Below are 144,179 nucleotides of genomic sequence, written 5' to 3' on the forward strand. Positions count from 1 at the left end.
TTAGGTTTCCTCCTTCTGTAAGTGCAGAACTTCAGTTTGTGTTGGCTTTTCTAATATTAATTTAGGATAGAACATCTTCTTTCAAAATGTATTCTCCTCTTTCTTCTGAGCATTTTCTAAAACATAGCTATACTTATCACTGATCCGTGTTATGTTAGTGTATCATTCTACTAAATTCATTATATGTATCTTCTCCAGAGGCTACATTAAATAGGTTAAGTTATTCTGATAGGTTTGTACACTATCTATTGACCTCTATGGAAAGAAATAATATCATGCAGAATCCATTTATTTTGCTTGTAGGTGTAATTCATGCTTTTCATCAAAGGGACTTGGGAAAGTATCAAATCATAGTTAGAGTAAAATAATTCAAAATGTCCTCTTCTGTAAACTAAAGGCAACAGAATGCTACATGAAATTGCAGAAGACAAAGGCAAAGGTATGTAATATTATGTTTCTTCGTCTGAAAGTAAGTGTGGGCAGATATAGCAGATCTTAGCATCCATAGCATTAATGTAGTCTTAAACTAAGTATACATTTGTAGAGAAATCATCTTTCTAATAACTCACAAAGGTACTATTTATATTGATAAATATATAAATAGTGCTGTGGAGATTATAATTGCTGTTGTTACGAAAACTGAATATATAATATATTTACACATGTTTCTAATGCAACACATTTTCTCTGAGTCACTTTCATGCTTCTTGAGTTAAACAGTTTGTTGCTTTTCTTTCTTTTTCTTTTATTAGACTTTTAAGAGCTTGGTTACTAAGCAGAAAAACCTTAACTCTACTCTGTGTTCTTCTAAACTGTTATCCCTATTCTTTTATTTCTCACTAGGTCCTAGGTTGATGTTCTGTAAAATACTAGACTAAAATAGTAAAGGTCTAACAGCACAATTTGGTTTAGTTGATAATTTCTTTAAAGTCTCTTCTTTTTGCTTCTTTTAAAATGATTCTTCCCTTAACCAATAAGATTGGTCTCAAGTTCAGGATTCACTTTGCACAAATCTTTCAAATTGACATTCAATGCTGTATTCATGTAATATGGCCATTCAAGTGCTGAATACCTGCGACAAGCCACCTTTGCTCTTTTGGATCTTCTCAGAGATTTTTCCTTTTGTTCTATACCACTTTCGACACTGAATTTGGCTTCTTCAGGTATAGTTTTTAGTAATAATTTTACAAATAAGCTTCTTCTCTAGGCTTTATGACTTCATTTTGTGGCCACGTAGTTTGTCGATTCACTCTATTTGATCTGGGGCTCGTTCCTTCTTCTGGATCTTCTAGTTGTGCAGAAGTAGTTTCAGTCCACTTTCGTTCTGAGGAGTTCTCTCTGCATTATTTCAGATACCCATATTTCTCTTTCAATCTGCTGATTTTCACTCTTCTCTTCCTCCTGCTGTTGCTCAGGCAACGGTGCTGCTGGTCTGGGTGGTCTCTCAGGAATTGGTGCAGTTACCAAAGCTCTTCTTACAGGATCATAGACCGCTAATATTTCATCTGGGTATCTTACCTTCTTGGTGTGCGAAGCATGAATCCAGTTTGCAATCTGAGCACACTTAACAGCAGTATTTGGTTTCAGCATCCTCTGGAAGGGGCGTTTCCATCTGGCTTCTAGATATGACTCCAGAACTTGGTTCCTAACCACGACTCAGTCATCAGGGCTGAGGTCATGACTCTGCTCGTGATGTGGATCTTGAGTGGTCACTAAAACATGACAAGAAATAGAATAGACCACATCAACCAAACCTTTACAGTATTCCAAGAAAATGTCATCAGTGATATTCAAAAGAGAATTTGCAGGAGCAGCTGGCAATCACGTGACCCTTCCAGTCAGTATCTCATGTAAAGACAGACCCGTATTTCTGTCTAGAGTACTTTGAATGCCCATTAACACCAAAGGTAAAGCTTCTGGCTATTTCAAAGAAGATGAGGCAAAGACTTTTGCCAATCTGAATTTGATTGTTCCCTTCACCTATTCAACTATTCCTGAAGCTTGAGGTCGATAACAGAAGTGTAGTTATTGTTCAATTTTGTAATGCGGTTCAAATCATTTTCAGAACCTCATTATTGAAATGAGTTTTTCTATCTGACTCAAGATAAATCGGCATTCTATACATAGGGATCAGTTCAGGTTAAACTAGCATCACTGTGAGAACGTAGTTTCTCTGAGTTGGGTAGGCTCCCACCCACCTCGAGAAAATGCACACAGTGACCAGGACATCTCTCATCCCATTGTAACCTGCTATTTTGATAAAGTCAATCTGCACCCTGTAAAATGGTCCATCTCATATCAATATGTGTGTCAGTGTAGAATATGTCATCTTTCCTGCATTCATTTGTTGACATATGACACACCTATGACAGATTTCTTCAGCAAACATTCGAAATCTTGTAATAAACCAACTCTGCCTGCAAAGCTTCACCATGCAATCTCTTCCTAAATGTGTGCACCCATGGTATTACCGTGTCATTGGAAACAACAAGGTATCAGGCAAAACTCGTCTCTGATCAGCCAACATACAAATGCCGTTTGTGTTTTTCTCACAACCTGCTTTCATCCATTTATTTTGTTCTGCTTCTTAAACATTTTCCTGACTCGTTTTAACTTGTCCCAGGTGTCTGTGACTCTCATCAACATTGTAAATAAACTCTTTTCTTCAGCCTGACATGTGAAATTTCCATTAAATGTGTAAAGTAACAAAGTACATACATTACTACTGAATCAGCCTATCTATTGCCACTAGCAATATATCTATTCCCACTTTGGTGTGCTGCACACTTAACAACTGCTGTTTCACTGGGCAGTCGAAAAGCTTCCAACAGACTTTTAACATGATTTCCATTCCTGATCAGAGTGTTTGAAGATGTTAAAAAGCCTCTTTGCGACCATAACTGTCCAAAATCATAGACCACACCAAATCCATATTGGCTTCCTCTAAAAATTGTGACTCTCATCTGTGCAGTTAAACTGCAGACTCTGGTAAGAGCGATTAATTCAGCAACTTGAGCTTAGTTAACTTCTTGAAGCCAGGAAGCTTTAACAACATAATTTACGGTGCATATTGCATATGCTTCTCTCAGTGTAACACAGTTACCTCTTAAGCATGATTGTTCTACAAATAGTACATGGTCAGACTCAATTTGGGGTTAATCCTTAAAATCAGGTCTTGGTTGGTGCATGATCCATGACATTTAGACATTCATGCTCAACTTCATCACAATCAATATTATTTATAGGCAACAAAGTTGAAGGGCTCAGTACATTACATCTCTTTAGAACTACATTATTGCAAGACAAAATAGTTTGCATGTATTTTGTCAAGCGATTATGAGTTAGGTACTGGGTTTTGGTTCTCGTTAACAATAGCTCCACAGAGTTTGGGACCATAACAGTTAAAGGGAATCCCTTCAGTATGCTCTCACTCTACTCCAAACTAGTGCTCACAGCAGCTACTGCTTTTAGGCAACAAGGAAGACCTGCAACAATGGGATCGAGTGCTGTTAAAAAATATGCAATAGGTTATTGGGCATTAATATGAACCTGTATGAGTACTGAGAGAACACACCCATCTCTCTCACTGCAAAGGTATGTAAATTCTTTTGAAAAATCAGGCATTCCTAGAGCAGAGTCATGACACAATTTGTCTACTCCAGGGACATCTTTGAGCATTCGTTGTCCCATGGGATCAGATCTAACACATGTGTACATGTCAACCTCACTAAAGGCTTTGCCATGATAGAAAAGTTTGGTATCCACTGCCTGCAGTAGCCAAACATTTTCAAGGACATTGTGACTTTCTTTTGAAACCCTAATAGATTCATCAGCAAGATGGCTTCCACTCTCTCTGGTGACACCTTTCTAGCTCCTTTCAATATAATGTACCACTGACATTGAACTTCTTTTCAACAGTAGTGCAGATTTCCTGGAGATATTTTGTGTCAATTCTCAGCCAGATAGTTCAACAAAGCAATGGAGTCTTGTTACAAGCCTCTTGTGTTTCTGATGCCAAAATCAAATCATCAATGTATTGGACAAGAGTTGACTTGTTGGGCATGTGTAGGGCTCCAGACTTTTCTTCAGACTCTGGTTAAAGATAGATGGACTCTCTGTATACCCTTGTGGGGCACAACACCATGCTGGTACCTTCTGTTGGAACGTGACAGATAAAAGGTACTGACTTTCCTCATGCAATGGCACTGAGAAGAAAGCATGCCACAGGTCAATGACCGTAAATTATTGTGCAGTACACGGGATCTGAAAGAATATGGTTGCCGGATTCGGTACCATGGGACAACATGGAATGACTATTTTATTAAATCTTCACAAATCCTGCACTGTTCTATGTTTCCCATTAGGTTTCTGTAATCTCATGGTTGGAGAGTTACATGGACACCCAACCAATTCACTTAATATTCCTTTCTCCAGCATATCATCCATGACTGGCATTATTCCTGCAATGGCTTCTGATGCCAGATGGTAAGGAAGTGTTCTAGAACGCACTATGTTTGACTTTACAGCAACCCAGACTGGTTCCGCACCTTTTATTAGCCTAATATCTTTCCCTGTAAAATCCCAGACTTCAGGATTCACTGTCTCTTTCACATCATCAGGTAATTCTTCTAAAGGGGAACAAAGGAAACTCTCCAGATCAGTCTTTCTGTTTAATCAATTTGTAATCTACATCCTCATCATGAGTTTGGAAAGCAACAGCATCTGGCGTGCAGTAAAGGGTACCATTTATTGTGCACAGCAACTCTCTTCCTAATAGATTCACATTGCTAGTATCACCCAAAAAATCTCTTTCTTCAAATGAACCTTTTTTCACTAGTATCTTTCCCTGACATAGGATTTCTGAATTGTTTATTTGTAACTCCCACAACTTGGGTAATTTTCCTGGAAGGAGAGGTAGATCTGGAACTTCCAAAGTTCTCAGTGTGGACCTAGTAGCTCTGGTATCAATTAAAAATTATACTGGGTGGCCATATACTTAAGCATCCAGGTATGAAACACTCTGGTCTACCTCTAAGACTCCGCCAAGCATGCAATCTTTCTCCTCCCTCAAGCACTCACATTGGGAATTATCAGAACCTGAACCATCAATTTCAAAAAATGGATACTGCTGTAATGCATTTTGGTTTGAATTTTTAACTTATTGCATGGAATTTTGGAAAGGGTCTGTGTTCATTTTTGGTAGCTGATTTAAATCAAAACAGGGGTTTCCTACTTTTTGGGAATTCTTATGAAATGGTGGGGTGGGCATCATTGGAGTCTGACTCTGCATAGGCATTTGAGTTAGTGGTACGGGCATGTTTGACATCTCCATTCCTATTGAATCTGTACATTTACAACATTATTGTTAGGATTATACCTGCATTCTCTCTCCTAGTGTCCAATTTTATGACAGACGTGACATTGTTTTTCATTGCAGCAATGTCTGCTCCTGAACCTGAGCCCACCAGAACGCCTCTACCGCTTAAACCCTCCTGGATTTCCCTGAAAACCAACCTGTGGAACAGCAAATGCTTGCATATTCTTTTATTGTCCTGTAAATAAAGGATTCTGAAAAGTCTTCTGAGCCAAGTTTGTTTATGCCAACATAAACTTTTCTTTGATCTTTTATGATTCATGTCTAACTCATTGCTACAATATTTAGCATACCTCAAAATTTTGTCCAGCAACTTGTTCTGCCAATAGATCCCACTTTGAGTTATATGTGTGTAAAATGTCTAGTTTTTACCCCAAAACTTACTGTGACACAAAAATTCCCATATCTGCCCCCTCAGCATATTATCATCCACTGTGCTGCTGAAACACCTGCAACAACTGTATGTAGTATTCATGCACTGTCTCTTTTTGCTCTTGAGTGGTTCGGTTAATTTTGAGCAAATTCAATTTTCTTGGTGGCAGTCTACCCTTTAGGAAAGTAATCACTGCCTCATACTTCTCAATTACTGTTTCTTCTTTTGTCAATAGTCCTGCAATGTTAAATTCAACCCACAAGTCAGTATGTACTACTGTATCAAAAAACATATTCAAATATGTCCACAACACCATGAACATTTTAAAGAAACTCTCATCTTGCACATGCCATTGCCCTGGCTTGTCTCTCAATTTGAGAAAAATTGCTTGTAAATGCAGTCAAATCACCTCTATACCAAGAAACATGTACATATATTCCTCCTGCACTTTCTCTAAGTGGAAATACTGTCATCTCTCTTAGGCTTCCCTGATCTTCTTTCATTTCCATAGCTTCTTCTCTCATTTTCTTCTCATGTTTCTTGCCCATTTCATTTCCAGTTTCTCAGCTTCGCTCCAGTTTTTAAATGCATTTGACAAGTTCTGAAATGTGTAAACCCATTCCTGAAACTCTCACGTTTTCTTGGTCACTTAATTGAAGTCTGTTGCTTCTTCATAGGTGAAAGGTTGTCCAGAGATTGATCTCATATTTCTGAGCTACCTTTGCTAAACTATCGTACAACACTGCACCTCTTTGTGGGATTTCTTTAAACAGATAAATTAATTCCTTTCTTTGATATTGATCAATAGGATAAAATTCTAAGCATCCTTATACTATTTTTACAAATTCCATCTTCAATTGGGCCACAAGCAATGATTCCACCATTGCTTAACCATGTCTTTCTACTGCCTTGGTGCTTTCTATCTTCCGAATTTCCTGCTGCTGCTTCTTCTAGCCATATTGGTTCATTCCCTTCTGTCAAAGCAGTAATGTCACTAGGAGCAGTTTGAGTTGTGGAGACAAAGGTTCCTCCATCTACCAGCTCTTGTACGGTCTGTTGGGGTCTATACACAACAATCTGGGAATTTTGTGAAGTTTGGACAAATCCTGTGGTAGGCACACCTCCAACAATGTGAGAAATTTCTGACCTTAAATCAACATTTGGAGGTGCAATTGCAGTAAAGCTGGGTATTAACAGGGCATTTACGGGAGTTATCTGAGCTGTGGTATGTATTCCAGTTGTACTGGTAAGCATTGGAGTTGCAACCTGTGGTTGAGCCACCGCTGGTGGGACAATTTGGAGAATTTGTATAGGTCTTTCTATCTGGGCCAAACTTGGATCTGCAGGATCAGCTGCCATAGTGGCACTCACATCAGCACTACATCCTCTGTGAATCATAAGAGGTGGAGGTCTCAATGTTAAAATCTGTTCTAAAATCTCATCTCTAGAATCTATGTCTGAATCATCCCTATCTTTCTGTTGTTGATTTTTCTCTTTTTCCTCCTTTGCTATTCTGTAGTTAGAGCCTTGCTCAGTCAACGTTGTTTTACATCCGATCGAACTTCAGCATAGTTCAGCACTGCTTGTTTTGTCCTTCTCTCATATTTTTCTCTCTCCTTTTCCTTTGCACATTCCTCCCATGCACTATAAGCTTAATATTGAGTAGTCTAAGTGGTGGCTTCATCTCATGCAATTTTCCCTTCAAATTTTCAAGAATCCTTGGATTAAATGTCCCATACCTAGGAAAACTCAATGCACCCTCTTTCTCAGTGATTCTTCTCCACTGGCAAAGCCAAGAATAAGTGTGTAACCCATGCTCCATATTGTGAGCAGGAATACCCTCAGGAGGTGCCTCTTTGCCCTTTTGTGCCAGAATAGTAGCTTCCCTTCTGACTAAACTCTTACATTCTTTAAAACATTTCATTTTTTCAATACAGCAGGAAAAGAAATTCCAATCTCAATAATATTGTTTTTTTCCGTAAATGTATAAAGCAATCCAATTTAAGCTAATAGATTACCAAATTTCAACCACCAATCCAAATAAGTTATTCACTTTTAGCAATCGAATCCCAGTGCGACACTCTGACGTCGCCAACCAATGCCAGCATTAAAACACACCAACCAACCCATCTGAGCACAAAACAATATGAGCAACCAACTTACTCCACGCAGCAGTTCACCCTCATTTTCAATTTTCTTTGCATTCACACAAACTTAACAATAAGCTTCTAAAGCTTCTTCTTTTCATTTACATTTACTAAAGAAATAACAGAATCTCCATCACTTAAGAATATTTTCCAAAACCTCAAGTGAAATCTCCGACCAGCATGAAATCACTCAAATCAAAGCAGCTTTACCCTTTTGGGCAATTAGTTTCCAACAACATTGATTCATTTTGTTGATTAATCACAACAAATCTTACACTCACTATGTCAATGGTATGGGTGATGGTACCTCACACTCTACACCTTTCTGTAGACAAGTCTTATTATTCAATTTATGTGTGAATACCGGAGAGTCTTCCGACTACAATTGAGTCTGAATTTCTCAATCCTTATCTTCAATAACTTCTTAGTTCTTCTTTTTCCACTCAGGGAATTGCACTCACAGTGCCTCAATCTAACCCAACATAACTATGATGAACAACTCATCTCCCTAATAATACTCACACCTTCAAAACTGCTACCGCCTTGTAGTATCGCCTTGTCAGACCTTCAAGTTACTTGATTTGGGAATCAGTCATTTTTTGGGGGGGTGGGAAAAGACTAATTTTTTAGCTCCTTTCACGGTCCAAACCATGTCTCTGCTACCAGAAACTGCTGGCGCATGAGTATTTTTCTTTAAACCAGTTCAAACTTGGACTTACAAAAGTTGCCCTCATCTCCGCACCTTGATCTTCTTCAGATCGAGTGGATCTTTGCTACCTTTTTAGAATGGAGTATAAGTCAATATCAAATACTAAAACCACTTATTATGTTTAGTAAAAATGAGAGTTTAGATACATTTTAACATCTTTATTTATCATTTGAAGTGCAGCAATTTGGTGTGTAATCTCTTCATTTAAATTAAACATTCGACAAATAAGTGACAGATATGTCAAGAAAGGTAATGGTGATCAGCAAGCAGAAAATATTACAGCATGTTCCATAAAGGAAAATTACCTAAGTTCCAATTCTACTGTACCCCTCGTTTAACCTACCAGACCCCATAAAGAGTCCTTTTCGGAAAATACAAAGTATTTTAAGGAACATTTAGAAATAAAAATTTAGATTTAAATTAAACTCCACATAAAGATCAGTTCTGGAAGACTTGTCCAAGTCTTCTCTCAATTAGGAGTCAGTCAAACCTGTAGCTGTAAATTCTTAAAGGAATTTAGAAAAAAAAATCAGCCATAGCTCACAATGTAAATGACAAACGTCAGGAAAAAGAATAGTCACAGGCCAGTTGGCATGGACCAAAATGATCAGCACAAAGCTCTCAGAACGTGTTCCTGTCAGGAACCAGTCTTTATCTCCCAAACACTTACATTGAGTTACACCCACAGGCCATGTGGCCCACATTCACAGTACTTGGCTCATGTAAAGTACATTTGCCAACATTACTCACCAATTATATCCGTACTTATTCACCATCTAAATGTGTCCATACTTCTTTGTTTTGTTTATAGGCTTCACTGTTTCCTTTTGCCAAAGTTGGCCATGTTGCAAGAATTGAGCACTCTGACTCAGATGCATGCTGACTCAGATAGTGAAAGCCTTGTGCGAAAAGCACTTACAACTGTCCTGCTGTGAGCTGCATGAGTCATCACTCAAGCAAAGCACTTAGAACTCTCTTCCTGTGAGCTGCATGAGTCACCACCCAAGCATCCTGCTAAGTGCACAGGGAAGACCTCCTGCCAATGTGTGGATGTGGCAGCAGCTTGTCTATTTAAACTGCAATCAAGGCAAAAAAATTACTTTGCCTAAAGATGCGGCAGCCTGCCGCTTTCCAGCTATCGAGAAAGAAGTCAGTCCAGTGCTCCCCAGTCGTTAATTACAGCCTTCAAAAGAACAACTTTTTTTCAGAGCCTCCTCACACACAACGCTTATAAAACCCTTCAAGAGCAGAGACAACTTCAGGAATTAGACCTGAAAAGAAGTGAATCTCCAGGCAGGTACGTGAGGAGAGGGTACTTTATTGATCCAGCCACAGCGATTCCCCGGCAGCAACTGTCGATATAAGAATATTTCCCACAGTATGTTCCACGCAGGGAACACTCTAGCACCAACGTTCCCAGGTCTAAAGAACCAGATCCCAACACACCTCCCCTCCTTCAACAGAAACGATGACAGAACAAATAGAGGAAAAAATATAAGAGAACAGGGAAAAGGAAGAAGGAAGATGAAAACAAAGATGAAGCCAGAGAAGAAAAAACAAGTCTAGAAAGAACAAAATGAAAACAAAGATGAAGCCAGAAAAGAAAAAACAAGTTTAGAAAGAACAAAACCACCCACAATCTACCCCATATTATAATCATGAAACTTGACAGGTAAACGTTTTGTCCTGAATGACACTCTTTTAGGAGAAGCACGATTTGAAAGAATAACGTCATCCCTACCAAGAACATCGGAGGACACGACAGGGGAATGTGTGCCCATTCTCCTAGTGACCTCATGAATCATGGTTTCAGGAACAATGGAAATGAAAGATTTATTCCACACTCTACCATCCATCAACACCACGACCCGTTCTTTCTCTGCAGACACCCTTTTCGGAGATGAAAAACGAGACTCACCCTTCCGGAGAAAACCAGGTTTTTTGAATCTCACCCAATCACCCACCTTGACATCCAGAGAACAACGAGCACTCGGTCTAGTATCATATTTCAAGTATACAGTAGCTCTGACATCAGTCACACCCGACAATTTAGTAGAATCCATCACTCTCCTAGACATCCACTCTTCATTCAGTTTGGAACCAGCCACTCTGCCCCTAAGCAAAGTGAACGGGGCAACTCCAGTGCTGATATGAGGAATAGTTCTCACTGCCCACAACATATCACAAAGTGCTTTACGTCAATGCAACCCATTCACCAAAGGAAGTGGCACATGCTCCTTAACGACACGGTTAAACCATTCAACCAAACCGTTACTCCGCGGGTGATAAAGAGAAGTACGAACATGCTTAATCCCGCATCCTTGAAAAACCCCTGCATTTCGAATGAGGTTAATTGAGTGCCATTATCAGAGACCAGTTCTTCCGGGAAACTCTCCCTCAGAAAAACATCAAGAAAGAAACCAATGATGGATGACGAGTTGGCATTATCAACAAACCTCAGCTCGAGCCATTTGGACATGTAATCAATTAGAACAAGAGCATACTTGGGAGAACAACCAATGAGACCAAAAGGACCAGCAATATCAAAAGCCAGTTTAGACCAACGTACATTCTTTACAACAATGGGTTCCACAGGAGAAGGTCTTATCACTTGAGACTTGTCACTAGTAACACAAGTACAACAGTGACGTACAAAATGTTCTACTTCCTTATCAAGTGTAGGCCACCAAAAATCCTGTCTGACCCTACGCTTCACAGCACGAATCCCAGGATGGCCTTTGTGAGCCAAATTAAGAATTCTGTTTCGTAAAGAAAAAGGAACAACAAGTAAACCTCCCCTTCGCAACAAACCATCCACGACAGACAATTCATCTTTGACCCTTTTGAAAGGAACCAATTCAGAAGGACAATCTTTGTCACACGGCCACACACCAGATAGATAGTCAATGACCCGCACAACCACGTCATCCTCAGTTACACCATCCAAATACTCTCGCTCGGAAACAGCACATCCAACAGTGTCATTCAAAGAACACACCGCACACACCATCTCCAACTCTTCATGCGCAGGAACATCATTCTCAGAACAAAGGGGCAACCTAGACAAGCAATCGGCAACATGATTTTTAACACCAGGCACATACTCAAGGCGGTAGCGAAATTCTTGCAATCTAAACTGCCATCTGGCAACTCGTGGCGTGGCCCTACCACCACCCTTTGTTGTGAATAAGTCAACTAAAGGCTTGTGGTTGGTCCTCAAAACGAAGTCGTTACCCCACAAAAAGTTTTTGAAATGCTGCACACCCCACCACAAACCCAAAGCTTCCTTTTCGATAGTTGAATAAGTGCCTTCCGCAACCCTCAGAGTTCTAGAAGCGAAAGCAATTGCGCTGAAATGAAGGCTGTGCACATCAGCGAAGTGAAGGAAACTGTGTGCAAAAGCAAAATTGCCAATAAAACAGACTCGAAATGGCCGAAATCACGAAGATGCAAAATGCGCACACATAATCATGAAGTGCGCGTTTGCAGAGCGCTTTCAAAACCAAGCTGTGCGCATCAGCAAAGTTGCCATGGGAATGACTCAAAATGGCCGCACACAACGTTCAAATGCTGCGGTTATGTCCGAATTGAAAGTCAGGCAAGTCTCCAATGCGCAGGCGTGAAAATGCGAGAGCCAGCAATAGCTCAATCGCGCAAAAACACAGAGTACCTCGAAGTAACGACTTCACGGATGACGGGCATCAACAGCACAGGATGAACGAAGAGCGGGAGACACTGGAAACGTGGGCAACAACACCAACACTTGAAGCAGAAATGCGGGCATACGAGGCAGGATCAGGAAGTTTGAAACAGCACTTCGACATCCGGAATATCAAAGGGGATGCTGGAGGCTGGAGTATCGTCGCCAATGAAAAGAAGTGAATCTCCAGGCAGGTACGTGAGGAGAGGGTACTTTATTGATCCAGCCACAGCGATTCCCCAGCAGCAACTTCCGACATAAGAACATTCCCCACAGTATGTTCCACGCAGGGAACATCTAGCACCAAGGTTCCCTGGTCTAAAGAACCAGATCCCAACAAGACCCTTACCTGAAACCATCATCTGCTTCACTGATCTGAATCGTCTCGCCCATCACAGGCCTGTAAAAGAAAAGAAACATTAAAGACAAAGATAAAGAGTGGATAGGTACTTTCTATCCTTGCACATTTTTTGCTAGTTTGATGAATAGACATTGCCACTGCGATTGAGAGCACCTTTTTGACTGGTGGAAGAGAGAGAGCGCATTACTCCTGTGAAGCAACAGACATCGAGTTATTTCCTTCACAAGAGAACTAAACTACAAGTTAATAAATGGTATAGGATAAGTACAGTGCGTATAAGAAATGGTGTGCTGAAGAATGTTTTTCTGTATCTCATAGTGACTCTTGTTTCTTAAACCCCAGATGCAATAACTCTTGTGTTCTCTGAACAGTCGTCATCCGGAGCTTCCAATTTCCACTCATCCTCCAGGTGCCTAACTTGAGAACTTCATTACAACTCACCCAGGTCCAAGCGTACACCAGTTGCTTCGCAGGTACTTTTGTTAACTTCACTAATGGAAAGGATGGGGGTAGAATATACTATATTCTAAGGGCCAAACTATAAGGAAACAAAATTAGTTATATGCATTCCTTCTTGTGTTTCACGCAGTTTGACAACTTGGGAGAGAAACTACACACCTATCCAGTAACTAGACACAATACTGAATAAGAAATATAGAATGGACAGAATATCAAATTCAAATTATAGGATGGACAGAATATCGAATGGACATAATATAGTGGTTAATAATATCGAAATGCAAGTAAGTAATATCAACTGTCAAAATATCAAAGTACATAATATAGGCATTAAAATACATCGAATTTTTAATAATATAATTTTTTTTAGTGTTTTGTATGTTACTTTATGGGTTAAAAGTTTATATTAATTTTGTAATGTATGTTTATTTTTTTAAAGTAATTTATGTTATGTTATTTAATTTGTGCGTAAGTTAATTCCATAGCAGGTTGTGGGTTTATAGGGGAATAGGGTGGGTAGTAATTTAATTATAGTAAATTAAATATGAATATTTAGGAATGATTATTTTTAATTTAATTTTGTGTTTTAGTTCTGTAGTGGTTGTGGGTTTATAGGGGAATAGGGTGGGAAGTCATTTAATTTTAATTAAGCATATATTTATTTTTATTTATTGGTATTGATAATTAATGAATTGTTAATTAATTATTAATTGGCAATTATTTCTATTAATTGGTAATTAAATGTTATTATTTATAAATTGATAATTATTTTAATTTTAATTAATTTATTATTTGGATTGGGCTGTGGGTTTATAGGGGTATAGGGTGGGAAGTAATTTAATTTTTGTGTATTGATAATTAATGTATTGTTTATTAATTATTAATTGGTAATTTCTTTATTACTGATTACATTTTTGATATTGACAATTAATTGGTTGTTGATTAATTATTAGTAGGTAATTACCTTTTTAATAAATAATATTTATTGGTATTTATAATTAATTAATTATTGAATATTTTGTAATTGGTAATTAATTTTAATTAATTTTATTGGTATTGATAATTACTTTATTTTTATTTAAAAATGAAATCATTACTTTCCCTACTTTTTTATTTTAAGTAAGTAATCTTTATTTGGCATAGGTACTTAAAACCATTGCAATATAAAAATGGATTAATAACAGAGAAAATAAAACTGCAGTTTTAAAAGAATTAGAAATTAAAATGTTCACATTTCCTTATGACAAATGTGCATATATTTGGACTTCGTATTTGTAAAGTATTGCTCAATGTCCTCATGAACTCATGAAGTCGGTAAAACAGTCAGCAGAGTAATGTCAACTCAGTTGAACTGGGACAGTTGTGGGTTAGGTATTTTGGCATCTTCTTTTCAACTGCCTTCAGAAATTTTACAAAGCTGCAATTCAAGCCAGGGTCATTAGGATGAAAACAGGCAAGGACCGCCGTCCTTCTTGTACGCATCCCTTGCCGATTGAAGTGGTGTTTTAGCCAGCGTTTCCGTTCGTCCCGTAGTTTTTCACAAGAGCATATCAAGTGCAGCATGTCCTCTTGTGCCAAGCCGCATAGCCGACAAAGGGGGTCAGCTTTGATTTTGAGCCACCGTGGGAGATTTTGAGTACAAGGTAGCAGGCCCAACCTGTGCCTTGGAAAACACATCTTGACACTTTTGGAGTATCCCTCGGCCAGGTAGCGCTGTTGTGCTTTAGTTGTGTACGAATTCAGGGTCAGCCAGCCATGTGTTTTTTTCGAGAGGGCTTCCTTGTCTTGCAACCATGATTGTAATTTAATTGATTTTTTAACCAATTTTTTGAATATTGTATGATTTGTTGGAGTGTTCCAGAGCTGTTCTAGGCCTGTATTCGTCAGGCTGCCCGTGAGGTACTTAGCTGCTGCTGAGGAAGGATGCTGTTCTAACTCCTTCCGCAGGTGTTCATTCAGAGTTCCTTTTTTTGATTTCCTCACTTTATCCCAGGCTATCATATAGGCTCCCTGCTTTGCCAGGAACTGTTGGTCAATGCCGAATTCGAGCCTGGTTTGAGCGGGCGAGGTTTGCTTGGGTAGACTGAAAATAATTCTGTATGCAGCTGTTATAGTATTGTCAAGGGTCTTGGCATCCCTTCCTCTGAGTGCCTCACTCCCGTAGGTAATTGTCGGGAGAAGTTTAGCACGAATTACTTGCGTCAAGGGTAGGAGAGAGGGGCCGGAAAGTTTGTGATTTAGCGACTTCAACAAAATCGCTAGCGAAAGTCCTCTCCCTCGTATACTTGTTCTCTGGACCGAGAACTGCCCTCCGTTGTCGATCTTCGATTACTTTCCCTACTGTTGCAGTCACTGGAGTGGGAATAGTAATTTGTACCCTCCAGCTATCCAACGCTTTCCCTATTGTTGCACTCACTGGAGTGGGAATAGTAATTTTACCCTCCTGCTATCCAACGCTTGCCCTACTGTTGCACTCACTTGAGTGGGAATAGTAAATGTTACCCTCCCGCTATCCAACGCTGATGTAAATTTATTTTCAGAGTTTACATATATCATTTAATAATTTTAATATTTTTTAAATTATGTCTTATTTAATTATGTTGATTATTGAATTAAGTTAATATTACTTTTAACATTTAAAAAATTCAAAATTTTAAACAATGATATTTTGTCTTTGATATTTTTGTACTTACCTGTTTGTAGATAGGGAGTAGATATTCTGATCTTCGATATTTTGGTGTCGATATTCTGCCCATTCTATATTTTTGTTGTCAATATTTAGTCAGTGATCCCAACTATCCGCTAGGGCCCTCTCCCCTTTTGTGATCAAACCACTAGCTTACACAATTGAAACAAACCGGTAGGTAAGATCAGGAAGTGGGATTGTTTCCATATTGTTGCTGCAAGGTGTTGCATCTCTCCATGTAAAAGACAGTGATCAGTATTGACTGTTTTAAGGAAAGGGTGGTGGAAGAGCTCTAAAGTCTCCTAACGAGGAATACATATATTAAGCACAAAAACATATGTATGCCTCTTCTTTGTTGTTAGGTAATCTTTGTACAATGATGAGAGGATTGTTTGATGGTCTTCTATGCCCTCCTTCATTCCCACTGTAACATACAAAGATGGCAAACATTATCTACAAGCATTCTACTATGCTACAACTATTCATGTACGTTAGTCTCACATTGAGTTCCCACGAGAAGCCTGCAGCTTACTCTATTAGCTATTCAGAACTGTACTGTTTGACAATGAACTAGTTTAAAGCAGAAACATTCTCGTTGTAACTTCTACAGAATTATATTATGAGATCAACATTTTCAAAATTTCAAATTACTGTTAGTATTCATTATTGTGAATGAATGACAGCAACAACAAACCCAATGCAATGAGAACAGGTACTTTCAAAAGGAAGGAAAGCATTTTTTGAGCTCGGCACATTCTACAAAGATGATATGTCTAATGAAGTTAACGTGAATTATTTATTTGATACTGTACTGTGCACTATCTTACTAAAACATGTATTTCTTGGAGGAACGGAAAAATCAAAAGATAATTCGGAGAAATAGTAAATAAATAAGTCCTAGCCTAAACTGACAATGAAAATATGATAGAAATAGATGCTTACTACTAAAAAAAATCAGAGTAATCATGCTGTACGTTTAATTCTGCTTGTTTAAAGAAAAGGCACATTTTCCTGTTTCCTTAACCATTATTCGTGTTAATGTTTTATAAGCTAGCCACATTATTTTAAAGCTACATTTTATTGCTTTATAAGTGCTTAACTCTTTCATAGGAAAGCTCACTATGTTTGCAAATATAAAGAATAAAAATAAACCCCCTATTTCAAAATAAAACACATTAAACCCTGTTGGATATTTGTTGCAAACAGATATTAAAAACTGTTTTTTTTATTAAAAAGAAAAAGTTCCCCTAGGTCAAAATATGTAGAAATAATCAGAAAAAATCATATTTTCTCCAAGGGGTAGGAAAAATAAATATATTCTATCCGCTCATCATCGTAAACTACTAAAATAAAACTGGAGAAAGAAATTCCATGTTCAGCTTTTGTTTCTTTAAACTGCTCTTTCAATTATTCTTCGTGAAATAACCTGCCTTGGCGCATGTGTGTGAGAGAAGCTCCCTGCCTCTCTGTTTTTGTGGTTTTGTGAGAGAGGCGTTCGAGGCATTCGAGAGGAGAGCAGAGCAGCACGGTGGGTGTAACGGCCGCGGCAGCATTCCTCGGGAGTGTGAGAAGCTGCGGGAGGCCGTAGTAAGCTGCAGGGAAGCGTGAGCCAATATCTGAAAAACCGGGAATAAACCGGGAGTAAGCCGGGAACCCAGAGGAGGAGGAGCTACGTACCACAGCTGTGAGCAGTTGCTTGTTGCTGCAGGCTGTGTGATCCGGGTGCCGGTGCTGCGGATTGCCGTTCTCCCCTTGCCGCTGTTCTGCCGTTCTGCCGCCTGCCGGGGCGTCGGCGGCCTTTTCCCTGACGGCTGCTGCTCCAAACGCTGATAACCGCTGCATCTCTGCCCCAGTGTACCGCCTTGTTGGTTGCGGTTGCAGTCCGTGGAGGCTGGTGGGGACAGGCTGGGAGGTAAGCCGCAGCGCTCGGAGCGCTTTGACTGTCTGGTGCATTCTAAACGGCTTAAGTGGCCTGAGCGAAGGTGAGGCAGGGAGAGTGAGTTCCCTGTGAGGACAGGGAGAGGAGCAACATTCGGCCAGCAGCCGTGAGGTGAGGCGCTCTCAGTCCTCAGACTTAAAAACTCGCCAGAACTTGTTCCTCTTTCTTTCTTTCTTCTCTGTTGAGAAATACCCGGATTGCTTGGGGGTATTGAGTCGGGCATCAAACAGCCATGTTCTGTGTTTTGTGCTCTGTGCTCTGTGTACAGTGTGTGGTTACCAGGAGCTATTGAGCAACCAAGCTAACAAGCTACTAAACTATTAGGTTACTGCTGTGTTGGACGCTGGGACAAGTCCCCCCCCCCCCCCACTTGGTCCCTTTTGAGGCTGGTGGGGAAGGTGGAACATACAGCTGGAAAGGAGGGTGACAGAAGCAGATTGAAGGTCGTGAGGGCGGCACGATACCGGCGCACTTGAGTGGGGAGCGGATACCGTTCATGTCACAAAACTCTAAGCTGATATATATTGACTGCGTGGAACGTAAAGACAGGAAACAAGTCAGTCGAAACAAGCAGAAGGGTAGTATGAGGTCGGGTCGCGTCCGTGGCAATACAATAGTTAAAATAGAGACAAAAAGACGGAAGCGAAAAACCAATATGTTGGGGGAGGCAAGGAACGAAACATCACCAGAAACTGGTCTGGCAACCCAGAAAAATAGTACTCTCATAGAAATAGAAATACCAGCAGACAGAAACTCTTCTGGGTCCAAAATGAGTGGGCAAACACCAAAGTTGGAGACAAGCCATAAATCAATAAAAAGGCAGTTCTCTTATCAACCCACAATTTTTACAAAATTATGCTTTCTAAAAAATGTGGGGAACTGCCTACTTTTAAATACAAAAGATGTGCCAGGACTTCAATCACCTCTTCCACCTTTACAATCAAATCAATCATCACAAACTATAGAAGAGCGGATTTCAACTCACAAACGGGGAAGCCCGGACAAAAAAAGAAATACCAGTAGAGCAGTTACTAGTCCCCTACAGATAACTTCAACTCCGCAATCCAACAAAACACGGATGAGCTTTGAAAATACAGGCAATGCAGAGACCGGAGACGTCGAGGTAGTTCAAATTCATAGGCAATATGAAGCAAACAAGAGGTCTGACGACTCACAAAAAGGAAATCGGGACAATCACGAAACCAGCTTGGATTTGAATAACGCCAATGGACCGATAAAAAATAAAAACAGAATTGGTAACTGTGCAATAGTTATGACACCAAAGATTCATAGCTAAAAAAGCCAGCTGGAAAAACCCCTGCTCAGGTGCACTGACTCCAACCAAGAGAGGAAGGGGGAAGTGGAGGAAAAAACAGGCTTCAAACTGGCCCCAACTACCCCAATCCTAATTGATGCAACATCAAACCACCAGCTAGAGTCACACACCGGGGGGGAATAAAGAACTGACCTTGGCATTAAACTTAGTTCAAAACCCAGAAGAAATAGAAATCTCCTCATACCTTGGAACGGAGGAATGGGAAGGACTTATGGCCGCTTATACCCAAGACAAAAGCAGGAGCGGGCTTAACTCCAAAACGAATGACAACATAACTGAATATAATCAGGATTCACACGAGGGAGGAAAAATAAATGAAACTCGAGACGAGACAACAAATCCTGCTGATGAGGAGGAATCACAAAAAAACGCTACCCAGGATACGGCATGGCATAGCTTGCTAAAAACAGTTCGACTATTGGTAGAAGCACTTCACTACCAGTCAGATAAGATGGACACCCAACTGACTCTTTTAGATACGCTAGCTGTCTTTGTGGTTGCGATTGATGGGAAGCTGGGTACATTAAATACACTATTACAAATCAAGCAGGACCAGGCTCAAAATAAGTTCCTGGGTTGTGGATGTGGCCCAATAATTGACAAACTGGCCACATTACCATCAATGTTGAGCGATATATGCACACTAATAAAACAACCATCGCGATGAAAAGAGAGCCACTTGTGTGACAGACAAATAGATGCGGAAACAGATAAGCATCCCCTTGAAAGCTGCACCAGGAACAAAACAGATAAAATGAAAAACACAGCATTTCCCATAGTCACTGAAAATGTTCACACTGAGGCAAAGGAGATACAGATCTAAAAGAATCGGAAAGGAGGGGTTAAAGAGACCATAACAGCGGATGATTAACTGCCAGCAGATTTAATAAAAGAAAAGGCTGACAAACATTTAAATGCAAAACAAAGGCGGGCAAAAAAACGCAAAGGCCGAAATCAAAAAACCAAATTTAGATAGAGTTGGATTTAAGCGTCTCTTCGGGTCAATGCCACAGTTTGACCAAGGTGAATGTGAACCCTCAAATAACATCAGAACTGATAATGAAGAAGGAGAGTCCAAAAAGGACACCAATAAGACTGAAAAAGGAGAAGTTCCACATCAAGAAGAAACTAGCAGACCATCTCCACCATTATTGGAAAAAATAAATACCAAGATCCAGTTCAAAGCCAGCAAGAAAAACAGAACTTTACGAACTGCTCGATCATCAACTCTACAAGGAATCCTATTGAAACAAATGGAGTCATGCTCGGGAGTGAAAGCGCCCAGTATTCTCTAACCAAAATAACGAGGGGGGAAATGGAAGAGCCAGATGTGAACAAACTGGTATCTAATAGACAAACATCTATATCCTAACATACAAGGGCAAAATCCAGGAAAAGAAATCAAGGTACAAGTAAGGGGCGGGGGAACTGAACTAGTTGTCCTCAGGCAGGGGGGCGGGAACCAAAAAACAAACATAGGAGGACAACAGAAACTCCACCATGAAGGGAGCAATGAAGTAGAATCTTCTATATATCAAGCACTACCTAGAGAAGTGCAAGAACACAAATTAGGACAAGGAGGTAAAGTCGAAAACAAAAACAACAGGAGGTTGGAAGACATAAGAAATACAACAACAAATATTGTATGGTTAAGTCGAAAACAAAAACAACAGGAGGTTGGAAGACATAAGAAATACAACAATAAATATTGTATGGTTTAATCCGGAATACATCTCGAAAGGAAGGCATGACATACTGAATAGAGGGAACATTTTACGGCTGCTATCTCACATTCCATCTCTGGCTAGTGTGACTAGTCTGGACTTGGTCTCCATCGAATTCATAACAGAAGACGGATCAAAGGCGGAAACAACAAAGGCAACATGGATAACACCTTTAGTTGCACATAACTTACTGGCTGAGATTCAAACCTTCAAAAACTGGGGAATAACAATTGCCCCTTATGTAAAACCAAAATACCCCGACCTATTAATTCCGTCAGTAACAGAAGGAGTACAGAACCCCGGCAACAGTTCTGGAATACCAGTACTCCGAGGAGCAATAGGGAATACTGGAGCAAGAAGTACAGAAGATCTGAAAGCCAGGGGATATGCCCCAGATGGTGCATCAACAGGACCATTCGATCTGAGATGGATCGCTAGAACAATAAACAATCAAGTAAATTGACCAATAAAGAATCTTCCTATATCAAGCAGGCATAACAATTACAGAATATGCTCGTTGAATGTCAATGGTCTAGCCTCCAAAATGAACAATCCAGAATTTGTCAGTTACATAAGATCCTTTGATATTATGACCTTTCAAGAGACATGGCAAGAAGAACCCCCGCATCTGTATGGCTTTCTACGTTTTTTCACAAGTGCGGTGAGAATTGTAAAATATGGTCATCTTCAACAGGGATTAGCGACCTATGTTTTGGCGACAAGTGACTGTGAGATCAAGGAACTTGGACCAACCACTCCTAATCTGAAGATCTTAAATTAGCTTACTTTGGAACTAGGCAAGAAGGGCTCAAACTTAATCTTAATTGACGCCTATGTTCATCCAAAAAGGAAAGCAAAGGTAATAAAAGAACTATGTAACTACCTGGAGGAAATTATAAACGAAACACCGACAATGGATGTTATTCTCACCGGAGACTTCTATCTTAATTTGATGGGAACCTCAACAGATGATGAGAACCATTTTTAAAATATAGCCTGGAATATACCATATCAAGCAAATTCAGAAACATCCAAATACACTAAGTTAGATAAGCAGGCATTAGAGAATTTAGGGGCATATTATCAAGGGGGTTTATCTCCACTTTTTTGGCTTTAAAAGCCAAGAAAGCGGAGATAATTTTATCTCCCTATTACCTAGCTGTCGCCAACACCAGTTAGCGACAGCTAGTAGGAGATAGCGACCATCTTGGGCCCCACTTTGCATGTCAGTGGTATTTATCACTAATGACATGCAAAGTGGGCGTGCCAAGATGTTAGTGACTGAAAACAGTTGCTAACATCGCTATCTCCTATTACCAACTTTTGGAGATATTCGCGCTAAGTGCGAATATCTTCAAAAGCTAGCACCTGCCCTGAGCAGTTCTTAGCCATGTTATCCAATGGGAGGTGGATAACATGGCTAAGAGCATTAGCTCGGTAATGCATGAATATCGCGGACTTTTCAGCGATATTCCTGCATTGCGGCGATTTTTATCACATTTGCGATAAACCTTGGTAATACCAAGGTTTATTTGCGGTAAAAATCGCCGCAGCTCAGCGGTAAATTTTTGTCTCTAACCAAGCAATAGCGATAATTATCGCTATTGCTTGGTAATATGCCCCCTAGAGTCCTATAACATCAGAGTACTAAATGGGAGATTCATCGGAGATACTCCACCAGCTGCACGTTTCACTCAACAAGGTTTAGTAAAATCTTGGATTATACTTTTATGTCACTATCCGTCTTTCATCACGTCCCCTCTTTCCAAATAGGGGAAAAAACTGATAGTGACCACTGCCCCCAGGAAATTACATTGAACATCTGCAAGCCTAAATTTGAGCGGTCTCTGGTTCCCAATGACTCAATTTATACGGTCGACTACAAAAGGAATAAATATTCGGCAGCGAATGAGGGAAGCTTGCAAGATATGGCGAAACTGCACTTTGATGGAAGAATTGGAGTAAGCGAAGTTGAAAAATGGGAGAGCTTCACAACAACAATGGCAGGCTATTCCACAATTCCAAAACTCCAAACAGGATGTATTGAAAACAACATGACTTCCTTTTCAAAGGAAAATAAAGTGAAGATAAAACATATAAAAAAATGTATCTTCCAAATAATGCGCCAACTCGGGTACTCTCCAAGAGACACAGTAAAACATGACCGCCTACGAAAACTGAAGGCTTCTTTGAAAAAAACAAAATGGGAGGCAAATAGAGCAATGGAGGATAGCTTATGGGCAAATTTACATGCAAATATCAAACAGAACAACAGGGCAACATTCTGGAAATCAATCAATTCCTTTTTAAACCCTAGGCATGATGGAGTATCCTCTAATATCACTGAAGTAGCATGGGCAAAGTATCTTAAAGATAACTTCACACAACAAAGGGACTTCGATTTAGAGATAGAAAAATAGGACCACAAATCAAACCCACTGTGTGAAACTCTTTATAAACGAGAAGGTGGTATTACAATCATGAATATAGGAGAGATAAACCTACAAAAGATAATCACGTGCCAAATCAAAAAGGGAAGAAGAGAAGGGGCACCAGGCCCGAACGGTATCCCTCCCATTCTTTATAAACAGAGCGAAAGGGAATGGGCTGTAGCACTCGAGCTACTATTCACGGAAATAAAAAAGTTTAATATACTACCTGCTTCCTGGAAGGGCTCAATTATTTCTCCAATATTCAAATCCGGGGACAAATCTCTACCATGTAATTACAGATTGGTCACCCTTATGGATAATGAGGCAAAGTATTTTGGCAGAATACTCATGGAGGAATTGCAGGCCTGGGCTACAGAAAACTCCTTAATCCCTGCTAATCAGACGGGTTTTGCTAAATTTGTTGGGACAACAACGAATATTTTGACTATGGGTCTGTTAATTGATAAATCCAAAACTACCAAAATGCCAATCCACCTGTGCTTTATTGACTATAAGGCGGCTTTTGACCATATCAATCGGAATCTTCTGTGGTCCAAACTGAATAAGTGGGGGAAATCGAGGCCCTTGTTAGACCTACTGATTAACCTGAATAGTGATACATGGATTCAGGTGAAGTTGGGTGACGGTTGTCATCTGTCCAGACGCTTCCCAATCAATAAGGGTCTAAAACAGTGATGTGTTTTGGCCCCAACCCTTTTTTTATTTGTTCCTAGGAGATTTGATTCAGATTCTAAACAATTGCAATTCCCACGCACTAAAACTAGGAGGCCAAATACTACCATCGTTACTATATGCAGATTACATAGTTCTAATCAGTCAAACAAAAATAGGGCTGCAAAATCTTGTGGATGCCACACAGAGGTACTCGGATGGAAATCAACTGACGATAAATCTGCAGAAGACACAAAAAATGTCAATTAACAAAAAAGAGAAAACTCCATACGGCTGGTCTTGGAACAACATCCGCATAGAAGACACAACCGTGTACAAGTACCTGGGAGTTAAAATCGGAAAGCCAGCATCAGAGGAAAAGGCATTGCGATTTAAATTTCTCTAAAAAAATTAAATAGCAGATTTTCTAGTCCATCTCTTCTGCCCCTGGCACAAGTTATAAGAGCTAAACTGCTGCCCACAATTACTTATGGGAGCGAAGTACAGAGAGGAAGGGATGCAGCGATTCTGGATAGAACTGTGGCAGCTGCATATAGGACTATCTTCAGCCTGCCAATATATACTTCCCCGGCTCAACTCAGGCTGGAGTTTGGAGGCCGGAAGCAGTCTCTGGCAAGACAGGGTACCTACATAACTACTTGGGACAAAGTCCGGAAAGCAAAAAAAGGAACCCTAAACAGCTACTTATGGTCAGAATTAAAGCGGAATCCGGCCTCGCCATCCGCCAAGTATTTGAAAAACAGCCTGGTGAATCTAGGGTTAAAGAAGCTGTGGAATACCCCTACTAATCATACTATGATCAAAAGATTAGTAAAGAAAACAATAAAACACCTTTCATGGATTGAAGGTAAAGCGTGTGTTGCCAAGAGGTCACATGGGTGGATTATCCTAAACTCCTACTCTAAACAAGGTCAACAGAGCTACCTTGACCTCGGGTACTCAAGAACTATAAAAATGAAGTTCTTTAAGTATAGATTGGGCCTGTTACCTTGCGCATGCCATCTCCCACACTGTCTTAAGGATAATGGGGGTTCCCTCTGTCGTTTATACGGCATGGCGCCTGAAGACATGCCACATTTGCTGTGCTCCTGTGATAAGCTGTTGGTGGAACGGAAATGCTTGTTGAAATTCCAATTTAATCAGCGAGGAATACGCTCACGAAGACAGGCAGTTCTTGCCTGTTTTGCACCCATAGACCCGCAGTTGAACTGTAGCTTGGTGAAGTACATGAAGGAGGTAAAAAAAAAAATGCATAAATTCGACCCTTCGTTATGTTTTTAGAGGTTATTAAATCAAGCAGAATTATTTACCGGTTGTCTAAAAAGTATCAAATTTAGGAAGTTGGAGAAAAAAAGAATATTGGAACTTGTCCCTTTGCAAAACTTTTAGAGGACATTAAAAACAATCTGATTATTATTTTATTGTTCATTAAAATGTACTAAACCTCTTGATTTTTAATAGGAAACATGAAATGGAACACATATTTTATGTAGAGGTAATTTTATTCCAGTGGTGAAAAATGTATTGTGTGTATATTAGTGTTTTTATGGAGGAATTGCAATGGTTTTAATTAACTATGCTAATAAAAAACTACTAACCTGCCTTTCACCTTGGCTGCTTGCTCTGGCAGCAAACATAGTCATGTCAGACCTTTTTTTTATCATTATTTTTTATTTTATTTTTGAAACAATGCAGCAGGAACAAGTAATAGTACGGTATGGTATGTCTGAGATATTCATCCGCCAGTATAGATTCAGACATCGTAGTGAACACCAGTATATAAACTCCATCAGCAGAGTCTACATTGCCTCCGCCCCTATCAAGTTGTCACCTCGCTTTGTGTTCCCATGTTGTCCACAGTCTACAATGAATAATATTGGATCCATTTAGCCCACACCTTATGGAATTTCCGGGGGAAAATCTGGCCAACATAAGTTACTTTTTCAGCCTCCATATACATATCAATTCCCTGTTTCCATTCTTGTAACATTGGGCATTCCCCTACCCCCCACTCGGCCATATTAGCTACTAGTAGCCTGAAACCACAGAGCAGGAGCTGGGCCCATGGTAGGTCAGCATATTTGGGGAACACCAAAATTATCAGCTTAGGATCTAACAGGATCTGTGGTGAGCACACCCTATTAAGATTCATGTGTCTGCTACCCATTAGTATTGTATCGGGGGAAGCTCAGGGTTGTATGAAAGGAGCCATCTTCTCCCAGACATATCAAACAATGTGGGGTTTGCACTCTTCCCATAGCATGTAGTTGTCATCTATCAAAAAACACTTGATGTAAGATTTGAAATTGCACTAGTCGTAGACGTGATTTAATAGCCACTTCCCTCAAGTGCATTAGGGCCACATCCCAATCTATGCCCTCCAGTTTCCCCAAATCCTACACCCACTTTTGTCGCAGCTTATGTAGGATATCAGGCATGTTATAATTAAGGGTTTTTTATGTGAGGGAAATCACACCCCTACCTAATTGCTCCAGTACGAGCCAGCCCTCTAGAGGGTAACAATCAGGAATGCCGCCTCTAGGGACTCCTTCTGCTCTGCATACATTGTGTAACTAAGCATACTTTAAAAAATGATTTGCTTCTCTTTGAAGTGAAGTAAATTGCATAATATCTCCATCTTTAATTAAGTCTTCGAACCTGGATATCCCAATTAGCCCCAGGCCTGAAATCTCTTTAGAAATTGTATCTCGGGAAACCAATTCCCCTCCCAGAGGGATGTTTCCCTTGTAGGTCTACCATGCCACCCCATAGTTGTCATAGCCCTATCCTAGGCTACTATCATGACCTGAGTGGGAGGGATGAAACTCCGGGTCCCTCCTCCACTGTACAGCTAGTGTTAACAGGACCTCTTACCCTATTGTGCCCTCTCCCGTTTAAACGTCAAGTGGTCCAGAGGAGCAAATAACCAATCATTGACATTTATGAGGTGGGCCACCCAGTGATAGGTACGTATGTCAGGCAATGCCAGTCTGCCATTGTATTGATTTCACTTTAGGGTTTTAAGAATAATTCTGGGGTGTTTGACATATCATAGCAGAGTCTGCATGTCCCCCGCCATCTTCCAAAAGATCTAGGGAAGGATCTGGTAATATGTGTGATTCAATACAAAGATTATTGTAGGTAAATACATCATATTAAACATTGCTGCCCTCCCCATTAATGTAAGGGGTAGCCCACGACACCTGTCAATATCTTCTCGACAGGTTCACATCACCCTCCCAAGGTTGCAGTCCAAACAGGCCACACTCTACAATGTCAGATATATACCTAGATATTTGAATCTATTAGCATTATGTAATAGGTGGACTAGGACTGAAGGCACTAGTGTCCCATCAGCAGAAGATAAAGCCCTGAGTTGCCCCTGTAATTCTGTAGCTGGAGTGTTCCCCATATTCTTCAAATAGTTGGAAGGTCGAGGGAAGGAACAGAGCCAGTTCTATAAGGCAAAAAAGGAAGCAAAATGTTCTCTTCCCCCACAGGCTCACCCACAATCTGGAACCCACTGATATCTGGGTGGTCACAGAGTGCACAGGCTAGAGATTCTACAGTTAGGGCAAATAGAAGAGGAGATCGGGCAACCCTGTCTCATGCCTCTGCTAATGGGGAACTCCCTTGACAACACTCAATTCACCTGGACTGTCAGCCATGGGGACCTGGTAGAACAGTTCGATCCATTTCCTATACCAAGGCCCAAATCCAAACTTGACTATTGTATGCTCAAGAAAGAACCAATGCACTGCATCGTACGCCTTTTATGCGTGAGCGCTGGAAAGACATGTGGTTCTGAGTGATATCTAATTTAATTCAAACAATTATGTGTGTGAAGTAGATTATGTCTAGCAGATCTTCCAGGCATAAAGCTTGATTGGTCTCTATAGATTAGAGGTGTGATGACTGTAGGAAGTCTAGTGGCCAATATAGTAGCCAGGATTTCAACCTATGTGTTGAAAAATGATATCAGGAACAGCTTTGCCTCGGCTTGCCCTCTTTATGGATAACTATAGTGACCACTCATCAGAGGTCTCACAGGAGGGAGACCTTTCCATCAGCTTCTATAAACATATTTAAGAAGTGAGGTCCCAACAGCCCCATGTACCACTTATAGAGTTCCGTGGGAAATCCATTGGGTCCCGAGTCTTGTTGAAGTTCAGTTTTGCTATGGCTCCCATACTTCTGCCAACGTAAAATCGGCATCAAGTGCAGCTCGCTCCTCAGCTTCTATAGTTGAGTGTTCATGCTCCCCAGGTAGTGTTCAATTTGAGGTAGTGTCTTCAATGGTCTGGTCCTACAGAACTCCCCATAGTAGCAAGCATAGGCTTCTGCTATTGCTTCATCCATGTCTGCTCTATCGACCTGTGGATCATTTATTCGGTTTAACCACCTGGCCTCTGCCTCTCTTTTCCCAAGCCATGCCGGAAGCTTCCCAGCCTTATCACCAGCCTGATGCAATCGGTGTAGCGTGGCCAGCATTTGAGTTTTGACTCCTTCTTGTGCCACGGCTTGATATTCATCTTGAAGAGGGCTAGATTTCTATGGGGGAGGGGGACTGGTTCTGGACCCAGGGCTCCCTCAGTCTCTAGAAGCCAACCCTTAAGTCTCTCTAGAGTTTCCACTTCTTTCCCCCTCTTTCGGGCTATCAGGTTCTGGGCAATAACATTGAGGACGGTTTTTTAAGCCTCACAAAGCACTAGTTTAGAGATAACTGAACTTTCATTTTCTGAGACCCACTGCCACCTCCCAATCTCGCATGTCCCAGGAATAAAATGTTCCTCCCTCTCCTTACCACAACGCCTACCCACCTTCGCTAAAAGCGGGTAGTGATCTGAAAGCCTGTGGGGCAGATAGTCTGCCTGCAATATGGTGCCCACTTTCCCTGCTGGGAGAAAGATATAGTGTAGACTGTAGAATACCCTGTGAGCCCCAGAGAAATAAGAATATTTGTTGGCAAGTGAGTGAGCATGCCTCCGAAGATTTGAGAGACCCAGGCCAGCCGCAAAGGTAGCAAACAAGGTGGCTCCCGGTCAGTGGATTCCATTCTGTCCTGCTCCCTTATCATCACATCAATAAAATCTTATCCCGCAATATGGAGTGAAGAGTCTGCCTCCAGCACTACTGATCCAGCGGCGTACCAATAACAGATACTCCACTACCATATACTCACCTGGTCCCATAAACACACACTGTTAAGTAAACGGCTGGAGTCAAAGTTTATAATTTTCCCACAGTTTTCAAAATTAGTTATTTAATACTCCTAACTAACCTTCACTGATTAAACAGTTCTTTCCTCTGGTCGATGGACCATTAGTTGAACTAGTTAATGGTGAAAAATAACATAAACTAACTGTTCTTTATTCAATGGAAATAATCACAGACTCAGGAAGGTTTAAAATCTTTATCTAAATTTCAAGTGCATGTGAACCATCTCAAATACAGAGTGCAAGCGCCATCATTCTTCGGAGAGAAAATTCAATTAATTAATCTTCAAACACATACTTTGAACTTATGCAATGATCAATGCTCAGAAAGGGAGAGGACAGAGAGAAAAGAACATCTGCAAATAGCATGAAAATATAATTACCAAGAATGCTGAGAAAACCAACCCCCGTGGCCAAAGGGCTGGAAAGGGTCCCCCGGGGCAGATCAGGTGACAAGCAGGCACATGCATCAATATTGCTTTTTGGGATTCCTTATTTGCGAAAAAATAAGGAATCGCAATTAAGGAATTGCAAAATGCAATGCATGAAGAAATCGCTAAATAAATTGCGATTTCTTAATATTCCTTAATTGCGACTCGCAAATTGCGAATCGCAATTAAGGAATACCTCCCCTTTCATTTCTATGGGCCTAGAGGCCCATACGAATGAATGGGAAGACATTCTCAATTTGCGATTCGCAATTAGCAAATCGCAAATTGAGAATGCGATTTCAAGGGTGCAGGGGTGTCCAAAGCATACCCTGTTGCACCCCTGAAATCAATCTGTGCACATATGTTGTGCACACACATGCCCTTAGTGCATGTGTGTGCACAACATGAAACTTTGAAAAATGCTCAAAAGTGCATTTTTCAAAGTTTTCGCAAATTACCATGAGGTTCAACCTCATGGTAATTTGCTCCCCCTAATTCCGAAATCTCAATTTTTTAAAGTTTCATGCATTGCATTTATGGAATCGCAAAATGCGATTCCTTAAATGCAATCGCAATTTGAGAATTCGCAAATGTTTGTGAATTCTCAAATTGCGAGGACCTTCACCCTTCATGCATTCCAAAAGCAGATTTTGCGATCGCAAACGGCCGATATTTGCGATTCACTCCGTTTGCGATTGCAAAATCCTTTGCATGTGCCTGAAAGACTCCAGGACAGGAATCAGTCTAGGATAGATGGCGATTGCGTCGCACCACTCTCTGCACTCTCTTCCTCCTCGAGATTCTGCCACGATCTTCTTATCTAACCCAATTAAATTAGGATAGAAGGTTCTGCATTTGGCTCTTCATCAGCATCTCAAAGCATCTCCCCCAGCATCAGCATCTCCCGCTCTAAACTCTCAGCAGCCTCTGTTCTGACTAACTAACTAAAATCATCTCAATTATACGTTTCATTCTTCATTTTCCTCCCACTAAAGTTTCAATATTGTAAAAATACAAAATCTAATTGGTCAGGCAAGGAGGGAAGATCATCACACCATGCTTACATGAAATCTAAATCAGTTTGTCCATTGTCCACAAACCCATCCCCTTAATTTTTAATCATAATTTCATATCACACCCGCATTCACATTTTATTTACAACAATATTTTAACAGTCTGAATACAAGTTTACATCGTTGAACTTTTCACCATCAGTTCCCAGGGTATAACACTTTGCAACCTTGGCTCCCGTTCAACATATAAGTCATCATTCCGGTTTAACTTCCAGTGGACATGCGCATTCTCCCTTTTACTCAGCTTACTTCAGTTATACACGAGAGTCCCAAATATGCACTAGTTAGCTTTAGTAAAAACCACTCGATTTAGTTCAAACAAGCAGATGCCATGCACGTGGGTCTTCAAGAATCCATTTTAGTATCTTCTGCTCATGCGCAAGAATTTCCCTCCAAGTGATAGCTCGTCATACTGCGTAGATGCAGTTGACACATGCCCAGTAAAGATTTCCCCATTTAGAGCGCTATTAGTCCTTTGTTCATGTTATTCTTGTTAGTAAACACTTAAGCAAGCTTCACTAATCCACGTATTCATGTGGTGCACTTTAGTTTTACACAAAACAATTTTATTAACTTGTTGGTTAGTTAACCCCTTGGCTGCTGGGGTCATTTTCCTGCTGTGCTGGGGGGCGGGGGGCATGCACAGCGCCCCGGTGCTCATGGCGAGCTTATCTCGTCATGAGCTACAGTGCTCCTGTGCTCATGACGAGCTGAGCTCGTCACGACCACACCGTTTCCTTAGAATGCTCAGCACAGCAGGAGAATTATCCCAGCATGCGAGAGTTCTAATGGCCATGACGAGCTGAGCTCGTCATCAGCACACGAGCACTGTGGCTGAAGACGAGCTGAGCTCGTCATCAGCATGGGAGGGGTTAAAGGAGCGGATTTCTTCCGAGCAAGTTCTTTTCTACGAGTCCTTGCTCCATCACCAGCTCATTTCTCCATAGTAGGGGTCTGCAGCCTAGAGGGCGCGCATACACTAATCGGCGTAACATCTGTTTGTCCCTAATACCCCTTCACCCCCACATATCTCTCTAAGGAGCCCATCCATTTCATAAGAACTCTGAAAGGTTGTTCTTTACAGATCCCGATAGCCACGCCCCTGGATCCTGACATGTGCCCCACATGTGCCAGTGTGGGGTAGACTCCTCTCCCCAGGAATTTGCACTGTGTCCCCTTAAGATGTGTCTCCCATAACAGCACCAGATCTGGGTGCAGATACTTAATATATTGGGTCACCAGGCATCTCTTGACCCATTTACCCAGGCCCTTCATGTTCCAACACAAGAATGACAGAGTTATATCTGTCAATAGTGAACTACTCATCCTAGCTCCAATAGGGAATATAGGGCATGTAGAAGACCCCATGGGTATCTAAAGACTGACTGCCAAATGACATGGTACTTGTTATGATTATGAAAGCTGGGCAGCGGCTGACTTTACTGTGTCTTGCCTCCCTTGGGTATGCTATCCTTTCAAACTTGTCCACTACTTAACTGGCATCCTGACATTGGTCACCCCTCGCTAATGCCCACTCTACACCTCAAACAGAGAACCCCAACCCACCCCACCAACCTACATTGACCCCTGCGAGTAAATGATCTCATAGCTAATACATATATACTGTGCAGGGGAGATTGACAGAACTGTAGCCCACCACCTCCCCCTAACTCAACCCCAGCAAAACTACAACCACCCCTTGACTCAGGCCTTGCATCAGTAATTGTAAAAACAAGGAATGAAAAAACAACCACAACAAGCATTCCATCTCATCTAGCTATCCATTACAGGGCAAGAAGAATCATACTCCTAGGTCCTGGACAAAACCACCAGTCTATTGAGTATGTTGCCATCACCAGTTCGGATGTTGCAGCATCCGAGGGGGGAGCCACTGGTTCATGTTCTAGCTGTGCTACAGTGACAGCCGAGGGTGGAGGGGTTCCAATTCTGAACCCTGGTCATTACCTGTATACCCATGCATGAATCCCCCTCCTCGGCTGCAATCTTACTCCTCTCCCGCCTTGACGCCTAAAAGGGCGCTTCCAGAGGGTCGAAACGTCGACGTACAATATATTGGACCTATTACAGCAAAATCCTGTATTGAATACTGACAAAGGCAGTATACAGTTGAATATTGGAGAATATAGGCCAGGATAAATCATCTTTTTATGTCCCATTTGTAAATAATACCTGTATATTTTGTTGGTCACACTTGCGCCGTGAGCACAGAGCACTAAATGTCACGAATTGCACTTATTGTTCACCTTTCAGCCTTTTGTAAATGATGAATATTTGAAGCATACATGAATGAGTACAATTCATAAAACGTTATATGAAGATATAGATGGTTTGGATTCTGTTTTTTAGAAAGTGTCTTTTAGAAAGAATCTTTTGTTGATATACCTTTATTTAGTAAAGTGTCAATTGAATGTTACATATACATCTGAGATAGTGAAAGAAATACGTTGCACCTGTATGAACAAACTGTTGATAATATTGATTTGCTGCCCAGGTTCATAAGGGATACTGGGTTAACCCCATTGGTTACGGAAGAAGTGCCTCTCTTCTTAGAACCTGGAAGCAATTACGCTAGAAATGGGCTGATTGACACTTTTACTACCATCTTTACCACAGGCACGATGACAACAATCACCAGAAGCCTGAAATTGACATCAACTGATGACTATGCAATCTTTCTCCTCCGGCACCACCACAAACGCTCAGGTTTTGATAATTTTATAATTATGGATGCAGACGAAACAATAGAATAAACTATGCTTTAGGGAATCATGACCCTTGCTCAATAGGACAATGCCTGAGACTCTTTCACGTCTGGCATCACTCAAAATGAGTAAAGCAGCAATCACAAAATGAAAGAAAAGTACAATTTAGCACATATTACTTAGTCTTCCTATATTGCTAGGGAGCTCCACAATATTATTGCAGAAAGTCAAATGCCACCAACATGGACTTCACCCATTTGTAGCTTCTGTGTGACATTCTAGTAGCACGCTCTAGTGGCAAAGCAAAAGCTCTAACTTATTTCCAAAATATAAAAAAGTTGTTCAGAACATTCACCTGATAACGCCATACATGACTGGCATGCCCAACGTTGATAAATCCTCCTGCCCTTTTAGACCTATCAGCGACATTATTCATGAAAATCATAAAATCTGCAGCAAATTTTGCTCACCCGTTGGCTCCCTCGGCCCGCTCAATTTGAAATTCCTGATATTTTATGTTATGCTTGTTACGTTAAAATCCCCAAATTACTCCATTACGCCATGTCACATAGGGGCATGTTTACAATATAGTGGTGAAGCGTTTCGTTAAGGCAAGAAGGGTAACCACACGCTTCGTCACTTTAGAAAAGCAGGGCTGCACCATATTTACTAAAATATATTGCAGCCCTGAGTTTTCCCCTGCGCTGGAGCTAAATTAAGCAGCCTAGCGTCAACGCAGGCACATTTGCACCACAGTGGAAGGGTGTCTGTGTTGAGGGTAAGATTATTTATGTGCAGGAAGAGTCCCCTTTCTCAATATAAACAATCTTTAAATGCCATTTTGTAACTACTAGGTGTGCTGCATAATGCAGCACACATGAAGTTGCAAAACAGCATTTATTTTTAAATGACTGTTTATGCACAGGAAGGGGGACCTTTCTGTACATAAACAATCTCTGGGGTTTTTCTATTCCCATGTGTGCTGCACAACGCAGCCAGGGTAAGACCAGGTTTTCCCTGGTCTTCATTTTGGCGCTGCCCCATAATTACGCTGCCCTTGTAAATAGGAGGCAGTGTCAAAATCAGTGGGTGTTGCGGTGGAGACCCACAGTAACACCCATTGCCCTCCCATTTCACGCTAAGTATAGCGTTAAAGGGGGCCTTATTTACAAGGCAGTGTTTAGCTATGTTAAGTGGCTTAACCTCATGCGCGCTATTGTAATTATGGCCGTATGCTGAGATTTTAAAAAACCCATGTTACATGACGAGCTGGGCTCGTCATCAGCGTGCGAGGAGGCTACACCATGACAAGCCCAGCTCGTCATGAGCGTGGAAGGGGTTAACACTGTCTTGTAAATAAGGCAAAGCCCCTATCACCACCACAGCAACACTAAAAGTGACGTTGGGGTGGCGAGAGGGGCGAAGGCGATAGGGGCTTGTAAATATGCCCCATGATTTGAAATCCTTATGTGTAAAAATATTACAGCAGGAGCATGGGAACAGCGTGAACAAACAGAACTCCAGTGGCTGTTGTTCATGGAATTAGTGGTTTTTGCCAACTTTTGCTGTGTAAAGTGCCACACTGGCATTTTGTGTTATTTCTAATAATTTGGATTTTTTTTCTGAAATTCTGCATCATTATTCAAAAAGAAATCACATGAAGTTCACATAGCTTAGTTGTTAGTAGAGCTGTTCGCTGTCTGCCTCATAGTAAAGGTAATGGTTAAGAAACAGTGACAAGGTGATAATGTGCAAATCAAATATGTCCAATTTCTTAAATGCGATCTTCAGAAAGCCTAAAGAGAAATAATCATAGTATATTTCATCATTTTAGGCACACGCTAACTTTTTATTCGTGTTTCGCACATATGTTTTGCTCCACTGAAATTCATTCAGAAACTCGCCAGAAGCATCCTTTGTCATTAAGCTGCAAAGAACAAGGGGGCATATGAACAAGCTAAAGTATCGCCGCTTTCCCTGCAAAATTCGCCGAGAAAGCAGCGATACTTCCAGCGCCCTATTAACAAGGGCATTGCAACGCCTGCCTCAAGCCCACTTTGCATGCCAGCGAGAAACATCGCTAATGACAAGCAAAGTGGGCGTTCCCACGTCCAACCACATACAAAAAGTGGTTGGAGGTGGGAACACCCTGGGGCATATTAACAAGCTGAAGTATCGCCGCTTTCTCAGCACAATTCGCCGAGAAAGCGGCGATACTTCCAGCGCCCTATTAACAAGGCCATTGCAACGCCTGCCTCAAGCCCACTTTGCATGTCCGCGAGAAACATCGCTAATGACATGCAAAGTGGGCGTTTCCACGTCCAACCACATATAAAATGTGGTTTGAGGTGGGAACACCCTGGGGCATATTAACAAGCTGAAGTATCGCCGCTTTCTTGGCACAATTCGCCGAGAAAGCGGCGATACTTCCAGCGCCCTATTAACAAGGCCATTGCAACGCCTGCCTCAAGCCCACTTTGCATGTCCGCGAGAAACATCGCTAATGACATGCAAAGTGGGCATTCCCACGTCGAACCACATGTAAAATGTGATTGGAGGTGGAAACACCCTATCACCAAGGCAGGCGTTGGGAGGAAAAGACCTGCGATAAACTCGTTTATCGCAGGTCTCCCAACACCTGCTCTGACCAGGCGTTAGGCATTGATAACATGGGGGTGTGGATCATAAAGCTGAATCCACCCCCCCATATTATCAAGGCACACATTAGCGCGTGAAAACAACGCTTGTTTTCACGCGCTAATGTTCACTATCTCCGGCTATCGCAGGATTTACTATCGCCTACGTGTTGCGCGTTGATAATAATGCGCTAGCACGGCGAAAAAATCCGGCGATAATGAAATGTGCGATGTGCGTTTTTTAACACAAATCTTGTTAATATGCCCCCTATCACCAAGGCAGGCGTTGGGAGGAAAAGACCTGTGATAAACTCGTTTAACGCAGGTCTCACAACGCCTGCTCTGACCAGGCGTTAGGCATTGATAACATGGGGGTGTGGATCATAAAGCTGAATCCACCCCCCCATATTATCAAGGCACACATTAGCGCGTGAAAACAACGCTTGTTTCCACGCGCTAATGTTCACTATCGCAGGATTTACTATCGCCTACATGTTGCGCATTGATAATAACGCGCTAACACGGCGAAAAAATCCGGCGATAGTGAAATGTGCGATGTGCGATTTTTAACGCACATCTTGTTAATATGCTCCCCTATCACCAAGGCAGGCGTTGGGAGGAAAAGACCTGCGATAAACGAGTTTATCGCAGGTCTTACAACGCCTGCTCTGACCAGGCGTTAGGCATTGATAACATGGGGGTGTGGATCATAAAGCTGAATCCACCCCCCCATATTATCAAGGCACACATTAGCGCGTGAAAACAACGCTTGTTTTCACACGCTAATGTTCACTGTCGCCGGCTATCGCACGATTTACTATCGCCTATGTGTTGCGCGTTGATAATAACGCGCTAACACGGCGAAAAAATCCGGCCATAGTGAAATGTGCGATGTGCGTTTTTTAACGCACATCTTGTTAATATGCCCCCCTATCACCAAGGCAGGCGTTGGGAGGAAAACACCTGCGATAAACTCGTTTATCGCAGGTCTCACACTGCCTGCTCTGACCAGGAGTTAGGCATTGATAACATGGGGGTGTGGATCATAAAGCTGAATCCACCCCCCATATTATCAAGGCACACATTAGCGCGTGAAAACAACGCTTGTTTTCAAGCGCTAATGTTCACTATCGCCGGCTATCGCAGGATTTACTATTGCCTACGTGTTGCGCACTGATAATAACGCGCTAACACGGCGAAAAAATCCGGCGATAGCCGGCGATAGTGAAATGTGCGATGTGCGTTTTTTAATGCACATCTTCTTAATATGCCCCCAGGTTTGGAAAAGGATATAGGTAAAAAAAAGAATAATTCAGCGCTCATAATTGGAGTGGGAACATTTTGCTTGGCATATATAATGCATGTGTCGATTCCATAACTGTCCATTGTTTTAATTTTATAAACCAGAAAGTTGACTTCTAAAGGTTTTCTCGGAAATGTGAAAAGTTTACTACTTCTTTAATGATAATGTATGGAAAATAGGAATAACAACGAATATGTATAATGAGGAATGAGCCCCTTCGTGTTTAGAACGAAATGCATTCTATTATCGGCACTAATGTCACTGACTGAATGTGACAAGGAGGTGTTATGCATGAATAATTTGTCTCAAATAATCAGCGTCTTTTTAGATTGTGTCTGGTATTTTGCAATATAGTAGATATTTCTGCTGCATAGATTTGGCAACTAAGAACAAGAATTACAAAATATTTTAATGACGTGTTGTGCCCAATGGGGTAAATATTTTACAGCAGCTCTAATAAAAGGTAACACAACAAATAGAATGATAATGAACAGTGCCAGAGTGAGTTTAAAAGTAAACTTGCACAACAGAAATGTTGATGGCAGCATGAAGTAGGTCACATCATGCAATTTCAGGGTTTAGAACACCACCCAAAATTGTGTATCAGCACTTTGAGATGGAAATTTCTTGAGCAATAAATGAGAAGGAGATATATTTCCCTTAAAATAAAATTGATAATCTGCGTAGAATGATTTTAGAGAAGCCGACCCAGCAGTTTTTTAAATTGAAGTGGGCCGGTGCCTTCTGCGAACATTAATCATTATCTTGAGCGTGTCACCTGGTTAAAGGGCCATAAACGACTTCCGGACATTCACCACAGAGAAAAGTCAACTGCAGGCCGCATGACGCACTTAAAAAGGGGGTGAGTTAAGCAAATGAACAAAACCACTTTTGCCCCTAAGAAAGGTGGATAAATCATGTTAAAGAGACGGATTTTCATTAATGTTCTAATGTAACGTATTTTTTTAGCTAAACTGTTTGTGCCATACCTGAAATGCATAGAATATGAACTGTACAATCATTTCTGAAAACAATAACTTGCATGCTCGTTTATGAGTACGGGAAGTAGTGCTAAATGCCAAATGTTCAACTCCCGGCTATTAGCAATAGTGTAGCGAGCATCTTTTTCTTTATTAATTCTAAAAGTATATAAATATTCCATAAGTATTCCCATTTAACTATACTGGGGCTAATCCACAGAAAAGCATGTACGTGTACGTAAAAGATTACTAGAAGAGTGATGAAATGCGTTTGTGACTAGGAACCAATGTCTTGTTGCTAGACAGCAAATTTGGAAGCTGGAGTAAGTGGGATGGCATCAAAGAAATGTTTCACCTGCATTTCTACATAACTTAAAATGTCACTGTTGCAGTGACAATTATGAACAGAAAGTTGCATCAACCAGGCATGAGTCAGTTCAAATATTGTTTTTGTACTGACAACCCGTGCAAATGTTGGCACCTCTTCAAATCCATGTAATCTGCAAAAGTTAAGTCAAATTTGTACCAGCATTGCTCCAATCTCACTTAGGGGCCGATTAGGATTGCGGTGAATCTGCATCCTCCGAGCCGGCGGAAGCCACCGCCGGCCCGGAGGATGCGGATTCACCGCTGCGGTGATTCTAAAGACCCCCCGCCAGTTTAGGATGGCTGGGGGTCATCAGCGGACGGAAAGACCGTCCGCCACTTTTCCGCCGCAGTCGCCTTCCGACCGCGGCGGAAAAGCTCTAATATGGTGGCGGTGTCTTTCAGACACCGCCAGCCATATTAGGATTTGCATTGGGACATGCCTTTCTGTGGCGGCAATGCCACCACGAAAAGGCATACAGTCTTTTCCTTGGGGGCCCGTTGCGGGCCCCCAGGGTGAAGGGGGGTGGGTGGTGCACGTACCCCCCTGCATTTACATGCACAAAGCGGCAGGCACTGTGCGGTGCCTGCTGCTTTGTGCATGTAATTGTAAAACATGCTTTTTTAACCTTGCGGCGGGTGCTGCTTCAAGCAGCACTCGCCGCAAGGTTAAAGATCCAGAATGTGACCGCCAGGGGGGCGGTCACATCCTAATTGCACCAGAGGGACCGCCGCTGCCCCTACGGACGGTCCCTCCACCTCGGGGGTGGCGGACGGACGCAGGTCCGTCCGCCATCCTAATGAGGCCCTTAATACGGTCCACAGTGGGCTATTTAGGAACAAGATAGCCATCAGCCTGGAGGGACATTTCTTTCAGATTTTAACATCTACTCTTGAAACATCCAGACATCAATCTTCTTTCACTATATAATTGCACCCAAACAAAGTGTTAATCCCATTTCATGTCATAATGTGGGGATATAAAAAACGTTTGTTATTTGTTTTGGTTTTCTGGTTAGGTCTTTTCATAAAAATGCCAAAGAATCTTCAAAAATACCCTTTTCTAGGATGGAGCTTGACCATGGCAAGATGGTCACTCCCTAATTGAGCTCTAGGGGCAAATCATCAGACTAAGCGGTACCACCGTCCTTTCGAAGCTAACGGTATCCCTGCTGAGCGAGCTGCAAAGGTAGTCACTTCCACATCTAACATGGCGCTTATCAGGTGTTGTGACATCTGTTCTGATGTTGCCCGATTGTCACTGAACCCCCCCATCCAGTCTTGCTGCATGACTGCATTAGGATGCCAGTGGAGAGGTGCTGAAACCATACCGGCACTCTTGCACCTCTAACTAGCACTATACTGGAACCCATTGGGGAAAGACAGAGCTTCACAGAACTGAGCTGGCTGGGGTCTGGGCTCTGCCTGCGAGCTGCACTGTACTTCAAAAGGGCCACCACATTGCACCCTACTGCTACATGAGGCCAAGTCCCTCTCGTTTCTGGGCACCACACGCCTGCCATGGCGCGTAGACTCACTTTAAGGCCCACTACTAGGCCTGGAATCAGTGACACCTAGCAGGACTAACCTGAAATTCACCTGCAAGAATATGAGCCGTGGGGCAGGGTCACCACAGTTCACTGTGGCCCTCATTTTAGAGAACTGACGCATTGTGGCAACAATACATTGGATTAAGTTTTTCTAAATACCATGAATGTGCGGTATTTACGATATGATCCAGCATGTTGTAAGGTTCTATGGTGCGCCAAAAAAATGACGAATCTGTGGGGCAGCTACTACAGAGAAAAGTGATGCATGTGCACCCAAAATGGCACTAGGTCGGAAAGCAACACTCATGTGTCGCAAAGCAGCATTGCACCGCATTAAAGTGTGTTGTATCAAAAATACCTAAAAAAGTGATGTATTTGAAAAAAAACTGTTTCGCATATATCTCAAAAGGGAGAGATTGAGCAGGTAGCAGGCAGCAGCAGTCAGAGCAACAACCCGAAAACCAGAAAGGATGTCTTGATAGAACCCCAGAGAAAGTGGAAGAGTAGTTTCGGTGAGGAAGAGAATCAAATTCGAGTAACAGAGGTGACAAAGTATGTACAACACCTCGTTGTCACTTCAAAATTGACATTGGGGATGAAAGAGTCAATTTGGCAGTTCATAGAGGACCAGATAACACCATGTAGGGCAAACTAAAAGGTCAGTGTCAGAGTGCAAGAAGCACTTGCACGATTATAAGCATAGGACCAAGGAGAAACTGGCCAAGAACCTGAGGGAAGCCATGCGGACTGGAGGTGGAGGACCGGAGGACTAGGAGGAGCTGGGCGCCTTGGAGGAGCAGGTGGCTTCAGTCATCCCAGTAGAGTTTGTGGGAGGAGTGCCAGAACAGGACAGTGCTGTGTTAGATGACCAGGAAGATCTACAGGGTGAGTGGCAATAAGGGACAACAACATTAGAAAGGTCATACTGTGGAGTGCAACAACCTGTGCTCCTGCACTGCATTGTGCTGTGTGCAAGGGAAAGGGCAGGGATCACTCACTTGTTAATTTATACCTCACATAACTGTAGGTCATACTGCCTAGTTACATGTTGCACTGACCAGTCCAGCATTGTCAAGGTTGTCCAGTCTATGTGTGATGTGCAGCATCAGCCCAGGTTCACCTTTGTACACTGGGACTTGTAGTAGAATGTATAACATGAGTGACCAGGACTACAAGTCCCACAATACAAAGCAAAATCCTTGACTGGAACACCACATCATGCATGGACACTGGAACTCTGCCCACCCTGACTGTGACAATGCATGTCCCATTGCATCATGAGGCCAGTGTGCATGTCTTGGGGCATTGCAGACAGATCTGGACTGTAAAGCAATGGAATGGAACAGGGTTGCCAGAGGATTGACTCCTTACCTGAGAGGGATTTCAGGTGTGGTGTATGTGAAGTGTCACCACACAGGAAAATGCAAAGACCCATGCGTGCAATCACTAGGACAAAACTACATTGCAGGCAGCTGTCCCAATTTGCAAGGTAAGAGCACACAGGTGTAGGCTGCCATGGTAGAGAGGTGTGTAGCCCTATTTGTCCAGCCAACCTGGAAAGGTACATGTCACAGATTATCATTACTACTAGCTTTTGGGCCACAGCTTGAGCCATAGCCCTCAGATACAGGTAGCCATGTTGCTCAATTGCAAATGCTGATTCTCATTGGGGGTGTTGGTGTCACTTGAGAGTCAAAGTATGATCTGTGTGTCCACGTGAGACAGAAAGATGAGTCCCTTGGTCCACTAGAGTACTTGCAGAGGAGTCATGTAAGGTACAAGTGAGCGGGCGGAGTTGAACGATGTGTGATACTCTGCAGATAACCAAATCTGACAATGACAAAATAGAGTGAGCGTCAGTGGTAGCAACCTTTGAAGTTTGACTGAGCCAATCCCCTAAGAGTTGTCACACAGTGTCTATGATTCTGAACTATGGAGACAACTGTGTGTATGCTGAAATCACATGAGTGTACACAAATAGCGAAACCATGGTAAGTTCATGACCTTACACAGACATGCAAAGTAACAAGGTTGCTAGCTATGTAGAGTTGTGTAGATGCATGTCAAATATGAGCCCTTGGCCACATGAATACAGAATATGCATGCATGACAGCACAACAAGGCAGTCTGGAGTGGTGTGCTGTGTGAAAGGCAGACTGTAGAATCAAAATACTACATGACCAAAGACACATCACTTACCCAGAGTTGTGGGCTGAGTAGTAGCCAGAGGAAATGCATGGAACCCTGATGACTTGTGCAATGTACACAGTAGCAGAGTTCAAATGTGAAGTTCCATACAGCATAGCCAACATGAAGAAGAAAGGCAATCACCAAGGCATATTTAAATCTCCCTAACTTATGCTCCCCAGCAGGGAAATGCAGGCCAGAAAGCTGTGTATTTGTGTTTCAATGTGTGTTATGGCAAATGGTGTGATTTGTGAATCACTGCAGAAAGCGCGAATTCAACTTGAAACGAAAAGAGTTTCTTCTCAAAATTAAACTTTTTAAAACTTTTTTTGAAGAACAACACATAATCTGTTTGATGCTTTGACTGGCTTCTTTCATTTTCAAAAGGCCACCTTCATAGCAATTTAGTTACTTAATATAGGTTTACTTTCATTCAGTAACATTTTTCACCGTGCCCAATGCATTTCGGGTCTTGCAAAGCGACCCTTCATCAGGGGCCTGTGGAATAAGGATACATACAGGACCTTAGCATTCAAGTAAATAAACCAATGAATATACACAATTGCAAACGTATAGTGTGATAGTGAACATAACGACGTGAATAAAGAAACAAATATCTATTGCGGTTCTACGCTGTGTTCAGGAGGGGTACGAGCAAGTCTTAAAAATCTAAATGTTCAAAAACATGACATTGTACGAGTACGATATAACTGACATGCTCGCTGGCTATTCTAAATGCACAAAATAATCAAATTCAACGAGCATAGCTCCCGGGTAAGTTAAACACAGTGAACGCTAAAATACATGCTCAATAGTTACGGAGAGCGTGTTTCAAAGATAAATTAACTTACTTCTGGAGAACGCAATAGGAAGTGTATTCGATATGTTCATTTTCTGAATGAAGATGCAAAAGCTTGTCAGTGAGTAGAAGAGTTTACGTGTTAGCGGTCGGCACTCTCGTCATGTGATCAGAGTACGGTGACTTCATAATGGCGTTTGTAAGCGTAAACGTTAGTTTTGGTGTGAATAAAGTTAATACAAATGGAATGATGAAAAACAGTAGATCAAGGGTGGACATGGATAACTGAGTTAAACTACTGTACATATGACATGATGATGTGAACACATAACAGAAAAAAGGTTCATTAAATTACTAGTGACAGATAACATTAATGAACCTTTTTTCTGTTATGTGTTCACATCATCATGTCGTATGTACAGTAGTTTAACTCAGATAGTTATCCATATCCACCCTGCGACAAGAAAAGCCCCAAAGCGAAGTCCTCTAAGAAATTACGTGTGCACAGAGATATCAATCAATCAAAGCATTTGTATAGCGCACTACTCACCCGGGGGGTCTCAAGGCGCTAGGGGAGAGGGGGTCCGCTACTGCTCGACCAGCCAGGTCTTGAGCTGCTTCCTGAAGGCGAGGTGGTCCTGGGTCAGGCGGATGTGGGTCGGGAGGGAGTTCCAGGTCTTGGCGGCGAGGTAGGAGAAGGACCTTCCCCCTGTGGTGGCTCTTCGGATGCGGGGGACGGCGGCGAGGGCGTGGCTGGTCGATCGAAGCTGGCGTTTGGGAGCGTAGAAGTTGAGGTGGCTGTTGAGGAATCCTGGGCCTTGGTTGTGCAGGGCTTTGTGTGCGTGGGTGAGGAGACGGAAGGTGATTCGCTTGTTGACCGGGAGCCAGTGCAGGTCTCTCAGGTGTCCGGAGATGTGGCTGCGACGGGGGAAGTCCAGGATGAGTCGTGCTGAGATATCATATATTCTAGCAATGTGTGTTATAACACAAATGATCACCCTGGTCACAAAGGGGTGCTGTGAACAATGTAGAGATAATGCTACCCGAAAGGGAACTACAGTGACTCTTTGCCACAAATCCTGCAAGTTACATATGTCCTACACATCAATGATGAACTGAAAGAGAATGAGAACAACATCTGTATGTTTGCTAAAGTTACTCATTATTGTATTATTATATTCTTATATAGCGCCTGATTCGACCCCCGAAGGGGTATCTCTGCGCTTGCCTTGGGAACCCGTCCTGGCTTTTTCCCTGTGAGATAGCCCCTACAGGGCATCCCCAAGGTGAAAGCCAGGCATCCCGCCGCGGGGGCCGTTGTGGAGATTAAGCAAGCTTAATGCCCAGAGTTGCAGAGTGTGAACCCATGATTAGGTCAGGCACCGAAGCGAGAATTATCAAGTCCATGGACATTTGAGCTTTAGACCCTGCCGCGTCGGGAATTGAACCCTGGTCCCGGGTCTGACCTCTGCTTCAGGGTCTGCCTGCTCTAACCAGTGAGCCACACTTCTCCACAAGATGGTAACATCTAGCATAGATCACCAATAATATATACCAATTTCCCAGCAGATGGAGAAACAACTCCATCTGAGCACCAGCCTGTCTTGGATGATGTTAGACCTGTCAGCCCTAGAGTGGTCTTTCCCTACTTTTTATCGCCCTTGCCTTGTTTTCCCCACCTTCTTTTAGTTGGCCTTAGGTCTCCGGGCACCTTTCCATGGCAATCCATGCTAAGGTGCAGGTGCTCTCTACTTCAAACATGGCTGCCACTGGCCCCTGCTACTGCAGTGTGGTCTTTTTCTAGTAGCACCCTAGTTGCCAGGAGCTGTCTGGAACCCCAAACATTGTTGCAATGCCAGCCTTCCATCGCCTGCCATAGTTAGAGTGAGGAAGCTCCTGGAACCTTCCAGAATAGAGGCGGAGCCTATTTGTGCCGCCTTAGAGAGTGGTCACCTGACCTGGGCATATATAAAGAAAGGGAGGGAAACTTTCCAGTCAGTTGGGGCATCACTGACCTGGGAGACCCACGCAGGAGATTTAGGCGGTAGGGCTTAGTCAGGGACCTATGCCACTGGGAGTGACAGGGCTGAAGTGCTGCCTTCCGAATAGAGTGAGGAACCCAGAACTAGCCCACTGATCTGACCCAGCGGGAGGGGAACTCAGGGACCACCTGTAGTGACCTGCTGACAAGTCTTCAACTCAAACCCCCCCTCCTCAAGAAACCAAGAATCTACAACCAAAGGGTGCCAGAACCAACATGCGCAAAGAAGAAACCTCTCAGCCCACAGGACTACCTGGGATCATCCAGGTATCGGACTGTGCTGCACCTGCCCTGACCTGCCTAGCTCCCCCTGACTAGACTACCTATCCTGCTGGGACTGCTACCTTGCCCACCCTGCCTACTCAGCGCTCTCCTACGGTGCCCTGAGAAGCGCTGCAATCTGTGCCAGAACTGCTATCATTGTCTTCTTGATAAGAGCTGGGATGCGGGAGAGGATGGCTGCCCTGAAGCGCTGACTCTGCCAAGCCTACTGCGAGCCCCGAGCGCTATTCTCGTCAAGCGCCCTCCTGCCTGTCCCCGCTCCTAGCGCTGTGACTGTGCCCCACAGCGCGACCTCTCCTGAGGTGCTGTCTAGCCCCCACTCACCGATGCAGCTCAGAGACTCCCCGGTGCTGCCCTGAGGCACCGACACCACTATCGATAGCCCCAGCGTGTGGGTGTGGGCCGCGCCCGGCCCTGCGGTGGCCCCCGGAGCCTTGGAGAGGCCGCCGCGATCACCTACGAGGCTGTGCCCGGCCTGGAGGTCTTCTGTCCCCAACGCCGCCGCTGCAGTCTGCACTAGGCCCTACGAGGCCTTGAAGCCTGCTCCTTACCCACGTGACAGGGCGCCCGGCCGCGCCCCCGCATCTCCGCCATTGGCCGGCAAGACCGCAACCCCTCAGGCGAGGCCTGCGATTGGGCCCAACCCAACGGCAAGGGGTGACAGCATTGCTGGGTTCCCAGAGGAACTGCCTACCACAGAACATCCCCTGTTTGCCAGCCAAAGCCCAAGCCTGGACTCCAAAGACCCCTAAGTTATCTTCCATGGGTGAGTGGTAGGAGTCCTGCAACAGCTGCTAGATGAGGTTTGGGCAGAGATGGAGGCCATTGTGGACAGCCTAGAGGAAATCCATATGCAACTCAGTCCCCATAAGGACACCTCTGAGGCACTCAGAGGCACCTACACTTCACTCCATATAAGGGAACAGTACCTGCTGGTGTCATGAGGCAGAGGCACAACAACAGCCCTGCCAATGTGACTCCAGTGAGGTTGCCACCCAGCTGGGGACCATCTGCACCATCCTCCAATCTATGGAGCGAAAGCAGGGCCCTGCATTGCTACTATGGCTGCCTTCCACCACAGTGTTGTTGTCCTGCTGACAAGTCATCAGGCCCTTGTCGGTGCTGTGATGCCCACCTTGCTGGCACAGTCAAATGCTGTTAAGGTCAGGGGAGCCACATCTCCAACCCCTGATGTGTGTGTGCCTCAGATACCTCCTGCGCAAATACCTCCACGTCAGGAGAGGCACAACACACATCAAAGGAAGAAAATGTAGAGGTCGCCACTTTCCGGCTGCAATCTACCCAGTAACATTTGTCTGTGTCTCTTGGCGAGTTTCCCATTGGGCCTGTGTTAATTATCATGCCATCACCCTTGGTACCTGGTACTGTCTCCTTTTTGTATGCCCACCTGTTAATCGGATCAATTTGTGGACTTTTGTTGAGGTCTACCTTCTCTAATGGCTTTTGGACTTCCTCCTCACTGGAGTACTCCTCTCCTCAACATGCCCTCTGATGTGTTTTCCCCATGGACTCCGCCTGGACATCATTTTCACAAACAATGTTGGGATTGTTGCTCCAAGAACTGCTACTTTGAAATAGACTAAATAGCATGTACACAACTTTAAATAAATGTACTACCTTGAACCAGTGTGTTGTATGTCTGTTGCAGATAGAACTAACTAGACCCTGGTGGATGAGTATATCCAAAAGGTACTTCCTACCATCCCATGGAAATTGAGCTACAGCCCCTATCACATGCTCTTATTGGACATGGCCAAGCATCATGTACCTCCCCTGCCATTGTATAATTTTGAAAATCTAATTGATCTAATGAACATTGACAATAGCATCTGTAACTTGAGTGCCATACAGTGAAAAAGACCACCTAATCACACAACTGCTTAACTACACAAACTGGGTCTTTTGAGGCATGTGAGCCACAAACACATTTTCACACATACACAGAAATCTTGCTCAGTTAACATGACAAAGTCATCATGCAAGTATGTCAGCTTCAATGCTTACATTGAAAATATCCTATAAATACTATCAGAATTTATGCACTGACAATATGCATATACTAATGACCAGTAGGCCTGGGCGGCAAATTCAGTTCCACTCGTGGAATTTGCAGAATTTGAGTAATTTCGCGTTCCGTGGAGAACGCGAAATCGCCTAAAATCCTGCGTTTCGACACTTCGTGACATTTTTTGCTTGTTTGCGTTCTCAAATTCGTGTTCGCGAGATATTTCCCCCCGAGCATGCAAACAGTGATTGCGAACAGTAAAAAAGCATCGCGAGCAAGCAATTACACTTGTTCGTGGAATTTCTGCGTGTTCGCTGAGATTTTTTAACGTTTCGCAGAGATTTGCGTAAAGCGATTATGCGAATTCCACCCACCCCTAATGACCAGACTCCTTCTGTATAGCATCATACCTATGCCACTCCAGGATGTAGTGCTACAACTTGGATGCCATCAAGCACGAACTGCAACTACTAAGTATTTTGGGTTGTGTGTCAAATGATAAATGTTGTAGTAAGGCACACTGGTATATGTAGGGACAATGTCTCCCTTTGCCCCTGAAATCCTTCACACGCTCTCCAATGCCAGGTATACAAAAGCAGTGTAGAAGAGCTATGAGTAGCCTATAAGTTTACAGTCAAATGCTCAGGAACCCCAAACCTGCTAAGCCACTCAGCGCAACCTCCCTACCGTCAAGTGCAACTTCACTAAGGTGTGCACGGAAAGAGCTGGAAAAACGAACAGAGATGAAACCACAGGAAGAACTCACTTCTAGTAGCAGTACAACAACTTCAGGAGAGGAAACCAATTAGAATGTGTCCACTGGGGCACAATCAACACCACCTGAACCTGCACTCTCTGGACCTGAACCAGAAAATACCTGACCAGCTGGAACAGAGGAAAGGCATAGAGCAGGCTCCAAGGCCAATGACACAACAAATCGTCAGACCCTCAGGGCCGGGGACAATGACTCTGAGAACAAAATTGCTGCACCTTGACATTCCACAGACCCGCAAATAGATCCACCACTAGAAGGCCCCATCAAACAACCAACTGTCAGAACAAACTGGAAAGCAGGGAGACATCTTTGGAAGATGGAATGTCCTCGCTTAACAGGTCTACTTAGACATTCTCCACCCCATGAATTTAGAGAGCACTCAGACCCAGAACCCAGTCCTAAGCCCAAAGGAAAATGTCACAGGCCATCAAATACAGGCTTGTGTCCCTGCAGAACCACCAAGACCCTGTCGACCTGAGCGACATACAGTGAATCGCCTGCCACATGCATCAATAGATCGTCCAAATATGGAAGAATGAATACCCTCTCAGCATGAAGGAGTGCCATCAGTGGCGCTAGGATCTTTGTGAACACCCTGGGAGAGGACTTGAGGCAGAAGGGGAGAACACAGAACCAAAAATGTGCATTCCCCCACTGCGAACCTCAGGAATCACTGGGAAGAAACTACAACAGAGACGTGCAGAGAAGCATCCACAAGATCTAAGGATGTCAAGAAATCTCCTGGCCTCACTAGAGGAATAATTGCCTGTATAGTCAACATCCTTAAGTGAACAGCCCGGATCCACAAGCTGACCCATTTCAGATCGAGAATGGGCCAAAAACTCTGAGACCTTTAGAACCAGGAATAAAATGCAATAGGCCCCTGTGCCTACTTCAGACTCTGGCACCCTGCAAATGGCCCTTTATGCCAGCAACTCCTGGACCCCCTCCAACAGTGCCAACCTCACCTCCAAAGTGGAAGGCACAGGAGTCATTTGCACACCAGTATCAGGAGGAACCTGCCTAAAGTTGATCAAGTAATCATTCGCCACAGTGTCCAGGACCCAATGATTCAAGACATCCAGATGCCACACTGGAAGGAAATGCTCAATCCTGCCACCCACAGGCTCTGACCCCCAGACTGTGATGGTCATGAACCCTTTGTGTTAGCTTCCTTTGGAGGAGGAGCTTAACGCTCAAGGGAAAAATGTGGTTTGAAACTCCTCCTCCTGAAAGACAGATGGGACTCACATTTCGAGGAAGATCGTGAGGACCTACTCCAACACTTACTAGATGATGATGCCCCACCTTTAAATGGCTTCAATATCATGGCAAGCTATTGCATCCCAAAGAGAGCCTGGCGCTCAAAACTCAGATTCAGCAAGGCAATCTTCTCACCTGGATCCACCTTCCACCGTGACTCCTCCTGGCTGTCACCAATGTCCCAGTGGACATTGCCAAGTCCCGAATAATGTCAGTAGGTTAGCCTGTTGTTCCATGGTAGCCACCAGCCCTGAACTCTCAGAACCTTTCTGCACAGCCAGGGCCAATTTGTCAAAATCCTGCACCAGTGACTGTGCTGAATATACAGAAAAAGACTCATCCTCAAAGGTAAATTCTCAGCAGAAAAAGCCCTCTTAAGGCCAGATTCCACCTTCTTGTCTGTGTCATCAACCTGGGTATATTATTCTGGATTAAAGGCCGCCTACCTAATAAAAGTAGCCACAATGGAATCCAAATGCACAATGTATATGCTAAAGGGTCATCCCCCTCTGATATGCACAATATCTGCAGAAAGTGAGGTACATGGATCATGTCCACCTCCTTCAATTCCCTCATAACCATCTTCCATAATGGACCCTGAAAGGGCATGCAAATCCTAGAGTGCTTCATATATGAGGGGGAAAAGTGCATCTTCTTCTACAGGTTGGAAGGCAGGCAACACTAATTTCTCACGGACACTGGCCAACATCTCCCACATACCCTCCCTGGGCACATAATTCCCTCAGAGTAAGTGGATGTACTCACCACATCTGAAGTTGAGGACTCAGCACCAGGTTCCAAAGTCCCAATACGTGAAGGGCAACTTGGTTTCCCAGGATGTGCCGGCAGAGCCTCGGTCAATGCTGCCTCAATCATGCCCTGCACTTCATCCCTGGACATGAGAGGCCTCTTACCCGCAGCAGGACTCCATACGCAAAGCGTCTTATGGTGAACAGGAGTTTCTTCATCCGAGGAAGAGGTGGAGTACACCACATTATTCTTCATAAACAACTTTTCTGAGCCACATCCATATAGCCAATCAGAACAGATGAGCAAATTCATAAAACGAACACAAAAAAAATTCTTGTCGCCCATTGCATTCAATACGTCCTGCTGTAAGTATCCCCGCGGTTCACAGCCGGTCCAGATGCTCTGCAACCGTGACCCAAAAATGCAGCCCAGGCAACCAGAGGACCTCCGGACTCCGTCACAGCATCCACATGCCAGCACTCCACACCCTTCCACTGAAGAGCCAGAGGAGACAACCACGCTACCCGAAGACCTGTTCCCAATGCACCACAGAGTCCGAGATCAAGATCTGAAGGCACCCCGGCCCTGCCACTTAGGGGAAAACCAAAGGTAAGTCTCACTCTTGAGGGAAAAAAGAACAGGAGGTGGAGGGGGATGTTTTCATAGGTTAAGGGTGGGTCCATGGGAGGCAAGGGGCCTCATTGGTTAAGAAGGAAGGCGAGGGAGAAACTGGAGGTAATATTATTTACCTATAGGCTTCTTTTTGAAATCATCATGAACACGATGTAACAAAATGGACATTATCATTTTCAATAATTTTCTTTTGTGTCAATTCTATTCTTCTATATTGATGGTCACAAATATTTCCATATATGTTTCAGTCTGCTCTTAGGGCCAGATGTATGCTGTGATTTTGCATGCGGAAACGGGTTTGCGAACCCGTTTGCGCACGCAAAATAACTGTTGGCCATGTACAATTTCATTAATAGCGCTATTTAGGAATTGCGAGTCTCTATTAGGAAGGGGTGTTCCCTTCCTAATTGCCTCTACAATGCTATGTGCAAAACACAAGCAAATTACCACCTTCATCAAGAGGGTGGTAATGCAGTTGTAAATTGGAAGGAGTCCCCAGGGGACTTTGTGATGTCTCTAAAAATATTTTTTAAGGGCAGGCAGTGTCTCCCAGACCAAAGACCTTTATATCAAAGTGGCTAGCCTGTGTTATTGTGTTTTAACACAGTGCAGTGCAAACTTTTGTAACATCACTGCAGTAGATAGGTGTGAGAAGGGCAAAAAACAAAAATCCCATACCTCGTCAGTGTAACAACTTGGCAAAATGTAACATTGCCATATCTAGCGCTCTCGAATTTCCAGAGTTACAAAAATGCAACTTGTTTTCCTTTCAATGAAAACAGCTCTTCAACATTTAGGGCTAGATGTAGGTAAACGTGAAATACCGTTTCCTTAATACCGAATTTCACTGATTCGTTATTAAGGAATCGGTATCTCCGATGTACGTAAAGATTCATTAAAAATTACCGCATCGATATTAATCAGTAAAAAATAGCGATTCGGAAGGTTTTGGTAAAAAAAAAATCCAAAACCCCAATACCGATTCGTAAATACCGATTCCAATACCGAATCAGTAAATACCGATTCGGTAATTTAAAAATTCAGAATTTGTTGAATCAGCCAATCCTGTGCATCCCAATTATCTCCCAATCAGGAAGTGGCCACACCCAGGCAGCTGCATTGAACCCGGAGCTGATTGTGAGTCAGGTAGCTGAGCAGAGGAGCCAGGAGCAACACAGCCTCTCTTTGCAAAAAAAGAAAAACTAGCAAAATGGCAAACTAGGAGAGAGAGAAGGAGGGAGGTGAAAGAAAACGAACACAGAAGTTTAGCGAAAAGGAGCTGGAGGTCCTCATTGAAGAAGTCACCAAAGACCATGAGAAGCTGTTTGGCAAGCAGTCCCTCCATGTGCCAGAATCGCAGAAGAGACAGATCTGGCTTGCGATTCAGAGCAAGATTAATGCCATCAGAGTCACCCAGCGCTCCATTGAGGACATAAAGAAAAGGTGGTATGACCTGAGGAAGACTGGGAAGGCGAGGATGGCGGAGAGGCAGAGGCAGGCCAGCAAAACTTGTAGAGGGAGGAGCAGAGCACCTGCACCAACAGCCTTGGAGCTCCTGGTTGAGTCCACCCTCCAGCTGGAGAGTGTGAGTGGGATCGGTGACGCAGACAGCTCTGCCAAAGCTGCCAGCAAACAAGGTATGATGAATGCACAGCATGCTGTGTACCTCCTTCCCCAACCCCAATCCCCAGAGAGGCATAGGTACTTCCACTCCAGTCCATGTTTCACTCATAACCTGCAATGCATTATGGGAGATGAAGTCATAGGTACCACATGTTCAGAAAAGTCAGTCTAGCAAACCCAAAGGCATGTGACAGCAATTAGCAAGCAGAGGACAGTCAGTGTGATTGGCAGGCATAATGTTTAATGCAATGCAAATGCTGCCAGAGAAGTGAGTATATCTACTGTCTTTACAGGCAAGACATCTCGTAGTGCAGCAGAGGGGAGCAGAGGGAAGGCACCCAGGCCAGAGGGGAGACAACAGGAGGAGGAGCAGTCGCCTGCAGGGCACACAACCCCACCACCACCACCAACGGCTCCATCCCTACCATCACCACAGCGCCAGACAACGCCGCCATCGCCACCAACACCATCACTACTGCCACAATCAATACCACCACCACAGTCAGGCAGGAGACATGCCGTGACCACCCTCCAGCAGATGGAGGTGTCAGAGGAGGAGAGCAAAGGGGGCCAACAGTCAACAGTGGCTGAGGACGACAACAGGGAAAGAGTCCCCATCAGTGGGCCCCCACACATCCTCCATACGCTGCAGGGCAAGGGCAGCCAGTCCTCCAATCCCGGGCCAAGGTGACAGTGTGTTCGCTGGGCTAGAAGGCAACATGCTGAATGTCCAGTGCCTGCAATGGAGAGCGATGCGGTCAGTGCAGCGGGAGATGTCACACATGAATGCGCACATTCATCGCATCGAAAAAATGGCATCAGTGCAATTAACAACACCATGTCTGAGGGCATGAGTAACGTGGTGTAGGCTGTCAGGCAGCTCTGCAGCAAGTTTGAGGAGGACCGCCTGTCTAGGCACAGGAAGAGGCAGAGACTGGATGCATACACCGCCTGTCTACCGCTACATCCCTCATGTGCAGACGTTCAATTTCCATGCAGGAGGAGAAGGCAAACTATAATCGGGATTTGGCTAGGGAGATGGTCACAATGACCTCAGCACTTGAAATGCTGCAGAGAAGGTGGCCACTACAGCATAGGGAGGGGACAGTGAGGAGGCTACTAACCGGAGTAGCATTACGCCCTCTCCCACCGAGACCAGGAGGTGCAGCAAACACCACAGCGCTGCCCAGGAACATACTGGCAGTGCAGACAGTGGGGCCAAGGAACGTGGCAGTGCAGCACGTGGGCACAAGAAACAGAGCCAGCCATGGTTGTACATTAATGGATGATGTAACCCATTGGTGTATGGAGACTGTTTCAGATCTTGGTGGTGTGCACTGGTCATTAAACACCATCATTCAAATACAGTAACTGGCTATGTCTCCTTACTCACTCAGAAATAGTTGTGTGTTATCTCAGCCCGTCTGTGTCTCCCATACGGTGCTGCTACCACACCAGCTGTGCAAGGCTCTGGCAGTGGATTGTCCTCACCCTCGTCCTCAGAGTCAGTTAGTTCCACTGCTGTTCTTTTCTTTGTGGCAAGGTTATGCAGCATTGCACATGTTGCTATTATTTTTCAGCAGATGATCGGGCGGTACTGACGTGCACCTCCACCTTTGTGGAGGCAACAGAACCTGCTTTTTAGCAGTCCAAAGGTGCGCTCCACAACATTGCGCATGCTTTTATGTGCCACATTGTATCTCCTCTTCCTTGGGGTGGATGGGTTGAGGTATGGAGTTAGTATGAATGACCGGAGGGCATATGCGCTGTCACCTAAATGGGAAAGAAAGTGCCATTAATTTGGGTCACCAATAAGTTAATCCAAGGTATACATCAGGGTGTGTCACATTGATTTACCTAGTAGGTATCCTTCTCCGAATTCACCAGCAGCCAGACGTGTATAGATCCCACTGTTCCTGAATATGTAGGAGTCGTGGGTACTCCCTGGGAATTTGGCCACAATGTCAGTAATGATGAAGTTTGCATCACATATTACCTGCACGTTGATGGAGTGAGTGGATTTGCGGTTGCGGTATATGTATTCTGTAGCTGCAGGTGGGCAGATTGGTATGTGGGTCCCATCGATGCAGCCTATTACATGTGGGAACTGTGCCTTTTGGTAGAAATCCAGCTTGGTCTGCTGCAGCTCCGCCTGTGTGCTGGGGAAGCGTATGTAGTGATGCATTCTCTGCATCATGGCATCCAGAAAGGAGTTGAAGAAACGGGACAGGCAGCTCTGTGACACACCACCTGCTGCGGCTATCACACTCTGGTAACTTCCTGATTCCAGGAGGTGCATGCAACAGAGTACCTCAACATGGGTGGGTATGCATGCACCCTTGGTGTCTGATGCTCCAGGTATGGTTGCAGGTCCCGTATCAGGTCAAGGATGGTGTGTGGGTGTAGCCTGTACCTGTCATGCATTTCTGGCTCAGTCATTTGGAACAGTATGACACACAGTCTGTACACACGCTCTTCCCGTCTCCAAACCCTCTGTCCTGCTGTTCGCAAATGTAGCCGCCTTGCTATGATGTAGAGGGCCGCCATTGTGTTCACCCTGTTGCATTTTGGGGTTGTTTTTATGCACTGCACCTGATTACCACCTGCTCTGGGTCAGTGGTAATTACCGATTCTTTAATACCTAATTCGGACAAATCAGTGTTGCTGATTTTTGCTACATCACATTACCGAATTTTTGGCAATTCCTTATTTATCGATTCGGTATTTAGAGGTTCCGGTGTTGACCGATCGGTAAATAAGGAATCAGCAACTGTCTCCCTTTAATTTACCGATTTGTTATTACCGATGTCATTCGGTAATAACTACATCGCACAGGGCTAAATACCGGTCGGTAACGCAGAAATTTACTGAATTTCGGCTTTACCGACAAGTATTTAATCACCTACATCTAGCCCTTAGTGATTTGAACTGGTAAATAAAGCACACAATTTCAAATGTTTAAAAATCATTTTTGTACTTCTGCACAAAACTGAAATATTTGTGTCATGGAAGAGCAAGCAGGATTATGTAAGGCAGTCCTTATTTGAAGTGCAAAGTGCACAGTTGCGGCATCTGCCTGTCACCCACACTTCAACCTAATTAGCCAAGAATTAAAGACAAAGCATTAATCTTTGACATGAAATAGGAGAAATAAAGAAATGTCCATCTAATATCTGAAATTAACAATGTGAAAGCAGAAAACCTGTGATCAATCCTGGCTTCCCAGCCTGACCAAATTCTGTGATCCTAGGCAAATCTCTCTCTTGTATTTGATTTAATAGGATGAAATGTTGCTCTACGTGTAACAAGAGTATAGGATGTGGGGGAAAGAGGAACGAAATAGGTTCAAATCCGGGAGGAGATCTGTGATGAATGTTTGACTACAAGGTCTACCTGCCTCCTTACCCTCAGAGAATTCTAAATAGGATGATACTAATGGAATGCAAACATAATGACCAAATCGGTCAGTATATATGGCATGTATGAGTATGGTGAATGGCTGTTTCACAATTACATGCAAACAACATGATGTTATCAGGTCCTGATGAAAGCCAACTAGAACAGTGAGGTACTGGTGTGAAGGCAGAAGCATGTTGACCCATGGTGACAGAGTATACTAATTTCCTTACTGCATACCCACCAATTTTTAAGTCCATCAGGAAATGTCCATCTAATTTCTGAAATTAACAATGTGAAAGCAGAAAACCTGTGATCAATCCTGACTTCCCAGACTGACCAAATTCTGTGATCCTTGGCAAATCTCTCTCTTGTATTTGATTTAATAGGATGAAATGTTGTTCTATGTATAACAAGAGTCTAGGATGTGTGGGAAAGAGGAACCAAATAGGTTCACAGCCGGGAGGAGAACTGTGATGAATGTTTGACTACAAGGTCTACCTGCCTCCTTGCCCTCAGAGAATTCTAAATAGGATGATACTAATGGAATGCAAACATAATGACCAAATGGGTCAGTATATATGGCATGTATGAGTATGGTGAATGGAAGTTTCACAATTACATGCAAACAAAGTGATGTTATCAGGTCCTGATGAAATCCAACTAGACAAGTGAGGCACTGGTGTGAAGGCAGAAGCATGTTGACCCATGGTGACAAAGTATACTAATTTCCTTACTGCATAACCATCTATTTTAAAGTCCATCATGGTGCCCTTTGAAAATAAAACTGACCCTCAGGAAATCCTAGGCCAGGTGTCTCCAACCAGTTGATCGTGAGCTACCAGTAGCTTGCAGACACCATCAGAGTAGCTTCCAGCCTTGAGTTCATTTTTAAATAAGCCCAGGGTTACATTTTCTTTCTAAAGCTAACGGAAAGCTGCATTTATTTTACTTTATTTTAATGTTCTCCAATTTCAAAGTGCTGCATTTACAAGCAGCAGCAGACCTTTTGTACCCAGTGGCCAGTAGACACTGTGCCATATTTATAAAAAAAAAATAGTCATTTTTTTCAAATGGGAGGAATTTAGCATGAAGAAAACGTTTTCTACGAAAGATAAAGTATCCACTTTCAAGTTAAGCCAAATACATCTTAAATGTTTCTGAAACATGTTTATTGACTTGAAAATCCTCCCCTATAAGCACATGTAAATATGGCACCTGCTGGGAGCATGTTGCTTGGTGTTTATAAATGTCTCACATGGAAATGGAAGAAAATGTAAATGATAAGTTTTATTGAATACATATAAACAAAGTTAACTCTTCAGTTATATTTATAAGTTAAACATACAGACATTATTTTAATTTTGAGAAATTTGAATTGCAGAAAAACGTTCCATATACTGACCATTTCCACTGAACATTTTTCTGCACTTAAAATTTCTCCCTTTCGTGCTATACATGTAGTGGTGCTACATATGGCGAAAGGTATATTCAGTGCCATAGGTGCATACGACATCGTCTCTCAGTCACCTGTAAACGGATATACTATTCCCACGCACATATTATCATACATCCCCAAAGACCACACTCTCACTGACACACATGGCAGCAATGTAAAAGTGCCCCTAGTCAAAATATTTGGTTCAAACCATAGCAGCTGGCTCTATGGACATAAGCATTAAAGTAAAAGAAGCTGGGCATTGGGGTGTCTGGTAACAATGTACGAGTGGCTTAGCCTTCAGTAGCTCGTGATGATTTTCACTGATGAGAAGTGGCTCTCACTACGGAAAAAGTTGGAGACCCCTGCCCTAGACTATTTTAAATCTAGGATCTCACCCAATAACAAAAGAGCTTCCTTGTCAACCAAGTTTGAGCCCTCCTAGATACAATAGGTACCTTGGCTAGGACTCCATGATGAAGCATGCCGCTTGGAATTCCAGTGAGGGAGAGCCCTTTTAATACAATGGGGTAATCCCCCTGGGCTGGTATGGAGAGATCAGCTAAGCACGCTAGAGGTTTGCGCCTGTTGTTTTTCTACGGTGAGGTGTTTTGGAAGATGATCAAACCCTGTATCACTTCTAATTAATTCCTTCTTGGAAGCAAGCCACACTATAACCTCACGCACCAAGAATTAAACACAAAATATCGATCTTTAAAGTGAAATAGGAGAAATATATAAATGGCCATTTAGTGGCTGAATTGCATAAAGTGAATGCAGAAGACCTGTGTGCTGCCCATGACCTCTCTATGGTGGGGGTCGCAGTGACGATTGAGGGCTGTTGTCCTTGTGAATTGCTCTGTCAACAAGAGGGCAGTCACACTGTGCAATGCTGTGATCTGAAGGGACCGTTTTCCTACGTACGCTGTCACAAACCCTGTATACCAGGAGGGGGGCCATGGTAAAGTGAGAGGGCTGTCATCATGGAGCAGCATGTAGCTTTGAAGGAGAAGCAAGCCTTTGCTCATGAAGGAAGAGCACTGATTCAACTACCCAACAATCCAGGTGGACCTGAGACCTGCTGCCTGATTAAGGGAAGCGTACCACATAGGCAAAGGAGTGTGTAGCCTGCCGCCTCTAATGCAGCATCCAGTCTTCTGCTCACCACCGGACCACAGACACTTGACAGGGCATTCTACTTATCCACACCAGTGAGAGCAGGTAAGACTGAATACTGGGCCACCAATACTGGGCTTGCTCTGACTGACACGCTTCAGTGCAAAGGTACTTTGACTTTCTCAAAGCCATCATGGAACTTTTAAGACTGAACTCACTAGTGGGGCCTAGCTGGAATGCCACCAGACATAAATAGGGAATAACCCTGATCCTTTTCCAGGGAAGTGGAACTCGAGAGATGAGCCAAGTAAAGCTACTGGGCCTGCTTTTAGAAGACTGCATACATGATTTGCACACAAAATACATGGGTGAATGTAAGTGAACACCAATGTACCCACATGTGAAATCTACTTACCACATAGTAACGCAAGGCAGCCCATCGGCTACCTTGCGTATTTTTTTTTCTAAAGTCACACAAAAACTATCCTATGAGGCTATTTCCTCTTTGTATGTGTGCTGCAGAGTACAGCATATACCCTATCCCAAAACTGACGGTTTGGGTCTTATTTAGGATTCCATATGGACAACAAACTATCAATGCAAAGTCAGATTAACAATATAACTGTCTCCTGTTTTGGAGTGATGCATAGTTTACAAAAGGTTTTTAAATGGATTCCAATCGAGGCCATGAAACCATTAGTCCAGAGACTGATAATGAACCGCATGGACTACGGAAATGCCCTATTGTTCTCAATCAACGAAGGCCTTCTAACAAGGCTTCAGATTTTGCAGAACACCTCGGCTAGGCTGGTTCTCAACCTCCCGCCCAGATCCCCTTCGGCCCCGGTCTGAGATCTCTACACTGGTTTCCAGTCAGAAAGCAAATCCAATTCAAGATTATCTGTCTAATACACAAAATATGTATGGAATCTGCCCGGGATATTGGTCTAAAAAGCTAAGCTGGTACCAGCCATGGAGGACCCTGAAATCCAGCAAAGAATTATTACTCACACCTCTCAGAATCTGCACCGCTAGAAATGGAGGAAGGTCCTTTTCTTTTCTTGCACCGCGTCTTGAAACAAACTGCCCATAAATCTACGCACTATCACAGATCAGAATTGCTTTCTCAAGAAGTTAAAGTCATGGCTGTTTGACAACTAATCAAGCAATCTTTCAGAGCTGTCTGCAAGCGCCATGAGACCTCCTAGTGATATGCACGCTGAACAAATGTCCCTGATTTGATTTGATACACGCAAAGAGGAAATAACAAGGAGAATTTGATATATTTCTCCTTATTACGCCAGCCTCAGTAGACTCACCAGTTTTGTGCAAACCTATGTTAACAAGTCTCTGTAAATATGGGTTTGCATCAAAATACATTGATGGATGCACAGGAATGCCCTATCACCACCCATGTACTTCCTACCTGATGTAATGTAATGCAAAGCAAAGCAATGTGCTGCCTTGTGTTAGTTTTTTTTATTTTACAAAGCCACGCAAACTGGATTTAGGTCATCCGGTAATTCCCAAAATAAATTTTGTGTCAGTGCTGTGCCAGAAAATTGACTCAACCCTTAAGAAAAATCTGGGCCTCAACTTTTAAATTTAGTTTTTTCGAAACTCTGCCAGAAAGAAAGTGGCAAGAAGGAGAACACTCACAGTAAATCTGTTCTGCTTAGTTAGTTGCAAAGACTGTATTTTTAAATATCATATGGGGTTCAGGTGTCTGCTGCCGAGATCTGTGTGTAAATCTGAGTGAACACTAATGGTACAATAACTCTGAAGGTTAATGCACTTGCTGGAAAGATCTGTGCTTCCTCTAGCCTCAATTTTGACTCAAAGTAGAAAAGAGGGTTAATGTGTCTGCTGCAAAACACATTATGTAACATGCAAATGACACATTTTAGTTTATGTGTGTGGTTACAGCTTTGAAGACATAGATCTTTGTTACTTGCATTTGCTTGTAATCCTTTTAATAGAGCACAGTGAGCTATGAAAGATGTGTGACTTCTACCCCTTGCAATCCCCCACTATTTAATGTAACATATCCTGTCAATTGAATTAAAAACTTGTCATGGTGAGCCTCAGCCAGGCCTACCAGTGCTATGGGTTCGCCCTTCTCTGCACAAGTCCTCAGACCAATAGAATAGAAGTTGGCACAAAAACTGGAATATAAAACAAAGTGTTTATTAAACCTCATGAGGTGGAACTACATTCACACAACACCCTTCGGTAGTGTATGAAGTAGCACACTGAACAGAAGGAACATGCCCATACAGGGGCTCAGAAGAAGGCGGTACAAGTACAGAAGAGAAGGTTTACATACCTAAAAGGTCTTACAGAAATGCACAGTCAACAGTAGGGCGGAGATTAGCAGTTTGCTAATTGTGATAAAAATTCCCCGATAGTTACAGACTAAGACATGTGTGAAAAGTTGCAGTGTTTTCTGCATAAGTGCAGAGTAGCAGAACTTAAATATAGTCTGTCCATAAGCAGAATACAAGAGTAAACGACAGCAAGGAAGGGCAGAGCACATGGTGAGCACATGGCAGACAATATGACTGTCAAAAACAAGAGGGCTTCAGCTAAATGCTAACCCTGATCGCTGCCAAATTACAACAAACGTATATGATTTATTGTATATGTAATATGTACTTGTGATTAAAGCGCTCTTACACCCTGCATTGGGATGAGTAGAGATATACAAGAAAACACTGTGGTATTTAAATTATTTCAAAGCCTCTTCAGGGGGAGTAAGTGCTGATAAATGCTATTTATTTTGGGCAAATACTGGAAAAGACCAACATATCTGACATGCATGCACTGTAAGCATATCTTGTAAAGAGGGATGGAACAAAGTGAAAAGCTGCATCTCTTCAATGTGTGTGAAGTGCTAACAAGGTGTGAGGTTTTGTTTCCCCTCCACTGCATTTGCATGTAAGTGTGAGGCTCCTGACCACTCCCAGCCAGGAGACTTGGACAAAAGGAGGCCTGATGACCTCTCAAATTCAGCCTTTGTTATGGAACCAGTTGGAGTCTGAAACAAGAAAGACCCCTCCCTGCCTGCAGTTGCTGCGGTGTTTAAAAATTACACCGGGACGAGTTCAGCACATTTTTCAGTGGGGTGCAACTTCTTGCCTGAATGGACGGTGTCCACCCTGTGGAAATAGTGGATGGACGCTGTGTATCCATGTGTACCTCCAACTTGTGCCCTGGTGCTAGATAAACCTGTGCCATGATGTTGTAACACTGACAGTGCCCCTCATTATTGCCTTTAGTTTAGATTTTTTTTTCTCCATGTTTAAGGTGCTTGCATGCATAATTTTCCATTGTCGCCAGTGTAATGTTGATATTTTCAACATTACACCCCCCCACACACACACGCATCATAGCTTTCTGACACTGGGACACTATTATAGGACATGCATTATTACCGACAACAACACCTCACACACACCTCACGGAAATACTTCTGTGAATCAGCTCAACTTACCAGAAATGGGTGGATACAGTGATCAGCAGAAGCTGATCAGAGGGGGAATCCTAGCGAGCTGTTCCGACCCCGCTCCTGCTTCTAGGAGACATGGAGTCACAGTGATTTAAAAGTGAGAACTCCCACAAGGGGTACTCCATCAATGGACAGACACACAATGGACAGATGGTAGATTTGCCTATTTTTAAAATCACCTTGACTATAGGTTCTATATATGCTCCTATCACTTGCTTCTCCTGGTTATCAAGATTTTTAACTGAAATTAGCCCCGCACAAGTCACAGTGGGCAGGTACTAGACTATGGTGCCAAAATCACTGTTGGACAAGGTAGGGTCCGTGGGAGGGCTCAGTGACAATGACACAGATATTCTTAATGACCTATCTATTGACTTTTGATTAATAGATGTATGAAGGCTGCCCTATCTTACTGATTGCAACTATGACTTAATTTTGGGAACATAAAACACTTTTTGGCCGGCATGTGATAGTTTCTCATGTGTGTCCCACTTCTTTTGGAAGTATCCTCATGTGACATCCATAGCTAATCACTCTTTGTTACACCTTGAACTGGATTACCACCATGTCCTTCTTTCTGCCACTGAATGGCACAGAACCTAGACAATGAGGCCTTAGCTCCTTCTGCTCAGGTTATGTGAGTGGAAAATAAACGGGTAGGGCCAATTGATAGGAGGCTCAGATATAACCAAAAGAGTACTACACTTGAATACGTTATCCACACAGAATCATGCAGTCCAGTTTATCACTACCTGAAGAAAGAGAAACTCTTTTTGAGTTTTTTATTTCCTACACAGGCAGAAACATAAGTGGCATCACTAGGAAAATGAGGAGAAAGCTGGTAGGTTGCTACCTTGATAGTCATGCCAAAGGAAACGACAACAAGTATCTCCAGGAAGCAATCTGATATATTTATACTTCACGGTGCTGGTACTGGACGCAGACAAATTACACTTCACTCTTGCTGCTGATGCTGTAATACCCCAGGCGGCGACCTGCTTCACGTCCTCTGGCACTACTGTAGACTGACTTAGTTTTGGGCCAGGAAAAGGGGATAAATATGAGCTACACTGAAGTACTATGGATAGGCATCAGCACAACCAGACCTTCTCCATGTATGACTTGTTCACTTCACAATGATATGTACCTGGGCACAAACTCCAGGACCGACTAGATACATTTTTCAGTGCCTGGGGATGATTTTGTGGCTGATGCCACTATCTTAAAAACTCATAGGCTATCACTTCCCTTCACCCACTTGCTGTTTGCTTGTGACTAAATGGCAAGTGACACCTATGATATCGCCGAAGGCTTCCCCGAGCTACAACCTGAACATAGCCCCATTGTTGCTGTGTATTTCACTTTACTTCATTGCTCCCACACACTAATACCTTATGCAGAGGTGGCAACCATACTCCTACCCTCGTCTAAACGACTGGTACTCCTCCCTTCCTCATACCCCATCTCTTTTCCCCCACTTCACATTCCCTCGACTTGCAGGATTTTCTGGTACACAGTAACTCCTCTGGGAATGAGATTGATGATATTCATTCCCAGATGATAGGGCCAACTGATATCCCACAACCTTGCAACCCTTTACCTACTTCTAAGGATGAAGTACCCGATTATTCCCAGTTTCTGTTAACTGCCAGCAGGGTGATGAGGTTCTGCCATCCTGCTTCTATGCATGCATTATGTTTTGAACAACTGGCAAAAGCTTTGATATTAAGCCTGCATGTATTCATATTGTTTATTATGGAGGTGAAACTGTTGCTTGTGCTTTGAAAAAACCCCTAAAATAAACTAATATGCAAAAAACTTTTTGAAGTTTTTGGGCAATCAGGCATGTTTGACCTTTATAAATGTAATGAAATGTAACATCTGTTTAGATTCGTAATACAATGATACAACACAGTTTACCTTTTTGCAACAGAGTCAGCTTGAAATTTCTCCAATGCTTACTGCCATATTCACCTGAACGATATTTTCAGAAGTGTGTCGTTATATGAAAATAAACTGAAATTTGTTGTCAACAAGTGTTCTACGTTCCTACCTTGCTGTTCTCACAAACTCTCCTTTAGTGCCACAATCCAATCGATCCCTGTAGCAAGTGCCCCTAGAACTATCTGATTTTGCGGCTGCTGCTTTAAAACAAATAATTATAGATCAACTGTACTTGCCACATATTTCATCATCTTCTTCATAGATTGCAGTTTTGTAGCGAAAAAGTTTGTTTCTAGCTCAAACGTATCAAAGCTGCCAAAAATGACATGTGTGCTGCTGCGAGGTGACAGATCGCTCGAGTTGCTTATTGCTGTATTTGGGTTGAAACCTTTGCCTAGGCAGTGTTAACCTTGTAGGAATGACAACATAGTGAATTGCTTGTGCCACAAAATATGCTACTTGATGCAGCATAACTTGCTAGTTCTTATCCGGTTATTTAGTCAACCCTGCCACATAATGTCGTTCTCCCCTTCTGCATAGTTCCAGTTGCCCTGCTCATAGCTGAGTAACTGAGGTCAAGACAATGGAACAGCAAAGATGTAATTCAACCAGTGCACAACATAGTGGGGGCAAACCGATATAGTACTGCATTTAGGACTCTATTCATGCTGTTGGAAAGCCGCTGTCACATTACCTTCAGGACACAAGTGGACTTCATCCCCCAAGCAGCAGTGCACCAAGAGGCGTGTTTGCAGAGTGGTGTAAACAGGGGGCGTGGCCTCAGACCACCCCTCTGCAATCCAGCTGTTTGGCGCTTACTGGAGAACCCTGGTGGGCTAGTTGGCCCCCAGGGACCCTCAGTATTCAAGGGGACTTAATCCCCACCTTAGAACGTGCCAGGGGGCATGTTTGCAGAGTGGTGGAAAAAGGGGGCGTGGCCTGTGTCCACCTCTCAGCAATCCCACAGAGTGGGGCTTACTGGAGGTAAGAGGTGGGCTAGTTGGACCCTAAAGGACCCCCAGCAGCTAAGGGGACTTCAATCCCCATCCAAGTGCGCACGAGGGAGCACATTTGCAGAGCGGTGGGCAGAAGGGGCATGGTCTGTTATGAGTAATTCTGCTGTGTGGTACTTACTGGAGGTAATAAGAGGGGTAGTTGGCCCCCAGGGGTGTCCTTGGGGCCAACTACCCCTCTTGTTACCTCAAGCAAGTCCCACACAGTAGGATTGCTAAGAAGTCTTTGGAGGCGACCCCCCTTTCTCCACCACTCTACAAACGTGCCTCATGGCAGATTATGTGATGGGGGATGGAGTCCACTTTACTCCTGAGGGACTTTGGAGGCCAAGAAGCCCTCCTGGTGCCTCCTGTAAGTCCTATGCAGCGGAATTGCTGAGCGCTTGCCGGAGGCCCAGCACCCTTTCTCTACCATTAAGCAAAGTGACAACTACTTAAAGAAGCATCTTTCTGCACATCTGACTTAGAGGTAGTTTTAATCCCCCTGCCCTATTATGTACTAGGGCCTTACATAGGAGGTCATGCCAATCACAGGGGTACCCCAATGCATAGTGTTCCCCACTGTAATCTGAGTGCCTTTTAGCATAGCACTGGCTCTAGGCCTAGTTAGTCAGAGTCAGTTACCGCCAGAACCCGTCAGCAAAAAGTTGGGGGCAAGGGATGACTTGGCAACAAGGTCTCTTTCTGTACACCTGTTGGTTCTTTCTGCATATCTCTTGCTTCTTTCTGCACTTATCTTTGTCTTTCTGGACTTCTTTTGCCTCTTTCTGCATATCTCTTGCTTCTTTCTGCACCTTTCTTTATCTTTCTGCAGTTCTGTTGCCTCTTTCTGCATTTCTCTTGCTTCTGTCTGCGTCTTTCTTCCTCTTTCTGCACACGTCCTACCTCTGTAGGCATGGTTAGAAATGAGCATTTAAAAAACCTTCGAAATTCACTGAAAAAGCCTTAGGTTTCAGGGACGTTGTAGTAAGAAATTAGCATTCAAAAAACCTTTGAAATTCACTGAAAAAAACAGGTTTTAGGGATGTTATAGGTAGAAGGTAGCATTTAAAAAACCTTTGAAATTCACTGAAAAAACATTTCACTTGTACAAGTTAGTTAAGCTAACTATTACTCACTCCCCGGCAATGCACTGCTGATGACGTCACATATTACCTCATTCATGACATGGTCATTGACATCACTAATGACATCTCAAATGTGGCATTATTATTTTGCTATTTTGTCATTTTAACGCACATTAATGTTGTGTGAGCAAACATTTCACCAGGTGAAATCTGGTGAAAAGTGTGGGCGGAAAACAGCCAAAAAATGATTTGCCATCAGAATGAGTTGTAGAAACACTATTTATCATGTAATACCCTAAATCCTAAGGGCCATCTCAAAATGACACAGAATTCCTGCACCTCGGAATTTCTGATCCCCACAATATTGGTAATTCTGTGGGTAAGAATTCGAATAATGTATCACCAGAGAAAGGTGTTCCATCACTTGGATCAGGCCAAACCTCCAAGCAGCCTAAGGAACACCTCTTCACATTGCACAGGAGTGAAATTTGCACCTGCACAATGGGTATTAGACAAGTGCCTTTGATCCATTTTAGGATTCAGGTGTGCTCCTGGAATGTCAAAAGTGGGCACAAACGCCAGAAGTGCCCCATGGAGGCTTGCGCAAGCGGAACTCTGGTGAATCAGAGAGTAGAAATGGGTTTTATTTCATGTGGAATCCATCTTATCTTGTTCTCGTTTTGTGATATTCAATGATGACAAGGCCTGAGCAATATGTGCAAAAATAGAATGATCTTGCATAAACTACCCTGCTAAACTAGCCAGCTGAAATGCAAGGCTTGCTCCAGGACACTATTTCCAACATGTTTCAGCTCACTGGCCCAGCAACAGCCATCTTTAGCATACCATATATAGATAGGACTATGTGTCCGTCCCTGATTGGACTAAGTATTTGCTCAAACAATGTTGTTGTCAAGTATTGGATAATCCCGTACTTTCCCCATTACTGGGCATGTAGACATCACCCACTTCATCACGCCAGTGGTATAAACCATCTTCCTTCTCTAAAAAAATATTTTTTGTTACTGTATTCTGACTGGATGTGTGTTTAACTTGCCTTTTATGGTTTACTGCCATAAAAGACCCGGTAAAACTCTGTACTTTGGGCATGCTGTGATTTTTAAGCTTGCCCCCATGAATCATATATACCACTGCCTATAACATATGACAAATTGTCTCTGTTTCTTTTATTTAGTTTCTACAAGAGCACAGCTGCAGCTACTTTCTGGCACCAACTACCTTACAAAAGCAGAGAGAGGCAAAAAGAGGAGTCACCAGGTTAACGAGAAGGGCCTCTTGTGAGGACTCCTTTTGAAGTAATCATTAATTATTATACATTTATGCACATCCCATTGAAAAAATGAATTCGCAAAATTCATAAATAACCTGCATCGATGGCTGTGCTATCCTGGGAATGAAGCACCATCCCTACCTGTTAACAAGGCGTATCCCAGTTAGCACCATATGCAGATAACACTTGTGATCTGGAATAACTCAGCTCTGTGTATCTCTCAGGCTAGTATGCTTTTTGAGTTAGGGAGGGCCTTTCTTAAAGCCAGCAGACTGGTTGTCATCTTACTCCACTTTACCGAGAACTACTTTGAGTCAGGAAGGGTCAACAGAATGTACATCGGGTACCCTAAGAGGCTAGAGAATCCCTAGGACAAATGATTTACCCAAAGATCACTTATTCCATTAGATAATCTCTGCAACTGCTTGATGACTTTCCCACTGACATACAAAAAGGTTTCTGACCTGTTTGCATTATCCCATGTACATATAGGAACCCTACATTTCTTCAGTGATGATGAAGAATACATTGGTCCCCATTACAAGTGTCTTGAAGCAGACATAAATCATTATAATTCATTAACATATGGGCAGTAAATCACAGGTTTTTCTGTGTGCGGAAAAAGAACCAGAAAAAAGAACCACGCCTATTGAATATGATAATGCACATTGAATGTGATAATGCACATTGAATGTAATAATGCATATTGAGCGCTCTAGCCTAATGGCTAGGGCGCTCGACCTCGGACCTGAGGATCAGGGTTTGAGTCTCGGTAACAACTCTAAATATACTGTGATTCTGGGCAAATCACTTAATCTCCCCGTGCCTAACTAAAATGAATGTGTGTCCTCATGTAACGTAATTGGTGCTATGTAAAGTGCTCTGATGCCTGATTCGGTTCGGTTCAAGTTTGCGCTATATAAAACTCTGCAAAAAAAAAAAACTTGATAATTTCGAGTGCCAAGACTGTATGTAAATATTCCCCCAGTATTATCAGGTGCAGATGTGTCTCTCCCACTGGTTAATTTTTTATCCTGTTAGTCCTGGGTCAGTTTTTCTTTGTCCATAAACAGCACCCATCACAAGTTGTAGCAGTTAAAAACCACCAAATCCCTGCAGCCTGATGCTGGAATATGATGGTCAAATTCTATTAACTTTTTTGTTCCAAGATATTAGGGGACTCCTCCTATTCCAGTAGGACCCAGGGTGGTATGCTTTTAGTACTGAGGAACAGCAAAAGGCACAGTTGTCAAAGAAGTGTCAGGTGCTGCTGATGGCCATGCACAGCCAAGAGGTTTCAGTTGCCATTCATAGTCTATGGAGAAGACGGCTAGAGAGAGGATAAAAAATATTGAGAAGTATAAAGAAGATAGAAGAGGAGATAGAGACAATGGGTTCTAGAAAAGAAGAGAAGATTAAGAATGGAGCACCAGAAGAAGCAGGAGAGACCAGAATGGGAAGAAATATGAAGCAGCAAATGGAAAGGGGCAGTGGGGAAAAGATTGAGAGCGGTGATGGGGACATGGAATGAGAGCTAGACACTTGTGTAAAAAAGGTGACTGAAGATTTTAAGTGGAATTGATAGCTTATCATTTTTTGGCCAATACACCTGACCCAAAGTGATTTCAAAGCTCACTTTTGCACTTCATTTTCCGAAATTGAACTTTCATGCAAGATCCACAAATCACCTTACACAGTGGCCTTTAATGTCCTAATGAGGTCTAACCATTATAACTTGATCCACATTGCAGTTTGTGAATTGCTTAACAATGGCAAACGCTTGTTATTTGTTAATAAATGCTATATTGGTGAGAAGTGCTGAAACCTTCTTTTTAATGCACATCAGCCATGTCAATATTTGTTGGTATAGTTGTTGAAAAATATAACCTGTTTGCTTAGAAGGAGATTTGTCTTATTAGTGTACATGCAAACATGACAGTCTTTTACCTGTTTCATAACATGAAGCTTTACTTTATCTGCATCTGTAGTAAGGCTGAAAAATCCTTCTGCAAGTAAATATTTTGTATTTCTAGAACACGTGGTAGGCTTCCATGCTTTCTATATTTACCACTCTGAAAAGTGAATGCTTGCACAAGCAATGTTAGCCACATAGAGGGTGTGACATTGAGGATTCTATGCAAAGAGTCTACTGCATGTGAAAGAAGGGAGAATGTCCATTATGTTGGAAGTGGGTGCCTTTGTAGCATCCATATGGTAGGTATAATACAAACAGCATCGAAAAGAGGTCTTATCGCCAAGCAGGACCCTAAATGCAAACCATGAAACCACCTCTGAGTATTTTAGAGCCAGTGCTGCTACCTGCTCATCTAGGGCTTTTCTAACTTGGATTGGAAATAGTGTCCACAGCCAAGCCTCAGGATCCAAATGGAACCATACCAGGATAATTCAACCACCTATGCTTTGCCTTGCCTATCTGTCCTTGCTGGTGGATGCTTAACAAAGGTCTTGTTTGTACAACACCTTTCCCACAAAATGCCTGTAACCATGAGGTTGTATGCCAATGTGGGACCCTGTTTCAAGTCCATGAAGTTTTGACTGGTGCTTTTGATCATATTTAATTGAATGATCCATCTTTCTGTCATAACCTAACAGTGAAATGAATTATGGGACGTTCCCAACTTCCACAGTAAAATTTATTCTATGTAATTTTTACCATGTTGTAGCCCTAAAATATTTAGAATACCCTGTTCTCCACTAATTTTCCAAACTGTTCTTGGTGGGTATGCTTCAAGCTCAATGCAAAGCTATATAAAATTAGCCAAAATAAAACTTCACTTACGAAGTTGGGTGGAAATGGAAACCTCCATAGTTTACACAGTAGATGAAGTTTCCTAACTTTACATGAGACAAGGATTATCCTTTCGGGCTTTCCAGATGTGATGATTTCCTGATGCAGAATGTTCCAGGTAGGATTATCCCCCAGTAAAAAAAATGTGAACACATGATTTGATAAAACTGAGATACAATGATCTGCCAGTGACAGCTGATGACATTTGAAAGTGGTGGGGAGTAGAATTTGGGGATGAGTGGCCTGTGATGAGCGAACTTAGTGAGTGAGCTCTACTGGTTTTAGGGGGGTACTTTGAAGCAAATTTGAGAAAGCAAGAAGGATAATAAAGCACCTATGAGCTTCTGATTTTCCTCAACCTATCTCTCATCCATCTCAAAGCCTCTCTCTCCTCCACTTCCAAGCCTCTGCTCTCTCTCCTCCACCTCCAAGTTTCAGCTGTCCCTTGGCCTCTACCAGTCTCTCACTCCAACTTCAAGGCTCCTCTCTCTCTCAGTCTCTCCCTTCTCCACCTTCAAGATTCTGCTCTCCCTCATCCTCTCTCTCCTTCACCTCTGAGTTTCTGCTCTACCTCAGCCCCTCTCTTATGTACTTCCAACCCCGCTCTCCCTCAGTCTCTCGTTCTCTAAGCCCAGCTGTCCTACATACATGTGTACACATGCCCTTTACACATACAAACAAATTCCCTCCTATCACTTTAGGGCTGCATGCTCTCCTCTCTCTACAGGTAGAAAATATCAGGTAGATTCATCAATGTCCCGATTTGCGAGTCGTTAATAGCGCTATTAAGGACTTGCAAATCGGGATTCATGTAGAAATCGCTAAATAAATTGCGATTCCTACAGCCTCCTTATTTGCGATTAGCAAATTGCTAATTGCAAATAAGGAATAACTCCCCATTCATTCCTATGGGCCTAAAGGCCCGAAGGAATGAATGGGGAGTCATTCCTTATTTGCGATTAGCAATTTGCTAATCGCAAATAAGGATGCGATTTCAAGGGTGCCAGGGGTGTCCAAAGGACACCCTGTAGCATCCCTGAAATGTAATCTACATTGGTGTTGCGCACACACATGTCCAAAGGACATGTGTGTGTGTGTAACATGCAACTTAGAAAAATGCATTTAAAGTTTTCGCTATTTACCACAAGGTTTGACCTCGCAGTAAATAGCTGCCCAAAAATTGCGATTTCGCAATTTTTAAATGTTTCATGAATTGCATTTAAGGAATCTCAAATACAGATTCCTTAAATGCAATTCCTCGCAAATGTGCAAATTCTTTAATAGCGAATTTTGCATTTGGGATGATGAATCCCAAATGCAAAAATTGCACTCGCAAAGGGCCAGATTCTCAGAATCTGACCCTTTGCGGGTGCAATTACGCTTGATGAATCTGGCCGTATATCCCCAAGGCACCTATACTGACTGATCACTTCCTTGCTCATAGCCCTCCATAAGAGGCAACCTGGAAGGTACTCAAGGGCTCCGAGGCACTACACGTGGCAGAAACGATATATCTTTTTCACAATGGCCTTCCACTTAACTTGGATGAAGATTTATTTACAATTCACAATGTAGTGCATGAGGGCCAGAAACAGGTTGCAGCACACACCTCACATTGATGGCCTTTTTCAGAATTCAGAAATTGTGTTTTTTTGCAGAAAAGTAAACAATATACACATCCTTTACTATACACATCTATTGTATCTCTGGAGTGCTTGCATAATACCTGCACCAGTTACCTTCATAAAAGATGTGACTTTACATAGCACAAGTTAAGCGAAGGTAGCGAACTTCATACATATTAAACTAACTAGGTTGCCGGTTCCAAAGAGAAACAAAAAAAAACTTAACCTACCACCCCACCGATAGCGACTTGAGTTCCTAATTGCCTGCTGCCTTTGTCACCAATGACCACTGACTCCTGTCTACCGGACACTTGTTAGGACCCGGCTGGCAGAACAGGGTGACAGGGACCGTGTGAAAAACTGTAAACTGTCTTCTGTGCTGCACATGTGGTCTGTAACCTGAGCCCTGATATGGAAGATAAATACATTTTTTGTGTTCTCACTCTATCCACATTTCTCGTCCCCTTAATCTGTGCACCCTCTCTCTATCTCTTACCCCCTTTTTTCTGTGAATTATCTCTCTCTCCTTCATCTACCTCTCCGTGTATGTAAGTAGTCAACTAGCCACTAGGGTAAGTGAACCCTTAAGAGGGATACCCAGCAAGTAACACTCATTTATGATCTATCTCTGAACAGAGGAAGGGCAAGAGGTCAGCCTTTAGGACTCAGTGACACCTGCCTTTGGCTATTCAATCTATGCCAAGTCCAAACTGGACTTCAAACCAGCTGAAAATTCCCCTGCAAAAACATGTCCCTTCCAGTGCTAGGAGGTTATCTGAAAACTTTGCTGTGGCAGAGATAAGTATAACAAATCCTGACACAAGCCATACTGGTTTTTCTGGGCTCTGGCCTGTCAGGAATAAAATCTGTGATCTGGAGGCACCCATTAGATATTCACAGCATGCACTTTAACCATCCGAGCTATCAAATCAGCAGGATTGGAATTTACAAGACACCTAAGAAAAGTACCCAGTATAGAAGCTTCTGCAGGATGCAACCTGAAGCTAACTCTTATGGGCTATTCTTAACTTTTATATGGGATACAGTGAGAAAGAATATGCCATGATTGTGGTTTGGGAAGGGTCAGTGGGATGGCAAAGTAAACGAATGTGTTTAAAGATTGAGGAATGCTACATTGCAAAGAAAATTATACCTATGCACTTGGCAATTGAATAAGCTGGAAACAAGGAATGAAAAGCATGTAACAAAAGAAAGGCAGAAAAGAGAAAGGAACAAGGAATGAAAGGAACAAGGAATGATGGTAACTCTGTTTCAAGACACAATCCCCGGTACCTTTCTAGAAAGGCTCAGGATCACACGTGGACCGCACTAAGTGCAGTTTTAATTTAGACAGCCTGTGAAAAGTCCCTCAGTAATTTAGTACAGGAGTACCCAAGAATCAAAAACACTTGAGCATATACTAAATGCAGCACTACCTCAAAAAATAAAGAGGCTGGGTACCTTAGAACACAAACACATGGAGGGACTTCTGGGAAAGGAGAAAGCGTATAGAGGAAACGGCAGAGAGCTTGAATTAAATAGACAAGCACCAAGGCCAATTGGTGCTTCTCTGCAGCACTGCACCCCATTCTGCCAGGCCACATAAACACAGTTGTATTAACTTCTGGAGGACTAGTTTCTAAATAACTATAACGTGGACACGTCTCCATTTAACATCAAAAATTTAAAGCGTCCCCCATGTTGAGATTTAGTCCAGTTTGGAGGTGCAATTCATCACTTTTTTGTTAGTAAAGGATCCCAGAATCAAAAGAGAACATTTAGCATTTTCTTCCCATTAGCCTGTGACAAAAATAACTGCAAGTGTTTTTATTTAGCACTCACTGCCACCCATTTTCTCTTTTCAAACCATGAACACAATGAAGCCATTACTAGGAACTCCGTGAAAAAATGTGAGACTGAGATGACATTGCTGGTATTAGAACTGTTGATCGTAGCAGATGATCACTTACATAAGAGGGGAGAGGGTCAAAGAAGAGAGTCTCCACTACCCCGAACCACCTAAGACAATATGCAAACACATAAAGTGGTAGGGAGAACAAAAAACCATACACCCAACAATAGACACGAGAATGGCAAAACTAATATGTTTTGAAAACTGCCCTCACTCACACACAAATGTGTGTGACATGCTTCATAATCAGGTCTGCTTACAAAACACCCTGGCGTAGCCACGCTCAGGACGGAGCATAGAGAGGGGGAAACAAATAAAGAGACAAACCAATAACACACTTACAGGACACAACACAAATATAATGAAACCATGAAAACACAGTGAGTATCACCCTGTGACTGGGTATAGTGATAGAACAAAGTGCAGCATGGGAAAGTGCTTTAAAACTGTCTTGTGGATACCCTTAGAACCTTTAATTTGTAGGTTCCATGAGCAGGATTAAAATAGTGAAGGATGGGCAGTGTCTACAGAGACTATTAAGTTCTCACAATACCCCTCCCTAAACTGCTTGTGCCAACATATTTCGACCGACTTACTGTGACAATCATAGCAGATGTCTATAGCCTGTATAACTCACTCAGCCATCTTCTGGAGTGGCTCATTAAGGATAGGAAGGTAGGTTTGAAAACCCTTACCAGATGCCCTCAAAGTGCAAAATAAGGAAAATACCTTTTTATAGGGACGTAGCTCAGGTCGGGCCAGGTTCGTCCCTAAGGCAGTTTAATTACATGCCCAATTTGTTCTCCTTTTCATACTGTGCTGTCAGACCCTGTCCCCACCCCCAAGCACTGCACCCGCGACCCCCCCACAACACTTTATTCAGACCCATTAACGCAGAAGTCCTCACCTGCTGCCCTCTTTTCTATTGGATTCACCTCCCCTGTCAGGTGTGTTTCTCGGGCAGTTGATATCCTGCCCAGCTCCTTTCCTGCTACTGGATCATATCCCTCGCTCTTGCCTCCTGACGCTGCAGACTCAGCAGTTTCGCAGCACTTCCTGCAGATCACGATCAAAAACTCTGGCCGTACCCTAGTTGGAGGTGTCGGTACACCCGAGTTTTTTATTTTACTGAGGCAGTCAATACCACTCCATAGCAAAAGACACCAGCGGCCCTTTGCTGCAGCACAAGGTCACCCCAGTGGTAGGAGACTGCAACTGCATGTCTCAGCCAATCCAGGTGCTGCTTCCTTGCCTAGAGCAGCACCAGGATTGGCTTGAGCGGGCAAACTCACCGCGCATTAAGTGACTGGGGGTCTGCAAGTTTGAGCAACCCCCATTCACTAATCTGCAATAGAGAGAAGCCTGCAGTGCACATGTTGCGTTGGCCAAAGAAATGAAGCCAGCCAACCTGGCATGTGCACTTTGTGGCCACGGTCTTGTGCGCTCATTGCCACCCACCAGCATGTACGCATGTTCAGCCCAGTGTCAATCAAATTTATGCCCAGCCCCCTTCAGACCTGCAGTGGGCTGATTGAATTAATTTGAAACTTATAGTCAACGCCAACTCCACAGCCAAAAAACTCCATCGATGGATCTCCAGATGTGCCGACAAGATCTCCCCCCTCTGCCACTCCGCCAAACAATGACCTCTGAAGGCCACCTAGTTCACCACTGAACTCTAAGTCGCCAGACATACCCACAGACGCCTCGTGAAAATATCGTGAAGCCGGAAAACCACAGAAGACCTAAACAACCACAGGAGCGCCCTGAAGGACTACCACCAGCTCTTAAGGGACACCAAAAGGACCTTCATCAAGAACAACATTGACACCAGTCCAACGAATGCCAAAGAAGTCTTCAATGTCATACTGAAATTCACCAAACCCCCCAGTGAGGCCACAACCGTCACACCATCCCAGGAACTCTGCAACAAGCTCAGCGTCTACTTCCATCAGAAGATCAAGACCCTCTACGAGCACTTCAGTGACCAGACGCCGTTCACCACTCCTTCCTCCTCCTCTGACCACCAGCCGACCATCACCACCTGGACCCCGCCATGGTGGAACTCATCACCATGACCATGATGAAAACCAAGTTTGGAGCCCCAATGGAACCCTGTCCACCACACATCTAACAGAAGGCCACCACCACCATGGCCCCTTAACTAGGACGGACCATCAACACCTCCTTCTGGCACCTTTTCCTGACAACTGGAAGCAGGCAGAAGTCAAGCCCTCCTCAAGAAGCTCACAGCTGACCCTACGGACCTGAAGAACTACCGGCCCATCTCTGGGCTCCCATTCACAGCCAAGATCACCGAAAGTGCTGTAAACGCCCAGCTGACCGCATTCAGAGAAGTACACTCCATTCTAGATACCTCCCTGTCTGGATTCTGCAGCAACCACAGCACCAAGACTGCCCTCCTCATCACCACTGATGACATCCGCATGCTACTCGACCAGTGACACACATCAGCCCTCATCCTAATAGACCTCTCTTCTGCTTTTGACACCATCGCACACCACACCCTCGCAGCCAGACTGCATGACGCCAGGGTACAAGGAACCGCCCTCAACTGGATCCGATCATTCCTCTTTTGCAGAACCTAAAGGATCAGACTTCCTCCTTTCATCTCCAAACCCACAGAGATCAACTGCGGAGTACCACAGGGATCATCGCTCAGCCACACGCTCTTCAACATCCACATGGCCCACCTAGCTGCCATTGTTAGACAGCCTGGGCTCAACATAGTATCTTACGCCAATGACACCAAACTCCTCCTCTCCCTCACAAAGGATCCCGAAGACACCAGGCTCAGCTTCCAAGAAGGAATGAGGGACGTTGTGGCCTGGATGAAGGACAGCTGCCTGAAGCTCAACACTGATAAAACAGAGGTCCTCCCCCTGGGTCTCTTGACCATTGCCTGAGACGACACATGGTAGCTTCCCACCCTCGGGAGTCCTCCCACCCCGACAGACCACGCTCAGAACCTCAGCAACATCCTGGACTCCTCTCTCACCGTGACACGCCAGATTAAAGCCGTCGACTCCACCAGTTTCAACTGCCTCTGCATCCTCCGAAATACCTTCAAATGTATCCCCCCAAACACAGAAAAACCGTCAACCACGCTCTCATAACCAGCAGACTGGACTACGGAAACACCCTCTATGCCGGCATCAACAGGACCCTTCTACACAAGCTCCAAACCATTCAGAATGCCGCGACCAGACTTGTTCTCAGGACCTCACGACACAAACCTATGATGCACAATCTTTGAGACCTACGCTGGTCCCCTATCGAGAAGAGAATAACCTACAAGCTTCCCACCCACGCCTAAAAATACCTCCACTACTTTGGACGCAAATACCTCAACAATAGAGTCTGTTTCCATGCACCCAAAAGAACTCTCTGATCCACCGACCTCGCCCTGGTGTAGGTGCCCTGCATTCACAGAAGAAGAGCAGGAGGAAGAGCCTTCTCCTACATCACAGCCATAACCTTGGAACAAGCTTCCGGTCAACATCAGACGCTCCCCCAGTCTGCACATCTTCAGGAAGGACCTCAAGACCTAGCTCTTCGACCGAGACTGAGCCGGAGTTGCCTACCCCCCCCCCCAGCACCTTGAAACCCTCATGTGTGAGTAGCGCGCTTTATAAACCCTTGATTGATTGATAGTCACATGTGTTTGGGGGCCAGGGAGGAGGGCGAAATATGAGTGGGGCAATGCCCCAACACCCTAAGGCAGAAACCGCTGCTGCCATCTGCCCTACATGATGGAGAAGTGCATACAGATAGAACATGGTTACTCTGAAAGTAAATTTAATACTCAAGTGTAGGTGGATGGGAGAAATAATCTGTCTGGCATGAGTGTAGGTGATAAGGTTGAAGCGGGTAGAGAAGGTGAAGTGTTGCCCCAGTAATGGGTAGCCAAATGTGAAGCAAACAACATGCTCCAAAACAAGGATGTGAGCTTGCATGGCTGATAAGTCAGCTGCACTTCAGCAAGATGTTATGTCATGTTAAATGTATTTATAAACCACAACAGTTACCCAAAGGTGTCCTGGTGCTAGCTCAACAACATTGGACAGAAAAAAGGATTAATTTTCTGTTGAACATAGCTGTTAAACAGCCATGTTTTAGAGCCTTCCTGAGAGTAATCAGGTTGGGGAAAGAACAGATGGGGAAAGGAAGTTGATTCAAGGAATTGGCTGTGCGGGTAATAACTATTCTGCCACCCCAGTTGGTTCTCTTAAATTCAGGAACCAGCAGCATCCTGGCTCCCAGAAAGTGAAGTGTTCTGTTGGGAATCTACCATTTGGATCTCTACCTGTGATGAAGTAGACCACTGTCATGTAACATCTTAACAGCCATACAGAGGGCTTTGAATTCAATCCGATGCCTTATTGGGAGCCAGTGGAGCTTTCTGATTTCATTTTTTACACACTTAAATTTAGGTATATGTGACAAAAGTCTGGCTGCAGCATTTTAAAGCAATTGCAGTTTGCCAAGGTGTTGCTGCTGCATATTTACAGATAGTCCATTTGCAGTAATCTAGCTTACTTTTTTAAATTTTTTTATTTACAAAGTATTGTATGACGCGAACGTGACCCTTACGGTATCAGATTGCTTCACAGTTTTGGGTAAGAGGGATGCAGTATTGGAAGAAAAACATTTGTTACATATATATGCACGGCATGTGCAAGACTCCTTTAGGTATCGGAACTCTTCACATAAGGCTAGGGCGGATACAGTAATGGATGAGGAACATTCGAACATATGTATGTACAACGCATGATAACAATTCTCCCAGGTATGTAACTATGTCAAAAGTAAATCAAGATGACCGAATAGACTGCAGTAATTGAGTCTAGCAACAAAGGCCTATTAGGGCAGGAACAGAGCATTAGTATTTTTTTAACTTCCTTTTGGGAGGAACCAGAGGAGGAGATTGTACAGATTTCCGGAGGAAGAGTTCCAAATCTATTGGGCAATGCCAAAGAAGGCTCTGTTACTCAATCTCTTTTCGTGGGAAATCGGTGGTTTCAGGAGAATTGTACTTGCACTTTGTGACGCTCTTCAAGTTCTAGTTTTTGAACCAGATGAATGGGGGTCTTCAAATGAAGGGCTTTTTGCATCATGCAGGCAATTTTTAACTGTATTCTTGCCTCATATTGTAATAATCTTAGGGATTTTACGGCTGGGGATATGTGTTTTTTTCTTCTTGTCCCAGTAATCAATCTAGCTGCGGCATTAAGGGACACCCTTAGTGAGGCCAAGCTCTGTTTGGGGAAACCCATAGCATGGAACCACAGTAGTATAGTCTTGGCAAAACTAGAGCTTGTACCACCAATTTGAAGTCTTTCTGTGGAGGGAATGGTTTGAGATTCCTTAGTTTATTCAACTGATGTTTAGCTCCCTTGGTTGCATTGCTGATATAGTTCTTCATATTCAAGTGCATGTCTAGCATGATTCCGAGGGATCTAGCTGAATTAGTAATGTGGAGGGAGTAGTTGAGGGCTGTGAGATGTCATCAAAAGGTCAACCTTGGGAATTTGATTAGGGGGAGCGATGAGAAGGAATACAGTTTTGGATGTGTTGAACATGAGGTAGCTGTCAGTGAGCCAGTTTTGATTGTTCGTCAGGATTGAGTTGAATGAGAAGATGTCTCCTGGAGAGGTGATTTTCAGATAAAGTTGTGTGCCATCCGCATACATATGAAAAATAATGTTTGCAGATTCCAGGCATTTGCTGAGGGTTCCAAGAGTAAATTGAAGAGTATGGGTGATGGGGCGGGCTCTTGTGGAATCCCCATAGTTACAGTGCAGGCTGAGAAAGAGATTGATTCATCTTGATTCTTGGAGATCTGTTTGAAGGAAGGAGGCGAACAAATTCAATACAGACCCTGATAAGCCCAGTCTGTGTTCTAGAGTAGATAGTAGTTTGATATGGTTCACAGTGTTGAAGGTAGAAGATAAATCAAGGAGGATTAATAGGCAAAATTCATTATGGTCCAGGAACTTTAAAATGTCATCAATGATGTGCGTGAGTGCAGATTCAGTGCTGTGCCCTCTCTGGAAACCACATTGATGATGATCCAACAATTGAAATGTCTCAATGTGTAAGCATAGTTGAATTAGCACACATTTTTCAAGAAGTTTCGCCAGAGTAGGGATGTTGGAAATGGGACGGAAGTTGTTCAGATCGGAACTGTTTTTTCAGAATGGGCATACCTGTGCTGCTTTCAGACAGTCGGGGATCGTGCCTTGTACTAGTGAAGCATTGACGATCTTGGACTATAAGGGGAGGATGGAGGATTCTATTTCCTTGAGGATGGTAAGTAGAGGAGGGTCGCTGCAGTGGTTAGACAGATTGATTGCAAGAATGGTGTTGTAAATGTCACTTTCGCTGAGGTGAGTAAAGGTGTGCCAAGATGCATTGTTCTTGAGGCTTAAACTAGGGAGGATGAATGACTCTTGGTGGGTGAGTAGAGCCATAGTTTCATACATTGGGAGAAGAGACCTCTTTGATTCAATGTCTATATTGATGCTGTTAGATTTCTAGGAGAAGAAGGCAGCTAAATGGTCACACGTAGTGGATCGTCACCAAGGTAATAGCGGTTGGTACCTTGACCGATTGTTGTTTAACGAGTTCAAAAAGTTTCTTATGGTGGTTTTTAGCTTGATTAAGTTGGGATCTGAAGAAGTTGGCTTTTGCACACTTGATCTTTCAGTTGAAAGAATTCCTGATAGCTCTAAAAAGATTTAAATGTTCGGTGGATGGTATGGATCTCCACACTCTTCCAGCCGCCCTTAGTTTACATTGTTCCGAGTTTAGGTTGGAGTTGAACCAAGGTTTGGCATTTTGTGGGAGGCATTTTTATGTTGGGGCTATAGCATCCACAACACCAGAAATAGAGGAATTATAAAAATCAGTGAGGATAGGAACATCCTTCAGGTATGCTTGGGAAGACAAGACATTTTTTCAATGGGTAGCTAGTTGTTCAGTGCTTTTATTTGAGAGTTTCCTTTTCCATTGTTTTATTTTCATGGGCTGGACCCCCTTTTCCAACACCTTCCTGTTGATGAAGAAGAGGATGTAGTAATGGTCTGACCAATTATATGGGGTAATGGAGTCCAGTGTGATGATGCTACCTTTGGCTATTATGAGGTCCAGAGTTAGCTTAGACAAAATAGGGGAAGTTACAACTGTCTTTTGGCATTCCCAGGGAAGGAGATCTCTCATCTTTTTAATCATCCTCAGTGTGAGGAAAGTAGAGGCCGTCACTGCATTCACCTGATCACCAAAGGTGAGTACATTGTCCATTAGGAAACCCAGATCTTTTGCTTTTTTGACCGGAGTCAGCATAGACTCTAATTTGTATGACCACCAAGTTGGAGAACAGAAGATGTTATTTCCAAAAATAATTAAGTTTGTTTTTTCAACAGATGTTACTCATCCATGTGCTTACTGTCAGCATCAAGTGATGAAATGTGTGGCCTGTTTCTTTTTCCTGGTTTGATGATAGGGACACAGCTATTTGAGTATCATCAGCGTACGATGTCAGGGAGAAGCCAAAAGATCAGATTAATTGCGCCAATGATGACACATATACATTAAGTAGAGTTTGACTGAGCGAAGCCCCCGAGAAACCCCGCATGGAAGAGAAAAAGGCTTGCTCAGTGACAAAGGAGTCCAAAGCTACTGATTGCTTCCTCTCAGAAAGAAAGAAACGCAGCAAAGTCAAGACTGTCCCTTGAACTCCGATCTCTGCCGAATAGACCATCAAAAGATCAAGATGGACCATATCAAGTGCAGCATAGAGGTCCAGAAAAATCAGAGCAATATCACCCCCAACATTCAGGGCCTCTCTGACTTCTATCAAAGATTTAATCAGATATTTAATACAAAGACAGAGAGGAGCCCCTTAATCCGAAAGGGGTTGGGATCCAAATAGACCAAGGCCAGAAAAGATTTCCCCTTTGGTGTACTTTATAAGCAAAATCAAACCACATACACTCAAAGTCTTAATCACACCATCAGAACATAACACCAACACCATCAAGGGTCAAGTGCTCAATTAACATACAGGTATTTTAATAAGATATATAACACAATAAAAAACAGCACAGGCAGATGTTGCCCACAATATTTAAAACTACACAGATATATACAAGAATGGAAGACATGCAAGAACACATAGTTTCTAGTCATAAAAACAGGCTAACACATCATACAAAAATTAATTGTTACAATATTTTATTTATTTCTTGCCTAAAATATAACAATAATATCAAATGCCTGTTAAGTCTATAGTATGCCTGTTGACAAAGGCGTCAACGTGTTTCGGTGGATGTTGCCACTTGAGCACCCCCTTCTTCAAGACAAAAGCCGATATCTTCCAAACAATAATTTTTTTAATCTGTACATAGTCACATAGAAAAAGATATAAGAAAAAAAATAAAAACAATTTAAAAAGGACCGTTAACCAATGATTGGTGTCTGATAAATACTATATCAACATTCTGGTGATATGCCACATAATCATCCATCCAAACCATATAATCATTTTCTCAAGCGGAAGATATCGGGGTAATATCCCTCCTCCTACCTCTCTCATACATGCTATAAACACACCCATATGAATACCCCAAAAAATCTAGGCAGACTCTTTCCTTAACCTCCAAAATGCCAAGAAAAATCACAAATACCTGTTGTACATCCAGGATATGTGTGAAGTATCAACTACAGGTATCCTTTAGTAGGCAAGGGTAAAGGCATTAAAGAACCTCAATTTCAATTCTGCAACTCTATTGTTTCAGTAAAAATCCCTAAAAGTTGATTCAAGATTCGCCCTTTATGTTTGTGCTATCATTGGAGAAAATACATTTGAAGATTATTCATCGTAAAAGGGAAAATCATTATTACTTCCAACTATAGGTATCGTTTGTTGCTCATGTATGATGGGTTTAAAGCACCTCACTGTTGAGCACCCCAATTCTTTTGATAGAGTCCCTGAAATGCATTTCAAAAGTGGCCTTTTAGGTTCGATACCTTCCACTAGGGTATTATCAACAAAACATTCCTCAATTATTGAATACATAGGGAGACATCATTACCTCGAAAACTTGTGTGCCTTCCACCCAGAGGTTGGAGGAGATGAGGCCAATAAATACCTCTGTAAAGAGACAGAAATATAACGTATTTCTATGAACCATTGGTTACTTTTGTCAAGAGCGAGGAGTTTATATAATACCTATGACCCACTAACTACCTTAAACTTCAATATGAGGGCTCACATAAAAAACCTTTTCTTTTTCCTTGTTGTTGGATTCTAGAAGTTAAAATATATCCCTCAGTCCTGTGTTGCTCATCCAGACTAATCTTGTCTGATCGAAAACAAAAGTACCTAGTACTCAGGCAGTATCTGTCCCGATTGCCCTGCAACATTTCTACTTAATCTTCACAAGACATCAAACTATTCTTCTCCTGTCCAAAATTGACACCAAAAGCATATTACTCTTTTTCAAGCATTTAAATTACATTTTCTTGAAGTGCTGTAGATACATATTCATGTGTATCTTATTACTTACAAATATATATATATATATATATATATATATATATATATATATATATATATATATATATATATATATATATATATATATATATATATATATATCCATTACATTTGCTTGAAGTAGTGTAGATACATATGCGTGTGTATTTTTGTACTTGAAAAATATATATGTCTATCCATCGTCCCTCCATCGGTATGGCTCAGAAATATTATATACACAAAGCTCAGACGCGACATAATCAGTTATTTTTCACGCCTCCCCGCTGCTACATACTTAAAGAAATGCCCATCGTCCCACCTTAGGTTTGTCCTGAAACTGTTATATGCATAGAGCAGAGACGCTGCATATTCAATAAATTTTCCTGTCTCCACTCTGCTATGGCAGCAGAAGAGATAATAGATAAGCAATTTATCCAACACCATGAATGCTACAATGGCTTCATTCAACTTACCTCCTACGGGCGATTGGATACATATACGGGGTCCACACCACCTCTGCACTCGTAAAGCTGTTTTTCTCCACTAACTATCGGGCCGGAATTAAAATCAACCACATATGCTTGTGTACACATGTGACCGCGAACGTCACTTCCTGCAAACGCGAAAAAGTTACTGAAAAAAGCTTTGGCCATCTTGGACTCCCTAGTCGTATGTGCTTGATACGGGATACAAACCGGCTCATGTAAAACACCCTATTTATGTATGAACTGATAGAGCCTCACTTTGGAATTACAGATTCTCTGAATTATGTAAAACTCTATATGTTTTAAACAGCCCATCCAATCTTTGTTCCTTAATTATACATATACTTTTATTAAGAACCCATCGCAAATTTGCTAGATGGGGTCCGCAGCGCGGACGTGTGTGTGAGGAGCTCTCTGACTCTCGACTCGGCTCACCTGATTGTGCTGCTTTTCTGGCTGATCTGGCCGATTGCTAAGCTCCGGTGTGGTGGTGCAGAAGCGTGGTGGCGGCGGAAAAAATAAAAAGCCTACAAGATTTATTGCTGATTTGGTGCTGTGGGGTAGGCGCTTTGGCGTCTGCGGACCGTTGGATTGACCGCAATGGTTCTCTGTCTGGGAGCTGCGATGCTGGAGTGGGCGGCATGAGTGGCGTGAGCGGTATATCGAGCAGGGGGAACCCTGTGAGTTGGAGCAAGGAGACGCGCTGTAGCTGGAGGGGAAATAGAGACCGCGGCTGCTGGCTGCCAGCTGCTCTGCTGTGATGGTCCGCAAAACAGGCTGCAGGTACTGGGGAAGCCATACACACAGCGAGGTGGATGTGTGTGGATGATTGGGACTTCCGAAAAGCCCTTGAAGATCTTTGTAATTTCGTGCCTGCCCCCCAGTGTAGCAGCGAGTGAGCTGTTTTCCCATTTTTGACTGAATGAAACAGCAAGTATATAGACCACTACATTTAAAATACTGGGATTGTAGCTGTATATACTTGTTTGATACCTACTGAGGAGCCGCAAATCTCTCTAAACTTTGGCACGATAGGTTTAGCTCAACTTTATTATGCCACCTAAAGCAGCTAGGGTTGGAAAAACTAGACCTGTAGGCGAAGCGACAGTCGGCACTCATGCCGCACTTGCCGCAAAGTCTAAGAAAATGCAGGGCGCCCAGGACTCTGGACATGGTTGGCCGTGTAAAGATGCTATCTTGGGCAATCCAAAGGTACCACAAATGTTCCAGTCAGCAGTTGGGGAAAAAAAATTGGTATTGTTGCTTCTAGTTCTAATTTTAATCCTAACCTAGAGGAAGAGATTACTGGTAATGGTGTAAATATGGAGCAATGCCTTTCATCTCAGGCAACGATTCCTCCTGTGATATCTTCTGCGATACCTTATATCTCGGCAGAAATTGGTGAAGGCGTAGATGATATGAGTGCTCAGGAGGATGGGGAAGGTGCTGTTAGCAAGAGAGAAGCCCATGAGCCGCTAAGCAGTAAGGATGGGGAATTCTATTCACTGTCAGAACAGTTCGAAGGGTCGGATATGGAAGATGAACTTTCGCTTCTGGAGGACGGTGGTGGAGATAACATTTTAAATTCCCCCAACATGAATGGTAGTCAATATAAAAATATTTCTTCTGCAGGTACTTCTGCTGAGGCCTCTACAATACGAAAGAAGAAGGATAGAGGAGGCAGTGTTGGATCGGCTACTACCGAAGTGACTGACTGGGATCTTTTTGTAGGTACACAGCTGTTGGAGAGATTAGATCTTTCTGTTCAAGTTAATGGAGGTGTAGTAACTGAGGCATCTAGTCAAGCGCCTGGCTCTGTATCATTGGAGGAAATTTACAGGTCTATTATCGAACACAGGCTGGAGGCCCGAGCTGAATATCGCAAAACTCATACAACATGTAAGAAGCTACAAAATACTGTTCGACGCCTCGCCAAGACATGTAATGATTTTACTGATCGTATGGTAGAAGCGGAGGCAAGGATATCATCTTTAGAAGACCAGATGGTGTCTCAAAAGGCAGATGTAGCAGAGATAAAGGCACATAAAAATGATGTTCACGATAAGATTGATGAGTTGGAAAATCGCCTCCGCCGCAATAACTTGCGAATACTAGGGGTTCCGGAAGGCCTAGAGAGGCAGGATACATTGAAATTTGTGGCAGAACTTTTTGAGGAAGCATTTTCTGAAGTGACAGAATGGAATTGGACATGTGAGATTCAGTGGGCCCATAGATTTCCTTTTCGGTTGCGACCAGCAAGAAGTACGCAAGTAGGACCCCAGCAACCACGGGCAATTTTGATTTCTTTAAAGAATTTTTGGGCAAGGCAGGTACTTTATGATAAGGCCAGACCCAATAGGAAGACAACTGGTAAAGGTATACCGTTTTTTGTGCGGCCTGATTTTTGCCATTTTACTGTAGTGAAACGCTGGAAGCTTCAACAATTAATTGTTCTATTCCAAGCTAAGGGTCTGCAAGTATTCCTATTCCAGCGAGCAACATTAAAACCTGTCCATAAGGGTCAGACCTGTTTTTTTTACATCTGAGGCTGAAGTGAAAGACTATTTACTTACTTTGGCTGGACAGATTGGCATAGTATTCAGACACTCGTTGATTGAATTCTGATCCTTTTCTTATGTTTTGATGCTTCACTTACTAGGAAAATGTTTATGGATTGAGCCGAGTCTTAAGGGGAGCCACTCACCGAACATCACAAGGGTGATTTACCCTCTTGCCTTAGTTAAGGGGGGTCACATTGGGGGGGTTCGGTTTGTTGGTGTGTGGTTGGGGTAGGGGGCACTAGGGAAATAGGTGGGGAAATGGGCCAGGAGGGGAAAAGATAAAATATCAGTTCATAACAGTTGTTTTGAGTACTGTGGAGTAGATATAGTTTCTTGGTTAACAGTTAACGACATTCAATCTACAAGTCTTGATGTCGGCTAGGTGTCCACGAATCTGCTCCTTTAATATCTGCGGACTTAATAATGTCACGAAAAGAAAACGTGTGATTAACGAGGTGCGTTTAATCAATCCGGATGTTCTTTGTTTGCAGGAAACCCATATTCCATGGTCTAATCATAAAATTCTATCCTCGATGGGGTTTGCGCTACTTGCTGTTTCTAGACAAACTACTATGAATAGAGGTGTGGCTATAATGGGCAGTCGGGGGGTTGTAGGGACGGGTAAGACGCGGGTGGACAATTTCAGACGGTGGGCGATCACTGAGTGTATAATAGAGACTACTAAGATTACAATATGCACAGTATATGGATCTAACCTAGATGAGGCCGAATTTTTCGTTTTTAAATGTAGAATTGGCGCAGTGGGCAACCCCTTCGATAATACTTGGGGATTTCAATATACATGGCGACACCCAAACCTGGAACCCTCCTTATAAGAATTATAAAGGCAGTAAGCCGAAGGTATTTAGGGCTTTAAGTCAGCTGATACTACAACATGGTTTGGTTGATGGGTGGGCAACATTGCAACCTGGGAAACCAGTGTCTACTTTTTTCGTCTCCTCACTGTAAACTAGTAAGATTAGACTATATTTTTCTTTCCCGACTTTTAACTGCCGGTGCTAACATGCAAGTAATGCCTCGAATTACCTCTGACCACAGTCCAGTGGTTATAGACTTGACATGCTGTAAAGTGAAACATGAAGTGCGAGCATTTACTTTCGGTAAAAAATTAGTCTGCGATGAGCAATTTATAATTCATATTAAGGCATGGGCTAAGCAGTTTTTAGATCTTAACCGGGGCACTGCTACTCAACCCATGGTTTGGGATTCGTTTAAAGTGAGTCTTTGGGGGAAAACATGCAGTTATGGATGGGCTAAATAAAAACAACAAAAAGCTTTGATAACTGGACTGATTGCGGAACTCAGAGTGGCAGAATGTGAGCTTACTGCTATAATCCGTTCCAACACCGACTCTTGTATAGTACAAACTAAGGTTGCTAGCTGTAAAGCTAGGATTAATGGGATATGGAGCTAAGATATTGCTGCCCAATATCAGGCTTATAAGACTGAAAGATATGAATATGGGGAGGCAACGGGCAGATGCTTGGCTCAAAGAATGCGGGGCAGACAGGCGGCGCAACGCATTGAGGTACTGGAGAATGCTAGTGGGGATATGGTTGAAACTATGGAGGACATTATGGAAGTTTTTTGTAAGTATAATCAAGAATTATATACTCAAGATCCTGTTGCTGAGGAACTAATAGAGTCTTATCTTCAGGATTTCGATTTCTTTAAACTTGGGTCTTTTGAGAGGGAGAAATTGGAGGTTTCGATCTCTATGTTGGAACTACAGTCAGCAATAGATGAGTTGGCATTTGGGAAAGCATCTAGTCCGGATAAACTCCCTTTGGAGGTATATCATTTATTATTTGAAATTATTAAAGAGGACATGCTTATTACTTTTTTAACAGCTCAAGGCGGAAACCCCCCCTGTCTCCTGGGATGATACTAACATAGTTGTTTTAAAAAAAAGGATAAGCCCACTTGCTCTCCTGGGTCATATAGGCCTATATCTTTAATTACTGCTGATGCTAAAATATATTCTAAAATACTGGCAACTCGGCTTTTGCAAGTTGTCCCTTCGCTTGTATCTGGGCATCAACATGGGTTTCTCCCTGGTAGAAGCAGGGTCAATCACCTCCATAGGGTTATATAAATAATAGATTTTGCAACTGCGCTACAAAAGAATATTGGTTTTATTTTTCTAGATGCCGAAAAAGCATTTGATTGCATTACATGGGATTTTTTATGGGCTACTATGCATAGGATGGGGTTTGGACCTGACTTCATGCAGGCAATAGGAACTATGTATAAGCGTCCTCGAGCTAAAATATGCACTATGTGACATGAATCTCCTGTTGTACATATAACCAGGGGAACACAGCAGGGATGTCCGTGATCTCCTCTGCTTTTTGCGATCTATATAGAACCATTATTACAGCTATTGGAGTCCAATAATTCTATTAGATCGATGTCAGTTGGCGAGTACAACATACGTGTTTTAGCATATGCGGACAATATTGCAGTGGTGACATCAGATCCTGCATCTGCTCTAAGAGAGGTAGAAAGCTTAACGCAAACGTTTGGACAGGTTTCCGGGTACAAGCTAAATATTTCTAAAACTCAAGTCGTCTGCATGGCTGGGCTGTGCCCAGGTGAAAGGCGAGTACCACCTGAGGCTAAGTACCTGGGGATTAAAATCATTATGTTCATTCAGGAAATAATAGAAGTAAATTGGTCTGACATTGTAGGCTCTGTAAAAAAACTGCTAGAAAAGATCGAATGCCTACATCTGTCAATGGTTGGGCATCGGAATGTATTAAAAATGTGCTTTCTTCCTAAGGTACTTTATTATTTCCGGACAGTTCCTCTAGAGTTAAAACGGATACAATTAATGCAGCTCCAGTCTGTTACTGATTTATTTGGGGGTGGAAGAAAGCCCGTCGGGCATCAAAATATATGATGCTTCCATTGACACACGGAGGGTCGGGTTCCCAAATTTTCTTTTATTCTATTTAGTGTGTATTAAACAAAATTCAAAATATATGGTAATAGGGAGGGCGATATGGCAGTTTGAATCTCCTAATATTTATCAGATGATATTAGGGAATCCGGCCCGTGCAGTTCTGTTGAAATTCTTTGAGCCAAGTTACTTTAAACGCACTAGATTTAAAATTATGATCACAGCATATAAGGGGTGGAAAATTATATGTAAAATTTGGGCCATAAGGCGGATACATTTTTCATAAACCCCTAGAATCTACAGAAATATTCCCGGGGATATTTTGGGATACAAAGATGAAAACTTGGAGAGATAATGGGATATGTTGTTTGGGTGATATGTATAAGGATGGGGTACTGATGGCCTTTTCAGATTTAATGTCAACAAATGCAATAACCAAGAAGGATTTCTTCAAATATTTACAGTTAAGCGACTTTTTATATAAACATGCTTGGTCACAGGGTATTCTGTGCAATGAATTTATTGAAGGTATGTATAAAGGGGCAAATATAGGGACGTTATATGAAATGCTACTTTCAAAGCAACAAGAAGATATAGCTATTCAAGATTTAAAATGGCAGGTTCGACTAGGTAGGTTTTTCATTACAAACTTCAATCGATTTGGCAAGTGAAGTAATTCTGTCTGCAAATTTGCGTACACAACATTATAAAAACCTTTTTAATTTATACCATACACCAGTTAAAATGATGAAGTGGGGCGATATTTATGATGGTAAATGTTTTAGGTGTCAAATGGATGAAGCAAATATAGTTCATATATTCTTTGATTGCAATGCACTAACCTAGCTTTTTTTGTGCATTGAACGATTTTTGCTAGAAACAACTAAGGTGCCTTGCGTAATAAGTCGGGAAATGCTGCTCTTTGGGGTCTGTAATGGGACAGAATATACACAGAATAACTATTCTAATCGTCATTTTATTTTTATGGCAATGGCGGTGGCTAGACTGTGTATAACCACGATGTGGTTGAAACCAGCAGCACCAGCCTATGAAATGTGGCAAGCCAAATTTTATAATATGTTTTATTTTGAATTTAATTTATATCGTCTCAAGTCTCTGAAGAAGAAACAATTAGGGCTGAAAATATGGCTGCCTATGCTACAACATCTAGACGTCTCGTTGTAATAATAATATTGATATGCTATAGTGATATATTTGCTGGTTTTTGTTCTGAATGTATGTAACATATTTATCCCTATGCCTGCCTTTTTTTTTTGCTTCTGTTTTGTATGTTATGAACTGAACAATAAAAATAATAAAAAACAAAAACAAATTTGCTACACCTGCCAAGCTCACTATTGCGATATAAGTTCTAATAGTGAATGTTATATCATCAACTTTACCTAAACCTAACTACGCCATTGTGTACTAACTAGATACTAGAGGTAGGTCCCTGCCCCTATATGTTGATAGGCAATGTGTCACTCTATTCTATCTGATCCTATTATATTAAAAGATTTACAGATTTGAGGGAGATACGTTACTATTCATTCTATTTCTTCTCCGCATTATCACTGGTACAAATATCATCAACAAAAAAGATGGTTTACAGTCAAATGGTCCCTATTATGCGTTCCCACTCTTCTTTCGAGTTGAGGTCATTTCTAACAGTGTTAAATCACTAAATATACCACTGCTCTCTTGATTTATGCTTAAGTTCTATGTTTCCACCTTGCTTGCCCATGAAATTCTTCTCCAGAATGAACCATCTAATTTCAGAGTCACTATGCCCTATTTCAATAAAATGGGCTGCCAAGGGAGCATTCATCTTTTTAGTTCTGATAGCAGAATGGTGTTCCTGAAGCCTGGTGCATAGTTCTCTTTTTTTTCCCCCCATGCAGCCCTTGCCACACGGGCATTATAGGAAATACACAATATGTTTGCTCCTACAGTTGTTTAATGATCTAGATTCCACCTGACAGCCATTATGATCCAAGCTGTTCAATGCAATACATAAGGTACAAACATTACAGGTATCACACTTTACATTACCTGTGGCTGCTCTTCTCTCTAGTGTGCTCTGTGTGTTTTGAGTACCTTCTCTATGTGTGTGTAAGAGTTCATTTTTTAAGTTCCTGTTTCTTTGAAGGAAAAAATTGGTTTCTTCAATTTCTGGTCTTCATCATCATTCACAATGTGCCAATTGTTATTAATGACGTTTTTTATCCTGTTACTAATGTGTAAGAAGGTACTCACGAACATAACCTTGTTAATTTCTTTCTGTCTTTGACCTACTTTGTGTAGCATTACATCTCTATCATAGAACCTGGCACGTTTACCTATGCTGCTTTTTTAATATTGGTGGAGCGAGCATAGAACCTAATAAAGTTGCCTTATTTCTGCTCCCTCATCCAATTTTATACTTTTCACTCACTTTTTCACACACCTTTTCTCACAGCACTGCAAATCAGTCACCCACTAATTCAATTGATGGGTAGTTTGTGACACTCTACCACTATTGGCCATCACTTGGCTCTTGGGAGGTTATACCATCTGACCCCCCGTTTGAGCCAGTGGTGTACCAATCTTTGTGGCCAACAGGAATGCCAAATGATGAAGGGCGGTTCCGTGTGGTGACTGATGGATATCCTGTGAGTGATCACTGGTATCCACCAATATTCTTTATCAGTGTTAGATGAGTTGACACTGTTCTATTAGTTTAATGAACCACACATAGACCGTATAGACCCTCTGACACTTTTATGTTTTTCTGCATTCAGTTAGGGAATGTGTCTTTGTCTGGTCTTTAAAAATCCCTCTGGCCCTCCTCCAACCTTTTTGTTTTCTCATAATGTTCAACTACACTCAATATTTTCTGCATCCTACTTTCGTAGTCGGCTGTGTCAAAAACTACAAACCCTCCCCAGTATCTGCTGGTTTTATGGTCAGACTAAAATCTTCTTTCAAAGACTTCAAAGCAGTTCTTTCTTCCCTACTCATATTCTATGAGAATGAATCAGAGTTTTCAAAGAGAATCTTATGGATACCACTTTCTACAGCTTTTTCAAAAGCCTCCAGATTCTTCCCTACCATGGCCAGAGACAGAGTGAATGTGGATTTTGGCTTTAAACCTGACTTGTTGTTACTTTCTTTACTGGGCCGTCCCTCAAAAAAAAGTTTCAATCGTACTTTTCCGAAGAAGGGTCACAAATCCTTTTCCAGTTGAAATTTATTAATACCAGTAGAGGAGATACAACTAAAACCTGTAACTAAAACTTTGATTCTTTACTAATAAGTTCCATATTGGACAAGTTGATTACTGGTGCACTATCTGATGCCAGTAGCATTGGTTTCGCATTCTCTGGTATTTTTGCTGGAACGGAGGAGGAGGAGGAGGACCCCATATCTGTTAGCCCCTTCCTTGATTCCCATTGAACCTCTGTCCTATTCTCAGACTCCATATTCATGTGTGTTACCTCTATTTGTGTTATCCTCTCTCGTTGTATTGTCTTCCTCACTGCTAGACCCTGATGTGTCAGAGAAAGTGATCTGTTTCATTCCTCGTCTTTTATACACCGGTCTATTAGGTGGTCTCTCCCAACTTTGTTCATTTTTTTGTTGGAAATAATATTCCCTCATTTATGGGTAAGTGGACTCTGTACTAAATCCGCCTATATCCTTTTTGAGTTTGTTGGTCTTCGTGTTGATGAGATAGTCCCTAAACCCATCTATGTCCCTATTAATCTCTTCAAGTTTTCTTTTGGCATCATCCAAAGCAGTATTGCTCAAGAATTCTGCCTCTAGTTTATCAATAGCTTCCTTTTCGATCACAACAATTTCAGGCCATATCTAAGGTGGGACGATGGGCATTTCTTTAAGTATGTAGCAACCGGGAGACGTAAAAAAATACCTGATTATGTCGCGTCCCCGCTTTGTGCATATAATATTTCTGAGACATACCAATGGTGAGATGATGTGTATATATATATATATATATATATATTTTCACTGAAAAAACCATAGGTTATAGACCATATATAGTTAGGAATTAGCATTTACAAAACCTTATTTTACTCACACAAAACCATTGAAATTCGCATATATAGTTAGTTGCACTAACTATATATCGCACACCCGCAATCCACTGCTGATATAATGATGCACAAATTAAGACAGTTTAGTCACTAACCCATGCACTCAATGAGACACATTTAATCACTTTCTCAAACAGTCAGTCATGCACCTACTAAATCCTTCATCCAGACACTTATACATCCACTCATTCTTCAATATGTAAGACATATTTTAACTTTACAGAAACATACAGTCACTGGATGATGTCATCAGTGATGTCACTGACCATGTCATGAATGATGTAATATGTGACATCATCAGCAGTGGATTGCGGGTGCGCGATATATAGTTAGTGCAACTAACTATATATGCGAATTTCAATGGTTTTGTGTGAGTAAAATAAGGTTTTGTAAATGCTAATCCCTAACTATATATGGTCTATAATCTATGGTTTTTTCAGTGAATTTTTAAGGTTTTGTAAATGCTAATTCCTAACTATATATGGTCTATAACCTATGGTTTTTTCAGTGAATTTCAATGGTTTTTTAATAGCAAATATCAAAAGCTGTAAAATGTATTCTTATTTTAATGGAAAAATATATTTTATATGTTTTTAATATCATTTTTTTATGTACATATATTTTTTTTATTTTTTTTTTGTTTCGCTACCGGTCCGCGCACCGGGTATATTCCCGTTAGCTCAATTTAGATCCGCGACCCGGTCCGCGAACCGGTAAACGTTCCGTTAGCGCAACTGCCGCGTTAGAAAACAACATCGTGACGCGTCGCGTAAGCGGGACGTATCGCGTTGCCGCGTAATGCGTCTTATGACGCGCCGTGTTAGCGCACCCGGAAGCGTTCTGGAACGCGAACCGAGGCGCGAAGCGCAGCTACCCGGAAGGGCTCCGGGTGCGTAGCGGGACGCGTTACGTAAGCGTAACAAGTCATGTGACTTGAAAATAACACTTTTTATTGGTTGATTTCACTTTTGGTTTCCTATTGATGTAAGGCTAGGTCATGTGACCTAAAAATAACACTTTTCATTGGTTTAGAACATTTTTTTTTCCCAAATGATGAAAGCCCCCTCCTTTTTTTCTCACTCTGACTTTCAACTTTGGCAGAGGAAAACCTATTTTGATTATTGAAAGATGGCTTCAATTGTAGCTGCAGCTGGTGGACCCCCACGACCACCACCACCTCCTAGGAAGGAAGGACCACCTCCCCAGTTCATTCCCAACCCTGAAGAAGAGGAGGAAGAAGAAGAACAGGATGTACATGACATAGTATTTTTGCCTGAAGAGCCCCGGAAATCACACCGCAAGGACAATTTCATTTGGCAGTTTTTTACATTTCCTCAACAGTGTGGCGGAGGTGCGTAACCTACGTGAAAATCCACCAACTCCTGTGGCCACCACCTCAACGCAGGAAAGTCTTTCGGGACCAGAGGCGAGGGAGACGGTCCCCACTATCCAAACTAATTTTGCACACATCAAGCTGGTGTGTATTTATTGTGAGGCTTTGCTTTGTTACGGCGAGATGAGCGTAAACTTAATGAACAGAGCATTTGAAAATCACAAGTGCTCAAAACGCCCCAAAAAGTGATTTGTTTTTTGCTCCTGTTGAGCCGTTTCTAATGCCTGTTTTTCGTTCTTCCCCCTGAAAAAAACTAAAAAAAATTAAAATTGTTCAGAAAAATAATAAACAACATATAAAACAACAAAAACAATAAAAAAATAAGTTATTTTCAGAACTACCTCCCATTTATAAAAAAATTGCTAAAATGTTTAGCACTCTTGCATTCTCTTTTTTTTGATTTGCTTCCTGGTTCGCGTCCCGGTACGCGAACCGGAAGCGAACCAAAAAAAAAAAGAAAAAAAAATAATGTATATAAGGGAAGGAGACAGAAAGAATAATGTTATAAGAAAGACAGCTAGATGGAGTAACACAGAGATACTGTATAATAGATAATTATACAAAGAAAAGTTGTAAGCGGGAAAAATTGAGAAAAAGAAAATAGAAAAGGAAGTGAAAGAAAAAAAGAGTGTAGAAGAATAATAAACAAGAGTTACTTGGAGAATGTGAATGAATCTTCAAATTAAAAAGAAACAGAGTAAAGGATGTGGAATAAGAAGTAGGGATAGAACCGGACTAAAACAACAACCCTGAGGGAAGGTGTTAAAAAAAGAGAGTGTTAGTAAATAGGATTAAAACAAGGTGTATCATAGTGAATAAGATAAAAACATGTGGAATGATAGAGAGAAAAAACAGAAAGAAGAAAAGAAAAAGTGATAGAAAAAGAATAATTGAAACAGCAAAGAAATGAAAATAAGATACTGTGCATGAACTACAGAGAGAAAGCATAAAGAACAACTTGTAAAAGAGTGAAGAGACAGTGACAGTTTGTGTTAGAGAAACAGACTGAGTGAAAAGGAGTGAGGAACTGTGAGAACAGAGGGACTGAGAAAAGGAGTGGAAGGAGTAGAATAAGTAAATAATAGAAAAGGAATGAGGGAAGTAGCAAAGGCAGGAAACTGAGGGTTAAAGAAATGAAGCAGTGGAACTAATAAAAGTTAAATGTGATAGAGATGTAACGGAATGAGTACTAAACACTTACCTTATAATTGTCGTTAACTTAGTCACTTGTTATTTTTATACTTTCAATCTGTGAATGAAAGAAAAAAAATTTAAAAATTGATAGAAGGTAGTAAAAGATGAGTGAGCATGAGACAAGATGAGTACATATTAAAAATCACAATTCAAAGTACAGAATTAATTATACATATTAAATGGTTTATTTTTGCTGTTCTCAGAATATATCAAATTTCACTAAAAACAGTGAGTTGAAGGTATTCATCATATAAAAGCGGGGAAAAAAAAACACAATCAAAATGATTGTGTTTAAAAAACCCATATAATATAACCAATCAGAAATCAGAACTCCTCAAAAGTAACTTACTTTCCATGACGTCAAAGGATGTCCTATGAACAGCTTATACTCTGTTGTGCTGTTATTATTTTCTGCCCGCCACTTTCTGAAAGATAAGCTCCATCGTTTTAACAAAAATGAGACATACAAAGCAATTTAAAACAGCACACTAAATTACAGCAACACCTAGAATCATTATAGTCCAGTTACCTACCCTAAATTCTCACTTCTGAAAACAAGTCAAAAGGCAACATTGCTTCATAGTCAAATGGTAATCATTGCCGAAAGACCAGCCTTTTTTACATTTCAAATAAGCTGTGTAATATCCTGATGTTGTCAAAGGACCATCATATCATATAATAACTGCAGTTACAAATGTTCTTCCTGAAATCGACGACTGTGTAGCCAAAACATTTTTAATTAGACTTGACAACATATTTACATCCGGTTTATATAGTTGGAATTGTAAAATGACATTTCACCCATAAGTTTCTATAAATAATGTGGATAGCATTGCAGACTTACATTACCTCTACTCCTTGTTTTGATCTGCTGCTTGAATTAGCTTATTAACCCCTCCCATGCTTGTGACGGAACCGCTCCGTCACAAGCCACGGGTGAGCTGTGCTTGTGACGGAATGGTTCCGTCACGGCCCGCTCGCCGCGCCTGCGCGGCGCTGATTACGCGCCTGCGCTGAGGCTTTAGTGGGCGGGCGTGTTCGTGACGGAACCGTTCCGTCACAAGCACAGCTCGCCCGCGAGCCGTGATGGAGCGGTTCCGTCACTAGTATGGAGCCGCCGCATGAGTGCCCCACCCCCTTAGCGCTGCGGCGGAATAGCCGCCGCAGCGAAGGGGTTAAAACAAACAGTTTTTGCTCTGTGCTACACTTATCCACAAGGCTATATAGTGTAGGAGCCATTAGAACCTCTTGAAATTCCTCAGAACAAATCCCGCGATTCCTTCCCTAAAATTTTGGTTGTAAGAACACCAGGTAAGAATTTTTAAGGTGAAAAGGCAATCTTTTCTTGAAAGTTAAAACAGAATCATTGCAGAATGACCAGCCGTTTCCAGACTTCAAATAAGTTGTGTAATGTCCTGATGTTGTTGAAGGACCCTCATGATATATAATTGCTGCAGTTAGAAAAGTCCTTCCTGATATTGACAACTGAGAAGCCACAAACTTTTTAATTAAAGTTGTCAATTTTGTTCCATCAGGCCTACATCGTTGGAACATTAAAATGACATACTGGCCATATCTTCGTATAAATAATGTGGACAGCATTGCAGACTTACATTGCCTACACTCCATGTTTTGATCGGCTGCTTTTACTAGCTTATTAAAGGATACTGATTTACTGTCTGGCAAAGTTAAATATATAAATCTTTCTAAGTCTACACTAGTAGTATTTGATAACGTACAATTCTCGCAGTCATGCTGCCATTGATAAGAAAGGCCAAACAGATGATCTACACCTTCATCTTGCAATACATTAAGCATATACATTAAAAACTCCTGACAATCTTGCTGAATATTTTGAGAGAATTGTGTTTGACCTGAACATTTGTCTAACAGATTTCGAATTTCAGACACACTTTCTACTCTTGTTCTATCAGTGCTACATTTCTCTAACACAAAATTCAACAAACAGCAAAAACTTTGATCCGAATTGATCACAATCTGTTCTTTTAAAGTTTCTAGAGAAAAGACAACATTAACCACTACATTAGCATAGCAGTTGACACCAGAACTATTTTCAAATTGAAAACCAACAACATCTTCAACAGAATTCATTTTCTTTCTGCTTACAATTTTGGGTTCATCGACTTTTGGTCTTTTTGCTACAACCTCCCTACTATTAGTGATATATCTTCGTTTTCGGCCTACCACACGTTTCTCAAACAAAGGATATTGAGGCAAATGTGGCGCATACTCTCTTCTTAACCTATTGTATTCCTTAACACAATCTAGATCCGCACAAATGTTTGTGACATCACACTCAATCAAGTACAAACCCGATAAAGTTCTGACTCGTGACAATGCTACATAAGCCATACCCTCTTTGAACACAGAACTGCCAATATTCACCAAAGCACTGTCTACACTTAAATCTTGTGATTTATGGATTGTCACCGCATATGCCAAGCAAACAGGAAATTGCTTACGGCGAACATATAAGTCTTTTACAAGCAAAAACCTAGCTGTGCAACGACCAATTAGCTGTACTTCCTCAATGCCATCAAATTTAATTTTTTAAAATTCAATTCCATCTCTATTTCTGTATTTCTCAAAATCAACAACTTTACCCATTGATCCATTTACCAGACCTCTTTCAACATGTAAATTCCTTCTCAAAATGATACGGCAATTTAAGCACACATTCAGAGTCTTTTCAAAACCAGCAGTTTTAGATATAGTCTTCTCTAATGAATCCAATTTAGATTTCAAATTCTCAGACAAAATAATTGTTGCTCCCATATGCTCTATTCTGTCTATAGCTTCCAGTTTCACAATCTCTTGGTTTTCTAAATTCAACATTTTGTTGTTGAAGATGGAACATTCTGCAAGAGTTGGCATCAAACATATTCCAGATTTCTTCTCAGTAATTTTATGAAAAATATTCTCCGTCAGAACGTCTTCTTCTGGATACAAATTTGACAGTAATCGTGCATGTAAAGCTTCTTTCCCACGCTCGGTCACTTTCCCGATTCTAACATCTTTTAGAATATTCTTGTAATCTTCATCCTTCGCCTGACGCATATTTTCACGCAGCTCAGCATAATTGAAGTTTAACCATATGTTAACTTTGCCAATGCTCCCTAGGCACTTCCTGGTATCTTCATGCGTAAGCAGTTTAAACACTGGTTGTCCATTCACTGGTGTCAGCTGCAGAAGATCACCGAAAACAATGATGTGTTTGCCACCAAATAACACATCATACTCTGTTTTAAGAACTTCCTGCATTCTCAAATGCACAAAGGCTAGCATGACATTGGAAACCATGCTTACTTCGTCAATGATAAGAAGTTTCATCTTCTTCAGGACTCTAGATACTTCACAACAAGCATCTCCCGATAACTTGTGGTATTGTAATTTGTTATCATGCTCCACTGGCAGCATCAGTAGCCGATGCAAAGTAATACCTTTAATGTTATGTGCTGCCAGTCGAGTTGGAGCAGTGACAACACAAGACAGCGATGACTCAGTCCGTTTCTGAAGATAACATGAAATTGCTTTAATGAGGAAACTTTTTCCAGTTCCTGCTTCTCCACTCACGTACAGTCGGACAGGCTTCAACGACGTACATGAGAACTCTTTCTTCTCATGACTTAATCCATGATCAATTTGGCTGGTAACTTTGTCATATATTTTCCTATGCTCAACGTTGAGTTGTCTTTCCAAATCTTCTAAGTTAACCACATCCTCCTGAGCATGTGCCATGGCTCTTTCCACTTTAATCATGGCAGTGGCAGCTTCATTTTCGATAATTGGTCCTCCTAGTGGATCCTGACTCAATGAAACAGAACTCTGACTGTCCTGAGAACTGTCTCTAGCAATCTCGGCTGCAATTCTTGCTTCCTGCTCGATTTCTGCATTCAACATTTCTAGATATTTTGGAAAAACAGGACATTTTATGGACTCCTTGGCTGCATTGAATGAGTCTTCGTAACGGAGGAAATCTCCAAGCAGTTCCTCTTCTGCACGCCAAGGCTTGAAAAGTTGCAAAAGAGCTAAATAGAAAAACTCTTTTCTTTCTGGAGATTCGCAATCCAATTTTCGATGATTTACCAATAGACATTTTCTTTGCTTGACCAGACATCCCTCACTTCCAATTACAGCATACACTCCTTTATCAATATCTTCTGTGATGTTCCTCTTAAAAATGTAATTTTGTAGAACCTCATACAGACAAACATTCTCCAGGTGACTGCTTCTATTTGGATAATATGTCTCCAACATGTTGGTCTTCAAAATATCTGTACTGCTTGGCTCCTTCTCTGCCAAATACTCAATTTCCCGTACAGGTTTCAGAACTTGATTACGCGTTGCAGCAAGACCAAGACTTGCCCAAATGATACTCCTAGATTTGGCATAGAGACTTGCTGAAGATAACCGATCAGAACATTCGTAAGCTCCGATTTCTCGATGCGACAACATCTTCAGACTGAAACTGTACAACTTCTTACTCAGGCTCTTTTCATGGGAAATGTCCTCCCACATATCCTTGAGTTCTGTCTTTTCTTTTTTTGTGATGTAAGACATCACATACCGAGCCACAGCCATACAGTTGTCAGCCACAAACTGTATATCCATGTTAGCATTCCACATGGACAAAATAACTGGGTTGTAGTCGTTGATGTTCTTGGACTCTTTGTTTCTTTTCAAATTGTATGTCTTTTTGGGTGATTTCCTCATCACATTATGTCGCAGCGAAGACATCAAATTGTTCACTCTTCCTTTAGATATCACCGATCGTGGAAATCCAAAACGACATTTTGTATAGTACTTGTTCTTGTTTCTGAATTTACGACGACAGTACTTTCCACAACGATGGCTTTGAAACCGTAAAACTTGTTCTCTTAGACTTTTGACTTCCTTTGTCTTTGGAACAGCACATGTAGAATACTGTTCCATGAAATTCACCACTAGTCATCCGGATCTGTTCCAAATTTGGGTGCATCTTTGATCCATAGCAGCATATGTATATGAGGAGCACCTCTTGCTTGATACTCCTTTCTCCAGAAGAAATTTAAACACCTCTCCAAGAGGTGGATTTTTCTTGTTCGTGATGAAAGACATCATAGCTTCAAATCTATGATTGAAGTACCTGCATACATTCACTGGATCCAAAGAGCACAGTTCTCCGGGTGTCTTGAATTCAATATTTTCAATGTTTCCATTCGCCTCTCGTAGAAATTCAAGTAAGTCTTCCCAGCCATACTCAGCACAGCTGAGAGTGAGGAACCATGTGGGGGTTCCTAATTTCCTCAGCATACATTTTAAGTCACCATGACGACGGTACCAATACTCATTAGTACCACGCTGACATGCCATCAGAATAATCAGGTAAGAATCCAAAATACTGTCTTGCACATTGACTTTATCCATAAAGTCCCTTGCTGAGATATTTCGCAGTTGTACACCACATTTCAGGATGTGGTTCACTGCATAAGACATTCCAGACAGATCACTTTCAAACAGTAGATGAAACAAATAGGGAATGCATTGACGAAACCTAGGATCTTCTGCATACAATCGTAAAGTCCGGTATTCAGAAGCAGGAATTTGATCAGGTCGCTCATCATATCGTCCTCCTCGACCTGTGGGAAATAACTGTGGAAAACACCGAGCTTCCAAACTTTCCTCCCAAACAATAATGGGACTCCCTTTGGCTTGTTTCATTTGAAACAACTCAATAGCATTCCCCATGACTTCCTTGGAATGCAAAGGATGAACACTATAATGTTCATATATTTCTTCATTTTTAGAGGCTTCTACTTTCTCAATTTGTCCAGCACACAATTCGCTGTCTTCTTCTTCACTTACTTCCTCTACTGCAACACATACATTCTTGTAGTACTCATTGTTTTTTTATCAAATACAATGTTGCCTTTTTGACTTTCCTAACATCCACTAAATCTTGCCAGATTTTCTTACTCTTTGTCGGAACCCCATTAACTAGGATAACTAGAGGTTCCTCTTCCACTTTCTCTACTCCAATTGTATTAATGTTTTTCTTCAAATCTAAAGGCAAATAAACAACTCTTCCCTTTAATCCTCTCTGTAAATCTGATGGAGGCAATTTCCCTGTCTTTGGCTCCATTCGTACAATAGCCTGAAAGGGATGCACACTTTGAATCAAAATAGATTCATAAGTATTTAAATCCTTCAATTCAGAAGGAATGTTAACCAATTCCAGATTATTATGAACCGCTCTAGCAGGCATCCTGTTTTGGTTTAATTTGTTAAAACAATAAGTACACATACGTTGATCCGATCCCAAATCAAAACAATTTTCTACCATCAAGTATGTGGCAAAATCCTTCCATTCACTATTGTTTTCCATTTCACTTTTTGCATATAAATCCACTAACTTAGTCTGATTCTTATAATAAGTCCGTCGACAACACACACAAGTGAAATTAGGCCTCTCACTTGATTTCACCTGAAAGATGGAAATTTCCTTGTGAAACTTATCTATATTAGAAATCTGTACACTCTCTTCCACATTACCTTCTTCTACTGGGTCAATTTCAACATTGTTCTCTTTACTAGCAAAGTAACAGAACTCAATTTCTTCACAAATATTCTTCACATGTCGTTCTGAACCATGCAAAAGAGCACTGCTCAATTGTTTAAGCATAATTGCTGGACTCTTAGCATAATACAACATTCTCACTAATTTCCTCACTTTATTATGATGAACTGCTAGCATCCTGAAATGATGAAAAACACTCTGGCATACTCTTCTGAAAAGACAAGCCAGTGAATGCCCATGCAAACCTGTTACTTCTCTCACTCTGCAAGGATCTAATTCTTGCAACAACTTCATTTTCTGTTTTAAACTTTTCTTATTAAATGTACGAACAAAATCACAAAGCAAATTGATGGAATCCTGTCGCACACTACAAATACTACTACATTTCCAGGTGTACACTGGACCCTTAGGACGTCTTCCTAAAACCTCATCACCTAACACCTCTTCTGCATCTGCAGACACAAGTTTTTCTTTTTCAACCGGACAACTGTCTTTTACCTCATATGCTCGACCACTGGTGTCAACTGCATGCACCAAATCATTGTACTGGAAGTAACTCTCCTCCTTGAAAAATGCCTCACAACTTGAACTATGCATCCATTCTCCTGAGAAAACTTCACAAAAATTACTACGATTAACTACTCTCTTCCATCTACTATTTGATTTGAAATCATAAATTACCTTGTTTAGTTTCCAAAGTCTATTGATTTCCAAAATAAATAACTTTCGCTTAATTTCGAAAGCCTGATCAATAATTTACTCTACATTTTTCTTTTTCTTATAAAATGCCCCTTTCTGTTGGCCTTTCTTAAATTTTTTTAACAAATTGACAATTATCCTGTTGCGGAACATTCGCCTACGAATGTCCCTGAACTGATTTTCCCTTCTACTGCCATGCACAGAGTTATCTCCTGCACTAACTGAAACTTTTTTGACGGGCCTTTCCTTTTCCTTTAAATTGTCTCTCTTCTTCTGCACTAAAACGTGTTCTATAGTGGTATTTTTTTGTCTGCAAATTCTTTTTAAAAATGATTTCATTTTCTTACCCACAGCTTTTTTGGCGACTTGAAAAGATTTTATAGTAGAGGACTGCTGCAATTCTTTACCAAGGTGGAGTGTAAGTCGCTTTGCTTCTTTTTGTTTCCTTTGCCTTGAGGGCATTTTTAAATTTTTCAAAAGATCTTCAGTTAAATCTGTGGAATTTTTTTTTAAAAATTGTTATTAACCACTATTACAGTAGGCAAACAATTAACACACTAGTTGTCAATTCTACCTACAGTAATTTAAGAACATAGACACATTTAAAAATATCAAATAGTAGCAATGGAATGGAATGCTTCTACATATGACCTGTGCTCTATTATATGTTAATCTCAACTAATTTTAAAACTCTATTTCACAGTTATATTAAAAACACTTCACACAGGGTGTTTTTGAAAACATTTAGATAATTTTAAATCAACATCTACAGATTGTTCCTCATCTAGAGATTGTTCCAAATCTAGAGATTGTTCCTCATCTAGACATTGTTCCTCATCTAGAAATTGTTCCACATCTAGAGATTGCTCCACATCAGACATTGTTGATGTTATTGTTATTGACTTAAAATTGCCAAGCACACATGAAGGCATATTTACAAGGCCCTTGCACCAGGGGGAAGTGACTTAAAATTGCCAAGCACACATGGGGGCGTATTTACAAGGCCCTTGCACCAGGGGGAAGTGACTTGAAATGGCCAAGCACACATGAAGGCATATTTACAAGGCCCTTGCACCAGGGGGAAGTGACTTAAAATTGCCAAGCACACATGGGGGCGTATTTACAAGGCCCTTGCACCAGGGGGAAGTGAGTTAAACTTGCCAAGCACACATGGGGGCGTATTTACAAGGCCCTTGCACCAGGAGAAAGTGACTTAAAATTGACAAGCAGACATGAGGGCGTATTTACAACGCCCTTGCACCAGGGGGAAGTGAGTTAAAATTGCCAAGCACACATGAGGGTGTATTTACAAGGCCCTTGCACCAGGAGGAAGTGACTTGAAATGGCCAAGCACACATGAGGGCGTATTTTCAAAACCCTTGCACCAGGGGGAAGTGACTTAAAATTACCAAGCACACATGAGGGCGTATTTACAAGGCCCTTGCACCAGCATAAGGTGTGGCCTATCCAGAGGTATGCTGGATTGTCTGGCAGCCATGGTAAAACCAAGAAATATCTAGGAGCAAAAAGGCAAGTCTTGCAGTCACAAACCTTTGTTTGAGGTGAGGCCTACTCAGGGTTGCATATGAAATTTTGGCTTGTTGAAGAGTACAGAGGAGATAATACATGTGCAGGCCAACAGATGAAGTGAGTCATGTCCACTGCACACTTGAACAAAGGCCAAACCTCCTCTGTCTCCCTGGACAGGCCTAAACCTCATCTGAACAATGTGATTAGTAATGTAAGGAAACACAGGTGATGTAATTGAAAAACGTGCAAATATTTTTGCTCATTTCACAATCACATCACCTGTGTTTCCTCAGCTTAGGTATCTCATTGAGCAGATATAGTCTAGCATATCCAAGAGTACGCAGAAGGTGAGGACTGTATGCAGCAGTGCAATGTACATAATTCTCCTCCTTTGACAATTACAGAAGCCTCAGCATATCCATGCCCCCTAAACAGTCCTAAATGTATATCATTATTATCATAGTGACTATGAAACTCTAGCAGTACATATTGTGGAACCTAAATGACTTCAAGAAACGAGTTTTTAAACCGTCAAACAAGCAAATTATTCTCCCATATTCATGTTGGGAAGTGAAATATTTATTTAAAAAGCAGACCCCATGTTGTCCTTCTCATAAATGTGAAAAGTATTTCTTTTTTAAAAAAAAACGATTTTCTGGTCATAATTTGAAAACACAGCACAGCTCCTATGTACAAGCACACCCTAGCTGGCTTCCTTATTTTCTCCAAAAAGCATACTAATGTCTTTCTAAATTAAATGAATCTTTTCTCACCTTAGCACGATTTTTAAACACATCATGTAAGCAAATTAGTCTCCCAGATTCATGGGAGAAGTACCTTAAAATTGTCTAGCACACATTTTTGCTCATTTCACAATCACATCACTTGTGTTTCCTCAGCTTAGGTATCTCATTGAGCAGATATAGTCTAGCATATCCAAGAGTACGCAGAAGGTGAGGACTGTATGCAGCAGTGCAATGTACATAATTCTCCTCCTTTGACAATTACAGAAGCCTCAGCATATCCATGCCCCCTAAACAGTCCTAAATGTATATCATTATTATCATAGTGACTATGAAACTCTAGCAGTACATATTGTGAAACCTAAATGACTTCAAGAAACAAGTTTTTAAACCGACAAACAAGCAAATTATTCTCCCATAATTATGTTGGGAAGTGACATATTTATTTAAAAAAGCAGACCCCATGTTGTCCTTCTCATAAATGTGAAAAGTATTTCTTTTTAAAAAAAAACGATTTTCTGGTCATAATTTGGAAACACAGCACAGCTCCTATGTACAAGCATACCCTAGCTGGCTTCCTTATTTTCTCCAAAAAGCATACTAATCTCTTTCTAAATTAAATGAATCTTTTCTCACCTTAGCACAATTTTTAAACACATCATGTAAGCAAATTAGTCTCCCAGATTCATGGGGGGAGAAGTACCTTAAAATTGTCTAGCACACATAGGGGCGTATTTACAAGGCACATGCACCAGGGGAAAATGACTTAAATTTGCAAAGCACTCATGAGGGTGTATTTACAAGGACCTTGCACCACCTTTAAAGTCACTTTTAAAATGGGGAAAATGACGTGAATGTGTCTCATAAGCTTTGTAAATATGCCCCCATGTTGACTATGTAACTCTTGCAGAACATATTGTGAAACGTAAATGACTTCAAGAAACAAGTTTTTAAACCAACAAACAAGCAAATTATTAACCCATATTCATGTTGGGAAGTGAAATATTTATTTAAAAAAGCAGACCCCATGTTGTCCTTCTCATAAATGTGAAAAGTATTTCTTTTTTTTAAAAATCGATTTTCTGGTCATAATTTGAAAACACAGCACAGCGCCTATGTACAAGCACACCCTAGCTGGCTTCCTTATTTTCTCCAAAAAGCATACTAATGTCTTTCTAAATTAAATTAATCTTTTCTCACCTTAGCACGATTTTTAAACACATCATGTAAGCAAATTAGTCTCCCAGATTCATGGGAGAAGTACCTGTGAGTAACTTTTGGATGACTGTCGGTGTGTAACAGGATGTATAGGTGTATCACTACATATAATGAGTGAGTATATGTATGAGTGACTATATAGAACTGTTTGTGAATGAGTGGATGTGTATATAGATGGTGGAATTACTGAATTGTTTATTGTAACTGGTATGGGTATCTCCACTTTTTTGAAAATGTTAAATACTATTCTTGAATATGTGTTTCAAGGCTCACATTACACTGAAAGGAGGTCTGTCACTCTGTCACAAGGATGGTGTCATCAGTGATGTCATGAGTGATGTCACTGACCATGTCATGAGTGATGTAATATGTGACGTCATCAGCAGTGCATTGCAGGCGCGCAAGTTATAGTGAGTCCAACTAACTATAATGTGGGAATTTCAATGGTTTTATGCAAATAAAATTTCCAGCTAACTATAACTGGTGTGAAACCTATGGTTTTTTCAGTGAATTTAATAGGTTTTTTAAATGCTAATTCCTAACTATAACTGGTGTGAAACCTATGGTTTTTTCAGTGAATTTCATAGGTTTTTTAAATGCTAATTCCTTTCTATATCGAGTTTCTAACCTATGTTTTTTTTTACAATTTGCTGTTTTGTGTAAGTATTAATTTTTGAGGTTTTTTTTATATCATTTTTGCCTGGAGCGCTCTGGGTGCGCGCTCCGGTAAGCTCTCCGGTAAGCTCTCCGGTAAGCTTTCCGGTAAGCTCACCGGTAAGCTCTCCGGAAAGCGCACCCTGAGCGCTACTTTCGTTCGTGAAAAAAATAAGAATGAAAAGTTAATAATAATGCAAAACATTTCGTACTATACAAATAAAAGCATTTTTTTTTATGAGGAAAATGATTATGCATTTCGGTGAAAGTATGATGACGTCACTTCGGTGCGCAACGTAAGCGCCCTCGGAAGCGCCTACGTTCGCACCGCGTGTACGCCCCCGGAAGCGCCTACGTTCGCGCCGCGTATGCGCCCCGGAAGCGCCTACGTTCACGCCGCGTATGCGCTCGGAAGCGCCTACGTTCGCGCCGCGTATGCGCCCCGGAAGCACCTACGTTCGTGCTGCGTGTGCGCACCCGGAAGCGCTCCGGAGCGCGCAGCGTCAGCGCGTCAAGTCATGTGACCTTAAAATAACACTTTTCATTGGTTGCTAACAGTTTCTTTTACAAAGAATGAAATCCCCACCCATTTCCTTCACTTCTTCTTTCACTTTTGTGACTGCAAGACCTGCCTTTTTGCTCCTGGATATTTCTTGGTTTTACCATGGCTGCCAGACAATCCGACAGTGAGGAAGAACCAGAATTCATTAATGAAGAGCCTCCTCAACGAAAAGTTAAGGAACATTTTATTTGGAAATTTTTTAAAATCCCACCTAATCAAAAAAAGGTGAATGCTCCAAAAGTGGAGTGCAGGATCTGCAAAGAAGTGCTATCGCGGGGTAACCCCTTAAAAAAGTACTCATTTGGAAACTACACGATGATCCAACATGTGGAGAGGAAGCACCCCCAGAATTTTGCCCGGGAAAGTGTCAGGGCTCTGGCACAAGAGGTTCCCAGTGATGGGGCCTCTACATCAACCGGAGGAGCAACTTCTTCTGGGAGGGGGAGATCACAAGAGCTGGTGCCGAACATTCAACCTGCTTTTAACCATGGTGCCCTCAGATGCAGATACTGCAATCAACTGCTTACCTTTGGAGAACAAAGTGTACAGCTCATGGTTCGAGCATTAGAAAACCATCGCTGCTCTTCCCACCCCTAATTTTTTTTGGTTTTTTTGCTCCTGTTGAGCAGTTTCCATTCCCTGTTTTTGTTCCTGTTTAGAAAAAAGAAGAAAACCAAAAGTTCTTTTCAGAACTACCTCCAATTCTCATCAAAGAGCTATATTCTAAAAAAAAAGAAAAAAGAGTAAGTGAAATAGAGTGCATTGATAATGGAAAGGAGAATGAGTGAGAAAGAACAGAAAGGTATGAGAGGAGAAAGGAAGTGAAGTAGGAGGACTGAAAGAAGGTGAGTGTTAGGAAAGAAAGTAAGGAGAAGAAGAGTGAATATGGGGAATGTTGATATTCAAAGAAAATGTTGAAAAGGAACAGGGGTGTGGAAGGATAAGAAAAGATGCATTGCTGTAGTTGAAGGCAGAAGGCCTCATTTATGAAGCCATGCGTCACTTTAACGCCACCAAAGCATCACTTTTTGTGACGCATCAGTCCAATAAAAAATGCACCTTATTTATTCATATTTACAAAGTGGAGTTTCTAGGTAAATGCATCACTTTGTAAACCCCTGCACCACATTATTCCTGCGTCAGGTGTAATGTATGCAAAAGGGACGTATTGACGCAAGAAAGGGTCGTAGAGGTGACACAGTGAATAAACTGGAGGCCTCATTTCTGAAAAGTGACGCGTCACTGCGTGAAAACAGCAATGCGTCCCTTTTCTGTGCGCACTCCTTACGACATTCCAGATGTGTCATATTTAATGTATGACAAATCATGTCGCAAGGAGTTACAGATACGTCAGTATTTCTGACCTATCTGTAAACACAAAAGTGACGCATTTGTGAATTGCGTCACAAAAGTAACGCAACTCCAGTAATTCACATAGGGAAAGCACCATGTGAAAGGTCTTGCGTCAGTCTTACACCTGCTGTGAGGCAGGCGCAAGATTTTGACGCAACAGCATCCTAAAAGTGACGCAGAGAAATCTCATAGATTTCACTGCGTCGCTATTACGAAGCTTTTTGCGGGTGAACGCCCCCTCTGCATACATTATACCTGACGCAGGTATAATGTGGCGCAGGGTTTTAAAAAGTGACCCATCTACCTAGATGCGTCACTTTTTAAATATAGCGCAACGAGGCGCATTTTTTTACACCGCTGGTGCGATGCGTCACTTTTCTGTGCGCATTCCTTACGACATTCCAGATGTGTCATATTTAATGTATGACGAATCATGTCGCAAGGAGTTACAGATACCTCAGTATTTCTGACGTATCTGTAAACACAAAAGTGACGCATTTGTGAATTGCGTCACAAAAGTAACGCAACTCCAGTAATGCGTCCTTTCACATAGGGAAAGCACCATGTGAAAGGTCTTGCATCAGTCTTACACCTGCTGTGAGGCAGGCGCAAGATTTTGACGCAACAGCATCCTAAAAGTGACGCAGTGAAATATCATAGATTTCACTGCGTCGCTATTATGAAGCTTTTTGCGGGGGAACGCCCCCTCTGCATACATTATACCTGACGCAGGTATAATGTGGCGCAGGGTTTTAAAAAGTGACCCATCTACCTAGATGCGTCACTTTTTAAATATAGCTCAACGAGGCGCATTTTTTTACAAGGCTGGTGCAATGCGTCACTTTTCTGTGCGCACTCCTTACGACATTCCAGATGTATCATATTTAATGTATGACAAATCATGTCGCAAGGAGTTACAGATACGTCAGTATTTCTGACGTATCTGTAAACACAAAAGTGACGCATTGCTGGAGTGCGTCACAAAAGTGACGCAACTCCAGAAATGCGTCCTTTCACATGGGGAAAGCACCATGTGAAAGGTCTTGCGTCAGTCTTACACCTGCTGTGAGACAGGCGCAAGATTTTGACGCAACAGCATCCTAAAAGTGACGCAGTGAAATCTCATAGATTTCACTGCTCACTGCGTCACTATTACGAAGCTTTTTGCGGGGGAACGCCCCCTCTGCAGACATTATACCTGACGCAGGTATAATGTGGCGCAGGGTTTTAAAAAGTGACCCATCTACCTAGATGCGTCACTTTTTAAATATAGCGCAATGAGGCACATTTTTTTACACCGCTGGTGCGATGCGTCACTTTTCTGTGCGTACTACTTACGACATTCCAGATGTGTCATATTTAATGTATGACGAATCATGTCGCAAGGAATTACAGATACGTCAGTATTTCTGACATATCTGTAAACACAAAAGTGACGCATTGCTGGAGTGCGTCACAAAAGTGACGCAACTCCAGAAATGCGTCCTTTCACATAGGGAAAGCACCATGTGAAAGGTCTTGCATCAGTCTTACACCTGCTGTGAGGCAGACGCAAGATTTTGACACAACATCATCCTAAAAGTGACGCAGTGAAATCTCATAGATTTCACTGCGTCGCTATTACCAAGCTTTTTGCGGGGGAGCGCCCCCTCTGCATACATTATACCTGACGCAAGTATAATGTGGCGCAGGGTTTTAAAAAGTAACCCATCTACCTAGATGCGTCACTTTTTAAATATAGCGCAACGATGTGCATTTTTTTACACCGCTGGTGCGTCACAAAAAGTGACGCACAGGCGGCGCAAAACTGTCGCAAGGCCTTCATAAATAAGGTCCTGGATTTTCCCCGTACTTCGCTCCCCGGTGCGCTTCCCGGAGCGCGTACCGTGCGCTCCCCCCGCGCAAATCGAAAAAAAATATTTTTAAAAAATGCCCCGCGGGACCCTATTTTAGCCCCCACATTAAACCTAGGGGGTCAGGAGGGGGTCTACCCTGTCCCCTTATAGTAATTTCTCCCTTTTTTTATGTCACCTCTTGTGTCTCCATCCTACCGAGACACAAGATGGCGGCCGCTCCGGACTGTTTCGAATGTTTACAGACACCCGTGAGCCAATCAGCTTCCCGCGCCCAAGTCGCGTGTCGCGCCTGGTGCGCTCCCCGGTGCGCGCACCGGAGCACGCCCATAGATATATATATTTTTTTTAACCTTAATTACTCAAAATCCACTGGAGCCCCTATCTTGAGACATAGCAAAGGCACATCGGGCTACCAGTCCCTACAATTTTGCCAAATTTGGTGGAAATCCATTCAGCCGCCCTATGGAAATTAACATGGGGAAAACGCGTTTTGGGACCCCCCTTTTATCTCAGCCCCCGCTTGACGAATCCCCCCCAAAAGGACCGGAGCTCGACGAGGCCATTTTGAGGAAATTTTCAGGCAGATTCGTCAACCGGTGCCAAAGTTATTCCAAATAGAATTTTGAGATTTAACATTGAAAAAAATCCTAACTATAACTACCTACTGGTGACCGCCAGTAGGTAATATATCTTTTTTAAGTACTAAAATACACACAGATATGTATCTACAATACTTCAAGCAAATGTAATGGATATATAGATTTTTAGTGCTAAAATACACCTGCATATGTATCGACTGTCAATTTTGTTTTTTTGCGTGTTCGCGGGGTTTTTTGCATTTTTTCGCGAGCCGCTTGTATACCGAAGTTACCCATGCAGTCGTTTATGGGAGAGGGAGAGAGAGATAGCTAGATAGATAGATAGATAGATAGATAGATAGATAGATAGATAGATAGAAAGAGAGAGAAAGAGAGGGAAAGAGAGAGGGAGAGAGAGAACGAGATAAAGAAAGAGAGGCCGAATCTCTGAAGGGCCAGATTCCTGAGTTGCCCCTACAGAACATACAGCTTTTTATTTTTAGCAAAATGCATATGAAAATTGTGCTGTAAAGGTCTCTTTTAGTTTAACCCCTCCTGACAACTCAAAATGGGTGTATTTGCCATCCTCTCCCTTCTTCCTGTTTTTTATATCTGTAAGTGCTTCCTGATGAGGTTTAATTCCTTGGACAGGTGCCTCGTTGCCTACTTGTAACTATTCTCTGACCCTGCTTCAAGGGTCAGAGCAGGGTCAGAGAATAGTTGCAAGTAGGCAACGAGGCGCCAGGAAGCAATTAGCAGCAGGTGTCCAAGTTGAAGTTAATTTGTTTGTAACCCTTTTGTAAAAGGTTACAAAGAAATTAGGTTTAACTTTTGCACCTGCTGCTGTAACCCTTGCTTGGCTGAAAATTCGTCCCCGCTGATTCGCGGATTTTACCGCGATTTCGCGAGATTCGCGGATCGCGAAATCGCGGAAAATCCGCAAATTCGCCCGCGAAACGGATTTTACGCCCAACCTTACTCCCTATGCATTCAATATTTGAGGAATGTTTTGTTGATAGCACCCTAGTGGAAGGTATCTAACATAAAAGGCCACTTTTGAAACACATTTCAGGGATTCTATCAAAAGAATAGGGGTGTGCGACCTAGAGTGAGATGCTTTAAGCCCATCATACACGACCAACAAATGATACCTATAGTTGGAGGTAATAATGATTTTCCCTTTTACGATAAATAATCTTGGAATGTATTTTCTCCAATGATAAGCACATACATAAAGGGCTACTCTTAAATCACCTTTTAAGGGATTTTTATTGAAACAATAGAGTTGCGGAATTGAAAGTGAGGTTCTTCAACCCCTTTACACTCGACTACTAAAGGATACCTGTAGTTGATACTGCACACATATCCTGGATTTACAAGAGGTATTTGTGATTTTTCTTGGCCTTATGGAGGTTAAGGGAAGAGTCTGCCCAGATTTTTCTGGGTATTCATATGGGTGTGTTAATAACATGTATGAGAGAGATATTACCCTGATCTCTTTCTCTTGATAAAATGATTGTATGGTTTGGATGGATGATTATGTGGCATATCTCTAGAATGTTTACACAGTAATATTAGACACCAATCATTGGTTAACTGTCCTTTTTAAATAGTTTTTTTTTCTTATGTCTTTGTGACTATGTACAGGTTCCAAAAATTGTTGTTTGGGAGATATCGTCTTTTGTCTTGTAGAAGGTGGTGCTCAATCAGCAACATCCACCGAAATGCGTCATCGCCTTTGTCAAAAGGCATACTATAGACTGTAACAGGCATTTGATATTATTGTTAGATTTTAGGAAAGAAATCAATGTGGTAACAATGAATTTTTATCTGATGTGTTAGCCTGTTTTTATGACTAGAAACAATTTTTTCTTGTAGGTCTCCCATTGTTGTATATATCTGTGTTGTTTTAAATATTGTAGGCAACAGCTGCCTTTGCTGTTTTTTATTATGTTTTATATCTTAATAAAATACCTGTATATTATTTGAGCACTTGGCCCTTGATGGTGTTGGTGTTATATTTTGGTGGTGTGATTAGGACTTTGAATGCAGGTGGTTTGATTTTGCTTATAAAGTCCACCACAGGGGAACTCCTTTCTGACCCAAGATTTAATCAGGCCTGATTCTGTTCGATGTCCTCCTCTAACACCATATTGTGTGGCATCTAATAGCTGGTAATCATGCATGAATTGTGATAACTGAGTGTTTCTAGGTCCTTTCAACTTCCTTTGAAAGGAAGGGAAGCCGCAAAATGGGTCAAAAATGATATGGCTCATTGGGAGTTAGGTTAGGTTTTTTTAATAGAGGGAGGATAGATGCCTTCTGCCATGTTTTAGGAAAGTATCCAGTGTTGAAAATAGAATTAAACAGTGCAACATGTATTTCAGCTGTTAGCTCTGGGACCCTTTTAATCACTACTACTGGACAAGGATCCGTGTGGAGCCTGACTTAACTGCTTGAATTAGGTATATATCTTGTTTGTGTGAAAGCTGGGCTTTCTTTCCTACTAGAGGACATTTGTTCCACTTTGCTCAAGAAAAATGTTGTGAACCTATCACAAAGGGCTTGTTTACTTGGGACATTAGTTGTACAAGGTGATGCCAGTTTAAACATAGTGCTAAAATGTTCTTTGGTGGACTTTTCTGTGACAGTTATTTGATTAGTGTAATACGTTGAGTGGCATACTTTATATTTTTCTTTTTCTGAGCTAGTGTAGCTCTTTCTCCATAAGCGCTCTTGACACTTGAAAATAGGTTTCTGCTCCCTAAGTTTATTGGAATGCCAAGAGGCAGTGGGATGACAGTGTTTGGGCTGTGCTGTTTTTCCAGTGCAAAAGCGGCGCACACCAAATGGAGTCATTCCGTATAACCGGCAGTGGCTAGTTCAATATCGTCTGGTAGTGATGAGAGAGAAATGGAGAACTGTTTTTCAAGTGATTTTTGTTCTATTTCATTCCAGGCACAAGTTATTAGAGGACTGTTAGAAGTACAAGGGACTTGGAAGCTACATGGAAAGGATAATTCAAATATGATCGCAGAGTGATCTGACCATGTAAGCGGTAGGGAGCCTACAAGTTTAAGACAGAGGTGGTTAGAAGAAATGGCATCTTGTGTGTGGCCAGCTTCATGTGTGGGACCTTGTACCAGTTGTGCAAGGCCGGTACTATTCATGATATTCATTAAACATGCCCTATCACAGTCCGTAGAGGGGACTATAGGTGGAAGTTAAAATCACCAAGCATGGTGAAATTATAAGAACATAGACCATCCTCCAGTAAGGAGCATATATTAGCAATGACAGAATTTTTAGTGCCCGGGGGCCTGTTGAGTAATATTTCCTTGAATGAATGCTGTTTAGAGAATAGAATGCTAGCGGAAAGGGCTTTGCAGATTGTAGAAGGTACAGTAGTAAAGGTGACTGTAAGAGATTTGTGGCAGATAACAGCAGGACCTACTCTCCTCTTTAGAGATCTGTTCAATATATGACATGCTAAGTCTTTGTTAGACTGATTAGATTCAGTCCAAAATAGAGTTCAGGTGACCAGAAACAGAAGTGAACAGGCAAACATTGAGCGACTAAGAGGCTTGAAGCATGCTCAATATATTTCCCATAGTTGCAGCTTCATTACATGTGTGAGCTAACCAAACTCTGAATCACAGCTTCTCTACATCAATCATGCAGAGTTTCATATTTTTTTATATAATTGGGAGAACCATTCATCTACTCTTTATAGAGAAAAGGTTGTTACATCTGACCCAGTGGTTGTTACATTTAACCCGCGCGCCCCCTCCATATGGCACGTTTTGCACTGACCCCTGGGTCCTCACTGGGTGTGCATGGTTGTCCCAGTGCCCACTCAGGGCACCCACCTAACAGTTAGTTAGGGACAGCGGAAGGCGCCCCACTATTTTTGTGTCACATCTCTCTTTTGACAGTCTCTGCTTTCTCTCATTTGTACAATTTCCTTTCCTTCAAAGGAAGAGAGCATCAAAGTTAAGATCTCTTCTGCTGAAGATAGAAAATAATGCAAAGAGCAGGATGAAGAGGAAGACTTACCACTACCAAAAATGTTTCCATATCAATATGTCCACCAAGAAACGTTCAAGAGATTTTCTGTACTGTTCACACAGCACATCATCTGTTTCCAAATACCTGAAAACCATACTGTTAGAAATTGGATTTCTGGTTGGCTAGGGCTTGCGCATAAGCCAGGCAGAATCCACCACTCTAGTCAGGGCAAGGGAGTTACACGCTGAAGGTAACCCCTGCTCACCCCCTTGGTAGCTTGGCACGAGCAGTCAGACTTAACCCAGAGGCAATGTGTAAAGCGTTTGCGCAACACACTAGCAGTATTCCAACCTTTCAAAGTCAGTATATTGAGTGGGTTAAATATGATAATAGTAACACTTGCTACCCATGGCACTTAAATACAATCCACAGACATGGAAAGTGTAGATTGAGCCTTTGAGATATGCACTGAAAGAGCCACAGAAACAATTCTTTCTTTATATGTGTCTCGAAGCGGAAGATAAGGATTGTCATTGAGGTTGATTGTTTCACCACATCTAGGCCAAAAGGGGAGAAAAAAGGCGCTAGTGCGCCTTGTGTAAGCAGATCTGTCTTGTGTACCAGGGACAAGCTTAGACCCCAAGAACTCCCCCCACACCAGATAATATCCTACCACAAATACACTCAACAATCACTCCCTCCACACACAGACAGACTATTACACAGCCAACAGCCACCTCCACAACCGACAGCTACCCTGCCACATGCACAGTAGTCATCACATGTCACCGATGCTGCATGCATCAAGAGGCACTCATTAAATGATTGGTGCTTCCTAGATGGTAGTGTCAATCCATAATCAATATCTAAGCACTACTCAGGGCCTCCTCGACTCCTCATCTCAAATGAGAGGCAGTTCATCTACGTTACGGGGATTGACTGCAAAAGAAACCTGTGAGCAGAAAATTGCATAAAACGGGGGCTTTGATTTAATGGTGTCACCAAGCTATCTCCTAAGGACAGGAGACTTCAAGCACTAATAACAGTGTGTTGTTCTAGCAGTCACAACAGTTGCTGACAAAATGTGAAATACTTGGGAAAAGTATGATTTCTCTTCCCCTCCACCTCTTCAAATAGTGGTAATTTTTATTTTTCATCTACTTTACTGTACATTGTTTCAATCAGTTCAGCGAATCCATCACCGAACTCATCAGCACGCACGCCCTCGCCTCCAAAGGCTACATCCTCCTCGGAGACCTGAATTTCCACCTCAAAAATGCCAACAACAACAACTACACAACACTGATCGCCAACCTCGCCAGCCTCGGACTCAAACAACTCATCACGACACCCACTCACTCCGCTGGACACACACCAGACCACATCTTCACCACCAATAACACAACATCTTCAGCCATGCCACTGAACTCCACTGGACCGACTACCACTTCTTCCACTTCTCCTTCGAGAAACACACTGCACACAACCAATCATTACACATCCCACACCACAAATGGAAAAAAGTCACTGAGGACCAGCTCATCACCACACTCACCCGAAACCCTCCACCCGAGCCCTCCGAGACAGATGCAGCAGCCCACAACTTCAGACAATGGATTGACGACTGTGCCAACACTAGGGTTGGGCGGAATTTGCATAGTCTTGCTACGCAAAGCTCTGCAAAATGATAAAGAATCACTGTGAGCACGTAAAAGTTCCACAAACACGCGGAATTGCTTGTTTGGCCCATTCGCGATGCTTTTTTCCTGTTCACGGGCGCTGTTTGCGTGTTTGGGGAGAAACATCTCATGAACATGCATTTTGAAAGTGCGAACAAGAAAAAAGTTCAGCAAAGCGAAGGATCGCAGAGTTTTTGTCAATTCTGTGTTCTCTGCAGAACTCAAAATTACCCAAATTCTTCAAATTCCGCGAGTGGAATGGTATTTACTGCCCAGGCCTAGCCAACACCCTCGCCCCAATCAGGAAACCCTCCAACAGGCGCACCGACACAAGAGCCATCTGGTTCAATGCCGACCTCCAGAACTCCAAGCACACCCGCAGAAGACTCGAGAGGCAATGGCGCAACGACCAGACACCAGATAACCACGCAGCCCTCATGAATGCCAGACGCAAACACCACCAACGCATCTGATCCGCCAAAAGAACCTCCTTCAAGGTAAACATCGAACACAACGCACAAAACAGCAAAGAGCTCTTCAACACCGTGAAAGAACTCACCACCCCCAGCTCCAGCTCCAACGACGTACCACCGTCACAAGAAATCTGGGACTGCCTTTCTACCCTCTTCCACCGCAAGATCCCATACATCCACAACAGCTTCGACACCCAGGTGCCGACTGACACTGACACCCCTGACTCAACACCCATCAAGCACAACAACCTCCTGCTCTCCTGGAACAACGTCAATGACGATGACACAATCAAAATCATGAACACTATTGACTCCAACTCACCCTCCGGCCACTGCCATCACCACATCTTCAACAAGGCAAGCTCTAGCATCGCACCCCATCTCCAAAAGATCATCAACAGCTCCTTCGAGACCGCCACTTTCCCAGAGAGCTGGAAACATGCTGAGATCAATGCCCTCCTCAAGAAACCAAAGGCGGACCCAAAGGACTTCAAGTACTTCTGACACATCTCCCTGCTCCCGTTCCTGGCTAAAGTCATTGAGAAAACCTCCAACAGCCAACTGGCTAGGCCCTGGGCGACAAATTCCATTCCGCTCGCGGAATTTGCGGAATTTGGGTAACTTCGCCTTCCGCGGAGAACGCGAAATTGCCCAAAATTCTGCATTCCGCGACTTCGCAAATATTTTTGGTTGTTTGCATTCACAAAATGCGTGTTCATGAGATATTTCCCCCAAGCATGCAAACAGTGATTGTGAACAGTAAAAAAGCATCGCAAACAAGCAATTTCGCGTGTTCGCGGAGATTTTTTACTGTTTCGCAAAGATTTGCGTAACGCGATTACGCGAATTCCGCCCACCCCTAGAACAAACCCACTTCCTGGAGGAGTACAACGTCTTGTACTTCTCCCAATCCAGCTTCCGCAGAATCCACAGCACTAAAACCACCCTTATCGACGACATCAGAGCCATACTGGACAAGTGCGAAACTGCGGCCCTCATCCTCCTAGACCTCTCGGCTGCCTGCGACACCGTCTACCACCACACCCTGTGCACACAGCTCCACAAGGCAGGGATCCAAGGCAAAACCCTGTACTGGATCACCTCCTTCCTCACTGGCAGAACCCGCAGAATCCACCTCCCCGTTCCCATCTGAAGCCACCACGATCACCTACGGCGTACCCCAAGGATCATCCCTCAGCCCGACCCTGTTCAACTTCTACATGGCACCACTCGCCAACATCGTCCAAGCACACCACCTCAACATCGTCTCTTACACTGACAACACCCAGCTGAACCTCTCCCTCACCAACGACCCGGCCACCACCAAATCCAACCTCCACGAGGGAATGATGGCCATCAAAGAGTGCCGACTGAAACTGAACTCAGACAAGATGGAGATCCTCATCCTCGGCTCCACCCACTTCGCCTCCGCAAGGGATGACTCCTGGTGGCCAACCATGCTGGGAGCTGCCCCAACACCCACTAACGAAATCTGGGGTTTATCCTGGACTCAACGCTTTCTTTGACCCAGCAAGTCAACACTGTCTCCTCCCCCTGCTTCAACACCCTCTGCATGCTCCGCAAGATCTATAGATGGATCCCAACTGAAAACAGGAGAACAGTCACCAAGCACTCGCCAGCAACAAGGTGGACTACGGTAATGCCCTCTATGCAGGAACCATGGCTACACTCCAGGAGAGACTACACTGCATAAAAAACGCCTCTGCACCCCTCATCTTCGGACTCTATCGCCACATCACCACTCACCTAGGAGATCTGCATTGGCTCCCTGTCAACAAGAGAATCACCTTCAAACTCTTCACCCACGCTCACAAAGCACTCCACCATGACGAACCAGCGATGAGTGGCTATCCTTCTACGCCCAGAACCGCCAGCTTCGCTTCTCCGACTTTGCACTCGCCACCGTCCCACGCATCCGCCGAGCAACCACAGGTGGCAGATCAGTCTCCCACCTTTCCGGTAAGACATGGAACACCCTCCCTGTCCACCTGCACTGGACCCAGGACCTGATGACCTTCAGGACACTCCTCAAGACTTGGCTGTTCGACCAGTAGCTGCCTACCCCCTCCTCCTTAGCACCTTGAGACCCTCACGGGTGAGTCATGCGCTCTACAAATGCTTGATTGATTGATTAACTATGAAAGCCTTTCTGTATTGCTGACACTAAATACATGCGATAATAAATAAAACGAAAGTGAGACGGGTACCGTTGGTAGTCTTTCTAACAGAAGAACTCAAACTAACTTAACATTTCTAACTAAGCAGATACTTTCTCTCAATTGTGATCAGTTTATAGTTGTATGACAGAATAGGTTTAGTAATATTAGACTGTATGTAGAATCTAGTGTTTATTGGGAATGATTTCCAATTTTAATATATGTATTGAAACGTGGCTTTTATTATTCCGAAACCAATCCCATGCATTTTATTTAAACGGATGGAACATAGAGCAGATTTAATTGAAACTGAGCTTGCGACACACATTTTTTAAATCACATTTATGAATAGGTTGTCAACTGAGCTTTCGCTCTATTTGAGACAGCAAATCATCAATACAACCCCCTGAAGATGCAGAACATTCAAATGAGCAGTGCCGACCAGTCCCGTTGCAGGTCACGTGATTTTAGTGAGTGAAATGGCGTAGCTATCAGTAGAACTGCATGTACATTGGCACTGAGTGAGGCGTGAAGGACCAAATGCACCCTAATGATGGTTGTCTTTAACAAGTCATAGTGGCCCTAGAAAGGCACCTTTTCCTTGCTTTTATTGTGTGCCTTGGGGCTCGAGCACCCTTACTGTGCCGCTGCCCTCTGCCCACAACATCACTATGCAGCCACACGTGAAACAGTCTCAATGTGAGTGATAAGTCATGGTCTGATATAGTAAAAAATGTATATGACAACAGCATTGGCAAAGGTCTATCAGCTTTGCCAATGTTTTTTAGTTATATTGCTTACAAGCACAGCCGCTGTGCAACATGGCTGAAAGTAAAACATAAATAAAAGTGGCTGTAGTTGACCCATCATAGGACTTTCATTTTCTTTACTTTTAGCCATGTTGCACAGCATCTGCCCTGCTGTACAACATGATTAAAAAACATTGAGAATGGCTTTAGATCTCTTATAGGTGCGACCTATTGGTTTTGCTTATCCATGCTTGCATTGCATATGTATTTATGTAGACGTTGGTAGGGTTCGAGATGCCAGGTTCCAGTTTGGAGTTCATATCCCATTAATCCAAGATCCATCTAGGTTCAAGTGAATTATGTGTAAATTCAATCTTGATGCTACATAGATGGCTAGCTCTCCCTTGTGCTGGCCTTTGCCAAATTTCCTTTTTGCTAGTAAGGTGAATTTGAAGTATCCAATCATTGGGAAGTCAGATTCAGACCACATTTCCTGAAATAGCAAATTGTCAAACGTTTGCTCAATTCTTGTTACACTTTCATCTCACGCTGTGTGTGCCAAGCTGCTGAAATTCCATGAGCAGATCTGTAGCGTTTATGAAAAACCTTGGGGAGGGAGCGAATCAGTGACCCCAGTTTGGTATGGCTTGTGTTGGGCAGAGCCAAGTCCAATTAGTTTCCTGCTACATTGTGTTTTTGAGTTTTCAGTATCTTCTGAAGTTTGTATTAAGATGTATGTTTAAATTGAGACTCTTTTTACCATTGAAGTTTTGCAGCCTTAAAGCACCTCTTAGTATAAAGCAATTGTTTTAATGTTATTAGGCATCGTTTGCTCCCTTTGATCCCCCCAGGAAGGGTGAAGTTATCTCATGGGCAGGTGGAAGGAGTAAGATCTCTAGATATGCTAGACTTAATTTGCCTGAAATGTTTATTTCCCAATGGGAAAATACATGTTCCTTTGATAATACACAGGCCAAGATTTTCAAAGTTTTGTGTTAATGTTTTAACACAATCCAATGGCAAAATGTTTTTAAGGATTTCAACACACGTTGGTATTTGGGTTGGTGGATAGGGAAAGGTAACACAAACCAGCTCAAGGAGCTGTTTTGTATTTCTTATCGTCATGGGGGTGTTTCCATAGGTGCTGGAAGTAGGGGTGCAGTACCCCCAAAATACATATGCTGGACTGTAGAAGGCGAATGAGCAATACATTTGCCTTTAACGTTTGTGTTTATTTTGTCATATTTGCTCCACTTTCAAAGACAAAGGTCAAATGTCAAGCTATATCTTCTGACAAATGTTCTCCTGATTCAGAAACTAGTGTTTATTTTTACTTCTTTAACTGTAAGGAGGGTGGACCTAGGTGATAATATTTCTGGGTTACAGAAAGTAAAATGAAAGACTGTAGGATGCCAGTTACGTTTTTTTTAATACACAACATTTAAATATCTGTAAATTAACTCTACACATATTTCAAAATCTATCAGCAATCATGATATAACACATTAAGTACTTTTTTGTAATTCTGAAGTGTGATGGTAACGCATTTTTTTCAGAGGATGAAAGCAAATCTAGACACTTTGTGATACACAAATGGTAAACATTCCATGAAACCTGATTTCCACACATAATCGGTTATGCCCTATATAGTATTACCAGTAAAACTGCATGACTTTGCAAATTTAGCGGCCCTTTTAAAGGAAAAGTTGCTGTCTAGATATGACAGTGCTATACCACACCAGTGCTCCTAATTGCAGTACTGGCTACATACTATACCCTTACCACTCTCCTGCTGAATGGGAATGCACATTTCCTACACTTTTTATTTATGTGACATTTGGGTTTTCCACAATCCTCATGACTTCAGAGATATAACATTAATGGCAGCACCTTCACTTATAAAATTGTTCCAGCAATCAGTGGCATTACATGGGTAGTGCATGGGCATTCCCATGCAACCTCAGTCTTTTTGATAGAAACCACTATCTACTAACATTAGCCCCAAAATATTTTTGCACCAAAAATAATGCTGCTGGATAGCATGCGTTAAAAGGAGCTATATTTTCATCTCCACTTTCTTTTCATACTTTGCATATGTGCTGCACTGGACAGCACACAGACAAAGTAGATTTTTTTTTAAACTTGTCTAGTCATAATATTTTGTACTGGAAGGGTATCCTTCCAGTTCAAAACCTATTTTAGAGGCATGCACACATCCTTGCACTATGATGCAAAGGTGTGTTTGCATCACTTGGCAGAAATATTCTGCTCCAGCTCAAGAGAGAGGGATGAGAGTGCCATATCCCTGGAGATTATGGTGCTCTCCTGCTCACACCATGTCACGTAGTGAACCAACATTGGGAGCTGAGCTGCAGTGCATGAAACCTTTGTAAATCTGGGCCCAAGTAAGATGTTTCCATGAGTCCCAGGTCACCAAAGTTGCTTCGTTCTCCTGTTGCTTGGGTAGAGGATGGAACTCCATAGCTATTGCATTGGTGGATGTTAGTTGTGACATCCCCTTTATAAAACTTAGAAGTTTAAGGATATCACCACTGTTTAACACATCAAAGTACCTCTTTGACTTGTATGTGGGGATGAATATACATTTATTGTTGTTCGTGGATCTATATGCCAAACTGTCTGCAACTTTTGTGCAGTAATTTCACTCAGGAATGGAGTTTAAGGTTTTAGTTTGGCATTTGGTTTGTTTGGCAGTCAAGTTTGGGGTATAGTCCTGTGATGTTCTTAATGCAATTGTATCACCTAGATCTATTGAATTATAATCATTATATTCCTTTATTGGGAATTTATTGAACAGAAAGGGGTGGGAGGACACTGCTTCACCTCCCAGCACAGTTCACCCCTTATCATGATGGTAAATGCAGATCATGGTACATGCTTACTTGAATATTTACTGGAGTATTCCACCAAAATTGGTGCAGGTTAGTGCTGTACATCTCTAGACATGTGTTTCTGGATATCCTCGTCATCAGTGGAGATAAAAACGAATTTAATCTGGGGTTGCTGAGCAGGCTGCCACAATCCTTTCAGGTCTCAGTACATCGCACAGATGCATCTTCACAAGCTCTTTGGCTCAATGGCTCAAGGGAGCCTTTTCAAACAGAAAGGGGTGGTAGCACACTGCTTCACCTCCCAGCACAGTTCGCCCCTTAGGATTGAGGTAAATGCAGTTCATGGTACATGCTTACTTGAGTATTTACTGGATTATGCCAGCAAGGTTGGTTCAGGTTAGTGCTGTACATCTCTAGACATGTGTTTCTGGATATCATCCGTCATCAGTAGAGATAAAAACTAATTTAATCTGGGGTTGCTGAGCAGGCTGTCACAGTCCGTTCAGGTGTCAGTACCTCTCACAGGCACACAGGTGCATCTCCACAAGCTCGTCAGCTCAATGGCTCAAGGGAGCCTTTTCAAACAAAAAAGGGGTGGGAGCACACTGCTTCACCTCCCAGCCCAGTTCTCCTCTTAGCATTATGGCAAATGCAGTGCATGGTACGTGCTTACTTATTGAGGTCACTCTCATAATATCGAAACCAGAAATTATGTGCAACAGAAATATTTTGTCAAAAATATCGAGCACAAAAAAATCGAGCACCAAAATATATTTTTATACACCTATATAGGGAAGTACAAAAACATCAAAACAAAAATTTTGTTTTACACTAATATCGAAAACATATAGACAAAAATTTTGTTCCATAGCTGCCCTGATACGAAGATCCACTCACAGTGGATGACTCACCAGGACCTTTTATTTTTCAAAAAAGGCATTTCCTTTCGGATTGTGATCATGGCCTGATGCAATTCAGAGCTGCCTGCACCGTCTTCATAGGTTTGCTGGCAATTCACAGAAGCAGTGACACACCCTCTCTCCTCTTCTGCATGCTGATTGGTAATTGCCTTCCGGTTGGCCTCTCAGGTGAGTTGCAATGTTCATGCATGCTGGGAGTTGAAGTATGTGTTATGCTGATTCTATATCAGCATAATATTAAAAAGCAAGTTTCCTGAGAGTTTGTATATCCTTGCAGCGGCATATTCGGGGGTATGTGCACTGTTGTAGATAAGTGCTATCAATGGAAAACTGATAGCTTTACCATTGTTTGCCTACACCAGGGGTAAAAATTTGGGAGAAATCCTCCAACAGACTAAAGCACTGGATCTTCAATCCCATGGAACCAGACCATGCAATAATTGCAACAACTGTCCCAATATAATAACTGGCACAGAAATAACACACCCCATGAAAGGACATAAAATTCATCTACAGGTTACAGCCACTTGCGACACCAATAATTGCGTTTATCTTCTAAAATGTCCATGTGGAAAAACCTATGTTGGCAAAACTGAGCGAAAAATAAAAATACGTTTAAACGAACATAAGTCCAACATCCGCACCATGAATCAAAAATCCACAGTAGCAACCCATTTCAATGAAAAGAAACATGCTGTTTCTCAATTGAAATACACTATCCTGGAAGTCATAAACAAAGTGGAGGGAAGAGACAATAACAAGTATTTACTCCAAAGAGAAAACTACTGGCTATACAGACTACAGTCGATGAGTCCATATGGGTTAAATGAACGCATCAAATTCTCATGTTATCTATAAATAACGTTTGCAGATATCCCCATGTTGGGATCATTAGTTCTGGACAATTCTCCTTGTTGCTATACCAAGTATTCTTTATTATTCTGTTCTTAGATGATGCAATCATGCTTTGTTTACCCGTATTTTGCATTTCAGAGCGTAGTATTATTTTTTTATGTGCAGTTTTATTTGTGTTATTTACCATGCTTTAGTAATCAGGACTCATACACACTGACCGATAGTCCTTTGTTTAGCTCTAGTTTTAATCATGTGACCTACACTTCCGATTTAACTGACACTTCCGCGTTAACCTCCTAACCCATTGCAGAGCTTTTTGAACCTGCGCGAACCAACTCGTCATGATTTTCTTCTGAATGTAAGTTTACAGAGCACCCGTTACGAACTAGCACTTAATCCGTAGTATCTGCCGTTTTACATCAGCCGTTTGTAACGCTGGGGTTAACAATGCACTAAAAGTTTGGGCACATTCGGATTCAGTTTGTTATGATGAGGTTTACCTGCACCGACCGGTCAAACTTTTAATTCATTAAATCAGTTCATCTAGTTCGTGTAAACGTCCACTCCGCACCCGTTTTATAAGCCGGCTTTTGTTCACTTATTCAAACCACAAAGCGTCACGTGACCACATCGCTCACTTTTCACCCGTTTTACATCTGGTTTTCGTTCACACTTTTAAATCACCAACTGTCACACAATCACATCCATGAGCACGTTTTCTGATTGATTGAGTTAGTTGCACTAGCACATTTCAGACTTAGTAAGTAAGGAATATACATAGGTTCTTTGTGTATGTCGTTCTTCTAGATGCTCCCCGACGAAGGACAACTGTCCGAAATGCATTGGAGCAGGAGAAATAATGTTGAATACATTGTTGCATTGAGTATGTGGATCAACATACCGAATTGAATACAATAGATTAAAAACCTTTTGTTCAAGAAAATTTAACAATCGTGTTTCTTTAAACTTTGGAGGCAAGAATCGCCATACAGTGTGCCCTAAGGGATGCTATCAGTTTTCCATTGATAGCACTTCATGCTTTGAGTACCTCTCGTCCATTGGGCCGAGGACGACACCTGGGAGCACATACTCTACCATTTAAACATTTCTTTCATAAAGAGTCAACCTATAGCTGTGCACTTGTCCATTAACCTTTACATACTGTTGTAGATAAGACCACTACGGTAGCAGCAGTTGCACTGTTATACGGTGGGGGGAACATTCCCAGCCTCGGTGGTCAGAATCAGATCGCTGCAGTGGCAGTCGAACGGTAGGTGCGACCGTCATCATAATGACGCCCTACATTCCCACAAACATAACAGCCAGCAATTAAAATGTAATTGAAATAAAAAGTGTAACACAATTAACATAGTAAGTGATAAATAAAACCATTTTCAATAAATGAATAAACAATTGTTATTTTATTATTACTTAAATATTTTCCATCGCTATTCGTCTACAAACTAAAGAACACACACCTAAAATATAACTTAAAAAATATAATAATTCATGCATATCAATTAAATATTAAATAATACATAAACATTTTTCTATCAATAAATCTATTTCTTAATTAACTTCCCACCATGTACCCCTACAAACCCAACAACCCGCACCTGAAAAATATATTAATTACACAATTTACAAAATTAATTATAAATTAAATATTTATATTAATACAAAATTATTAGCTTTAATTATTTAACTTCCCACCGTTTTCTCCTACAAATCCCACCTAAATTACAACTTTAAAAATAAAATATTTACATAATTAGCATAATAGATTACTAATTAAATATTAAATATTAATTCAATGAATACATTAATTAATTGATTATAATTAATTGTATTCCCACCCTGTACCCCTATGAACCCCACAACCTGCTATAACAAAAAAAATCACAATACAAAATCAATTAAATTCCATTTAAAAACAACTACAAGTTTACAATGTATATTTAAAAGTATTAACAATATTTATACGAACAATTGCAAACAACTTATAAATATACAATTGAAACATATACTAAAATACATAAAGATAATTAAAAAATGATATTTCTTACGACTATATTTTGGAAAATTATGTTAACAACATAGATATTTTTGACATTGATATCACTTACCTTAAAAATCGACATTTTTGTAAACAATATTTCTGCATCATGATTTTTCTGGGCCTTAATATTTTTAATGCAATTTTTTTGTCGAATACCGATTTACTACCCATGTATTTGTATTATACTGAGGTTTTTTCTTTTTAGTAGACATTCAACACAGCCCTCAGAATAAACCTTGTGATTTTATTAAAATAAAATTGACCAGCCAATATTTATTAACTAAACGCTGCCTCCCTGACTTTTCACATGCTTTCAAACAGATCCTGTAGAACAAAAACATGACCCTAGATTGAAATCCTGCCTGAGCAGCTGAATGTTTTGTTTCTCAAGCTTATCACTAGGTCAACCATGTGAAGGAGGAACCATTGAGTTCGATTGTAGATGGCTTTTTCTTCTAAAAAATTACAAAACTCCATATATGTCTCCAGAAATAAATCTTAGACATTGAGTTTCAAATCCAGAAAACATACGTTGATCTGACCCTGGTAATTTTTTTATTTATGATTTACTTACTGTCAACTATAAGATCGATAGAAACCTTTGCAAGCAAGTTTGATAATCCCTCTTAGATTAGAAAAAGACCATCTACATACCTAATTGAATCTGCTTTATTTCTTTAGTCAGAACTAAAATGAGACATTTTTCAACATTTAGGACTAAATGTTCAGAACCTATGTGTAGTGGTATCTAACAAGAGAAAATAACATCAAGTAATGCATATAAGTGGCTGTCCCACCATCCCAAATGCAGAATATTTTTTGGGGAACTCCTGAGCACAGCAAATCGTTCAATTGAAGGAAGGTATACAAATATCAATAAACAATGAAAGTCAAAAATTCAGAAAATAACTTCATTCGGTTCCATGGACGATAAAAGCTTGACAAACGTACATAATACTTTTTTCTATACCAAGTTTGTGCAGTAACATAAATAAATATCAATAAAACCCAGCCTTTCATTTAATTTAAGCAGTTTGCGATTTCCAGAGAAATAAAGTCTCACATGCCCAATTCCCAGAACAACAAGGTGTAATGGCAATCATCAAATTTCATTAATATAAGAAAGTTGTTATGCGAGAAGTATAAAAAAATAAAGTGCCTGCCTATCTATTGTGACTCATATCGTTTTCTCATTAGCATTGCAGTTTTAATGTAATTAGTAAAAGTAGTGCAAATAGAAACAGTTGATAGAAGAAGAGTGCAAACATTTAAAACCATCTATGTAGATACAAGGACGGAGTCCCCTCAAAAGTGGGGCTATAAACTGAACCTCAGCTATTTATAAAGTGGGCAAAACAGAATAAAGTGCAGGGTGCTCTGACCTGCTACATTGTCACATGGGCAAGGGATAAGTTTGTCAGCCCATCCTGATTGTGGGGAAATGCCAATAGGAAGTGCAAATGCGAAATCTAGTCATAAATAATCATGTATGTACATTTGTTGTAAAAGATAAATAAAATAGCTGTTGAATAATGGGCAAACATGTTTGACTTAGCACCACCAAATGTTGCCTGCGCATATTCACCTCAGCCTTATATGCCTCTTTTATAGTGGGCTTGGCATCCGTTTGGATGCTAGCAGGATCATCAAAGTAGTGCCCCAGACCAATCTCATAAAATGTATCTCTGATAAATCGGAGCCAGGGGATGGCTAAAGCGCTATCAAAATTGGTACAGTCCTTGATAACCTCCCTTGAAAATGTTAAGTCCTCCGACAGCCACATTTTGGCCCAGAGGAGCAAAGGGGCAGTAACAATTTGATCCTCTAGGTAATCCAATCCCACCACAGAATGGCAAAAATGTGTGGGGGTGCTATTTGGAATCATTAGTTGCCTTTTAATAAAATTATTTTCTACAACATGTAAAAGGAGGCTTTTGTGATGACCCTACACCCCTGCTCCGTAAGATGCTACAGATAAGCCTTTAGCTTTGTACAGGGTGGTCATCTCTGTCACTGGCTTATGGCCTAACTTACAGGTAAAGCGGAATAAACCCTACATTACAAGGCTAGTGTGTTGAACCCTTGATGTAATGAGAGAATCCCAATTCATTTTTTCATTAAAAATGTTTCCCAAATATGTAAAATTAGACAGCTTATCAACGGTCTTGCCTCTTACTACAAATGTTTTTGTTTTAGTTGGTTTGGGGCCACATACCATGATATATGATTTAATAGAATTCACTTTTAGGTCCAATGCTAACATAAAATCTGTGAAGGTACCCAATGATTTTTGGAGACTGTTGGCTGTCAAGGCCATTAACACAGTGTCATTCACGTGTGACAACAAACAACAATGGGACCGGATTGACTCCTATTCAAGGAAAATCATGTCCCTTTTCTATTAAAAATTACACTAAGCCATTAGTATACAATAAAAAGAGAAATGGAGCTAAGATGCACCCCTGCCGAACACCTTCTGTTGAAACAACAGGCCTAGTCTTCTCCCCACGATGGCCATATCATATTGTGACAGTGGTGGAAGTATAAAGCCTACGCAAAAGGGAGATGAGAACTTCTTCAATACCCATTTTCTCCATTAGTCCCCACAATTTCTCCCATTAACGGTGTCAAAGGCACTGGGCAAGTCCATGAAGGCCAGGTGGATAGAGACCCTCCTGGCCTTCATGTACTTTCCCATAATCAGGGGGAAATTGATGCACTGTTCTGTGGTACCCATCCCCCTCCTAAAGCCATATTGCATTTTTGACATTATCCCAATATTACTCGCCCAAGTCTCAAGATGAGGTAGAATAACCTGCCCCAGAATAAACATTCATTAATAAGGCATAACATCAAGTACCAAATTTGAAGATCTCACAATTGGTAAAAACAAGGAAAGAATGAATCAGAGATAACACTTTTAAAGTTGGCTATCAAAAAACAGATGTTTACCCCACATTTCCGAAACATTTAGAAATCTTCAAATGACATCTAGATTGCCTACATCACACCTATGTAGATTCTTACATTTTTTCAAAGAATAAAAAAGTAAAACAGGAAATGTTAAAAGTAATTTTGTAAGGCCTATCAAACATGTGCGAAATAAAAGATTATTAATGAATTACATTTATACATCTAGAGTATTTGCTGCCTCAGGTAGAAACTGAATGTCCACCAAGCCAACAAATTGCATATCATACCTATCATATTGTAGAATTTCCATTTGCAGAGCTTATTTTACAGTTGGAGTTTCCTCCCCTGTAACTGTTGGTATATCTGCCTCTGTAAGTATTGCATGAATAACTTGCGATTTCTACACTTTTATGCTTCTGTGGTCCAGGGAAAAGGCTGCTGATGAAAAGCCAATTGATTTTTAAGTTTAGAAAACTTTATTGAGAGAATCATACCATGTAAAACATCAGTACAAAATCATTAGCAATAGGAATAAAAACAAGATGAAATAAACAATTTGAAGGTAAAATCAAGAGTATTCCCAAAAGGGAAATACTAAAACATACACAGAGGAAATGCATTTTTAAAAGGTTTTGTAAAGAAGGGAAGAAGGGAGAAGAAAAAGAAAGGGGGGAGGGAAAAGAGAGAAAAAGAGAAAGAAAATGCAAACATTATATAAACTGTATAATAACAATAAAGAAGAAAAAATTAAGGTATACGTTTGGAAAGAAAATCAGTTAAAGGCAACTATAACAAATCCCTTTTTATCAAAAGGGGAGTAGTAGTAGCAAAGGCACAATCAAGTCTATGGTCATCATAAATCAAATTCCACCACATTGTAGGAGATTTGTGAAGTATCCTTCCAGTTCCTAGTAATCACCTGCAAGGAAATGGCTATAAACATATCTATAAAATTACGAACATTTCTTGAAACATTCCAAATGGGGGAAGAACCGCCAAGGAAAATATTAATAATATCAAAGGTGTAGGTATAACCTAAAATATCATTTAATTTGGACCAAATTTGTTGCCAAAGGATTTTGACTAACGGACAATGAAAAAACATGTGAAAAAGGTCGCTATGAGCATGAGGACAGGACCAACACTGACTGGAATCCAAGGATTTAAATTTAAACAAATCAGATGGAGTCAGGAATAGACGATTATAAAAAAAATATAAAGTCTGTGTGGTACTGGCAGAGCGAGAGGGGGTATGGATTTTGGACCAAATGGAATCCCAAGTAAGGATGGAAAGTTCTTGTGATAGATCATTTTCCCATGCAAGCTCAGGTTTGGATTTAGGACGATCTAAGGTGGAACGGGAAAGAATCTTATAAATAGCAGCAGCTTTGAGAGGGGTAGTGAAATCTGGTGGAGAGGAATCTGACGGAACGGAATCAGATAAGCAATTATGGTGTGATATGAGGGTGGTGAGAGCTGATTTGAGGGCTTGGTAATGGGAAGAGTACTTATTTGATAGATTAAAGTTGGTATGAATAACGGAGAAATCTAACAAGGATCCACCAGCAAAGAGCTAATCCACATAGATTATGCCTTTATCGATCCACTCCTTCCGAAAGAGGGCTTTGTTGTTTATCTTAAGGAATGGATTGTACCATAACGGAGTGAGAGAGTGGAGGCATGATTGTGAGAGGAAGGAGTGAAATAAAGAGAGTACGAGCGCCCTAGAATGTTTGAAAATGGGTGAAAGAAGTCTCTTGGGAGGTTGGGACAGACGAGTAGAGGTAAGCAGTGAAAAAGGCGAGAGCTGAGCCGTTTCGATAGCACTTCAGGCTGTGACAGGGAGAGAGGAGGAATCTGATAAAAAGGGCCATATTTTCTTTAAGGTAAAGGAGGAGTGGAAATGAGTAAGATTGGGAAAGTTAACCCCTCCCAGATTCTTTGGTTGTTGAAGATGGATCTACCCTTGACAAAACCAGATTGATAAATATTGACTAAGTCAGGGATAAGAACATTGATCCGAGAGGCTAAGATTTTTGCATAGATTTTGCAATCGGTATTGATCAGGGAAATGGGCCAGTAGTTTTTACACAGTGATGAATCTTTATCTTTCTTAGGACGTAAACATAACATAGCTTGTGAAAAAGAGCCTTTGGATTCTCCCATGGACAGGAAATTAGTAATCAAGGAGGAGAGATGTGGAATTAAAACATTCTTAAAATGAAAATAGAAACGAACAGTGAAACCATCCGGCCTGGGGATTTGTCTTTAGGTAAAAGAGTAATGGCCTGAAGAATCTCTTTGTCGGAAATTGGGGCATCCAGCAAGGAGAAATCAAGATCAGAGTTCAAAGGTTTGGAAATAGACTGAAAAAATGAATCAATTTGGGAAGAAGACGGAGTAGATTCAGGTGTATACAAGGAAGAATAATACTGAACAAAACAGTCAAGGATCTTATCATCAGAAGAATGACGATTCCCATTAACATCAGTAATGACTACGATTTTGGACTTCTGTTTCTTAATCTTAAAATAGTTAGCAAGAGATTTACCAGCTTTATTACGCCCACCATACATTTTGGAATTGAATTTAAGAAGGTTGTTACAAGCTGCATCCCAGGAATGTTTGTTAAATTGAATTTTGGCTTTAACGAGCGAGGAAAGAGCATCAGCAGAATTGGAGGTATAAAAAAGATGTTCTAATTCCTTAATTTGCTTGAGAATGAGGGAGGATTTAGAGAGGGCTTGTTTCTCCTTGCGGGAAAGTAAATCAACAATATAACCCCTGGCATCCCATACAAAGTGAAATTGAGAACACAAATTAAGATTATTGTGAAAGAATTCCTCCATGGAAAGATTAAATTGTTCAGTGAATTGAGGGTCTAAGAGAAGGGAATTATTGAAGCGCCAACGACGGGAACTAGCAGTGGGAGAGGGTAGGTCAATATCAAGGATAATGGGAGCGTGGTCTGAAATGAGGATAGATCCTATTTCTACATTAGTCATAAATTGTAGGGTGTGTTGAGTGAGGAAAATATAGTCTATGCGGGAGTGTGATGAGTGTACGGGAGAGAAAAAGGAAAATTCCAGAGTGTCAGGATGGGATAATCTCCAAGAGTCTATGAGGCCTCTAGAAGATATTGCTTTGAAAAAGGATTTTTGCATCTTATTAGGGATAAATCTAGATTGGGACTTGCGATCCAAAAAAGGATCCATCAATTGGTTACAATCCCCACCCACGATTAAATCAACAGATGCATGCGAGGAGAGAAGCGTGGAGAAATCATTCCAAAAGGTTAAATCCACACCTGTAGGACCATAAACATTGCAAAAGGATAAATCAGTATTATTAACTTGTACATCAAAGAACAACCATCTTACATTAGTATCTGAGTATTCATTCTTTACCTGAATAGATAACTACTTGTGAAACAAAATGATAACACCATTTTTGTTGCCAACTGAGGGGGAATAGAAAATATCACCCACCCATTGTTTGCGTAGAGAAGACAACTCTTTGAAGGAAAGGTGAGTTTCTTGCAACAAAGCAACTTGACATTTCAATCTAGCTAAATGGAAACGGCTCTTTGTTTCTTAACAGGATTACGAAGTCCTTTAACATTCCAGGAAATGACATGAAGACCAATCATCTCTGGAAGTAGAGGGAGAGTAGGTCAGAAGATAGAGAAAAAGGAGTATGGCCTGATAGGGATACACAGGAGATAAAATCTAGAAAAGGAAGAAGAAGGAAAATTTGAAAATTAACAGCAATTGAAACTGTGGGAACAATAACCACCAAGAAAAAACAAGAGAAAAGAGCGAATTGTGAAAAAGTTGAAAAATGCAAAGAGGAAACAGAATATGAATAGCAAAAGAAGCAAGATGTACTAAAAAGTGCCATGGAAAAAAGAGGATCATGATAAAAAGAGAGAAAACTAGAGGAAAGAGCGAGAAGGAAGAGAGGAGAAAAGGTGGGGAGATAGTGAACAGTGGAGGAGAAATAAAGACAAGAGGGGAAAAATGGGAGAAAAAAGCTCCCAAGAGATAAAATGAGAAAAAAAAGATGGCAGTAAGCCGAGAGGCTTTAGCCATGGAGACCATGAAAAAGAAAAACAATGAAGTGGGGGAGGGAGCTACGAAGGACAAGACAGCTGCACCGACCAAAGAGGGAAGAGAGGAAAAATTAATGTGATCACAACAACATCAAGTACAAATAAAAGAGGAAAAGAAATACCAAAAGTGACCAAGGAAGACAAAAGAAGGGCACTTACCAAACAAGTAGGAAGGAAGGGGAGCTTGTCGAATGTAAGAAACAAACATCAGGACAGCACAGAAAATGGGTTGAGCAACGAGAACTACAAGGTAAGGATCTGTTCAACAAAAGAAAGATACAGAAACAGAATTACCACAAGGAACAAAATACCGAATAAGATAAGACTACAAAACATGAAAACATAAAAGTTAGGGTTTGCTGAATTCGATGGACTCCTCCTTATGAGTATGGATGAACTTCCAAAGATCCGCCGGGTCATCAAAACTGTAAGTTCTTTCTTTGTATGTCACCTTGAAGAAGCAAGGATGGATAAGGCCATATCGAGCGTTCATAGATCTGAGGGTGGGCCTTAAGTCCAGAAACTCCTTCCGTCGCGCAGCAGTTGGTCGAGAGACATCCTGTGTGAAAAATACCTTATGACCATACCAAAGCAGTTGTTTATGCTGTTTAGCAGATTGAAGAACAGTCATGAGGTCGGAATAGAGGAGGAAGTAAGCGATAATGACTCTGGGCTTTGAAGTGGAGGAAGAGTTCTTTGGTCCAAGACGATGAGCCCTTTCAAAATTTACATCTAGGTGCTTGGGGATGCCAGTAATAGGAAGGACCTGAGATTTCAAAAACGTGATGATATCAGACCCTTCTGAATTCTCCGAAATACCATAAATGCGCAGGTTGTTGCGTCGGTTTCGGTTTTCCAAACCCTCAGAGGTTTTCTTAAGCTAATCAACCTCCTTGGTAAGACAGGCCACCCTATCTACAACATCTTGTGCATCACTGACTTTCTGCTCCACATCAGTTAATCTCTTGTCCAGACTAGACCATTTATCGTCGAGTCTCTGGAGAGTGGTAGTAGTGTCAGTCATAAAAGGGCGTATGAGGTGTCGTTCCTCTATAATGTCCTCCAATGTAACAAGGAGTGGAGACTTTGATGGTGAAGGGGGGTCTTTTTTGAGGCGTTTACCAGTAGCGACAGAGTCCTTACGTGTAGCAGAAGTAGCGCCATGAACCTTAGAGTTGTGTGCTGACTCCATTTTAAATGCGACACCAATGGGATCAATAATAGCAAGAAAAAGAATCAAAAGAGATCCACAAGCAAGTGAGGCAGCAACAGAACAGCACTGAAGGCAGCAGCCGTCAAAGTGAGGGGCCAATGAAGTAGTTAAAAAATGAGGCAGAAAGTCAAATGAATATACGTCCAAGCAGCAAGAAAAAAAAAAGTAGTATAACAGTACCTCTACTAATCTCGAGGAAATGTAGGAGTGCTTGGTAAAATATTCATGAGAAGATGAGGCCCATGACGCAGGTATGCAGCTGAAGTGGTTGAAAAGAACACAGTCAAAAAGACCTCCTGAAGGGAGAAGGCTCAGCGAAAAAAAACCAACCAAATTATCAGCAGTAATGGCAATAAAAAGGCAAGCCATGAGACAAAGCAGTGACAAGGATCAGAAAAAAGAGAGAAGAAGGAAAAAAAAACGCTGCGTGCGGAGAAAAGAAAAACAAAATGGCGGCCGTCATCCTGTATGAAGCCAACCATCAAAAATTTTAAGTGAAAAATGGCATACTGTGCCATGCAAGCATACATAGTTGAGGAGGGGTGCTTCCGCTAGGGGAATCCACCGCCTGCATGTAGAAAAGCCGCCGAAAATGCAGCCCTTCTTTAACGAGCGATCCTCGACATCCCGGAGCTCGTCAGGGAGCGGCCATCTTGCCTCGCCGCGTCGTGCGTCCCCAAGCCAATTGATTTTGATGATGGAATTTTCAATATATCAGACCTGCTTTTCGAGGAAACGTTGCACTGTAGAAAATCTAGTACCAGAAAATACACTATGCCTTACACAGCAGCCGGAGGTTTTATGAGAAAACACACTTGCCTCACAAGTGCAAAATCACATATTCTCTGAAGCTGAATTAACACTGCATCAAAGTGTAATGCTGCACCATGCCATTTGCAACACAGCCCAGCTAAGTTGGATGATCAGCAGCTGTTCGGAGTAGCTGTACTGTGGGTCCAAGGCTGCCTCAAAGCACCATAACTGGTTTCATTATACTTTGCCGACTTCCCTGCTAAATTATACCAATTAAGGATTTTTCCCCTATATCTGATAGCTACACACTGACAGTTATAATATTTGCACATGACATAATGCTAATTGGAAAATAACTCTTATTGCTTTACTATGACTTGTTACTTCTGGATACGGTTTTCTCATTCTCATCAATTAAAGGTCAAACTACCTAAAACATTAACGGTTGCCATTTGGTATATTCGGTTGATTAACCAAAACTTGAATCTAAACTCAAATCTAATTAGCAGAGATATTTTCTCCTGCAGCTCTTTTAGGAGAAATGAACTGGCTCTCTCAAACACTAAACGCTTTATTGTGACAAGAATAGTTGGGACATGCAATCGAAAGATAAGTACGCCTTAACCACAACATAGCCTAGGGCATATTCCAAACAATTGTAATTTTGGCTTTTAGTCTCAATGAAATGTTAAAGCAGTAAGATTTGTGAACTGATTTATTCTCTTGTGAAGTGGCTTCTGACATTAGAAACGTTACTATATGTGCAATGGTTCCATCACTTCCATTCGTTCTTGATCCTCGAGATTCCACTGTATTTCTTTTTTGGTCCAGTTTGACACAGTGGCGTAGCTAGCCCTTGTGCCACCTGTGGTGGTCACTGCTTTTTGACACCCAGCAAGCCCATGAAAAAGCAGAGATTGGAGGCCGCACCCCTTTGCTACGCCACTGGTTTGACCGGCCCGTATTCTCAAGAGAATCCAACAAACATGGGGTAAGTTTCTGGTAAAGAGCATCCTTTGTGCAACCTGAAATTAAGGAGAACCTAAGTTAGTCCCCTCACTCGTAGTCTTTCATGGGTGTTGCCTGCCCTCAAACTCTTTAAGTAGGTTTTGATTAGTTGCAACATGACACAATTTTTAAAGTGTCGTAGCTGAATAATGTTTACCAACCTCCTCATGTAAAATTTTCTCTGTGATCTCTGGCAATCTTCATGCTTGTTTTTTAATAAGTGTAGAAGATGATGACCAATATATACATCGGTTATGCGGTAATAATTGCAAACATCGAAACAAGTGCACCGAGGAAACAGATTGTGACCACCTTTAGGTATAAGTGATAAGAGTAAGTTGGAGGAGTTCTGCTGGCCTGTGGAGTTACTAATTGCTTGTGTCAGGTAGGCACCAGCTCTACAGTGCATTCTGGGAAGATGGCAAAGCCTGCTCACCACAAATTACTTGCTGAGGGAAACAATGACCACGCTTGGTTGATTGGGATTTCAAACCTGTTAGGTACACTGGCACTAATTGGCAAGGGGATAATGGTTGATGGTCAATGAGCGTGAACGAAAATGTGTGCCCCTCTCCAGAGCTTAGTGGACCCCACTATAGTGCTTCATGATAATTGGGTGCACATTGCCCATTTCATCAGGGCTAAGATAAAAAATAATTTCAGTACCTCGATCTGACCCCCAAATTGAACCATCCATTGAGTGTAGATATCAACAAACCTAACCCCAAATTGGGAGATAAGCATGTCTCATTGTATTAGAATCTTTTTGTTCTTCCTCTATTTAAATACAGTGCTTTCATAAAATGTCTGGCATTCAAATCAGGTAAGTGTTTTACCACTATACTATGCTCGAAATGTCAACTGCATATATATTTTCACAATAACATTGACTGCCAACGTTTGTGGTCACAGTGGAGTTACTTATAATACATAAACACTTAACTTCATAATATGTTAGTGGGTGATACTACTGTCAAAATACACACGCAATCCAATATTTCAATTGTGATGTCATGACATACAGCCTTCAAAGATTGCCAAAAAGAGTGAGTAAGAAATTGGGTTACTGGTTGCGGAGGGTGAAACCCTTTTCAAGCAGCATTCACAATTCTTCTCGTGGTGAAGTCACAAGCAAACTCTAAATTAACTTGTGCTTAACCATTAGGTAGCAAGATACAGAGCAGTCAGGCTAAACTCAGAGGCAAAATGTAAAGTATATCTGCAACACTTCAAACAGTAACAAAGGGAAAACACAACAATAAAGGAACCCACAAGAGATATAAGAAAATAGAGTCATTTTTAATAAATAAAGCAAAACCACGTGGGCCAGTGCTGGGAATGCGCAGCAGCAGTTCCTAAGGTATTGTGGGGTGCGGTAGCGATGCACGTCTTTGCTATGGATCCAATCCACAAATCAGCAGAGATGTGTTGGTTCTGCTTGTAGTTACGCTGCACAACGGAGGAGATGCATTGGGTCCACTGGATCCACAGAAGCACCTTAAGCTCACTTTCGAAGGGCCCAGGACTGCATTACACCACTTGGCAGGGTAGACTCACAAATGGCAAAGTCCTTGTGCAGGTGCAAGGTTGTTGGACTACTGGGGGTATGCAGCCCTTTGTGTGGAGGCAGGACACAGCCTATTCAGGTGTAAGTCAGGCTGTGCCTAGCTCCTCCCTCACATCCTGCCAGTGATAGTCCATCCAGGCACATCTAAGTGCCCTATTGCATGTGGCTGTCTTGGAGGAATACAAAAAGCTCAACTGTCATCTGCACGAAGTCATGTGACCAAAGACAGGCCACAGGCATTAAAAGGATAAGGCCTAAAAGTGACATTTTCTGAATTGTAATTTAGAATCCAACTTTACCATAAGTTAGGAGTTAAAATTAGTATTGCTCTGACACCAAACATGAACTGGTTACTTTTTCTCAATTAGAAATTACACTTTTAAAATGTAGTCCTATGGTATAAAGTAGTGAAAAACTAATTGTAGGGGCTTTCACTTCTAGGACATGTAAAACTTAAAAGTAAATGTCCTACCTTTTGAATTCATTGCACTTTGCCCAATTGGCTGTCAAGGGCCTACCATATGGGTGACACATGTATTAAAAATAAAGGTTTGTTCTGGGATGCCTGTGATAATGTTCATCCTGTACTGCTACAATGTAATTGATGATGATCTGAAGCTTGTTTTTTTTTTCTTTATGTTTAATAAGAAGATTCTTAAAAGAAAAAAGAATGGTCTGGGCCTGTCTTCAATGGCAAGCCTGAGATGTGTTCAATGGGCTAAGTGGCACAATCAGTGGTGCAGGCCTACCAATAGCATTCAATGTACATGCCCGGAGTGCATGTAGCTGTAGTGTCACTTTACTAGGAACTTATAGGTAAATGAAATATGCCTATATGGGGATAAGCCAATGTTACCATGTTTTAGGGAGGGAGTGCAATAACTTCAGAACTAACTAGCAGTGGTAAAGTGCACAGAGTCCTAAGGCTAACAAAAACGAGATCAGCACAAAAAATGGAGGAGGAAGGCAAACAGTTGGGGGGATGACCACCTTAAGGCTGACCGGTCTAATAGAGTCTTTTACAAAATTAGCATTTTGTTTGGATGTATGCAATCATCTGTGTTCTCTAATTTCATCAATAGTATAGTATTCAAATTCACTTAATTTTCACAGTCGACATGTATCACGGGTAACTTGAGTACTATTTGTTGCAGCTTTATCTTCTTGTGCCTATTTATTTATTTATTTATTCATTTATTTATTTGATTGGTGTGTTATTCCTTGCCTGATTTTCTATTCTTACTGTACATGCATTTATAAATAAACTTTACGAAAGCAACTACACTTTACTAATTTCATTATATCAGTTATTTACACAATGACAAAGAATGCAATCCTACAGAAGTCTATACATTTACCCAAGGTAATTTAAAAAGACATTGAAAACTTTGTTTTCAATGCTAAGCCTATATTTCTCATGTGCCGGAATAAGGAAGCAATTTATTTCTGAAATACATTTTAGGCACTTCATTAAAACATGCAATAAAGCACTTGCTTTCTCAAAACGTTGATGGCAGCTGAAGCAAAAATTCATCATCATGGATTATTGAATGTAGAGTTCTTCCACACCTAAACAATCTTAAGTAGACAAAGATGAATTTGCAACTGATTATGGGGCACAAGTATGTCATAAATAAAGCAGATCTGTACTCAAGCAAACTTCATAAGGAATGCTTTGTAGAGATATGCTGAACATAACAATTAAAATAACACCTCTGACCTTAATCATCTTACGCTTTGTTTCATTCCTTCTTAATAAAAGCATTTTACAGTGGATCAGTAAAAGGAGGCGACTTGTATTTTGTTTGAAAATCGATAAGTATCTATCCTTTACTTCTTACCCAGGTACATCCACTCAACAAAATACCCCACAAGCCCACACTTGTAGTTTACAGCTTAGTTTAATTTATCATATTACAGGAAAACATTACTCCCAGACATAAAATGTACATGTCGTACAAGGTTGACCTTGTTCTAAATGAATAGCATCCACTGGAGTAGACTTAGGAAAACTCAATATTCTTTTCAAACACCTTCCTTCAAAGGTTTTAAAACGTTCACAGACAGAAATTAAATGTAATATCAAAAGAGAACATCTATAAAGAGCGGCTGTTTATATTTTTTAATTATAAACCTTTAATCATTCAAAATAACTCTGGCCGGTCTTTTCATCTTTATTGAAACTGTAATAATGATCTTTTTTTTTACCCGCTCGGAGGTCTCAATTTCGAATAAAGTGTAAAATTCGGACTCCTGTGGAAAGCTTTGTTTGCAAAGCTACGCACATCTGACCTCAGAATTTCCCGAATTAATTTCGTCAGGTCAAATCAGACAGAGTTAGCCAATATGAAAAATGGTTGGAAAATACAGAGGCAGAAAATGCTGCGTATTATTTACCATGTTAAAGGGGAAACTTATATGTGGTTGTTTTTATGTCAGGCGATAAATACAAATCCCCATGGTATCATTATTTTTAGAGTATGACAAATTACTTCCAAATGCCAAGCATATCATAATCCAGGAGTAAGACTCATGGTCCCAACACATCCTTGGTGCTCGGTCTTAAATTATTGCAAGGCACAGTTTATCTTGCAAACCAAGAACCCAGGGCTTCATTATAATGGCGGTAGGACCGCCACCGTTAGGTCTTCGGTAGTGGTCCCACCGCCATCTGACACAGCATGTCAACCCACCGCATTATGATGGGGCACGGATGGAGGGCGGTAGGAGATACCGACCGCCACACATCCAACAGGTTCAAGGAGCCAGTCGGACAGGTTGACAGACTTGAATCCCTACATTAGCGGCGGTGCCTGCTTAGGCACCACCGTAGGGATTACAATGTCCCTTTCAGTTGGCAGTTTCATGGCGCCATGGAAAGACTGGAAGAAATGGACTTGGGGGCCCATAGTGGGCCCCCTTCTCCCCTGGCCCTCCAATATGGGCCCTGGGGGCACCTATGGTGCCACCTTACATATCCCTGCACCATGTGTCAGGCACCCCATGGTGCCTGCCACATAGTACAGGGATATGTGCAATGATTTTTTTTGTATTCGGCATGTGTTGCAGCCTGCATCACATGCCGCACAACAAAAGATACAGATTGCGACAGCTGTGGAGGCGGTTGTATCGTAATCCCGAAGGCAGGACTGCCGACAGCTAGTCGGGCAGTCCCATTTCCAACAGGATGGTGGTTGGATGAAAGTTCATCTGCCATCATAATGAGGCCCCCAGTGTCCTTGCATGGAGAAACTCATGTAATATCAACTTTGATATAGCTAGGTTATTTGCTTACCGTGCAAAGTCACCAAAAAGCAATGGAACATAATACAGCCCAGAGTAATTATCGAAGGCATTACAAGCATTCAAAACATCGTTTACTTACAGGCTAAACTGCTCAGTATACCAGTTTTGATACTGTTTCCCTATGAACAATCTTTCAGGTCATATTTAGGAGTTGAGTATGTGAAATGACTGCTGGAGCAAGCAAAATTTGTGGTGTTCTTGATAACTGAAAGTTTGCAGAACATTGTGTCCCTACTTTTTCTATATCATTGTGTAACACACATTGTAGATATTATCCTGTGACATCTAAGTGGTTAGTCAGTTATATATTTTAGGGTTTCTGGTTTTAAGTAAAAACCAATTGTAAGTGATGAAACACCATCAAAGGGAATATTTGGCTATTGAGTACAAACCGGAAACTGGATTTTGCTGCACATTTACTGCTTTGATACCATCTGGTGTCAAAGCAGTAGAAGTATTTCCACCACCTCTAAGCGCTCTTTTGTGTTGGATGCTCCATCTATGACCCACTCCTGCCATGGGAATCCATTTAACATGCCTATGTGACCCGCCATATTGTCCCTGGACCCTAAGGACATACTCCACAGCTATTTTGTTTCCATAGTTCACCTACTATGGTTTCGACTCACTGTTTATTGCATCTTTACTGACTGTACTGAGCTTCATTTTATTGTATGGCACTGTGTATAAATTTGCTATTTATTACACCTCTTTCTATGTGTGCTGCAGAATATATTTATAAATAAAATATAAAAATAGTTATTTCTCCTCATTGTTATGTCTCCCATTGTGAGGCATAGGATTTTGATGCATTCCCAGGTTTCCAAGTCCTTGTAAATCTGGAATGCCTCAACATTTATGGGTCTTGAGCGGCGTGGGAACACCCACCGCAATGCCTATAGAATGCCTCCTTGAATCAGAGTGAGGCAACACAGTGACTTCAGCTGCTTTGCCTTACTCCAAATCTATGAGGCCATGAAAAGCCACACAGAGTGGCTTTGTGTGGCCTAGTAGATGTGGGTCTACACTCTGCGCCTGCGGTGCATCAAACAAAATGCCACACCGGTGGCGCAATGGGCTTGTAAATAAGCCTCATGGTTCCTTTACTAGCCCCACCCTCAAACCAGCCTTCATTGCTGCACCTGTTAGACCAAACAAAATCTTTCCAGGGAAAACCAGCAGTTAACAAAACAATATGCAACAATATGCAGTGGGTAGAGGAGGATTTGGAGGAATCCGTTTGTTAAAAAAAAAAGGCATACATTTCACCACGGGAAAGACAGGTGTTTTCCCCTTCTACTCGCCATCATGGATTCCACATCTCTGATTATGAAACAAGTCCAGATTTTTCATTGACTCATTTTGAAATGTCGCAGTATGTTTGGGGCGATACAAAGCCATAGTATTGCTCAAAGGAAGAAACATCTAATAGCTTTTGAGTTTCTGTCACCCATATGACAACAATGCTCAGAATCAAACCGTTATTCTTGAAGTGGATGAGATAAAGACAAGATGTGCTTCTATTCCAACACAATGTAAATGTATTGCGATTTATATAGCGCATGTATCACCCGAAGGCATCAAGGCGCTTGCCTTGGGAACCCGTCCTGGTATTCCCCTGTGAGGTAACCCCAGCAGGGTATCCACAAGGTGAAAGCCAGGCATCCCGCCGCGAGGGGCCGTAGTGGAGATTAAGCAAGCTATTGCCCAGAGTCGCAGAGTGTGAACCCGTGAGTCGAGTAGACACCGGAACGAGAATTATCGAGTCCGTGGAATTTTTGAGCCCAAGACCCGCCGAGGCGGGGAATTGAACCCTGGTCCAGGACCGATCTCAGCTTCCGGGTCTGC

The sequence above is a fragment of the Lissotriton vulgaris genome, chromosome 6, assembly GCF_964263255.1.
Source record: "Lissotriton vulgaris chromosome 6, aLisVul1.2, whole genome shotgun sequence".
NCBI lineage: Eukaryota > Metazoa > Chordata > Amphibia > Caudata > Salamandridae > Lissotriton > Lissotriton vulgaris.